Genomic DNA, 109,600 nt, shown 5'->3' on the forward strand with positions numbered 1-109,600 from the left:
CTATGCTGAAGACTAGAGCCGTTGGTGGCTCTTCAGGACTGGAGTTTGGCCATCCCAGTTTCAGAGCATGGGAAGGCACTTCCAGGCCTTGAGGGCCACTACCTGCTTGGGTTTGCAGGATATCACTAATGATTATGGAGGAGCGAGATTTGCATGCACTGACTCTTACTTACAAATGTAGATTCATGGGGGAGAGTCTGAAAACCTGACTGGTTGGGGGTCCACTGCTCTAGGTGAGGTTTCACCCCTAACCTCTGAAGTATTAGCTCCTCTTTCTACTGGTTATGCTGCAGCCTATGCACCCTCAAATTCTAATAAAGAGTTTTTATTCTCCATCTCAGATAGTAGCCACAGGTGCACTAAGCACCATCACTGGCTCCTCAGCCTTCTCTTTCTGGCAGGGGCAGGAGAGGTCACTGTAGCAGCAGTCATCTTCCCTCCCTAGAATTGAGCCCATCACCTCCAACACATGCCTGACCCCAGCCTGGAAAGGGTGCCTGCATCACCCCAACACTACAAGCCAAGCCAAAAAGGCCCTGCCCATAACTAACTTATAGAATACAAAAATACAACCAACTAGTTTGTATACAGTGGAGGCTTGTAGCTATGCTGAAGACTAGAGCCATTGGTGGCTCTTCAGGATCAGAGTTTGGCCATCCCTGTTTCAGAGCATGGGAGGGTTAGACTGTCAGCAAAGAATTGATAGAGCAGCACCTATCAGTAGCCATGGGCACTGCTGCTCCTTGTGAGCTTGGACAAGTCACTTCAACCTCCATTGCCTCAGGTGACTTGTCCAAGCTCACAAGGAGCATCAGTGCCCATGACTACTGATAGCAAAGAATTGATAGAGCAGCACCTGACAGTCCAACCAATTACAGGACTTGAATTTTTGCCTCTGCTATAGAAAAAAATAATGGACACAGTTATCTATTAAGAACGCAGCAACTCTGCTTTAAGCCCATTTTAATTTAAATTCTGCATAGCACCAAGAAAACCCATCAAAAATCAAGATGACCTCTATGTAATTAAAATTGTTTTTATTACAAAATTCTCTCTCAGCAACACATTAAGAGACAAAAACAGTTCCAAAATACTGAAAACAATCTTACAGTAATGCAGGGGTGGAAGTCTTTCTGCAACAAGTTTTGCTTACTGCACTGGTTTTTTGGCAGCTGTACAGTACAGTGCAATAAACTGCTGAAGTCTATGGCATTCAGGTACATTAATGAAGCCTTCCAGCTGCAAACTGATTTGGTAAAGCTGCCTGCAGCTTAACAACAAAAAATACTGCATAAAAAAAAAGCCCCATACCACAAGGACAGTGCTGTTTGACAGCAGGCTCTCTCTTCCTCGTCAGGAAGCTTACTGCAAGATTTTTAATGGCTTTTTGTTACATCTGGAACAGCAGCAGCTGCTCTTGTTCACCCATCAGAAGATATTCTGCCTGCTGTTTCAGAGCTGTCTTTCTCTAGGCAAGTTTAGGCTCTTGGAGGGGGGCCCTAGACAGAAATTACTGGAAAACTGAACCTCTATACAGAGCTCGAGCTGGCCATGGCCCTGTGCTCCAAGGAGACCATTCCAGAAAATGAGAGGGCAACTGGGCCTCTACCCAATGTTACCAGCTAACTCCAGGTCAGGCTGAGCCAGTCCTGCTTGTGCATCTATGGGCATGCAGTTAAGTTTATTTGAGAAAAGCAGGGGACTAGGCATCCACATAGAGGGTAATTTTCAAAAGGAACTTCTGTGAGTGAAACAGTGTTATGTACCAGAAGTGTCCTCCTGCTCTACAGGTAAACTGCCTGGCCTAGGTGATGTTCATTTAAGTTTATCTGGAGGTGGTACTGGGGATGGTGTGGGGGGGAGGGGTTTGAGATGTGCATGAAAAAGTGTCAGGAAATGTGTGTTGCAAACAGCTGTAACTTGTGCAGGATAATTTTCAAAATGAATGTATGCACGTTCACTTTGAAAATTGGTGTAACTTCTGCACATAGCTGCAATATAAGTTATGCAGGAATTATTATTTTTTTTTTAATTACTCTATGGAGGAAACCAGCAGGACTTGTTCAGCTTGTCCCCAAGATTCAAATTCATCTTATAACCATTACTCCATTCCCTTCTAGTTCTTGGTACTCAGTTGGCAGCGTTGGTCAAGTGACAGAGTGATTGTTTTGGGTAGCTTGATCACCTGTCCCACCAAACTCTGGCCCAAGATCACCAGTATATATTTCACAGGCTGCCAGCAGCAGTCAGGGCAAGAAACTAATTATCAAGAGTGGAACAAGTCCAGACAGTACTTTTCACCTATTTGGTTATGAAAAAAAAAAAAAAAAGAGGGACTAGGTCGATGAGCAATACTTAAAGCCACAAGACAAAAACAGCTTTTCCCCTCCCATGGCTATTAATATTTTTCTCTTCGTTCCTGTCCATAATCCAGGAGTTTTTCTGCACTCCTGAACGGCCCCTGGAGCCAGGTACACCTCGCTGGGTCTCCCCACCCCAAGCTACACCTGTGCAAGTTTCCATGCCTGCGTGTACATCAGTGCACGCATGCCTATGCTCCTCAGCACTGCATGCGCACCACCGGTTACCACCAGCCAGAGGGCTAAACAATCACACAGACTAGTAAAACACTGACAAAACGGCCATCGATCCATATTTGAAATAGGGGCTGGTACATACTGGCTACTGTTTAACAAATAATTTACTTTACATTTCAGAGAAAGTCTTGACAAAAAAAAAAAAGGCTGAGCTAAAATTTAGGCACCAGCCTATTTTCAGCCAAATTTAGGGGCCTAAACTTTCAGCTGAAGTATCACATTTAGGGCCCTCAAATTGTTAATTTTAGAATTGCCCTGCATTTGCCTAGATTTAGGCTCCAATGATAGGGGCCATGTGCCGAAAATCAGTGCCAAGCTCCTAACTTTATTTCCCTAATGCACCTCCGCCCATTTTTTTAGGCCCCTAAACATAGGTACTCAACCCTAGTACATCTTTAAAAAAGGGACAATGTAGGAGCCTAAGTGCTTAAAAAGTTGTTCCCACTCTTTAGTAATCTAGCAAGTATACATTTTGTTGCCACCTACAAGAGTAACTGCAGCAGAGGTTATAGAAAGCAGATGAGCACAGCACAGGATGTGTAGGAAGGGGAAAAGGATGAGTAACTCTCCAGGAATAATTTCTCTCTCTCTCAAGATTTATTCCAAGATCAGGCTACAAAAGACCTGAGGCTGTAGCTAAATTCTGCAAAAACATGGGCTGCCACGTGCATTAAAAACTAGCTTAAAGGAAAAGCCATTGGCTGATAGGATAAAAGCAGCATTTCAACGATGGCTGAACTAAGACAGTGAGCACTGGAGATGCGCAAATCAGACACCTTTCTCCCCACCAAACATGCTCTAAAACAGCATGGAGTTTGTGGGAGCTGCCAGCCCTGTGAAATTCAAGTCACCGGGTGGCTAGAAGGCAGCTGGTAAAGCAAAAAGGTGGCTCTGGTCTCCTTTAGTGGTAGTCTATCCAGGCAGAACGCTATTTGATGCACCTACCAGAGGATAAAAAGTCACTTCATTTGTAAAATGATTGGTTTTCTGAAAAAATATTCAGGTTTTCCTGGACTAAACTCTGGCACCCACAGAAATACAAGGGTTTCATCTGTGACAGCTTAATCTCCCCTAAAATTTCAACTGCAACTTTTTGCTGAGTGGTATGTTGCAGAAGCGTTTAGTGCTATAATGGGGAGATCTTTAGGCTAATAAAAAAAAACCTCCCAAATCAAAGCAGACCTCAGAAAACAGTCCTCTCTTATTAGTTAACCAATAAAGTCAGCAATCAAGTTGCTCAAATAGTTTCATTTTTGAAGAATTTTACTGTAAAACATTTTATAAAATTTGGAACTGTGGAAACCTAGACAAACAGGAGGCCAAAACTGGCCACCAAGGATCTGTCAGAACATGGGAATGGGCTGAAGAATATTGTAAGAGGCCAAGGGGTCAGTTTAAGCCTCAATTCATATTGGGGGGGGGGGGGGGGGGGGGAGAAGAGCACAACCTGTACTCCGAGATCATAAAAGCAGGAAACAGGACTCACATCTTAAAGGCTATTGGTGAATCTTGTTAATACAGGCATGCCACCAGTGCACCAAGTACTAACTAAACAACTTCTGTGTGCCTTAATCTAAGGACAAGGGGATGGAGGGACTAAAAGGAAGGGGAGGAACACAAAACTCCAAGACCTCACTACCATGACTATCCCAAAGGGTTTTGGAATGGCCAGTGACCGACATCTTTCCCATCTGCTTCATATAAAAAACAGGCTAAAGTCAAGAATGCAAGGGCATTGTTTTTTGGAAGCAGTTCTAAAATAGAATCCAATTAACTTAATTCAGTGTGTGCACATAGATTAGGGGTTGCACCCAGCTGCATGACATTATGCAAAAAAAAAAAAAAGACAGGGTGTTCTTGTGGAAACATGGGCATTTTACGCATGCCAGCAGTGAACCCTTTGTGCAACATTTCCATGGCTTTGGGAGTTTAACTTCCAGGAGAGAGAGTGAAGTGAGGAAGGTGCACCTGAATTCACATCAGCTGAAAGGTTCCTTACAGGGTCTTGTCCAGTGCACTCCAGGAACAAAGGGAAGACCGCTGATTGTATCGATGAGTCCAAGTCAGTCTTCCCGGCATGGGGGCCGCCCAAGCTGGAAAAGGTCTCAATGGGGAATCCAGTTTTTGGAAAGCATAAACTCTGCAGGAGGGGTATGCAAAAGTCCGAGCCAGGCTCCTTGAGTGTTTCTGGGTCAGACAAGCAGTGCAGCCTGCATGTTAACTATTCATTAAATGACACTGAAATCTGAACTTGTTTCCATGCAGGGATGTGGGATCAGCTCCATCAATGAGCTAACAAAAAGTTTCTGATAGCTTATATCCATTGTGAGTTACTGATGCTTTAACAAAGCACCTAGGTCGTCTGGGTCAGGCTCAGCCAGCCTGGTTTTGCCCCATTTTTAATCCATAAATGAGCAGTCTTCCCCCTTCACACCCTCTAAAGAAAGTGGAATTAGCTGCAATGGAGGTAAAAATCAGAGCTCACTCAATCTGAGCCTTTTGGTAATTACAAGCAGCCAACAACAAAAAAAAATGAATACATTGGCAAACTGTAATCTCCCTCATAACTACAAGGGTAAAGCACTTGTGGCTTCACTAGTAATGCATAAAAAGTGCATTGTAGGAAATTAGTTAAGTCCCCATAAGGCAAGAATATGTCACAGTGCTCGTGAAGATTTAAGCCATATAATAAGAGGTGGAAGGAATTATTACACCAGTGTGCACGTGCCCCCCTCCCTGCAATCAGAACATGTAATTTATAGATCTTCAGTGGACATGATTATACATAGCCCTGGACCCCCACGTTCCACTGAAGATCTATAAAATGTACAGCTACAAATGCTCCCTTGCAATGGATGGCAGGAGAGTGAGGCATTTGTTGGCACAAGCTGCTTCTGACTATTTTCATGACCAGCCTGATCTAAGGAGATGGCTTTACCTGGATTCTCTGGGGGAGAGTGTTAAACACAGACCTCGGTGGCTCCTTATTCTCCGTGGAGCCAGTTTTGTCATGGTGGCTATAAAAAACACCTGATCGAGACCTAATCTATTTTTTTTTTCTCAAGCCTTTAAAAGACCACTTAAGAGTCATTAATATGCATGCAAGTCCACCTTGAAAACAGATGGAACTTACACAGATGTCAGCTTTGAAAGTTATCCCACCAAGTCTACCTACACCAGTTCCACGAGCTGTTATGCACTAAAAAAAAATAAATTTAACACAACCACATATGTGCTTTACATCTGAAAGTATATGCACAAGTCCAAACTCTACCACCAGGATTGCCTCCGCTCAGGTCACATGACCATGATCTGCATGCAAGTTTACCCACAATTCGGGCTTAGGTGTGTAACATACTGCTTTGCACGCATAAGTTAGTTTGAAAAATTACTGTTCCCTACCAACATACAAAACACCATGTTAATTGGAAAAAGTGTGCAACAAGCTTTTCCAAAAAATAGAATAAAAATATATACACATTTTCCAAATGGAGCCAGAAAGAGCCATCCCCCAGATATTCAGAGACATTTCTATTCCAACAATGTCTTGGGTACAGAACCAAGTTTACAGTGGCCCCTGGGCTATGGAGTCCTCTTTAGATTTCAAAGTAGATCTTCAGGGTGCTCTTGAGTTTCCTACATAAAGTCCAGCCACGGGCTTAAAAAAGTTCCCCACTTTTTTTTTTGGTCTTTAGCTGAAGATTACTAACTTGCATTTCAAACAAGGGGAAAACTCTACTAAGGGATAGCTTATTTCTTCAGAAACAAGATACCCTAGGCTCAGCTTAGTACCTGCTTTTCAAATCCAGAGATTGCAGCTGTGTACAGACCAAGCCATGCTTACTGCCGCCCATTAGGGTAGTGGGTCTCAAAAATACAGACTCTTCTGACCAGCATCAATATCTGCCTTAGAGGAGTCAACGCAGGAACTTTGCAGCAGTTAACATGCCAGGGAATTTTGGTTTTGTATTGGCATGGATGAATCCGTAACGAGTTGCTACACAGAATAGTTGGACACTGTATTGCACAAGAAAGACAGAGGGGGGCCCTCTATGTGTGAGTATGCCATGCCAAACAGACAGTGGTTTCTATATTAATCCGCCTTTGGGTATTTTAAAGTGAGCAAACACCTTATCTGCAAGCAATGCCAGTAGGTGGCAGTAGTGCTCCTATCACAGATGGCAATATTTTTCTACTGCTTATGGACTTTAATAGCGCTATACACAGTGCTGTTTGGTCAAAGATATTGGCCATCACAAACTGAGGAACTGGCAAGTGTGCAGTATACATAACTTGATTCTAACAAAACACTCCTGTTAAATTTGAAACCCAACCCTGGAACGCTTGTGTCTCCTTCCACCTTTCCCCCACCCCTTGCATGGGCTGCTGGTTGAGCCTATCCCTTCTATTGGCCCCTGCTGAAGGGTCAGAAGACAGACCACTACATCAGGGGCATTTCCACTCCCCTTCTCCCCAGGAAAACTTTTTTGTTTTTGTTGAATCACAAAAAGACAGACAGTACAGCCAGCTGCAGATGCTGCTGCCCCAAAACAGGTCACAAAAGTTTGTCCTCCTACTTTTATCCTATTTCAAATTGGATAAAGAAGCTCCCATACAAATCAATCCAGAACAGCTTTGGAAAAGAAAAGCAAAACAAAATTTCAAGACCTGTCATTTGGCTGGAGCACACTATCTGAGAGCCTCGCTTGCCACACACTTGGGGGATGGGTGAAACCTGCCTAGAAGCGAGTCGGGATGCCAGTCCACACAGCTAAATAAGCACAAAGCAAAGAAAACGCAATCATCCAGTGGTAAAACAGATTATATAAAAAACGGTATTTTCTTTATATATAATTTTATGGGAATATCAATAAATTAAAGCAATATACTATATACAAAACTAAACAGTTTACTATCCATCTGTAAAAAATATAGCCTCATTCAGATCTGGTACTGAGCACTTTCAAGGCCGACACGAAGCAAATCGACTGAAGTGGGCTGCATGGCTGTCAAAGAAAGGGAGGAGGTCAACTGTACCGTGTGATGTGGCCATTACCATACAGCCTCCCCACCCATTAAAAAAAATAGAATAAGGAATTGACACGCCTGTGGGCTCCATGAGGCATGCCTTTCAAACTACTCGTCAACAGCAAGAGATTGTAGTGCATTTTCTGTCGTCACCACAAAGTGATTCTGCTATGGCAATGAAGGAATGGGGGTTGGGGAGGGAGGTAACGAGGGCAAGCTGAAGAGTTTGCACCAAGCATCCCCAACCTGCTCCGGAAGTAAATAAACAGTGCAGACTCTTTGGGAGCTGAGTGGGGCAGCAGGGATGGTTCACAGTGGTTCCCCTCACAGTAGCTCATGGGGAAAAAAAAAAAAAAAAAAAGTTAGGAATAAGGCTGTCCTGAGGCTCTGCTTTGTGGCATCCCACTCCAAAAACGCCACCATTGTTCAGTTAAAAACAGTGCCCCCACAATACAGCAGTTCATCCTTCACCAGATGTTCTTGAATGGCAAGTTCTGACATCACCTGCTGTTTCCACCACGCTAGTTATGGGGATGTCCACTGTCTTTCTGTAAACCATTCTCACAAGAGACAAGGCTTGCGGTTCAGGTGACAAATGTAATCCTAGCAAAATTTAAAAAAAAAAAAAAAAGCTACAAGTTGCACAACTGTGAAGTGAAGGACCTTCCGAGTACTGCCAGTTTCTACGGCATCTAGTGAGCCCAGGACCAGAAGTTTCTAGAAAGGCTTAGTGCATCACTGTGAGAGGCAAGAACTGCCATTGTGCCCTTAGATGCTGGCGGCTTCACATCACACCCGGTCCATTGGAGGTGGCGCATCCAGGGAAAAACAAAACAAAACAGGTAAGTGGTTTCAATATGCACCTTCAAGAGCCAGCCAAGGGGACTTTGTCCTTCATGCTTCTTGGGCTGGGAGTTCTGCTTCTGTGGGGCTCCCTGGGCTGCAGTCCCTGCCCCCTCCTTGTTGGGTTTGGCCATTGGCGATGCTGGTGAGGTAAGTATTTATCAGTTGAGTTATCTCATCCACCTAAAAGAGGCAAGCGGCAGAAAAAGGGATCAGGACACAGAGCGTGTGTAAAAGCAATGCACACCTAGACAAAAAGGTTAAGATAAGGGATTTGATAGTTGACATTAACATTTTTATTTTTATTAGTGATTAAAAAGCTACAAATTTATGAGATGCTAATTGGTCGCACACGCAGCGGAACACATTTAACAATTTCTTCTCTGAAAATTCTGCGTTTACTGATTTTTGCGACACGGACATTTTCAATGCACCCACAGCTATGCAAAATGAAAGCATTTTCATCCGGAGCAGACATAAATCAAGGACCAAATCACCACCTTTGAATATCATTTCAGGCATGGGTATCCCTCTTATATCTTCCTCAGTGACTACCGAAGCAAAGAATTCATTTACTCTCTCTGCTATTGCTTTGTCATCCCTAAGTGCCCCTTTTACCCCTTGATCATCTATTGGTCCAACTGACTCCCTTGCAGGCTTTTTACCTCAAATGTTTATAATGAGTCTTTGCTTCCACAGTAAGCTTCTTTTCAAATTCTCTTTCCATTCCTTATCAATGCTTCTGCTGTTTCCTGTTTTCTTCATTCTGATCCCTTTTCCCATTTCTTGAAAGATGTTCTTTTAGATATTATAGCCTGATTTTGCTTTGATATTATGGGGTCTCGTGTGTAGATTGAGGGGGGGGGGGGAGAATGCATATTATCCTTTTTAGAATAAGGTTGTAACAAAATATGGAAAAAGTGAAGGGGTCTGAATACTTTCTGAACGCACTCTATACCGATTCCATTTGAGAACGAGGTTACTATATTAGGTTTTCAGTTGGACTCGTCGTTAAGCTTCTCTTTGCATATCTCCAGCTTAATACAAAATAGCTTACTTCTTGTTTCATTTAGCGATTAAGACCTTTTCTTGGCATTCATGATCTCAAACTTACTTATTCATTAATTTTTAGCCGATTAGATTACTGTAATGCTTTATTTCATGGATTGTCCTTGAAACAAATTAGGTTACTTCAGTTAGTGCAGAACACAGCAGCCAAGTTGATCAGTTTTCTTTTTGTTAGTTAAAGATTATGTAACTCCATCGCTCATTGAGAGCTTCACTGGCTCCCTACAGCGCTGCGAGTTTGATTTATTTAGATTTATAGTCCGCTTTTTGCACTTTTTTCAGCGCTTCAAAGTGGATTATATTCAGGTACTGTAGGTATTTCCCTATCCCCGAGGGCTTACAATCTTAGGCCTGCATTCACCATTCTAACGCAGAATGGTGAAGCCAGCGAAAACGGGGGTGGGGGGGGGGGGGCCTGTGAAAACCGGCAGCCATCGCACCACTGCGGTGCGGCGGCTTTTGCACTGAATAGCGACACCATAAAAGGTGTAGTTATTCGGCGCGCTACTGGCGACAATAACGTGTCTTACCTTATTGCCGCCAGTGAAGACATCGCGAAGCCTGCCCAGACGCCGCTCCGACTCTGCCCCTAGCAAGCTGTCGCATGCGATAAGCAATAGAAAGTGACCCCCCCCCCCCCCCAAGTTTGTACCTGAGGCAATGGAGGGTAAAGTGACTTGCCCAGGGTCACAAGGAGACAGTGGGACTCAAACCCTGGTCTCCTGGTTCATAGCCCACTGCTCTAACCACTAGGCTACTCCTCCACAAGGGGGGGATGGTACCCCACAATCCCCCACTCAATTGAAGCAAATACTGGGTGGCACATCACATACACTTAAGCCAGCTCCTTACCTTGTCGCAAGTCACATCCTCCCTCTGTTTCCACAGACTTCTAGGCTGTTTAACATTTAAAGCCTTTCACTGGGGCATTCCTCAGTATTTATCAAATTCCCTTGTTCCTTAGAAACCTAGTCAGCCTTCGTTCTTCGCAACAAGTCATTAGGTTTGAGCACACTTGCAAAGTTTCTTATCTTGTGCCTAGTTTTTGGAATTCGCTACCAAACAATTACAGCAAGTTTCAGATGTCTTTTAAAGACTTTTTTACCCAGGCTTTTCCAATTTAGCTTTACACAAGTTTATCCTATTAGTTTTATCTACTTTTATTCTATTTCAATATTTTGTTACATTTTGTTTCTAATATTTTATATATTTGCCAATTTTGTTATGTAATTTGTTATTTAAAACTTGTTTCTGTACTTCACTTATTTTCTTTTACGTAAGAAAGGCAAAATAAGCAGCTGGTAACTTGCTTAAATACAGAAATGTGAACTGGCCTCAGGTCTTCATCTGCTTCATCTTCCCAGTGGAAAGGCTTGTGTGATTTAACACAAAATAAAAACGTGTTTCTGGCCAGTCTTAAAATGGGCAACCCTGGTACAGCTGAATGCTTGCAAGAGCCAACAATGACAGCTCAGCTAGGTCTGGGTTGTTAGACTTTAAGGGTCTTCTACCAAACTAGACTTATTAAATCCTAGTCGCCAATCCTAGGTCTTCACAATAAGTAGAAAAATTAAACTAGCATCATAAAAAAAAACCAAAAAACCCAACCCAAACCTTACTGAGCTCTCAGTGCTAGCACCATGGCAAGAACCTAAATAGCCTGGCATCCCTCCTTCCTCCAGTAAGTCACTAAGGACCCGATAGACTAAAGGGTTTTTCCCATAGACAAAACGGGAGGAAACCTTTCTAGAAAGCCTTTTAGTTGCCTTGTGCTTAAGCTTAGGCCTCAAGCTCTATTGGACAAGTGCACTGTAAGCAAATTACCCCACACAGTGTAGCTGCTAATCTGGATTGGGAAATGAAGATACCAATGTTGGACTGATTGCTTGTTGTTCCGAACATAAGAAGTGCCATGCTGGGTCAGAGCAAAGTCCACAGAGCCCAGCCTTCTGTCTCCAGCAGTGGCCAGTCCAGGTTACAAGTACCCATCAGATCCCCAATAGTTGCTCTATTTCTTGTATCTCGCTCATAGGGATATGTGCTGGCTTTCCCATGACTAAAAACAATTCTCTCCGATATTCAAATTCCAAGCAACAATTCTCTTTTATAACCATCCTGATAATCTTCCCCTACACTTTATAAACATCCAGAATCTTCATTACTTATGTTTTCTTCCTCATTGTTAAAAACTGCATTTTTGAACTGAACAATTCATTGTAAATCATTCACTTCCATCTTTGGAAACTTTACCATTCTACAGGTTAATACAACATGTTAAAGTTCCTATCTTTTCTTCTTCTTACTCCTAGTTGTACGTATCCTTGTTTATTGTAACTGTATTTATAATATGTATATTACATATTTGGTTCTATGTTCCAGTTATTACCCCATTGTTTACTGTAAACCGGCTTGATGTGATGTTATCACGAATGCCGGTATAGAAAAAATCAAAATAAATAAAATAAATAAAATGTCTACCTGGACTTTTCTTTAAGTAATTTGTCCAGTCCTCTTTTGAACCCCACTATGACCACATAGCTTGATTGTGCACAGAGTGAAAAAAAAAATACTGCCGGTTTCTAGGTTCAAGGAACGTTCCCTAGCCCTAGTGTTTGAAAGGGTAAATAACAGTTCCTCCCCAATCTATAAAATCAAGAATGGAGAGGAACTGTTATTTACCCTTTCAAACACTAGGGCACATTCCTAGAACCTAAAAAATCAGCAGATTTAAAACTAATCCAATGAAGTATCTTTAACATAAGAATTTGCCATGCTGAGTCAGACCAAGGGTCCATCAAGCCCAGCATCCTGTTTCCAGCAGAGGCCAAAACCAGGCCACAAGAACCTGGCAAGTACCCAAACACTAAGAAGATCCCATGCTACTGGATGTAATTAATAGCAGTGGCTATTAATTGCACAATTAAGTATATCCCCTCTGTCATCTTTTTTCCATCCTAAAGAACCCTAATCTGTTTAGTCTGTATCAAGAGCTCACCTTTGTCTGCATATTTATTTACACCCTTTGCAAAAACCACGTAGACTCTTCTCCATTAAACCAGGTCTACTTGGGTGTTCAGTAACTGTTTAAGAATAGCTTTGACTGTTTTGCAGGACAAAGACATCAGGTTTACCAGTCTATAGTTTCCCAGATCATCCCTGCAGTCCTTTAAGATTGGACTCACATTGGCCACCCTCCAGTCTTCTGGTACTGTAGCTGTTTTAAATGAAAGGTTGAGAGTCACCAGAAAAAGGTCTGCAATTTCATTTTCGAGTTCCCTCAGAACCCTGGGCTGAATACCATCCAGTCCCAGTGATTTGTAATTCTTTACTCTGTCAAACTGAATTACTACATCTTCCAGTTTCAAAGTGATTGTTTAGTCGCTCAGTCTCATCACCATTAAAAAAAGGTTTCCAACGTGGGTATGATCCAGACATCCTCCTTTGTAAAGGCAGAGGCAAAGAATTAATTTAGTTTTTTTGCTATTTCCTTGTCCTCCCTGACCAACCCTTTTGCCTCTGTCATCCCACAGCCCAAATGATTCCCTCACAGGCTTTTTGCTTCGAATGTACTTGAAAATGTTTACTTGTATTTACCGCTATGGCAAGCTTCTTTCAAATTCTTAGCCTATTTAAATTACTCTTAACATCTAACTTGCCAGTGCTTATGCTCTCCCATATTATCCTCATTTGGGTCTGGTTTTTTTTTTTTGGTTTTTTTTTTTTAATGACACCCTGTTGGCTTTAAATTACCTCTTTTACCTATTAAAACTACTCCAGCAGTCATTTGGTTTACGGTCAACCCTTTTTTAATGTGCAGAATACATTTTGTCTGGGCCTCAATGATGATCATTTTAAACAAACAGCGTCCATCCCCCCTGCAACATTTTAACCTTGTAGATTGCTCCTTTCAGTTTTTTTCAAACTGAATTTCCTCATTTTATCATGGTCTTCCTTTTTATGGTTATATTCTCCTGCAGTAGTTTTCCTTAGAATTCACCCTCCAGTGATTATGTCAAATTTTATTACATTATGATCACTACACCTCTCTCTTGCACCAGGTCCTGATTCCACTGAGCGTTACATATAATATAGTTCCCTCTCTCATCAGTTTCATGACCAACTGCTGCAGGAAGTAGTCATTGATGGTACCTAGGAACCTTACCTTCTTTTCATGTCCTGATGTGAAATTTCAGCATATCATCTTTATTTGTGTTTTAATTTATGTGCAATTGTATTTTATGTATATTTTATTGTATCCCACTTCAAATTTTAAATAATGCAGGGTATAAATCTTTCAAAATTAAATAAAAATGTATCTAATCAATGCTTGCATAATTGAAGTTCCCCATTATTATTGGGTTACCCAATTTACTAGCCCGTCCAATCTCTTAGCATTTTGCTATCTGTTTTCTCATTCTGGCTAAGCAGGCAGTAATATATCCCCACTACTATACTCTTCCCATTTACCCTTGATTTTCTGTTCAAAAGGACTCTAGCATGCAGTTTGATACCTGCAAAACTTTTGTCCTGCCTATGCCTCCACCCCTCCAATAATTTTGTTTGCCCTGTCTTAATATAATTTGTACCCTGGTATCAGTGTCCCTTTAGTTATCCTGGTGTCAGAGATGCCTATTATGTATATATCTTCCTTTAGCACCATACATTCTAATTCTCCTGGCATTTGCATACCGAAAAGTAGTTTTATTTGCATTTCTATTTTATATGTATCCTCTACCTGTTTATCATCAGATGATACAGGCAGTTTGGAGTTCTTTTTCTACATGATCTATATTTAGATAAATCTGGATTTTTTTCAGATTAAGTCCTTTAAGGGGGAAGGACTCCTCTACCTGCTAAAAAAAATCCATCATGAAGCCAAGTATGAAGGAATTGTGTGTCTGGGAGATTGGACTCATATTATAGAGAGGACACTGTATATTCATATAAAGACCATGAATTTAACTTATTGGTTGACACACCAGTGCATTTCATGAAGCAGAAGCAGTCTAGACTGCATTATTCATTTTCGTAATTCCCCCTTCCCCCTCTGGTTCCTCTCCAGCTGTTCAGATTGTATTCATACTTTGATTGTTATCACAAGCACGTGTAGAACATGTATGTGTATGTACAAATAAATACTTATATACTGCCTTCTGGACAATGCCAATCCAAGCGATGCTTCTTATAAGAGGCATAACATTGCATTCATTACTTGGTGCCAGGAAAGCACAGTTATTAACATTACATGGACAAGCCTTCAAACGGGGAAATACCAGAAGAAAGAAAGCAATCAGACAGGTTACAATGGATTTATATAATTGGAGTAAACACTTGCTGCTAAAGAGAAACTGAGTATACCTTTGTGGTCTCAAAGAGAAGATCTTTATCTCCAGCTGAAACTTTTAAGGTGTTACTGTCCAAGACACTGAAGGAAGAGATCTGACCATAACTGAAGCTTTCAAAGGGTTCCACCTCTCCTTGCTTATAGAGTGATAATGTCTGGGCACCGACTCCAAGCCATAGCTTCTGAGAGAAGCTGCCTGTTGAACTCTGCATGAGAGAGAGAGACAGAAAAAAAGGGGTTAAAACAACCTTATGATGAATAAGCAAAGTGGCATGAGAGAAGGAGACAACAGCCTAGCTCTGTGTCTACAGAAGGAGCTCAATTTGGTAACTAGTTTTGGCCATTTGACATAGACAGGAAACATTGCCAACTGGATTTCCTCAACAGGAATTTGGTATTCTAAGGGTTAATGTGTCAGAAAACAACCCAAGACAGTGCAATCTCGGGTATCCAGTTGTCAGTTTCCGTTTTTCTGTCAACCAAGAGAACCATCTCTAATCTTCCAAAAGAAGGAACATGTTTTAAATTTTTTCCAGCAAAGAGGGAGTTTTTGTACAGAAGATAAGACCACCTCATAACATCAGATCTCATCAGGAACACTCAATATCTATCAGTCTTGCCCCTTTGCAAGTAAGGCTTCATACAGTGGTTCTAGTTTGCCCCCAGGAAAGATAGGACACTACCAGAATTTAAAAAAAGTTAAAACCAGGATTGGCTCCAGCCAGATGCTACTGATCTGAGACAGTCTAATTTTCACAGGCAATTTCTCCTTAACCAGGGCAAAAATGTCTCACCATCAGTGCATTCCAGTGGGGGATTACGACTTCCACTGGCCACAAGTCTTCCTTTAAGAGCTTTTACATTGTCAGTTTCAAGAAAATACTATTTAAAAAATGTTTCATCCAGCATGGCTCTCTGCTTCAACAGCATGGGAGAAGACTGATACTTCACGCATATCCAGCATAGCTCCCTGCTTCAACGGCAGGGGAGAAGAAAAACAACCAATAAGGGCTGTATAACATAGTCTGGGTAAAACAAATAAGCATGGGTGTAGCTTGCTTATTGCGGCGGCTACTACCCCTAACTAATCAAGCTAGATATTTCACTTGGATGCAGCTCCATCACTGCTCTCTACATTAAAGGTGGGGGTGGAAGGGAAATAGAACCAAGAGCTAAGAGAAACAGATAAGTATGAGAGAAAAAATGTGTGAAGCTTGCTGGGCAGACTGGATGGGCCATTTGGTCGTCTTCTGCCGTCATTTCTATGTTTCTATATGTTTCTCTAAGGATCTCCTTTTCAAGGTTTCTAGGGAATTTAGTACTGATAAAACAAGACCTGTGAAACTGAAATGCTTTCTTTATCCAGAGCGCCAACAATATAAGCTTCCTTTACATGGGCCCACTGGTGACTGGAGTAAAGAATAGCCCAATTCAGCCCTTCAACTTGCTGCTGAGACTGTGTGATGTGGCCATTGAATGGAAATCACTAGTTTCACACAGATAACAAAAAAAAGGGCTTGCAGGGAATAGGGATAAACGTTTGGCTACTTTCAAAACAAGCTAGACTAACTAGTGACTGAGGAGGAATACAGGGCTCTGGCTTCCTTCTGCCACTCCCAGCTGCCCCATTTTCAATTATTTGTGTGTGTCACTGTGTGCTTAGGAGTGATTACATTTAGGCATGAGGCCTGCATGGAAACAGATTCTCTGGGAACTGGATAGAAGATGTCAACTTAATTCAGATAAGGCCATCAGAAAGGCTTTCAGAGATGGCACTGGTAGATGGATCCTGTTGTATCCTTGAACCTTCCAGAGCAGTTTACAGCATTGTTAAATATCACTTTACCATGTAGAACTCGACATCAAACAGAGTAGATCCAAAACTAGGCCATTCCTTCACAATCGACAAATAGGACGTCACAGCCTCATTTCTGTCCATCCCTTGCATTAGCTTCCATTTGTCTATGATGGCTGTCATCATGTTGGCCCCTTCTTCCTTCATGCGTCCTTTGAACTTCTGGTCCTCTACTGCTTTCTGTTTGACCAGTGAGTGATTCCAGAGGCTGTTGGGCAGGGCTCCAGAGAGCAAGCCGGCATGGAACTTCATGGGACAGCTTCTTGACGAGACTGGTGGTTTGCTGGAAGCCAGAACTCGTGCATGAAGGACGTGCAAGGGAAAGAGCTCCTCTAGTTTAGGAAAGGGAGCATGTGTGGAAAAGTCACTGTTCAAGAACTGCAGCCTTAGGGCAGCCAAGAATTGCAGAGTATCTTCAGACATCGGGAGGTAACCTCGGATTACCATTTCATGAGCCTGGAAGAAGAAGAAGAAGAAGAAAAAAAAGACAGATTAACAACCTAGAGAGGAGGCAAAACAGGTCCCAGGTGTCATACAATACAGTCAGCAGTCAAGTCTCCCATGCAACATTGCTGTTAGATGGCCCTTCCAGCCAGTTTCATTTACCAGGAGCTTTTCTAACAATGCACTGGAGATTCCTTTACAACATGCCAACAGAACGACATGCCAACAGAACGAGATCCTCAAGAGTGAAATGCTAGGGATGATTTGCAAGGTGAATGAGGAGAGATTATTGAGAACCATAAACATGAACTGTACAGCTCCTGGGAGAATCCATTTTACATACACATTCCAGGCAATATCATCCAAAACGGTCCCATCCAAATAGAAACTTGGGACTTAAAATGGCCCCAGAACTGCAAGAATTCTACCATAAATAATCCTAAACATAGAGGATGAAATCATGACAAAAATACCAAAACAAATACTATTAGCAAAGGATTTCCAGTTCTTATGGTAAGTGATCATCTGACTTTGCGTTTTGGCATCAAGGGAAGCCTGCATCTGTTCCCCAGCAAACCCATTGGGCAGACTATCAATAGCAAAGGGGCCACATTTTGTGCAGGTCTAATGCAGCTGGTAATTTCCTGTTATAAGGAGAAAATAACTCCCTGTCTGGGTCAGCCCAAGCCCAGGATCCTGGTTCCAACATGGGTCAAGCACAGGTCACAAAAACCTGATATGAACCCAAACAATAGATAGATCCCATCCTACTAATACCCAGTGATAAGCAGTGGCTTTTTCCAAGTCTACTGGTTAATAACAGTTTATGGGCTTCTCATCCAAGAACTTGCCCAACATTTTTTAAGCCCAGCTACTCTAGCTGACTTTACCACATCCTGCAGCAATGAATTCAGAGCTTAATTGTGCATTGTGTGAAAAAGAATTCTCAGATTTGTTTTAAAATGTGCTTACTAACTTCATGGAGTGTCCCTAGTCTGTATTTTTTGAAAGCATAAACAACAGATTCACATTTACCAGTTCTTTTCCACTCATGATTTTTATAATTCCCCACCTCATCTTTTCTCCACGCTGAACAGCCCTAATCACTTTAGTCTTTCTTCATAGGGGAGCAGTTTCGTCCCCTTTATCATTTTGGTCACCCATCTCTGTACTTTTGACAGATGCGGTGATCAGAATTGTACAAAGTACTCAAGGTGCAGTCTCACTAAGAAATGATACAGAGGTATTAAGACAGTCTCCGCTTTATTCTGCATTCCTAACACGGTTTGCTTTTTTGACCACCACAGCACACTGAGCTGAGGATTTCAAAGTACTGTCCTCGATGATGCCCCGAGCCTTTTCCTAATATGGAACCCAACATTGTGTAACTACAGTGTGAGTTACTTTTCCTATGTGCATCACTTTGCACTCATCCACATTAAGTTTCATCTGCCAGTTGGACGCCCAGTCTTCCAGTCTCATAAGGTCTTCCTGCAGTCTTTCCACAATCTGCTTGTGATTTCACTACTCAGAATAATTTTGTGCCATCTGCAGGTTTGATCACCTCACTCATCGCTCCCCTTTCCAGATCATTTATCAATATATTAAAGAGCACTGGTCCCAGTACAGATCCCTGAGGCACTCCACAGTTTTACATTTCTCCACTGACAAAACAGACCATTTAATCCTCCTGTTTCCTGTCTTTTAACCAGTTTGCAATCCACAATAGGACATCGGCTCCTATCCCATGACTTTATTTTTCTCAGGAATCTCTCATGAGGGACTATCAAATGTCTGCTTTAAATCCAGAATACACTATATCCACTTGGATCATATGTTCATATCAATATATACAATTTTATTAACCTCCTTCAAAAAACTGTAGCAATTCATGTTTCTTATTTTGCAACATCTGGAATTCCCACCTCAATATATTTCTTGGATTAGGGCCCTACACAAGGCACCTCAAGCCAGGGGTACTGGTGAATGGTAAGTTATCCAATTCTTTTATATTTTTCAGAGGTACTAGGCAGGGCTGTCCCCTTTCCCCCTCTCTCTTTAAATTTACCATTGGAACCTCTTGCCTAACAGATCCAGGAGACAAGTTGTTGGTTTTCATGTTGGTTCTGTGGTACATAAAATTCCCTTATACGCAGACATCTTGTTATATCTGATTCTAGAGTGGAAATCTGTTCCGGCTCTTTTATCCTTGATTAGGGAATAGAGTATTATCTCTGGCTATAAAATTAATTGTACTAAGTTGGTATATTTTCCAATTGGCCCTCAGGACCATCTTGTACAAAGGGTGGAGGATTTTACTTTAGCTAATACTAATATTTGGGGATCCTGGTTTCTCCTAATCTTTCTGATTTGGACACTTTGAATTACACCAAAGTACTTTCTCAATTATAAGAACACAAGAAATTGCCATGCTGGGTCAGACCAAGGGTCCATCAAGCCCAGCATCCTATTTCCAATAGAGGACAAACCAGGCCACAAGAACCTGGCAATTACCCAAACACCAATAATATTCCATGCTACTGATGCAATTAATAGCAGTGGCTATTCCCTAAGTAAACTTGATTAATAGCAGTTAATGGACTTCTCCTCCAAGAACTTATCCAAACCTTTTTTGAACCCAGCTACACTAACTGCACTAACCACATGCTCTGGCAACAAATTCCAGAGCTTTATTGTGCGTTGAGTGAAAGAATTTTCTCTGATTAGTCTTAAATGTGCTAGTTGCTAACTTCATGGAATGCCCCTTAGTCCTTCTATTATTCAAAAGTGTAAATAACAGATTCACATCTACTCATTCAAGACCTCTCATGATCTTAAAGACCTCTATCATATCCCCCCCTCAGCTGTCTCTTCTCCAAGCTGAACAGCCCTAACCTCTTCAGCCTTTCCTCACAAGGGAGCTGTTCCATCCCCTTTATCATTTTGGTTGCCCTTCTCTGTACCTTCTCCATCGCAACTATTGAACCATTGTACACAGAATTCAAGGTGCGGTCTCACCATGGAGCGATAGAGGCATTATGTCATTTTCCATTTTATTAACCATTCCCTTCCTAATAATTCCTAACATTGTTTGCTTTTTTGACTGCTGCAGCACACTGAGCTGACATTTTTAAAGTATCCACTATGATGCTTAGATCTTTTTCCTGGGTGGTAGCTCCTAATATGGAACCTAACATCATGTAAATACAGCAAGGGTTATTTTTCCCTATATGCACCACCTTGCAATTGTCCACCTTAAATTTCATCTGCCATTTGGATGCCCAATCTTCCAGTTTTGCAAGGTCCTCCTGTAATGTATCACAATCAGCTTGTTATTTAACTACTCTGAATAATTTTGTGTCATCCGGAAATTTGATAACCTCACTTGTATTCCTTTCCAGATCATATATATATATATATATATACATACATACACATATACATATATACATACATACATATATATTGAAAAGCACCGGTCAAGTACAGATCCCTGAGGCACTCCACTGTTTACCCTTTTCCACTGAGAAAATTGACCATTTAATCCTACTCTCTGTTTCCTGTCTTTTAACCAGTTTGTAATCCACGAAAGGACATCACCTCCTATCCCATGACTTTTTAGTTTTCTTAGAAGCCTCATGAGGGACTTTGTCAAAGGCCTTCTGAAAATCCAAATACACTATATCTACCGGTTCACCTTTATCCGCATGTTTATTAACCCCTTCAAAAAAATGAAGCAGATTTGTTAGACAAGACCTCCCCTTGGGTAAATCCATGTTGATTTGAGTTCCATTAAACCATGTCTTTCTATATGCTCTACGATTTTGATCTTGAAGCTTTGGACTGCTTTTCCCTTATCAGGCAGGTCCTTTTTGGTTAAAATGTCTGTACTCCCCCGATTACTGTATTTGTTCCAACATCTCCTTTGTCCAGTTCCTAAGGGGGTGTTTCAACACCTGAATAATGCCATCACCTCTTCTTTTGAGAGGAAAAACTCTGCATATTAAATTGTCCATCTTACAGTTGACAAAGGACTGTGGTGGATTTGATGTTCCAGATCTTTACTTGTATTATATCTCTACACAATTGCTGGGGATAAGGGGATGGTGTTGTCTTTCAGGTACACCCTCTTGGGTTTCATTAGAACGCTATATTTGGGCTCTGACTCTCGCTCCATCCTTCTGTAGATTATCTTGCAACAGCCCACTCTTGTCTCAACTCTACACACGTGGCGGACCATGAATAAACTGTTAGACTTGCCAGAGTTAGCCCTTCTCCTATCTCATCTCTGATTTATAACCCTTCTTTACTGCCTGTAACGATGTCTGTGGACATTGAAGATTGGATGACCAAAGGCTTATGTTGTATTTAGATCAAATTTGTGTGGGGCGCAATTTTAAAACATTTGAGGATTTACTCTTGAAGCATGGGATATCACCGCATATACAATATATTTATGAGCAATTGCGTAGAGCTTCTGACTTTTCTTCATTACGATCTTGAACAAACTTGGAATGATTAACAACAACTTCCCTTTATCAATCTAAATTGATTTTTTGTTCATACTTCTATTTATAGGATGGGACCAAAATGTTGGAGACCAGTTCAACTCTTATTAATAAATGAAATGTAGATTTAATCTTTGCATTTAGATAACGACTGGGGGGCAATCTGGCGTGCTACTTTTCAACTCTTTTGATATAACAAGAATTGGGAGCTTATGTTTTGCCTACTACATTGAATATATCGATATCCTTTATTTTTTGCTAAATTCAGTTCTGCTAGCCCTTTGTTTTGGAGGGGTTGTGGTTTTACTGTCTCATATTGTCATATATGGTGGGATTACCCAGTTATGGATTTTTGGTTACAGGTTCAAGGTATTATCCTGCAGATCACACATTTTGTAGTCCAATTCACGCCCCCTCCCCATGCTTGCTGGGGCAGTGGGAGGTAGCTCTCCCAACTAAATGGATACGACAACTTATGTTCATGCTGCTAGGATAAAATTTGCTTATTATTGGAAATTGAAACCTCAACTTGAACACTGGAAAAAAAACCAAAAAAGAGTGGTTGCTGAAGTGGCCATTATGGAGCACATGTCCTACACTCTTCATAACACTGCATGATGCTATGAACCCATTTGGAGATGACTTTATTGTGAGGACTGAATGTTATCCGACATGTTAAGCTACATATATATTTGCTGGATTGTAATTCTATTTTTTTTTGTTTTCTCACTACTTTTTCTGTGTCTCTAATTAAAGAGTTTAAAAAAAACAAACAAAAAATTGTAGCATATTGGTGTGGCAAGACTTCCTGTGTCTAAATCCATGTTGGCCATGTCCTATTAAACCATGCATTTATATATGTTCTGTGATTTTATTCTTTTGAATAGTTTCTACTATTTTCCAGCACTGATTTCAGGCTCAATGGTCTATAATTTCCCAGATCACCCCTGGGGCCCTTTTTAAAGATAGGCATATATTGGTCACCCTCCCTTCTTTAGGTACAACAGACTATGTTAACGATAGCTTACAAATTACTAGTAATAGATCTGCAATTTCATTTTTAGTTCTTACAGAACTCTGGGGTATACACCATTTGGTCCAGGCAATTTGCTACACTAGTTTTTATAATCTGCCCTATTACATCATCCAGCTTGTAACAATGGGCCAACTGCAGGGACGACTCACTACCGCCATCTTCATGCCGCACTGCTGCTCCTTAAGTGCATGCATGCACGCACACCTCCTCACTGTCACCACCGTGGGAACCTGGCTGCGGCACCAGAAATTGACATCTGTCAGAAGGCAGTTTATTATCAGTTTATTAGACTTGCCATACTGGGTCAGACCAAAAGGTAGATCAAACCCAATATCTCGTTTCCAACAATGATCAAGCCAGGTCACAAATACCTGGCAGGATCCCAAGAGGTAAATAGATTCCAAGCTGCTTATCCCAAAAATAAGCAGATTTCTGCAACTCTTCCTTAATAATGGTTAATGGACTTTTCCCCCAGGAGCTTGTCCAAACCTTTTTTAAAATGCAGATTACAGTAATAGCTTTCACCACATCCTCTGGCAACGAATTCCAGAACTTAATTATGCATTGAGTAAAAAAATATTTTCTCTTATTAGTTTAAATGTATTACCTAGTAACTTCATTAAATCTCCACACTCCTGCTTATCAGCATCTTTGCAACAGGTCTCCTATATCCCTGCAGTGCTAGTTGCTTCAGCATTCCTGCTTCCTTTGCAGGTTTCTGCCCACCCCTGGTCTGTTCTTATGTAGTCTTGATCTTGGTCCTTCCCCTGTTTCCCAGTTCTGCCTCTCCTCCCCTCTTCATTGTCTGTGTCCTCTGACTTGATTCTGTCTGGACCTCAGATCAGACTTGGATTTTGTCTTACCTTGTATTGGACCTAGACTTCACCTTGATTTCTGCCTGCCCTGACCTTGGTTTTGATCTAGATCAGACTCACCTCATTGCCTGCCTCCGTTAAAATTGAGTCACCAACTGAATCTCACCAACACTTTCATACCAAGCCAAGAAAAGTCCTGCCGACTACTAGAATCTGCAGGCTCATCCCACGTGAGAGGTGGATGGATAGGCAGCAGACCTAATCTGTGTGGCGTGTTAGCCACTGCCAATTAAGCCCTATCTTGTACTAGCACAAAATAGGCTGTGCCAGCTTAAGAGCGGCTCAAGTGCTCACTTTCTCCAGTTGCAACACAGGCTCACCATGATTAGTTTCAATTCTTCCAAGTCACCGCCATTAAATACTGTTGCTGGCACAAGTATCTTCCCATCATCTTCTTCAGTACACAACGAAGCAAAGAATTTAGTCTTTCCGCTAATGCTTCATCTTCCACAAGTGCCCCTTTAACCTCTATCATCTGATCAGTCCAGTCGACTACCTCACTGGCTTCCTGCTGCGGATATATTTTATATTCTGCTTTTCAGCACTTCAGAGCAGATTACATTCAGATACTGTAGTTATTTCTCTACCCCAGAGCGCTCACATTCTACGTTTGTACTTGAGGAAACAGAGGGGAAAGTGACTTGCCCTGGTCTCCCTGCTTCAAAGCCTACTGGTCTAAGCACTAGGCTACTCCTCCATTCCTAAAATATACAAAATGTACCTGTTGTATATTTACAATAGTTTTAGTATGAGGTTTTGCCTTTACAGCCAGCTTCTTTTCAAAATCTTTTTGCATATCTTATCAATGTTTTATATCCAACTTGCCAATACCTATGCTTTTTCCTATCTTCTTCCATTGGATTCTTTTCCAGTTTTGAAAAGGTATTTTTACTAAAATAGCCTCTTTCAACCTCACCCAAGCCAGCATTCATTTGGTCTTCCTTCTACCTTTTCTAGTGCTGGAATACATCTAGTCTGGACTTCCAAGATGTTTGTTTTTTTAAACCCTGTTCCTGCCTCAGTCTCAGCCACACCTTGAAACTCCAGAGCTCTGCATGCTTGGGGGGGGGGGGGTCCTGCATGTGGAACAGGGAGCATGTCAGAGAATGCTACCCTGGAGGTTCTGCATTTAAGCTTTCAACCTAAGAGCCTAAATTTGGCTTCCAGAACCTCCCTGCCACATTTTCCTATGTCATTGGTGCCCACATGTACCAAGAGAGCTGGCTCCTCCCCAGCATTGTCTAAATTCCTATTTGGGTGATGCACAAGGTCTGCCACCTTCATATCAGCCAGGCAAGTTTCCAAGCGATCCTCATGTCCATCAGCTATCTACATTCTTAATGACCGAATCATCAGCTATGAGAGTCAACCTAACCTCTTCTTCCTGGGCACAAGTCCTTGGAGACCCATCCTTGGCATGAGAGCATAATGCAGCACCTGAAGAGCAGGTCCTAGCTACTTAGGATCATTTCCTGCTACACCAAGTTGATGTCTCCATCCAGGTGACCTTGCTCCCCTAAGGCACCAAAGGAACTGCCAGACTGAAGTTGGGACCAGTGGAGGGGGGGGGGGGGGGGAGAGGGGAATCACCCATGAAAAGTGTAACACATCAAACATACGGGCCGATGCAATACAGTGCACTCAGCTAGCCTACCAGGTAACATTCTAATGGACATGCTAAATAACCCCCGATGCAAAATGGGGATTTGGAGTCCAAAATGTGTGTCCAACAGAGCACATAGCTAATAGCGCTCATCACATGCAAATTCCATGTAGATGAGGCCTATTAGCTATTACCCTACAATGCCAAAAGTTGCTGTGGGGCCAAGGTGCCCATTTTAACACGGCAAATTTAATGCCTGTCCAGGAGCTGGCATTATAGCATGCCGCATTCAAGAGCTCATGGGGAAAAAAAAATCCTGCTTTCTGCGATTCCTCCTATTAATATCGTCACAATACTGAGGAACCACAAAGAATCATGCTACTGTGGATTTAGTCTATGCCACCCCCCCCCCCCCCCCACCCCACCCCAAATTGATCCACCTTATTGCAATACGGCCAGATTTTCAGAGTCCTATGCGTGCAAATTCCAGCCTTTACGCGAATAAGTGCTGGGCCGGGACAGCGCCATTGATAAACTAATCAGTCCTGCTTTCTGTGGTTCTTCATAAGGACAACCACAGAAAGCAACAGCCCCAGGGTGGGGCCCACTTGGAACCCCTGCCTGCAGTAAGTGAGGGAGTGAATACATTAAAGTGTTGGGAACTTAAATTTATTCACTCCTCCACTCACTGCTGATTGGTCCATTCACTGTCACATGTCAGTGACAGGACCAATCCCCTTTCAGGACAGACTTCTGAAAGGAGTCTAGTCTCTTCACTGACACTTGGGAACAGCCCTGCCGGGGGTGGGGAGGGAGCTCTGGCCAGGCTGCTGCAGGCGCATAGCCACTCTACTGGGCACCCAATGCAGTGCACTAGGGATGCACAAATTACCCACTGCACATCCCTTATAGTGCGGCAGCTCATTTGTCTATTGCATTGAGCGCCCAGGAGAGGTGGATGTGCGTGCCCAGTTTGAACGCACTTTTTTTTTTTTTTTTTTTTACACACAAAGATATTGCATTGTCCTGATACTGTTCTAACAGAAAACACAACACATGGCCTTCGCAGTGACCTGCTCTCCGAGCACAGCTGGGAGAAGACGACAAAGGGATCTTTGTTTCAGCTGTCGGTGATTCACACCAGTGACTTTCATGGAAAGATAAAAAAATACTGATACAAAAAATGCACCAGACAAGAGAAACTTGAACGACCCTGCTAGAAGACTATAATCAGTTTATTATTTTACTTTGGCTCAGAAGAAGATCAGAAATGCAAGCATAGAATTGTCGTCATAAAAAGATGACTCATCTGACTTTCTAGAAATAAAATGTTGCTCTTCGCATACTCCCCTGCATGGCAGAGGAAATCAGATTTTCAACCTGAAACTCATGGTAGCCAAAGTCCAGAGGCAACAGGCCCTCTATCCCTGTGCCTGTCCCCTGAGCATTTGAGTCCTAAAGGTTAGGGCTGTTCAGCTTGAAGAAGAGACGGCTGAGTGGGGATATGATAGAGGTCTTTAAGATCATGAGAGGTCTTGAACGAGTAGATGTGAATCGGTTATTTACGCTTTCAGATAATAGAAAGACTAGGGGGCACTCCATGAAGTTAGCAAGTAGCACATTTAAAACTAAATTGGAGAAAACTCTTTCGCTCAATGCACAATTAAGCTCTGGAATTTGTTGCCAGAGGATGTGGTTAGTGCAGTTAGTGTAGCTGGGTTTAAAAAAGGTTTGGATAAGTTCTTGGCAAAGTCTATTAACTGCTATTAATCAAGCTGACTTAGGGAATAGCCACTGCTATTACTGGCATCAGTAGCATGGGATCTACTTAGTGTTTGGGTACTTGCCAGGTTCTTATGGCCTGGATTGGCTACGGTTGCAAACAGGATGCTGGGCTTGCTGGACCCTTGGTCTGACCCAGTATAGCAATTTCTTATGTTTTTATGCTCCATATCCCTATCTCATTCCACCAAATCACACAGTCCCTTCCATTGTTCATACTCTGAATACGCCACACAATATAGTAGACCAAAAATGAGATGATTCCATGCACAGAAGCATCATCCAGGGCCAGGCTCACCTGCTCATAAAGAAAGGTGAATTCTACGCTGTGCTGGGGCACCTCCTCAGTATCCAGGAAACAATATACTTTAAAGCACAGTCTCCAAGGACAGTCACAAACTCTCTCAGCACCTGAAAGGCTAGGAAAAAAAAATAAAAACAAAAAACATGATGTAAATCAAATCAAAAAAGTGTAGAAATCAGAAAGCAGGGAGGGAAAAGGCCTACACAGACCTCACCTCCAAACTAGTGAACCTTTGGCTTTTGGGACATCATGCTGATAAAGTTCCCAGATTTTCCATTTCTAAAAACAAGTTTTACTAAAAGCTCCTGGCCCTCCAGCATTTTGCTATCTTGCTCTAGTGCTTGAAAAATTGTGCATTTTGTTTTTTTCTAGGTCATGCTGCAAGGGTGACTTGATTTCTGTCAATTTCTGGTTCTGGAGCGCTGTAGACTCCCATGTAGCAGATGGAGACACATCAGCTCTGACCATGAGCTCAATTAAGCATACCCTGAACAGGTAAGTTATCCTAAACCAGTGTCTCCCAACCCAAGCACAGAACCTCCTCCACCAGCAGGGTCTGCTTCTCAGGATATCTGCTCACTGAACACACACTGCAGACCCAATATATTTATTTATTTATTTATTTAAGTTTTTTTATATACCAACATTCAAGACAGTAGTCCCATCATGCTGGTTCACAAGAAACAGGGGTGCAATTATAATAAAACTTTACAATTTGAACAATAGTGCAGAAAAGCAGTTACATATAACAAGGAAATCAATAACTTGGAGTGAGAAGGAAAATGAAGATCAGATAATTATATATATGTATAAATAACATTGTATAAATAACATTGTAAGAGGTGGCTATTAGCGCTATTACTAGCGAAGCGTGTTGCTTGATGGGAGTTAAAGAATGTTATATGCAGTTCACAAATGTGTAAATATGAAAAAAAAAAAATTAGATATATTTGGGATATTAAAAAAATACACAAGATTTAGGAATAAGATCAAGAGAGGAAACAGACTGGTTGATAATTGAAAGCATCCAGTCCCATGTTTTGAGCTAACATAAAACAGCTATTGAAAAGTGGAGACGATGAGCGGTATACGATTAGGTGTAAACCATAAAGAGTGGTATAGCGCTATGTGAGTTCATGGAACCTTGTCTTAGATTTTTCAATGATTGTGACACTTGGTAGAGCCGACATGCCTCTCCTCCCTTCCGAAAACCTTCTGGAAGGAGTTGCCAATACAATCTTTTGAATTCCAAGCTTCTGAATTGAAGTTCTCTGCAGGGCTCCATTACCTTCTTTACACACCCAGGTTACAGCATTCACAGTTACAATTTTGGGCTTTGTCCCTCCCGACGCAGCCCTTGTGGCGAAACACGGTCCATGTCAGGGGACCGAAAGATTTATCTGCAAGCAATTGTTTAATAAAGAAGGATATCTTGATCTAATTAAGCTTCAATCATTGAAAAATCTTTATGGTTTGAGCTAACATAACACAGGTGAGTCAGCACAATCTTCTCCTATAATTTACTTTTGAGACTGGTTTTCATCCTTTTATTTCTCTACCTTATTTACTTTTCCTTTTTGTGCCTCTCTCTGAATGGTTCTCGTTACAAAAAGAGGAAGTGCGAGAGCTGTGCCCCAGCTGTAACAGACGCAGCAGCTCAGCAGTTGCTCCCTGGGAGCAAGGATGCAGAGCTTGGAGAAGGCCAACAGGATCTCTTTCAGGTGGGCAGCAACTTAACAAAAAAAAAACCAAAACACACACACACACGCAGAAGACAGAGGTATTTACTTTTCAAACCTGGTGAGAATGTCTGCCACGATGGTCGTCTTGCCCACTGCCTGCTCTTGCTGGCTATTCTGCTCGTACAGAGCAAAGACATTGCGGCTGAGCCCCAAGCCGAGCTCCGCAATCATTTTCTTCACCACCTAACAAGCGAGACAGGACAGCTGGTGAGGGGGAGCGTAATGGGGCTGCACGGGACGACTTGCTCTCACACAGTCTCCCTCACGCGCGCACTCACCTCCTCTGCCGTGGTGTGCGAATTGATGGGAACTTGGCAGGAGCCGGCTCCTGGATAGTGGACCGTGCACAGCATCTCCTGGCGGTGGATCAGCACCAGGATCTCCTCCCAGGATGGCACACACTCCCGCAGAGTGGTCTTCTCCAGCGACTGGGAGATGAATGCGGAATACTTGTCTATCTCTGTGTTTGGAAAGCTAACTTGTGATCTGGAGGGATGGAGACAGGGTAGGAGAGCGCAAAGTGTTACTCACCGACACCTTAATGTGACGTCTGCCAGCTCCGCAACGTTTAAGATCGAATCTTTTCTATCATGCCAGCTGTGAGGACATTCCAGAGCCTGCTATTTTACCAACAACTAGGGATATTTCTTAGCGTTTTTTTTTGGTAAAGCTGGATTTTTATTTTTTGCAAGTTGCAGCTTCTTTTTTTCTTTACCTGAACACAGGAATTATGCAACGATGATTAGCTTTGAGCCTAGAGAGGTCCCTTCTTCAGAAAGGAATTCCTGCCTTGGATTACTGGGTTAATAAAAGGTGTCACATGACCTACAGAAAATTCTATCATCTACACCACTGCAATTCGTGAACTTTGCACTGCAGACCTGGCCACGGCTGTTGCAGCATCCTGCCCTGCCAAAACACCAGTAAGGACAGCACGGCTGAGCAAGATAGACCGACAAAGCCTGGGCTCATCCAGGATGCTAAAATTACCAGGCTGAATACTATTTTACAAGGGGGGAGGGAAGAAGAGAAATCAACTTGTATTAGGAACAGGGGATGATTGGGGCAGAAATAGAAGGAAGTTCCAGAGGGCGGGATTTTCACATTAACACCTTTCCACCCTGTCTCTACCTCATGCCCCTTGGCTCTGATTTTTTTGGGTCTATTTTTAGATCGGATCTGTTTCCCTTCAGACTAAGTGGAGCCAGTTATTTAAAAACCGCTCTGCCCAAACTACCTTTTGTGTTCTAGGTGAAGGTTTGAGCAGTTTCACGTTTAGAAATGCCTTTAAATACCCCCGCCCTCAAAAAAATAAACTTAATTTCAGATTATTCCGTTAACTCAGATTCTCCTATCGGCTGTATAGAGGCACTAAAACTACAACACAAAGATTTGAGAGTCAAGTACTGCATTTCTGCCAAGAAAAAGGTAGCCAAGAAATGCAATTTCAACTGCAGAATCACCAACTGGAAAACAGCTGCAATCAAAAGCAGCCAATTGCAAAGCTGTGGCCATGCTATATCCTAGCACGTTAGGCTTTTTATTTAATGAACTGAGGAGTATCAGAAATTAGAATGCACACTGGGTTTATTCCACACACAAAACCCCCTGGCACTCAGTTCCTATTTTTCAAAGTGTTTCATGCTATCTGGTAGCGGGCTCAGACTTCTGTAACCACTGTCGTAGAGCTCCAACATGCCCACGCAACCCTTAATATTAAAACAGGACCAGCCGGAATGCTAGGACAATGTTAAGTTCTTTAAAAAAATCCTCGCTCAGCAGATGTGTGCAGCTGTTTCTGAAGCACTACAGCTGGACAGGATACTGTTTGCATGAAAGGGGTTCTATAAAAAGCCAAACTCAGGAGGCCTTTTCCATTAGGTGGGAAAATCCCTAAAGGCCACAACACTGCAAGAAAAGAAAAAAAAAACCCCACCCTTGACCCCTACTAGCAGAGGTGGTAGCAACTAAAACAGTGACCACATCCAGGCATGCTTGGGGCAGACACAGTAAGGGCAAAGGCCAGGAATATGGTCTGTCACGGGGGCCACAGGGCAGTCTTTGCCTACAAGCACCACAATGAACAATCCTAGATTGAAATTTACAGAATATAAAAGTTTTAATTAATAAGTCTTCCTATATTCCTACTGACTCAGCTGGCATTGTGCTCTTTTCCAGGTTTTATCTGTCTCTGCTTTTGGTGTTAGCCTCACTCACCTCTTGAGGTGGAAATAGAGAAAACGGAGCACCGGGGGGCTGGGGAGAAAGGTGCAGCTCATGCAGGTGAGCAGCTGCCAGCAACGCAGACTCTCCTGCCCGTTCGGGCCAGGTGCTTCCGTGGTCTGCTTGATCAGCTGGCAGTAGATTTCATCCCGGAGCAGCCGCAGGTCCAGGCCCGTCTGCAGCACTCCCTGGATTATGGGCACGGGGTCCCGTGCCGTCTCCAGCTGCTGCAAGGAGTTGAAGATCTTCACCGCCTCATCACGCAGTGCCGTGTAACCTTTCACGCTGGGGACTGAATAGAGAGAAGACTTGCTATAGAAAGTTCATAAAAAAAATTTAAAAAATGGCAATGTCAAAAAAAAAAAAAAAAAAAGTCAGATAGCTGTGAGGGTTTTCAAAGTGGAGGACAGCAATTTCAGCCTTATCTGGTTGTAGCTGAAATGTTTTTGGGGTTTTTTTTCTCCTCTGGTGGGCTAGATTTAAGCCTACAGTGTCCACGCTCAGGGATAGCCAGCTAGCTTCTTCTCTCCACTTTATGTAGGTTTTTAAAACTAGGTGACTGTTTTAAGCCACTCAGTTTGGCTGTATTTTCAGATGTCTGGTCTAGCTGGCTCCCTTCAGGAGTTAGCCAGCTCACCCACTTTGAAAATGCGCATAGGCACCAGAGGTCTCCTTCTCCAAATAAAGATGCACCTGCAGAGGAGAGGGGGGAAGTTCTCCATGCTCCTGAACATGCAATCATAAATATATCTTTAATTCATTTGTATTTTGGTCTGATAAAGAGACATCGCAACTGGCAAAGAGTACGGTTTGGTACAGCAGCAGTATGGCTTGCTAGAACTCTGCATTACACAGAGGAGGGAAAGAAGGAGAGAGTGCAAAGTAAAAGGAGAAAGCACGACTGGATTCCAGATGGAAGGAAGAAAGCCAGACACTAAAACTGCCTCAACGGGCAGGACACACACACGTGGACACCAAAGCTCAAGATCACCCTCTAAACCAAGGCATTCCCAGCGATATGCAGGGGCGGATTCCCGATGACGACTGACCCGGGGATTCGCCGCCCGGGCCGGCCCAGGAGATACCACGTGGTCTGCCGAGCACGGCTCTTGTCACGGCCACGCTCGGCAGACCATGTGACTAGAGCGATCGGCCCACCGGGGGATGCCCGATCCCCCGATAGGCCAATCCGCCCCTGGCTATATGTACAGTACAGAAAATGTATTCTCATTTAGAAAGAGAATACATTTAGCTATTAGGAAAATATTCTTTCCTCTCCATTTCTGAAAGCAAAAAAAAAAAAAAAAAAATTTGAAAAAAAGACAAGGCCAGTGTGAGGCTGGGTGCAGCTGAATAAGCCCCTGGTGTCTTCCTCCTCCCTAGTGGGGCCATATGGAGACATTCAGATACCTCAGAATGCATAAATATACAAAAGCATTGTTCAATGAACAGAGTGTTCTAGAACAAGAGACATATCATGAGTTTCTTGAAGGGGATGGACCAACAGTAGGAAATTTTCATCATTGAGAGGGTACAAAATGACCCCCTGTGGAAGGCAGTGGAGGAAATATTAAGCTGTCAGTATTCACAAAAGGATCCAGGCAGCCAGCTAGCTCAAAGCTTTGAAAGCTGGTCTGGCACACCAGCTAAAATTTATTTTTTCTAAATTTCACAAGGGTGGCAAAATTTAGCTCATCAATTTCTTGCAGGGCCGGGAGAAAGTTAAAAACTAGGATTTTAAACACTTTCATCCGAACTGCCAGCTAAATCTGGTCACTGTATGAGTAGTCCTAAATCTGACTGGCCAACATAACCTCTGCTAAGTCATTAAAAAAAAGAGTGGGTGGGTGTAGGAATCCTCCAGTTATATTTTAGACCCTGCATTGCCCCCACCCCTCCAGGAGGCTATACTCCCAATCTCCCCGCTAGATTTCAAGTAAACTTTCAGCTGAATATCTTCCAGTTATCTAAACCCCTCAGCCAGGCTCTGAATATTGACTTATGTGAATTTCAGAAAGCCTGGAACAGAAAAGGAGAATACTTAGTAGGCCACTGTTGGAAACAGTATGCTGGGCTTGATGGACCCTTGGTCTGACCCAGTATGGCATGTTCTTATGTAACTCTTTGCTGAAACAAGAGATCGGATAATAGGAGGGTATGCCAACTAGTCGAATTGGTTGGCTGTCTTCCCACCTCCCTTGGGTACCTTATAATTTCTGAAGTGCCAACTGACTTACCGCCCTCTCTTCTCTAAGTAAAATGTCTCCTTTCTGTGACCATGCCCTCTCATACATTTCTGCCTCTATTACCCCTTTCCTCTTTTTCTCCTCTGTCTGGCTAAGATAAAAACACAGCAGAAAAAAGACCACCATGTCCAGCATATAATCAATATTTCCCACTACTGCTGGATGTCTGTGACACTTAACTGAAAATAAAGTTTGCTGGTTGAAGACCCTCCAACATTAAAAGCAGAAAGGAGTGAACATTTTGGCTTTTATTTGCAAAATCTGTATCCCACACTGTCCCCACTAGGTGGTTACAACATGGGATTTAGAAATATTGATAATCACCATAATAGAGTGCATCAGACTTACAACCTTCTCTGCTTCTTGTTGTCTAGACATGCAGTCACAGCTCTAGCAGAGGTAAGGCTCAAGATCTGCTAAGGTCACCAAGGGAACAAGAATCATCTGCTGCTATCCATGATTACTGTGCATGGGATCTGTAACCTCTTCTTAGAGAAACAGGAACTAAACTGGAGCCCGTAATGAATCCTAGCCATTAGCCAGCGAGGAGCATCTCTATGCAATGTGACAAAACCAAGGCCAACAAGGTATAGGCTATCTGGTAACCAAAGACCTAAATATTAAATTACAAAATGGGATTGTCATGTAATGCCTCAGGGCGCAGGGCACAGGGCACGCACCCCCCGCCCCCAACACAAACTCAGGGATAACCCTGTTGCCACTCAAAGAGGGTCCCTGCCCAAGTCCACCTACACTGTTAGCCTCCCACCTGCCAACAGGTTCCAGCTTGCCCCTGGGCCAAGTCCCTGCCTGCAAGCTATTCCCCCAATGGTTTCTAGGGACACTGTGACCCCACACAACCAAGAAGTCAAAAATTTCTTAGACATGCAACCACAGAAAAGATACAGAATATACTGGGATCAATCAATCAGTCCAAGGCAGGCAGCACTAAAACTAATGAGTTTATTAGCAAAAAGTAGGAATTAAAAAAAAAAGATTCAACTTAAGCAGTAGCAGGTAAAACAAGGATTAAAAAGCAAAGGTTAAACACTTTTTCACTGAACTAATCAGTGCCTGGGAAGCGTCAGGAACTGTGCTCGCTGCGGAAGTTGGAGCAAGGTCTCAGCACAGAGATCTGCTTCCTCTATGCTCCCAGCCAAGACTAGAGAAACCCAGCAACTTCAGGACTAGTCTTCTGTCTAAAGGGCCAATCTGGGAACAGGGTACCAACAATGGATATCTGACCAATGACTTTCCGGTCAGTGGCAGAAAGCCATTACTGGGATATCTATGCTGTCCCATTCTGAGTCAAGCTAGCATCCCAAGCCTCTGTTTGAACTGCAGTGTAAAGATCAAACACCACCTGCAGGCCAACTCAGAGAAAAGGCGCTCTCTGGAGTGGGGAACAAAAAAACACTACAAGAAATCACAGTACATATAAAACCCCCATTCTGCTACAGGGATATTGCTGATGCGTGAGTTTAACGCCAATGAAATCCATCAGGCTAGTAGCAGCAGGAATGAGCAAGGGAGCAAAATCTGACAGAAACAAGACCAGTCCTCATCAGGCAGGCCACAGCTATCCCCACTCTGCAGAGATTTTGGCTTAGGATTCAGGGCTGCTTAGGCTGGTTCTGCCGTTGGAACAAAAGCAGGGAGGAAGCTTCACTAAAGAAGCCCGAAGCAGCAGAGAGAGCATCCTCCCCCTCTCATGGGCCCAAGAATAGCACCTCCTCTGTGTCCCACTGCAGACTACTTCCATCCAAACCTTCGGTAGGCTCCTGTTCAGCACTTTTGCTAAGATGTGGAGGGGGTGGGGAAATCAGCTCTGAATTCTCCCAGGCTACTAGACTTGACCCGTGATGAGTAAGCCTGATGAGTAAGCCTCAAGTCAGAATCCGGTTTCCTATGATCACGGACTGCCTGGGATCTCCCCTCGGCTCGTAAGCCCAGTGCAGAGGGCTTTCATCAGAAACGTAAGGGAATGGAGAAAGGCAGCTGACAGCAGCAGAAGAGCAAAAAAGGACTTCCTCATTCCTATAAAAAAATCAGAAATCCCCCATGTTTAAGAAAATCCCTTGAGCCACAGCACAAACAGAGGTTAAAAAAAAAAAAAAAAAAAAAAAAAAAAAAAAGTCTATACATTCCAGTGCACGTCATGGGGCTGAAAAGCAATGCCTAGTTTACTCTGCTCCGTGTTTGTAACGGACACAGGCCTTCATGCACAGCTTAGGCTCTCTTAGTTTCCCAGGTGACCAGAAGACTATCATGGTCAGCCAGGCTTCCACAACGCTGCTGGAGATATCCAGAAACGGTACTGGAATGCTCCCGGTTTGCTGGAGGCTCTAATACATTAGATAAGAGGCTCATGCGTTAAGTATCTTTGAAGAAGTCTCAAAAAAAAAAAAAAATGCAGGTGACTCAGCCAGATACGGGACATACTGGTTTTCTACAACTCCCATCCAGGCTTGTCATCTTGATTTACCTGTTGGGAATCGGGACTACACATTCCAGAATGCTTTGGGTTGGGAGGTAAAGTAAACAGAATCCGTGGAAGAGGTTTAAAATGTCCATTAGATCATGCACCTGGCTGTCTAATCTACACATGAGAGGAACAAGGTCCCTATATCAGGCCAGGTACAAATCCTCTCTGAAGGGAGGTAGAGGAGAAAACGAGGGGGGGAGAAGAGAAGAGGTGACCCTGTTCAGAAGCATCATTCAAATACTATGAAGGTAGGCGCTGACCCCGAAGGTTCAGGGCTGGGACAGTACAGAGTGCTGCCATGTGGGAGCTCCAAGCTCAAATCGCCAAACCTGGCAGCACTAGGCTAGGGTGTCCTAACTGTGCGTGTGCATGCGTACCAGGGTCTGACCGTTGCTGCAATGGCTGGGCTAGAAGGGTGTGGAAGAGAAGAAGTTAACAGAAAATGGGGAAACCCTCTGGATAGCTGTGAATGGAGGTTTGTGGCATGGAAAGATCAGTAGAAGCCTATTCTGACTGAGCCAGAAGCAACTGCTGGGCCCTGGAGAAGGATCCAGTAGCATTTCCAAGTTACACTGGAATCCAGGGCCTGAATTGCTCCTACCTAACCGGATCATATCTGTTTCTCTAGAGGTGGAAACTGCTCCACAAAACATGCACTTCTGAACAGCTCTGCAGCTAACAGGGAAGAGACATTCCCTAAAAGAAGAAAAAGGTTCGTGGGTCCTCTCCTAACCCACTCCTAACAATCCTCTACCAAATGGCAATACCACTGATCCATCAGAACTGAATCCCAAAGCAACAGGACCAAAACAGAGGCACGACTGCATGAGGACTAAGCCGCAAAATCCAAAAAGAAGGGAGAATGAAAAAGACGGAGCTGATCAGTTTTAAAATCTGCAGGAACAGATCATGGACACTGGTGGCAAAATGATCCAAGATATGCAGTGCACAGGTTATAATGAACCTTTACCGCCTTTCTATGCAAAGGGATGGACAAGAGGGCAGTAAAATGAAGGACGTGTGCAGGAAAGATGGCAGGGAGAAGAAACAGGTGAGAGAAAAAGAGAAACAGAGAAAAAGAAATTAAGAAGCCATCAAAATAATGCAGGAGAAGGGAGACAACTTGAGCAGAAAAATTAAACTTGTTTTTAACTTTGGTTTTGCCTCTTGTCTTTTTTTTTTCTTCATAAAGAACATACAGTCTCACCATACATTTGTGAGGGATTTTCAGATAATTAAGCTTAAAATAAATGTGATTCATGGGTGCAGGGCATCTCCTAATTGTGCAAGCTTTCCCATTCTTCGTGAAGACCCTTCTAGAACTCGTGCGAGCTGAGCTTTGATTTGAGCAGTCTTTGCCTCTGAAAGACAACAAGGACTACTTACAGGGTTGGTCCACACCACCATAGGAGAAGGGTAACAGTGGAGCGTAGAGAGGGCTTTTTGTATGCCGCAGGATAGGATTGCGTTTATAGATTTGTTCCACCACTTCTTGGTTTGAGCAGTTTTCCTGGAGAACAGAAGAACAGATGCAGTTGCTGTACATTCAACCATTCCAGGTGCAAAACAGCTGGAATAAACAAACAATCTCAGTAGCTAATAAGCATTTAGATCATAGAAAAGACAGGTTTGGGAGGGACCTCAAGGCTACCATCCAGTTCACATCCCCCCTACAAAAACGGCCTGCTCTTAATCTCCAAACCCCACTTTCCTAAGCAGTTTAACGGTAATGAAATCCTTCTTAAGCTCCAACTTCAATATTCCCTGGTGCAAACTAAACTTGCCTACTTCTTGTCCTGTTCCCCTCCTGTGGAGGTGGAACATGGATCCTCCTCATATATATTTGAACAGTGCCAACAAGTCACCCTTGCAAGCTTCTCTTCCAAAATAAAACCAGACTCCTTCCACCGTGCCTCATGGGCCATCTTTCCATTTCAATTTGTATCCTGTTTTTGTTGAGTGTGTGTCTTACCTTTTTATAATACCCTTTCAAAAGAGACTCCAGAGTGGTGAACAAATTAAAAAAAAACACCAACCAAAAAACAGTAAATATAATGCATGAATACTAACAATATAAAACAAAGTGGCTTGCAACACAGGGGTCTTATTTTCTCTCGTGGGGTCCTCCAGTTTCTCCGCATCCTTCTTGGTAATTGGAAGCCTAAAACCGGATACAGCCTTCTTGACTATGGCCTAACCAACATTCAACAGAGCAGGGGAATTACTCGCAAGTACCTTAGTACTAACCTCAACAATTCAAAAGTCATAGGGCGAGCCCTGCCCCCCCCCCCAATCCCCAGTTAAAGTGCGTTTGTGTAAAGGAAGTGACGGTACACGCAGTTCAGTGCACTGGGAATGATGTTTGTGAGCACACAGAGGAAAGACATACAAGTGATGTAGGAGAGGATGGACTGCAAGACCACCATTACCAGCCCTGAAGGCTATCCCAACAAGAGCTTACAAGAACACAGTTCAGGGGAAGAAACGGTAGCCACATCTGTCCCTTGTCCGATTCTTTTACAGGTTCAACATCTATTTTTTGATTCAGTGTTTGGACTAATACAGAAGTTAAAAATATGTCAAAAAAATAAAGTTACCCCAATATCCCTGATGAGCAGTTGGGTTGGCGTTTCCACAGGTGCTTTGCTGTCGATGACCTTCTGGATAGCGCACACCCAGTGTACGGCTTCATTCAAGTGCTCTGTGAATAACCGGAAGCAATGCTTCCGCCCGTACACAGTGACGTTCCAGTACCCTAAGGAAAAGAGGGAATGAAAGGTTTACTTCTACCCAAAAATAAATAAGGATTCCTGCATGCCTACCAGAGTTGGGAGGTTTTGCTGCCCATGCATTTTATAAGACAACCTCTAACCTGTTTCCTTGTACGTCTGTTTGTCAGGCCATACAACCGAGCAGAGACTGGTGAGCACCAGACTGCCCAGCTGCTTGGCATTCTTCTCGTTGCTGCTGTAGTAATCCAGGGAGTCTTGGTTCAGAACAAACCAGTACTTCTTCAGTCGGATCCAAGGTGTTCTGAACCCTTTCACTTCCCGCTGGAGCCATCCTATAAAACAAAAATCACATATGACTCCTCAACGTCTCGCACTATCGACGTCAAATCCAAAATCTGCAGTACCCAGGAAACGCAAGCCTACCAGAGAGCAGCCCTCAACCAGTTAGCGAAACATCCAATGCTTCTTCCCTTCCAAACTGACTCCATAGTTTATGTACCTTTTCAAAGCAGAAAAGGGACTCAGCTGTTCCTTTAAGAATTATCCTATTCAATGTCATGGTCTATCAAATCCAACACATCTCCAAACAGTTTAGGTTTATTAATGCACAAGCTGCCTCAATCTCAGGGAACTAACGTTTTGGTGCACTTTCATGGCAGAGTTTCTTGGGTGTTCTACTGGGAGACTAGATCCACCTCTGGAAGAATTTAGGAACAGGGAGAAGCTAGGGGTGGGAAAGGGTTAATGTTAAGAGTCTGCTTGGTTCCATGTGAGCTGGGATCATGTTATCTGTTTTATGTAATTCCAGAGAAACTGCTTTCCAAGCTGAAGTTAAAGGAGGTAGGATGGCGCACTTCCAGCTTCTCTGTGGGTTCCAGTGCCTTTTACTGGACCCATCTTAGGTACAATCCAAACGTTTGATTACAAGAGCTTTCACAACCTTGGGGTCCCGCACTCTGGAGAAAGGGGAGCCAGTTTGCTCCAGAACCAAAACTAGGCAATCAGGAGAAGGCCAAGGTCTTTGGACCTCTGGGCTTCTTTCAAATTAACCCATTGTATAATTATGTAAGAACTCTGCCTTTATCTAGAGAAAGTCTAGAGTAAGAGATAAAAAGCAGAGAAACAAGGTGTGTGTGAAATCAGCAGGAACAAGCTTGCCCCAGGTCTTTGCAATAGACCCAACGCTGCTTCAACTGAGAAGGAATGAGAGAATCTCAGGTCTGGCAAAATGCATCAAATTATCCAAAAATAGCAGCAAAGTGCCTTGAACATAGCCTCTGGAGTCTTCCTCGTAAGAAATGGAAGGGGGGGGGGGGAACCAAAAAACCACACACCCTCATCCAGAGGAATATATATATATTTTTTTTATATATAAGCGTTCAGCCCTGCGCAATAGGCCCAAAAGGAAGTATGTTTACTAGATTTAATTAAACTCAACTTTAAATCAAAACAATCTTCTGCTTATCTAATATTGTCACTAAAAATGTCGAAGGTGATGTCCCAAGCATAGTTGAGAGTGTGCGTGTATCAGCATGAAAGGGAGAGCATGCGCACAGCGGGGGTCTGTGTATGACAGAGGGAGTGCACGGGTGTGACTGCAGAGCAGCATGTGAGAGTAGGCAGGCCAGTCCGTGCCGTGTGGAGAGGTAGCAGTGTGCGTGACAGAGAGCAGAGCATGTGAGCCATTCTGGGGCACGTCTAAGGAAAGAGGAGGGAGGGTCACAAAGTGTCACTGAAATGCAGCCCGAGGCCTTGCTGGGCCTGAAGCGGTGCAGACAGAGACACAGTATATAAAACGCAAGCCACACTTAACATGCGAGGTTACCAGATGGCCCTGGATTATCTCATACAGGAAGTCTGTCCAATTTCAGCATTCTGCTTCTCCCACACACTGCTGTAACGTGACATCCCAGGATATGGCGTGAGAAAGGGCACCGGGACCAGCTCTCTTAAAGCACAGATACCTGTCCTGCTGTAATGTGCTGCATACAGTCTTTTCCATATTGAATGTACATGACAATATTAATATTGGACAGTGTGGTGTAAGCGTTTTCCAGTAGAAAACTTCTAGAACAAGAGGTCATGATAGGGGGCTCAGGAGTAACATTAGAAATTGTTTCTTTAATAGTAAAAGCCCATTCAAGGACAGGTAAATACTGTGAAGTGAAGGAAGTGCATAATTGAGATGTGTGGTAGTAGAGAGAGTTCAGGCTGAGCTTGGGTGCTCTGTGTGGTAGCAGAGAGGGGATTGGACAATTCAGAAAGAGAGAGGGGCAGAGCTGGTGAGTATAGACAGAGAAGCAGAACTCCATTTCCATATGTGGCAGTAGACAGTGGACTGGACAATACAGAGAAGGGTGGCGCTGGAGAGTATAGCAAGAGAAAGATGGCACTCAATTTCCATATAGAGCGAGAAGGGTGGAGCTGGACAGTGGATGGATAACACCGGAGCTCAATTTACATATCAGCAATGCAGGTGCAAGGCAACTTTCCTCTTAAATAAATAGTTAGATTGGAAAAGAAGGGGTGCAAACATGGAACAGCTTGCCAGGGGAGGTGGTGTAGGCCAAAACAGTAATAGGATTGAAGAAAGCCTGGGATAAGTACAGAGGATCCTTACGTACAAGGACATGAGCAAAACCTGAGACAGGGTAGGCTCTGCTATATCTGTCGTCATCTCCTGGGTATCCAGGTAAGCAAAAATAGGGTGGCAATAAGCCAGGATCTCCTTATTGTACAGTGCAGATTCTCTTTTTCTTGTTTAAGAGATGTAACAAAATTGCACAACTTTACATTGAAGCAACAACAGTTAACAGTGAAATATAACCTGGTATATATATCTTTTCTTCTTTAAACTGGTTGTCAAAAAGAACAACCACACAAAACACAAGACAAGACACCCATGCATATGTACAAATCACCTAACCAACAGGGTCATTCATCAAAATGCATTATGGTGTAATCGCGGGCATTAGGGCCCTGACGCTTGCGATAACTATCACATCGCGCGGCACGAATGTAAATTTATTCAAATGGGCAGGATTGGGGAGGGATGAATGAAAATGAGGGGCATTATCACACCATGCAATAGTGTAACGCACTCTATTGCACATGTTGAATGCTGGAAATAAACTACACCTTTTTTCCTGCCATTAAGCTGTGTGATATGCCTGAAACGGTATTTGCAATAAATATCACAAATTCTGTTTCGGGCATGGGGGGGTTGGGAGTGGAGTAGAGAGCGCACCTCTGGGGTGGCACACAGACAACTATTTATACCACTATAGGAGGGGCCAGCTAGTAACTTGAGGTGAGGTTTCAGGGCCAGTTTTACAAGCAGAGTGAGACTATCAAACAGCACAGTAGATCTCTGTGAAGATTTGACGTGATTTGGAGTGAGGAAAGTCACAAAAAGATGAGATTTCTACAGCGTTCTCTTGCCCTAGCTTGATAGTACCCTGGTAGAGAGTCCATCAAGCTAGGGCAAGAGAACGCTGTAGAAATCTCATCTTTTTGTGACTTTCCTCACTCCAAATCATGTCAAATCTTCACAGAAGTCTACTGTGTTTGATCGACCCACTCTGTATGTAAAACTGGCCCCAAAACCTCACCTACAGTTACTAGCTGGCCATCCTACAGTGGTATAAATAGTTGACTACTATGAAAGCCTTATAATAAAGAGTCTCTCTCTCGCTCCCTTGTTATCCATGCGATAATTATTGCATTTTCTTGAATCTAGGCCAAGTGTGCATTAGCTCATAGAAAAAGATACTTCTTCAGCAATTAAGCACCTACATAATACTTAAGCTGTTTCCGTTTAAATTTAGCATCGAGTCCTTCTGTCATAGGTTTATACCATATCCGTAGTGGAGGCAGCATATCTTTTTACAAATCTGAAAAATATACATCTTAGCTAATAAAAAAGCAATCTGTACAAACTTCGTAAACCCTTAGACAACAATGCTCAAGTCATCAAACCCAACAACATTTCTCCTTAAAACGGTGGGGGGGGGGGGGGGGGGGGGGGTTTACGGTTAGAATTTTTTATATATTGGACAGCACTGCATCCTAAAAATCATACAACTTAAATGAACAAAGTTATAAGTAAATGTTCCTTTCAATATTTCACACTTGATACATAAATTAGAAGTAGTTATGTCCATACAAAGGCCCTTATTGGTAGCAAAGCTCCTTTGTAATATTTTATATTGCAGGTCCTGAAGTTTAGAGTCAACCTAAATTTTGCACAAGTTCCTAGTTCATCTGGCAGTATTGCAGAAACAGCAGTACCACCAGAACCCTGCTGAAGAGAAAAGCCATACGTTTGCAATAATAGGTATCTTTATATATTAAAAGTATTTATATTCCGTAAGTGCTGGAATTCCAGTACAATTTGGATAAAATATTAAAATAACCAGCAAAACATTGAGGGGGGGGGAACCACACCCCCCCAAACAAGCTCTCATGAAGTATGTTATAAAATTCAGAGCTAAAGCCATCCAAACCAGGTGCTTTAGCTAACTAACTGCTTAATAGTGAAATCCAGCTCAGACTTAGAAATAGGCACATTCAATCTTTTCTATTGGATTCCAGTAAATGAAGTAACCCCACACTGGACAGAAATTGTTCCCTACAAGCATCAGGAATGGATTGCTTTGCGTAAAGTCAACCATAGCAAGTCAGAAGACCTCTCTAATATTTTTCTATCACAGAACAGTGCCATGAGAATCCTGATTGTTGTGAAACATTTTGGTTGCAAACTTTGTGTCAATCTTACCAGGACTTCATTTGCTCTGTTAACATATCAACATTAACCCTAAAACCTTGCATAGTTCTTACAGCGCTTTGATATAATAAACATAGAAATGAAAGAAAATGGTCCATCCAGTCTGCCCAGCAAGCTTCTTATAGTAGAATCTGCTGTGCTGGTTACCACCACGTTTCTCTTAAGGGTATCAAACTGCCGTTCTGTGTAGTTATCCCCAAGCCTTATGATAAACCCATAAAAATCTGCTGCTTTCTTGAAAAAGAGAGTCAGACAATGCAGCTCGACATGCTTTGCCTATGGACTTGGCCATAACAGCAGCCCTGCGATTCAGTTGCTTTCCTAAAGAATCCATGTGCTCTTTATTAGTTGCCACCATAGCCTACAAATGCTGTCTCTTTGCGTTCTGCAACTGTTGCACAATGCCCAAAGTTTCAGCATCCCTGGTTTTGTTTCTCTGAGCCAAATACCAAATCTCCCCTCTCATCACCACCTTTCCTGCTGCCCAAATACTTGTGGGGATTTTTCAAGAGATGTATTAACATTCAAATACTGCTGCTACTTATCTTTCAAAAAGGTCTTAAATGATACATGGCGATAAAGAGGCAGCAAAATGCCATGTACATGCATGCTTGCAGTACCATTACACCAGTTTTAGCAGTTTTAACATAGGAAAAGAAAGAGGGAAAAAAAGAATAGAGATGGGAATATGAGCCACGAAGTGCAGAATAAATTGCAAAAATCAGGTGAAGCTCTTACAAAAAAATGTAAGACACATGCCCTTCTTTGGAATTTGTGTTCATCTCTGAGGCTTTGCATCAATATAAGAGTCCATAACCAAACTTAAATCTTCACCAAACACGGAGCATATGCTCTGAAAACTAGTGACCGGCGGGGAGAAGAAAGAGAATGCCTGTACACATTCCCCAGTAAAAAGGCCATTGGGAACAGTGATAGGTTTATCAATAAAAGGGTAGATTCTTATTTATTAGTATTATTGCAGAGCACGAGAATATACATTGACCCACCCACTCATTTCAATTTGTGTTCATATTTAGATAGATGGACTACTTGTTAAAAAAAAAATAAATTATATATTAGCTAATAACCTTATCTATGTGGAATTTAGATCAGATGGGCGCTATTGGCTACGCATTTGTTTGGGCATGCATATCTCATCGCATCGGGGACTAGTCTACCACCTCCAAAATGCTCATCCAACTGTGGATAAAACTGTGCATTAGGCTGGGTGCTCTTTATTGCATCGGCACCATAGTCTTTGATACAAGTAGTTAGAGCATCACTTAGGTCTTGCATGCTAAAGTAGCCATAATCCTCCGAGCAACATAATCCTAGCAGGCCTAACATTTACCACAATCTGTGCAAACCAGTTTATGAGAGACAAAAATAAAGCCATTATATTTATCCCATCTAGGATTATTCAAGCCTGTCCAATTCCAAAATGCACACTGATATCACTTAACAGAAACAAGCTCAGCTACAAAGATTCCTGATAGTGCTGTGCCTGCTCCTTAATTTTAAGAAAAAACGTTTTTTTGCCATTTGAAAAAAAAAAAATTTAGTTAAAATTTCCTTTTCGCCAGGAACTGCAGTGAAAGTTTCGCCCTGTACGGAAAAGTTGAGAACAAATAGGGGTTAGCACCTTCCAAGCCACTTTGTGAGATAAATAGCTATAAATGAGAAGCTTCTCTCTCATATTCCAAAAATGATTTTTTTTTTTCTAAGCTTGCATTAGCTTTACTTTAGTGGTAAAATGTAATAGTCTGGCTATTACTGGTCTGGGCCTGGAGGCTTCTTCTTCTGTGTGTTCAGCTACTAACAGCTCTGTCATCAAAGATCAGCCTTGGGAAGCCATACCTGAACAAGCTGCATCAAGTCCAAGTCTCCAGGTGTTCCTACTCTCCTGATCTTTGCGAGGCTCCACAAAAGCCACATTTTCTCCCTCTCTCTGCTAATTGTATTGCATGAGGCTCCACAGCAATCTCTGCGATGTAACTCCATTGCCCAAATGCTCGCCGAGTGCTTTTCTAGCCCATCCTTTATTTCAGCTAGCAGCGCTTGTAGTTTTAGAAGCCTGTTTCTGCTACTATTGAAAGCGTTTCTCAATATCTCCTCCTTTCAGCTCTAAGAGCACGCTCTCCCCTTCAGCCACAGTTTTGCAGTCAGAATGCTTAACTTTTTTTTTCTTTCGGAGTTCAATGGAGCATCAACTATCTGGTCACCATTCTTCCCAAAGGCATCCGCCATATAATTAAGAGTCCCAGTCATTTGCATTCAAAACTAATTAACAGATGATTAAAATAGGCCCCTGTGAAGCAACTCTTCCCTTTGACTTCTCAGTAGTGCTGCATCACCCGAGTCACAGCAGGTTTGTTTTAAAAATCTAAAATTGCTTAAACTGAGCCTGTTTGGTGTCCATAGCACTGATCATACAGGAGAGCTCACGGAATTATGGCTCACCTTCCTCAAAAGACTCCCAATCTAAATCTGCCATAGCAGGATTAAGCGACAGACTCAAGATCAAGTAATGAATGAGGGGGACCTGCAGGTCTACAGCATTACCCTGCTGGCATATCAATGGAAGTGCCACAGATGCTCTCATAGCCGTCTCTGGTGAGCATCCATGCATGCTATCGGGGCCTAAATGTCGGATTTATTTTCCTTACTTTTTTTTTTTTTTTTTTTAATATTCATATTTTCTGGCAAATGGCATCCAAGCTCACCCCTGGCGGTCTGCGACCATGACACTACAACGTAACTTTAGAGACTGGATTCGGTGAAGAGGATAGATCTGTAAATTACCAGGCAGGAAAGCTCCGGAAATGGATTCCACATTCTAACTCTCCCGCTCACCCTCTGTGACCCTAAGAGCAGGCCACTTTACCTTCGGTGCCTCAGTTCTAATCCCAGCTCTGCCATGGACTCTGGAACCCTGGGCAAGTGATCTTACGTTCATCAGAACTCACCAACTCAACTGTATGACTGCTGAACATTCTGGTCTAGTCTTGGGTATCAAAGGTTCCCTCCCAAAAGCTCTGACCATCTCAGAGACTAGAATATAATCAGAAGGATGCATTAGACAAAACAAAAAAAAGTGCCCAGAACTGGAGCAGTGCCTCAGGACGACACAGAAATGCTCTGCATCTACCCCCCCCCCCCCCCCCCCCCAAAGGCAGCCTCAGCAGGAGAAGGTTAGACGGCCTCGTTTCCTGCGATGATACTATGGATGGCATTTCTGCAGTGGTTCCAAGAGTTTGTCTTTATTTTTTTGAAATGTTATTTTAGAATGAATTCCAGGCAATGAGACCATAGTCAACCTCCCCCCCACCCCCCAAAAAAAACAAAAAAAACAAACAAACCCACACCCACACCCTGGGCAACCTTGTGAGATGCACAAGTGGATCAGGTTGGATGTTAAAATAAAACAAGCAAAATAACCTACCTGCAGAAACCCAAGGGGTAACAGCAGATGGCAAAAAAATGAAAAAGGTTTTTGTTTGTTAACCTGCATAAATGTGTATCCTTATACCCAAGCAGGATGAACTTTTCCTGTAGTGTGCTATTAGGTATTTCAGCACTCTGGCTGCTAATGCTTCTCTAATCTCAGCAGTGTTTGCTTTCTGCCACAGCTGTTCCAGGCAAACCAAAGCACCTCAAACACATTTCACTTCTCAAGTCAGCAGCCTAACCTTTGAAGGTGAACCCGCTCAACGCAGATACAAGACACCTGCACAAAGAAGGCATACAAGGGACCCCCTCCCACCAGTCCTACAACACGGCTTCAGGAGGCCGAATTTCTGCCCGATGCGAGATGGTGGGCAGGAAGGCATCCCATACACAAGATGCCCAGCAACTATTCTGTGGATCGTATGAAGAAAACATAGACCCTTAATACCAAGAGATGCAATCAGAGACCAAGAAAATGTGGCAGAAAGATACAGCAATAGTACTAATTATATTGGGTGCCACTGGTCTGATAAAGAAGATTTACAGCCTATAAACATCAGAAGGCGGCTCTCTTTGGCACAATGCAAGTACCAAAAAGGGCAATAGTAGTGAAGTTGGAAGATTTAGATCATGCCCAACATCCCCTGGCTTACAAATGAGCCTCATTCCTATATGCGCAGAACAAACCCATTTGGAGTCTGCCCCAAGAGAAACCAGATGGAGTCGGCATTAGAAGAGGGTCACTACATAGATGCAATGGTGGTAAACCAGCCTGTCCCTCATAACATGAGGCAATCTGGTAGCACTACCTCAAAGACCTGCTCTTCCGTTCCACTACAAGTCCCAAAATAGCTTTGGAAAGGTGGTCATCCTTGTGGCCAAATGCCTCCAGCTCATAAAGAACCAGTCAAACATGCCTGTGAAAAAGCATTCTGGAAGTGAAAAACAAAAGCCCATCCTTCCCTACCTATTTGCCCCAACATCTGTCCATGCAAGCAAGAGAAAGGTTGCTTGATGGCACTTACCTTTGACCACAATATCCAGGTCTTCATCCGCTTTGATGGTGTTCTTCTCTGTGATTAGACTTCGCATTTCCTCAGAGACCTGCAGAAACCTAAATAGAAAAACAAAAAAATGGCTAGTGTGAGGCCTACTCAGGTCCTAGAAGCAGTGGCTCATGCATGGGCAGTCCTAATAATGAATGGCAGAAGGTTCTCGGAGGCTAAGGGGGGCTGCGAAGCTTCGTAAATACATTTCAGTAGAGAGGGATGTTTTGGCGTTTAATAGAATGTATGAACTCTACCCAAACTTCTACAGCAGACATGCAGCCAGTTCAGTTCTCATCAGCCAAAAATTGTGTGGCCACTTGATCCAAGGTGCTACAGAGACTAGCTGATTCCCCTCCTTATGCCTGTATAGAAGTCCACAGATGAAATGGGGGCCCAACCTAGGACTGGATCAGCCTGTCCGTGGTGGCAACCCTAAACAGTTGACTCAGAAAAAAAGTGTGAAACCCCCAATGAATGGCAGCTAGATGAAGTTTGACTGGGTTTTACTAGAAACCACCCCAAAATGCAGCTTCTTTGCATTCTACATCATATATACTTTATTGAAAGTTACAAAAACAAGCCCTACACAGGCCTGATTTTCATTTCCTCCTCCAGTCTGCATATCTTATGGTCCCTGCTCTTCTTAGCAAAATTAAAGTTTCAGGTCCTCACAGGTCATGGGAGAAGATAAGGATAGATTCATTTTTTCTTTCCTGGTCTTAGGGGGAGTGGGGAGCATCACCTGGGAAGAACATAAATATCCTGTGGTGTCAAGTTAACTCCAAGCCACCATGGTCTAGGCTCTTGCCTGAAAAACCAAGTGTGACCCAATGAAGAGAAATGTTGACCTGAAGTAGGGTGGCAGCCCTATTCCGGGGACCTAAACAGGATGATCCAAGTGCTTTGCCCCATTACATGCATGAAGTTGTAGCTCAGATTTTCTTAGGATAATCAACGGGACAACCAGAACTACAACTCCAGGCATGCAACAGGGCAAATCCAAGGCTACATCAGCAAGTTCAGTTGAGCTAGGTAAGAGGGCAGCTACCCCAGAAGCTTTAGAGGTCAGATCATTTTATTCATACTGGAGGAACCAGATGACCATTTAAAGAGGAAATGCCTAAAATTTGAGCCTTGTGCCCAGTGGAAGAGACACTGACAAGGCCTAGACCTGTTGGTAACAAAGGCCCAGGCTATACAGAGCTGTGGTGGCTGCCAGCAGGTCTTTATTGTGGCACCATAAAGGCATGGGAGACACTGAAACCAGTTTTTCAAAATGATTTGGAGTGCTAAACTCTAAGTTACCTCTTCATGGACCCAGTGAAGGAGACTGCTGAATACTGGGGATGCTCAAGCATCCACAAAGCTGGCACCTAGAGTGGTAGAGTACATGTTAGAAGCAGAGGGCAGGAAGGAAAATTATCAGGAGGAAAACAAAAAAAAAAGGGAGGAGGAGAATGCCAAGGGAAGGAAGAGTAGAGGAAACAGAAAAAGTAAAAAAAAATAAAATAAAATAAAAACCCCCACAGTAAAATTAGCCAAAAAAAAAAGTGGAAAAAATAAAATTTTCCTGGTTCTTAAGTGTTCAGATGACATTTATGGTTTCTAAATATTCTTCCATTCCTGCATTTGTTCACACTCCACTGTTCCTCCCCTCCCAATCTCTACCTAGATTTAAAAACTTGACAAGGTGAGCAAACAAGAGCACTGTACCTGGCTATTGCATCTGGAATCAAATGATTTAGGGGTCAGAGGTAAGAAAGCTCTGAACAATGGGCCACTGTCTGGATCATTGAAAACCGTGGGGCCACTCAAATTGCTGAAGAGACCTGTTTGCCTTTTTCTTAGTTCTCTGCTCCCCCTCTTATTCCAAAGACCTCCTCTGGTTTCTTCCTTGCTATGTATTTCTTTTTTGGATTAAAAGGAGTACTTCTTTAAAAATTATAACTACCCCCTGCTTAGACTTTAAACATCTGCTCTCCCCTGCCACCTGGAGGAAAAAAAAAAAAGGTAGCGTTAAAGAGCAAGGTCCCCTGTAAAATATCTTAAATAAATCCATAATGACACTGAAAAATGAAAAAGGAAGCGGGAAAACGGATACCAGGAACAGATCAAAGGATGCTGAAAATAAGTCTTGGCTCCTTGCTATAAAGGAAGGGGGAGGAACATGCTCTGAAAAGGGCCAGATGGGAGATTTTTTATGGCAGCTGGAGCAGGGGAGAAAGGAAAAAAAAAACAAAAACCCAAAACCCAAACCAGGTGCAAAGATACATGGGGACAGCACTGCTGGCAGAGAACGGCCACAGCAGACCGGAGAGCTGGCAGTGAGGCCGGGCTCATCAGCGGGTGTTCAATTCTTTTATAAACTACTATTGTTGGGCATATTTTGCAGGCAAAAGTAACTTTGCCCCCAAAAAAAGGGTTATTAAGTCTGTGCTGTTTTGGTTAGTAGGCCAGAATGGCTTCTACCTGCTCTGATGTTTCTTCAATTCCAAACCGGGCTCTATCGGAGTGGCTGCACCTAAGAACCGCTCTCTGAAGTCCACGTCTGGAAGTGAAAGTGCCAACTTAGATGTACTAAAGGAGTTTTCTCATTTTGCGTCTATGTGAAAAATGCTTAGTTTATCTAGCCCAGGAGTTGGGGAGGGAGGAAACTAAACATCTATTTTCAGTCTACTTTTGCCTCCAAAAAAGGCTGGGGAGTAGAATGGTGCCCAGCTGCAGTCTGCATGAGCCACAAACCAGTTTGGTTTTCAGGATAACTCAAAATAGGCAAAAATAACCAGTCCATAGACCAAGATGTATGCAAATTTATCTCCAATATCCGTGGTTCTTCTGAAAACCAGGCTGTGGTGAAATAAGAACATGCCATGCTGGGTCAGACCAAGGGTCCATCAAGCCCAGCATCCTGTTTCCAACAGTGGCCAATCCAGGCCATAAGAACCTGGCAAGTACCCAAAAACTAAGTCTATTCCATGTAACCATTGCTAGTAATAGCAGTGGCTATTTTCTAAAGTCAACTTTATTAACAGCAGGTAATAGACTTCTCCTCCAAGAACTTATCCAATCCTTTTTTTAAACACAGCTACACTAACTGCACTAACCACATCCTCTGGCAACAAATTCCAGAGTTTAATTGTGCATTGAGTAAAAAATAATTTTCTCCGATTAGTTTTAAATGTGCCCCATGCTAACTTCATGGAGTGCCCCCTGGTCTATTATCCGAAAGAGTAAATAACCGATTCCCATTTACCCGTTCAAGGGATCTTTATGCCATTTGCAATTCCTTGTTTTGCTCTAGGACCTGTGTTCTTCCCCAGTGAGAACGCGTTCCCCTTGCATATCCTTAAAGTTACCGTACAACTGACCTCTGCTGTATTTTGCAAGTCCTGGCAAGCTAGGAAGGTCTTGTGTGTCAGCTAAGGTTGCAAGCTTTCAACTGTGAAAATGCTGACCACTTGGACCAGCTGAGAGAGGTTTTTGAGCGTCCTTCCACATTTACATAGGACTGTCTTGTAATTCGCCCTTAGGAAACATCATAAATACTTGTCAATTTTTAGCGACACACAAACTTTCTAATAACTCACTGTACACTAAGAAAATGAAATTATTCAGACTGGGTGGGATATATTTTTTTTTTATAACATTTGTTTTAAATTCTTAAGTTTCAAAATGTATTCAAATATGTACTTGACATCGTAAGTCATTGGTATTTTATAAAAAAACCCTCAATCTTCTATATACCGGTACATTCTAAAATCTCTGTCCAATATAAAGTACACAAGGTACAGATTTTCCATTTATAAAGTGGAAGAGGACATGTAAAATGCAACCACTAGAACCCTGGGGAACCAAAGAAGTCTCTGCGGCATCTAGAGATTTGTTACCCAGCCTGGAGTCCTGACCCTCCATGTCAGCCCCAGCCTGGAGTCCTGACCACCCCCCCCCGATCATCCATTTCAGCAGCCACAGCTGGCAAAGCAATTACCACACACTGGCCTCAGAAAAAATTTGCATCATTCGCTAGAGCTGCACAAACCTTCATTTGGGCAAAAGCACAGAAGAAAATTCCTTCAAATATCCCCACCCCCTATCCCAAAACAGCAGATCTGGAAGTATAACATTCAGGAGGCGGCAAGGACTGGAGTCGTGTGATCCGTAACATCCCCAGTGATCAGACTGCTGCCACTCCAAGCCAAGCAGAGGAAACCCGGCGATCTCATGACTCTCCCATGGCTGGTGCCCTAGGTGAACCTTATAGCCTTGCTTTCCCACCTTCCTCAGCCCTCCCCACACACAATTAAAAATTATGCAGTTATAACAGATTTTACATGGAAAAAAAAAAAAGACATTCAAAGTACAATCTTATCACAAACAAAAACATGAATGTAATTTTTACATACCTTGCTGTAGTGCCAACCAGAAAACCCTATTTAGAACCCATATGGTATTAGGCCTATTGTCAACCAAAAAAAAAAAAGTCCAAAAACTGGGTGCCAATAACCTAAACACACTCCTTGCTGCTATATCCTAATTGACAAAGCCGGTTATTAAAAAGTCCCACCAGTAAATGAAATGACAAGACAAGATGGCTGCCTTTGATTAATGTAGCAGACAATTCTTCCCCTAAAGCAGAAATTCCAAAACGTGGCCAATGTTGGTGATCTTAGTAGTGCTTGAGATAAGTGGTTTTATTTGCATAACAAAATTCTAAAAAGTTGGACTTTACTTGTAGGACTTTTTAATGACCGGACTGATAATTGAAACCTTAGGCCTGTGATTGCATACCAAATATATCCTAATTGACATAGCCAAAACAGGGTAACAGCAAGGAGTATTTTTTTAGGTTATTAAGCCTATTATAACATGCGTTTGTCGTGGCTGGGCCTCAAAAAAGCGATGAATAAATTTAGTTACAATATAGTAAATCTGGCATATCAAAACAGCACTAAATGCCAGCACTCACAGTATGAAAAAGCAACACTGTAAATATTACATCAGACCCTAAAACACCAATATACCTCCTATTAGGAAAAAGAAAATATCCAGGTTGCTATTCATCCCCACACAAAAACAATATGCAAGCAGAATATCTCACCTCAGTCACACATGCAAAAACAGACAATTTCAAGACATTTTAGCCTCCTTCCTGGCTTCTGGACAGACCCCCCCCTAATTTCTGTATAATCTGGAGAAAATCCAGACACTTGTCAACCAGGACTGAAGAGATTACAAATTTGCCCCATTAATTCAAAATGGAGGCATTTCCTGCCTTTCCCCAGGAAGTTGAAATATTACAATGTTCTATGAGTGTTTCAAGGTTAATTTTACTGGTCAGGAAGCTAGAAGTCAGGGTCCAGAGCTAGGATTGGTTCTGCGGCACTGGCTCCAGAGACACCTAGCCCAGAATAAGCAGTACAGTTGGCATGCATCAGGATTTTGTCCTAGTCCTGCAGTTTACTCTAAACTGTTGACTGTGCTTTTTGGGACCTTGGCTTGATAAACACTACTCAGTCAAGATTTACTTTATTATATAATCCCTGATTCTTTTTACCTTTTGTTGGTTATAAATGTATCTCTTTTTTTGTAATAAACTGTCTCATTTGTTAGATCTACATCTGACTTAATGATCCCAGTATTTATTTTTTTTTATACTTTGTAAGTGTTATTTGGTGGTGGGGAACCCATATTTTTAACTTTCTGAAAGACTTATTTAAAATGAAAAAATAAAGCCAGATGATACCGGACTACGTATGCATACTTCTAACACTGTTTTTGTTTCCGAGTAGGATAAAAAAGGAATTGTCATTAGTAACGCTCATGGGTTGCCTGCCAGCAAAAGTAACTAGTTATACTTGTGCGACAGGAACCAGCCTGTTCAGAGGGCAAGAACTGAATTCCAGAGCAGACGGAGACAAAAAATTCGTTTTGTTTTCTGTTGTCAATTTGCTCTGCTCCTTTGTACCTCTGGCTCTATTCTGGCACCATGAACCTTCATTCGTAACTACCTGGGGGATTTTTCCTCCATTTAGTACCCTCCACATGATCCAAAACATGCCTAGTCTGGTCATTGCAGTGAAAGTCCCAGGCCTGGCACCAGGGTATGCTCTCGCTCTAGAACCTTAAATCATAGGCTCCTCACTCTCCCCCACCCTCTTCAACATTTATCTTCTCCCACTCTGTCAACTTCTTACCAACCTCAAGCTTACCCACTTCCTATACGCGGATGATATACAAATTCTCATCCCCATAACAGACACCCTACACAAGACCATGAACTACTGGAATAAATGCCTCTCAACCATCAACGAGCTTCTAACCAGCCTCAACCTGGTCCTAAATACTAACAAAACGGAAATCCTAATAATAGCACCGGAACTATTTACACCTAGCTCCAGCAACTCTCCAGACACATCAGGATACACCACCTCACCTCAAGTCAGAGATCTGGGTGTACTCCTAGACAACAGACTCAGCCTCAGTAAATTCGTAAACAACACCACAAAAGAATGCTTCTTTAAATTACAAGTTTTAAAGAAACTAAAGCCACTTCTACGCTACAGAGATTTCCGCACAGTACTCCAAGCCATCATTCTCCCGAAGTTGGACTACTGCAATTCACTCCTGCTGGGACTTCCCGCCTGCTCCACAAAACCCCTACAGATGGTCTTAAATGCCACAGCAAGAATTCTCACCAATGCCAAAAAAAAAGACCACATCACCCCGATCCTCCAACACCTCCATTGGCTTCCCATCAAATACAGGATACAGTTTAAAACCAGCATGATGATTCATAAGGCCCTACATAACATCTCCCCACTCAACCTAACATTCCAGCTCCAACTACACACTTCTAAAAAGCCGACGAGAAGGGCATATCAAAACAGATTGATCACCCAACCCGCAAAATCCTCCCTGAGAAAACGCGCTTTATCCACAGCGGGCCCGTCACTCTGGAACTCACTACCTCCAGACCTCCGCCTCGAGCCATGCCATAACACTTTTAAGGTGAAACTCAAGACTTGGCTCTTCCTTCAAGCATTCCCAGAGAGCTAAGAACAAGATATAATCAACCTACTGTCCTATAGCATTAATGCAATGTTTATTTTACACTATTTATTATTGGCCTTATTTATATGTTTCATAGGTGAACTTAGTTTGTTTTTTCTACTTATTATATAGCAATCGTTTGAAATGTTCTATGTAAATCGTTTGATATGTTCCATGTAAACTGCCACACGGCGGTAGTTATTTCAGTTACCTGTGAACCGGAGTGATATGTATTTTATACAGGAACTTCCGGTATATAAAAACCAAAAATAAATAAATAAATAGGCCTTGGACCTCACCACTAGATGCCAACTGTTGAGCAAAGACCATGCCTTCCCCCTCCCAAGGCCTTTCACAGCCTCCCCAGCCTCAGCCGACCCATGGAGCTGAAGACCATGACCAGGAATCAAACCACAGGCCTTCCTCCTGGCACCACCCCACACTGCCCCCAAGCCCACCCTCTTTGGATTGTAATCAATGCCAGGTCTGCTTTGATTTAGAACCACTGAAAGAGGATACACATTAAAACGGGAGTTTAGAGTCAGCCGACCCAGTTGCCCCCTGCCAGTGGTAGTCTTTGGGTTTTAGGGCCTTTGGTAAGAGTCATTAGGAGCCCCCTACAGGCTTAATTCTGATGAGCTACAAGTCAACTAGTTTGTCCCAGACAGAGTCCATGCTGCTTATGCCAGGGATAAGCAGAGAGTTTCCCTAGTCCACCTTAATTGTTTATGGACCTCTCTTTCCAAAAACTTATCTAAAACCTTTTTTTTAGCTCAGCCACACTAATAGCATTCACCACATTCTCTGGCAGTGAATTCCCCGAGTTTAATTATACGTTGAGTTAAAAAATATTTTCTGTGTGTCTTAAATGTATCACCTAGTAACTTCATTGAATGTCCCATAGTCTTTGTACGTTTTGGAAAAAAAAAAAAAAAAAGAGTAAACAACTGATTAATGTTTACTCAATTTATAGACCTTCATGATATCGTCCCTCAACTGTCTCTTCTCCAAGCTGAAAAGCCCTAACCTCTTTAGCCTTTCATAAGAGAATTGTTCCATCCCTTTATCATTTTGGTCACCCTTCTCTGTACCTTTTCTAATTCTGCTATATCTTTTTTGAGATGTGGTGGCCAGAACTGCACACAATACTCAAGATGAGATCGCACCATGGAGCGATACAGAAGCATTATGGTATTCTCTGTTCCTTTCCCAATAATCCCTAGCATTCTATTTGCTTTCTTGGCCACTGCCGCGCACTGAGCTAAGGATGTCAAAGTATTATCAGCAGTGATGCCGATGCACCATTTGGTGGGCATGCCTTCAAATTAAGTACTATTGGGTGGAAAAAGTATTCTAGATAGGAGATAAAATTCAGTTACCCCACTGACCCCCAGATTGCTCCTTCCAAACCTTTTGGAGGATTGAAGCTGGACTAAACCTTACAAAAATCAATCAAGCATTCTATTGTAGCCGCTCATTGCAAAGTAGTAGCGGGCCAGAAAAAGAGAGAGAGAGTCAGTCAACATATTTGGCATGTACATTTGATGGCAAAATTGACAGGCCTGTGTAGGGGTCAAATCTAATAGTTTATGATCATTTGGGATCCTTTTGAAGAATGGGATAACATAAATCAAAGTCACACTGATAGGTTATCTAGGTTCTGATTCAAAAAAATTAAATCGAATACAAGATGGGGGTAGGAGCATGACTGGGGCGGTCACTGAAAACACCATTTTGGACTTTATGTTGATAACACATGTTTTTGTGATTTTTCTATTATGCTTGGATATTGAATTAACAAAAATACTGGGAAGTTTGACAGACTAGTGCTCTGCACTTTCTGCATCTCCCCATTAAAAAGTATTCAGATACATATTCACATGCAGAAGCTGATGCAAGGATGCAGGCACTAAATTCAGAACCATAACCCCTTCTTCTCTCCCCCTCCTCCCAACCTGGTATATGGTATATGCATGGAAAGAGGTTAAAATCAACTTAAAATTTAGATTCTGTTTCCTTTACACTACAATACAGGAACCTTCTTAGACCAGCGTTTCCTAGCCTTCCAAATCCCTCAAAAAAAAAAAAAAGTTGTCGTGCAGACTCTGTCCCATGACTTTTCTTGGGGGATGGGTGGGGTGCAGAAAGATGTGAGGATGTTCTCTTAAGCTTTTCAAGCTGATGGGAAATGGAACTGCACTGATTGTATGCAGATGACCTCTCATCTAAAAATAAATCTGCCTTGCATGCCAAAGAATTCTGAAAATGAACAAGCAAGAAAAAAAAACACAAATAAAATTCAGAATTCTTGGCAAGGTCCAACCATGCAATGGGAGAAAGCACCCAGATCTGTTGGATTCCCCCTAGACACAGAATTTTGTTGTAAGCACGGCATTCCCACAAGCTCACCCGATGGTCTCTCATTGCCCACTTAGGACAAGGCATGAACAGATGATACTGACTAGAGGGAGGGGCACTTTGGCTGGCAACAGTCACCACCAATGGAACATCAGATTTAATACAAGATGTGCACACTGGGAGAATGGAGGCAGAAAGTTACCAGTGGTGGGGATATTGCAGGGAAGAAGAGGTGGATGGAGCGGTCAACCTTCTCTCACTATGGACATGCCCCTTGCAGAGAACAATCAGACTCCCAGCTCCTTCACTTGTTCCTCTTCAGGTAATCAGTTGTCATTTATAAATTTTAGCAGTAGTGGAGTGACCACATGAGGCAACCACTCTGGGAATCCAAACGAAGGGGGAAAAAAAAAAAAAAAAGACGATTCAAAATATTTCTTTTTTTTCTTTAATTCTAAAGAGAGGAACTTTCAGACATTAAGGAGTGGAAGCATACAGTGGAACATAGTACATTTCCTTCTGAATACAGTCCTTTAAAAAGGAGCTGGCAGAGCTCACAGGTATCCTGGAGAACATTACAGAAAAACCCATTGCATTCTTTTTGATACCTAGGGCATCTGACTTTGTTGGGGGGGGGGCCTTCACAAAAAAAAAAAAAAAAAGCCACCACACCATTGAGGACAAACATATCTGCCCTTCTCTCTCCCAGTACGCTCATTCACAGCTCCAAATTGGCAATCGCACGATGGCTACACACACACCCCTGCCATGAAACCCATGTTGTGTCTCATAATTGATTCGGTAATTTTCCCAAGCAGAAGGCTCGAAAGTTGCAGATGGTGTCGAGTCATCCAGGATACAGTCATTAAGATTTTTCTAGAAAAAAAAGAAATCTTAAACCACCCTTTATAATGCAATTTCCAGTACCAGTGCCAAGGGGGAGAACTAAAGGTTCCCGATGGTCTAAAGTGCTGTCTTCGTTTAACTGCTTCTGAAACCAGCATCAAACCAGTTTTAAATATTTTCTCAGAAAGAATCACTCATTTTACAGTGCGACTGGTCAGCATGTGCAAAGGCTTTGTTACGTCAAAGAGTTGAACAAAAGTACATATAAATACACATTTGTTTTTTGGTTTCTGATTTTCCATAAGCAGTTCCTTCCCGTCTCACCGGAAGCTTCTGTGATAATGCACGTCACAAAATGACCTCCCACTCATTAAGCAGACCACTTCAAGCTCGCCCATGAGGTCATGCTGGACAGCACGCGATGACCAAAATCAGATCCTTTACTGGGCATGGCCATCTGTGATGCTGCTTGGAAGGTGGACCCTTGCCACAGGAGTTCTGGGAACATCTCAAAAAGATTTCCAGCTGCGGCTGGCCCAGGGTTCACAGGATCGGGCTTCAATCCTCAAAATCAGTTTTTCCCCCCAATGGATCCTGGCTAGCTGGGGCTAGGAATGGTGCAGAGGTACAGCCCCCAAGGGGAAGGAGTCCCACCCAGTCATCGCACGATTTGGGGCCCATGATTGCAGTAGCGTAGAGCAGCAAGTCTCAAATCGGTGTCAGGCATGCACTGGGGGGGGGGGGAGGGTCACCAAAAATTTGACATAGCAAGCTTATGCTATCTGTAACAGCCACATGTGCCTGCTGCACGAGAAGAACAAGTCCCAGAACACACTTTTTCTCAACTCATTTTTCAAACGGAAATATTTTTCCTTTGGAAAATGGGATAGAGTCTGTGGGTAAAAACTACCTGCATATTTTATACTTCTGCAGACAGTTGGAAAGTTACCCTAGAGTGTCTGGCTTCTCAGTGTTTCAATGGTCTTTTATTCTATAATAGGTAAGGGGCAGTCTGTGTTGTGTGTGTATGATACAGGTGAGGTAATCTGCTAGCTAGCATGTAGACTGTGTAGCAGCTCAGTTTATTTTGCTCCCCCCCTGCGTTGACTTAGCATAGGTAGAGTTGTTGCTATTTGAGCCATGGAGATGGTACGGTTGGTTTTCCATATAGCTTCAGAATGTCTTTTTTTTTTTTTTTGGGAGGTATTCATGTTATTTCACAAAGGGCCATATTTTAAAAGGGTTACGCGCGCCGGGCCTATTTTTAAAAGGCACGGCGATGAACGTAAAGCCCCGGGATGCGTGTAAGTCCTGGGGCTTGCAAAAAGGGGCGGGGAGGGAGCAGGCTCCCGGCACAGCGGCCATATTTGCCACTGTGCTGGAGATCGTGCGTTGGCAGTTGGCCGGCACGCACAAGTTATAAAATTGGGTGTACACGTGTGCACGCCGGGCAGTGCGTGCACATTTACGCCCGTTCGCTCCTTTTTAAAATCTGCCCCAAAGTGTTTAAGCAGGGGAGAGATTTTAAAATGCCGTTACTGAGCAGATACCCAGATATGTTCAAATGCTGGTATCTGGGTATATGGTGAGTTGAAGGGGAAATGTCCTAGCTCTCCAGAATGTCAGAACGTTTTGGGGTTGACAGCGAGATTACACAAGAGTTTGTCGGCCATTCAACCCTCCAGCAAAAAACTGTGTGCAGTACACCAGTCCCAGATGTCTTACTGATGAAGATTAAAAAGACTTTTAGAAAGAAAAAAAAAATTGTTTGTTTTTTTTTTATAAGTAGTTATTGAAATTAAGGAATATTTTCTCTGGCATCACTTTTAACAATACAATATTTAGAATTTTGTTTTAGTTCCGCCGCAGAGCATATTGTGCAATGGGTCCCGCACATACGGTAAGCATCATCTGTCAGGCATGTCTCGGTGGAAAAAGGGTCGAGAAACACTGGTGTAGAGGGAGCCCTGATGTGTGGCCCCCAGCTGAGTATGATTACTGCCATGGCTTGACTGGGTGAATTAGAAAAGATATAAAAATAGAAGGAAAAAATAGACGACTGACTGGATAGCTCTGCTTTTTAGTTTTGTACAGGGTGATTATTACACTCTATAACTTGGGTGCTAAATTGGGCCCCCACAACTTCCCTATCCTTTGCCCTCTCCCAGTCCTGACAAACTAACCAGGAAAATTGCACCTTTGAATAGCGTATTAAGCAGTGAACACAGCTTACATCTGACTCTTACTTCTGGCTAGCTGAGTTGAAGTTGGCTTGATTAAATACATATGTTTATAAACCTCTGGCTGGCCTAAACAGCTATTTCATAATCTGCCAGCATCAAGGCGGGGGACATGCGTTTGCACACCCCGAGATGGGAAGGGGGCTTCCTGCAGGGGCAGCTTCACAGGCCCTGCAGTCTAGATAAACAGTCTGAGCAGGCCTGGAATCTGGGAAAGGAGGGGCCGCCGAGATCCATTAGCTGCAACTTTCAGCACTGGGACACACTGGGTCATTTTGTTCCCAGATGGGATGGTGTGGGGAAGCTGCCCTAGACCACTTGGCTCGGGCTGCAGTGACAAAACAGATGCAGCACTGCTGTCTGGGAACAGCTGGAACCAAGAAACAAAAAAAAAAAAAAAAAAGTTAGGAATGACAGGCTCTTCTGATGAAATACATGCTGTTACCCTAGAACTTTCTCTACCCTTCTACCTGGTAGGCCTCAATATTATGTAAAATACTGAAACATCCCATTTTATATTCCCTGATCTCTTAGTACAAAAATATTACAGTGGCGTGCTCTTATAAAGAAGCCCTCTCGCTCCCAGGAAATGAATACGGTACCAGTACAGCACAGCCGATAAAGGCTGTGAGGTCTAAAGAAACAGGTGCTTCCATACCCTTGGGCTCACATTGTGAGGTACCCAGGAATAGCATCAGAGCACAAAGTTTTGGAAAATAAAGGGGCACTTACTATACGAGTCTCCTGGGAGGTACCCTCTCCCCCCCACATAGTGGATATATAGCCACAGCAGAAAGAGTAAAACTGATAGATCGCCCTGGTGCCATCTTCATTCAATGCAGGACTAGGAATGGCCAATCCTCCAGGCCCCCCAGACAGGTCTGGGTTTTAGGATATCAACAGGGTTGTCCTGTGGGGGGGGGGGGGGGGGGCAAACAAGGACAACTGCCTGGCTCCCACACTTGGGAGGCCATACACCATCATGGTAGCCCCATCCCTAATATTATAACATTTCCTGACAGTCAGCATTCCAGGGCCCTGCTGCAGCTGATCCACCTTGTGCCCCGTACCCTCTAAGTTATGAAACATTTATGTATATTCGCATGACTCTGACCCAAGAGCCAGGTTTCAAGAGTGCAGAATTGTAGGAAAAAAAAAAAAAAAATCAGATCACTTCGTTCCTGAAGGACTGGCGTTCACCATCCACTGAATCAAACCTGCTGAACAGTGGCCCATCACGCCCCAGAGCCAACCTGATAAACGGGATTCCTTTTGAGGCAGGATACAGGAATGGTAGATACACAGAACATGTTCACTGCTCAAAATACATTTTTTAAAAATAAATAACGAAAGCGCCATAGATCAGGTCCATGCAGACCACTCACACCAAATTCCATGGACCTTCTGCGGCACCTCTGCTCAGCTGCCAGGCAGTCAGCAAAGGGTTAAAACTGGTACTGCCATTAGCTATAAGCCTGCCCTATCTAGGACGGGATAATGTGTATTGCTTTTTGCACCCCTCTCCTTTTGAAAAGTTGGCTCCTATGGAAGTAGGGTATCCTGTTAGGAAGCCCCCACCCGCAACCCACGGCTAGACACAATGAATGTGGTAGGGATGGGGGCAGCTGGCAGACTGGCCTCATTCTGCGAGTGTGCCTCTGCCCACCCCATCCCCTGCCAGAGTACAAAACTCCAAGTGCTGGTCTGACCACATCAGGCTAGCGCTGCTCAGTGCATCACATCTGTAAGAAAAAGCAAGTTTTCCTTTAAAAACAGACGTACACTTCTTGGCCCAGTGAGACTTCCTGTTATGGAATATTTTTGTGGCTGTTTAGTCCCACCTAATGATATTTTGAAGGTTGTGATATCCTTTATTGAACCTGGAAGGCACTATATACCCTGCGTAAATAACCAAACTCTAAAGGTTGGTGATCTTCGAGTTTTGGGGGGGGGGGGGGGGGGGGTTGTGTACCAGTGATTAAAAATTTAAAAACAAACAAAAAAAGAAAACAAAAAAAAAAACCCCACAAACCACTGTGTGCAAAGTTAGGCATGTCTGTACAGCTGTTCTGTCACTCCTGGTTCACGCTTTCTGGCTTGGTTTCCCAGCACCTGCATATAGGAAATGGAGTCCAATGCTCAGACCTAGCTCTGCCCTGAGAGGATATAATCCATCCAGCAATCGGCAGCTGCCGTCATCCAACGGCCATTTTACACCCCCCCGACGGCAGCCGTGGAGAGAATAAAACCCCCCAGCTTGGTAACCCCTCGTGATGGTGCAGGATAAGAGTGGGCAGAGCCAGCAGTCGTGGGGAAGGAGATTTGGGGTGGTGTCAAAGTTGACTGCCAAGCACACGCTTATTAAAAAAAAAAAAAAAAAAAAAAAATCCGCCTTTATCTGCCCCGCAGAGCCACAATCTGGTGAGAGTACTAGGGCAGGTGGAGTCCGTCATGAAGTTGAGGGGGGGGGGGGGCAGAAAGAAGGATGAAAGTTAAACAGGAGCCATTCAGAATTTACTGGAAATGACCAATGGAAGATTCTCCACAGCTTCCAGAAGGCTTCAGTTTTCTGTCTTTTAATTTTTCTCTCCCTTTTAAGCATTCTATAATTACAGTGTTCCAGGCCAAGACGAGAGATTTCACAATCTCAGAAATCTGTCGCCTTTGAAACGCCTCTCGAGAAAAGGTTGCGGTTTGGCTTACCATACACCCACCCACCCACAGCCAGCCTCCCCTCCCTCCAGCCAAATAAAAAGAAATTTGAATTTAACCCTGGTGCTACCAGATCCCTCTCCCCCACAGAATGAAGCAGAAAGCTGTAATGCAACCAGAAGTCGGTGACTCCAAACTAAAAATAAATAAAGGTGATAAGTTACAGAACACTGTGACCAGCTTCATTTATCCAGCACCAATATCGTGACAGATCTATTAGGCATATGAAGCATCGTCTAGTTTTTCTGACTACTAGTCATCTTTTTAAAGCTCTACCATACATACACAGGGCTATACAAAACAAGAATGCCCTGTCATCCAGATTTTTTTTTGTTTTAAAAAAAAAAAACCAAACACAACTTTGCACACTCCTGAAGAGACTCAATTTTTTTTTAAAGTGTAAAATTTTCTTCACAATTCCAGGACCTCACTCCCAGGTGTAAAATCGGCTAATGTCCATCCTGTTACTTTTATTCTGACACAGTATGGCCCCTTTGAAAAGATCCACTGGAAATAAGGTTTACTCTGTGTGCGGCCCTTTCGATTACCCAGGGCTGGCGCAACCCACTGTGCAAGATGCTCACTTGCACAGGGCGGCAGCCTGAAGGGGGCGGCAACCTGGGGGCAATCAGCCCCAAAATGAAGACAATGCGGCTGACGCCACCACTACCGGACCCCACTAGGAGGCCAATAGGAAGAAGCTGCTGCCATGCGGTGGTTCCCAACCCTCCACGCAACCGAGAAGAAGTTGCTGTGGGCAGCGGATCACCCCGTGCTCTCAACCTGCTGCATGGCTGAGCAGAAGGCCGCTCGGTGCTCCCACCCTGCCGCGTAGCTGAGAGGAAGGAGCTGCAAGGCTACCCAGAGCTCCCAACTTGCCAAGCAGCCAGAAGAAAAAAAAAAAGGCTGGAAAGTGATTGACATCCTTCCCCATGGCAAGTGAAGGAGAGTCCTTGGTATGTGTATGAGAAAGGGAGCTGATATGCATGTATATGAGCAGAAGGAACCTGTATGTGAGTCTGGAGCATTGAGACCGGTGAAGAGACCAAGCTCTAGGACTGAAGTAGTAAGAGGTCTAAATGATTCTTTGAGCAATAAATTCTGCAGTTTATATTAGGAAAAGGTGTGGTATCCAAGATTAAGGGGGTTCTCTGAATGGGTGGGAGTCCAGGCTTGCCTCCTCTCTTCGTGTGTGTGTCTGAGCATATATGTGCGAGAGGGATCATGCGTGTGTGAGAGAGGATGATGTGTATGTGTCTGAGCATATGTATGTAAGAGGGAGCATGTGTAAGAGGATATGTATTGTCTGAGCATATAGGTGACAGATCTTGTGTGTGTGTGTGTGTGTGTGTATGTAAGAGGGAGCATGTGCATGAGAGAGATAACGTATGTTTGTATGTACAGATCTATCTCTATGAGAGGGGGCGGGGGGAAGAGAAAGCTTGTACATCCCTCTCCCGCTAATCTACGACAATCCCAGGGTGACTGGAAATAAAAAATTCCTAGGTATGGAATGCATGAATTCTTATCTTTATTAGTTACTAGTTTTAATTTTTGGATATTATTTGATGTATCTGCTCTTTTGAAATATTTTATTGGTATTTGGGCACTTTAAAACAAATTTTATATGAATTTTTAATTATTTGCTCTTCCAGTCAGCTGTTTTGAAAAAAAAAATTGTATTAGTATGTTTATACTATTATGATTTATGTATTTATTATATTTCTTGATTTTATTGTTTAATGGCTGAGGATTCGTGATGGTTCTGTTTTTCCCATTGTTGCACTGCATACAGAGTCTGACTTGTGGCTTCCAATTCAGTTTTTGCCTGCATGTTTCTATTTATATGTTATTGTTTCTTTTTTCTGTATTTGGTGAGATTCTGCATGTGTGACCAAGGAGAGGTATTCTGCTAGCATTTAGGGATCTAGAGCAGCTTGGTTTGTTCTGTTTTCCTAATAGGAGGTGTACTGGTGTTTACAGGCCTAGTGTAATATTTGCAGTGCTGCCTTCTCATTAATAGGGTTCTTACTTTTTAAATGCTGGCAGTTAGTGCTGTTTTGGTATGAGAGGCTTATTATATTTTAATTATAATTTACTCATAGCTTTCTGAGGGTCAAGCGCACACCCATCACATGTTACAGTAGTCCTAATGCCATATGGGTTCTAAGTGTCTTTTTTTGAAGGGTTTTCTGGTTGGCACCATAGCAGTGCATGTAGATATAACATACATGTTTTGTTTTTTTAATCTCTGAAGACTGTACTTTGAATATTCTCTCATGTAAAATCTGTTATGAATGCATTTTTTTTTAACTGTGTGTGTGGAGAGGGTGAGGGTGGGATGGAAGGGTATAAGGTTCTCCTAGGGCACCTAATACTCTTGCACTGGCCATGGTTTCCAAGGGAGGGAGTGAAGTCCCGGAGGTGGTGGGGGGGGGGGGGGTGACAGTTTTTAAAGTTTAGGTTGCTGGAAGGAGCTGGGCTGTTTTTGGTGGACCCAAGACAGAGACTAAATGAAAATACAGGGCAGGGGGAGGGGGCAGCATAAAGGCTAGCACCAGCCCTGGGATTACCCGTATCTACTGGCTGTCTCAGAAAAATCATCTTGGTCTACATTAAATTACTTTTTCTTCTGGCGCACACATTGTCCTCCACAATGACAACAGAAGACAAAGCTGTCTGCCCTTTTTCTGAGCTGATATAAAAACACATCCTGGCCTTTACCTTCTAATTTCACGCTGCGGTAACTGAACATATGAAAAGTTGTTTTCAGTTTTTTTTTATTATTATTATTATTATTTTAATGAGTGAATCAAAGAATCTGCATCACTGGCATCCAAAAATAAAATTTTCATTCCTCCCCACCACCATCCCCCGGTATATCACTGTATTGTGAGCCTCCTCAGAGCCATCTGCTAGGCACAAATTCCAGCAACGGAAACGAATACCATAAACCAGCATGTGCCAGCTAGCTGCTCCAGGTAAAGGTGACTAGCCCTGCTGAGTAACCCGCTCCTTACCGTTCACAGCCGTTGGTCGCACGTACAGGCTGAGTCAGGTTGACATCCAGCGTGCCCTGTCAAAAAAAAAAAAGAAGCTATAAAAAGCCAAACCATGCAAGCTCTTCCTTGATGAAATCTACTTTCAGCCTCCCCGTTTTCCCTGTAGCCTGTCATCCTTTTTAGCTTTTTTCTTCTTCCTTGAAAGCATTGCTTATGTATCGGCTTTGCCTGTGTACACATTATCTCCTAAACCATTCAGCCTACAGCAACAACATTTTGTAATAGGCTTATCTATTTAAAAGCCACAATGAAAAGTAATGTCTTCCCATAAAACTTATAGATCCAGCCCAAAATAGTTTTGAGGGGGAAAAAAAATGCATTCATATGATCTGCAGGTCTTTTCTTAGTAGTCTGAAATACTTCTAGTAAAGAAACTAAACCAAGCTTACCATATGTTGATAAGTACCAGCGGGGGCTCCTAATTTGTAGTCACGGAAGTGGTGGTGCAATACTGTAATGAACACATTTTTCTGAATGGTAAAAGATTTACTGCTATGTGCTTCTACATGATTATGTCTAGTGCGCACTGCAGGCACAAGATAGCAGATTCATTCTCTAGCACTTTGACTGTCCGATACCACTCTTAAGTGTTTCTGAAATGGCTTTGCTGAAGATTGAGCCGATCCCCTTATTGCTTGCCAGATTTTTACATGGCAAAGGCTGTACCTGGCGTTTTCCTGTTTTGTTTTTTTTTAATTTAAGAACTAAACTATGACAGCAAGATGGCCAGTGGAAGTCCATGCCTTTAGATGCCCATTAGCCTCTCTCCAGATCTTTTCCAAGTTTAATTGGAAAGAATTATATTCTGAGCAGATACCTGCCTTATACCTACAGGAATCATGAACAAGCTGTAGGCGACAGCTCAAAAATAAATAAATAAATAAAAAGCGCGTCAACCCTTCAACGGGTTGAACATAGCATGAAAGGACCCGCTAGCAATAATCAGGGAGACGGATGTCCTTTGCAAGAGAAGGGGCCAGCTGGGAGATATTTGGGTCATCCAAACAAAATCCTAAGGGGGGGGGGGCGGGAAGGGACTTGTTTTGAATTCAGTGTCCTCTAATCAAGAAGTAGACAATTGAATAAACCAGAACAAGTAATATCTTCAATGAGGAAAGACAGAGGGGACATGAGGACAGAAGGAAGCTGGGGTTCCAGGGAGGACACAAAAAACAAAAACAAAAAAAATAAAAATCTTTCCTCTGTTCTTGTTGAGCACAGAAGAAACAAGTGGACCGAAAGAGCCCCATACAAATACAACATACAAAGAAGAAAACAGGACACTGGGAGGAGAAGAGAGGCACAAAGGGAGCCAGAGGCAAGCTTCAGTGGCCCCCACAAAAGGGGCCACAGAACACTCTTGCTATATCTTACTATGTTTAGATTGTTATTGACTTTGAGCATTGTTTTGGAATTGCAGTTTTATCTTCCTTGCTGTCAAAAAGGCAACTTCAGGGTTATTAAACTTATGCAGAGAACGTGAACTCTCCTAAGGCATTTTACAACCCCCACCACGCCAGAGAACGCAGCCACCTGCGGGATACATGGCTAGGCCGCACGTATACTTGGCATGGATGTTTCCAAAGAAACACCAATATCCCCCCCGATTACCCAACTTCAGGCAGCACAAATAAAGCTGAATTTCTGATGGATTTTGTTAGTCATTCAATCACTATCAATTTAGGTATGTTATTGAAAATCTTGCACTAAAGTGTTTAAAATTATTTTTTTTTTAAGTAGTGTTTCCACTGCGGCTTCTCTGCCATCTAATCTTTCACTGGTAGAGTGCAGGACCCAACACAGAAACAGCGTTCCTGCCAACAGCAGAATAAAGTCCTGTACTGCTTTACCCCATACACCCAGTGAAGCAAAAAAAAAAAAAAAAAAATATATATCAAACAGGACATTAAAAAATAATAAATAAATGGAAGAACACAAACATGAGGGGGGGGGGGGGGGGGACGACTCTAGTTACTAGGACTGATCCCAGAGAAAACCGGATTAACCTCCTCAGATACAACTTAGGACCTGATTTTGCGAGGGCCACGCATGTAAAAACGGACGGTAATGCATGTGGCCAGGCCTTGCGCGTACCATGCACATTTTCAGAAGGGCCCCATTACATGCCGAAGTGCCAGGCTGGGACAGCACCATTAGCGCTGTCCCGGTGAAGCACGAGTGGCAGCTGGCTGGCACGCGGAGATTACTTCAACACTTCTGAGTTGAAGGAAGTAGTTAAACAAAACAAAAATAAAAAGGGGGTAGGAAGGTTAGATAGGGATATAGGTAACTGGGGAAGCACTACTCGCGTCGCTGCACGTTGCTTTGTAAAATTCCACCCCCCCTGCATGCACAAGTCACGGTCTGTCCGCACATGCGGGTTTTAAAATTTGGCGCATTTGTGCGCGCGGCCATTGGATTTTATAACACGTGACGCATGTTATATAGTCAGCGAGTCCATGTATGCGCACCAAGAACCTCTAAAGGTTTTTCCCATAGACACAAAATAGGAGAAAAGCCTTAATGAATCTGGCCCTTAGATTGTAAGCTTTCTGGGGACACAGAAATAACTACAGTACCTGAATGTAATCCACTTTGAAGTGCCTAAAAAGCAGAATACAAAATAGGATTCCATGCAGTGTTCACTCACTTATCGATATATAAAAATTAGATCCATTAATAGAGACCATTTCCTATGAGCTGGCACCTCCACAAATCTATTGTAATGACGTTGAAAGAAGGCAGGGAGTGCCCAATCTATACTTTACATTCTTGGGGGTCAGATATAATAAAGGGTTCCTCTTCCCCTCCCTTCCATTTTGTACCCCTCTGTGTTTTTCATGAGACATCTGTGGCTCTTTAAAGTGTGCAATACAAAAGTACAAGAAGGAGCTCAGCTAATCAAATCACCCGCCTGCCCTCATGGAACTCTCACCAACTGGTCAGGTGGCAGGCCTCTTATAGAGGCACCCAATACAGCCTATGTTAAAGCACAGCAGTACATCCTACAGCCAGATTACAAAATTTGTGCTGTTCCCTGTACGTACCAGGATCAGTCCAGACGGTGGGTTATGTTCCCCGTCCAGCAGATGGGGGGTTAGAAGCTGGCCTGCTATCTTCTCAGCATCTGCCCCTGTGCATTTGTATCCCCCATACTGTGATGTTAGTTTGAGAGCTGGCCTTCTACAAGGCAGTATTAGGAAGGTGGGCACTGATCAGACTATGAAAGCCTACCAGCTGCCATATTTTATTTCAACTTATTTATGAGCCACCTCCCCAAACAGCTGCCCAGAGCAGTGTACAACAACATTTTTCATATCAACATACAACAATAAAACTTAACTCACATACAAATAAGACAGTAAAAACCAGACACAAAAAACAGCAATCAACCCCCCCAAAAAAATTACCCTCTAGCCCACTGTTTCCTTATTCACCCTCATCAACCAGGGAACAAGCAAGTTTTTAATTTCTTACAATAAGTCAGAACTTGATCCCTAGTAGCTACTTATTCTATAATGGAGAGGCAACCACGGAGAAAGCTCTGGCCCTTCCTTGCTCCCTTAACAAGTACTATAAAGGATAGAATCATTAATAACTCACCCTGGCTAGAGCAAAACCTCCAGTGGTTCATACCAAGCCAATTTATCACTTAAATAGCCAGGCCCCACACCTCCCAATGCCTTAAAACCATAACTATCATTTAAACAGCAAGTGGACCATGAAAACCTACTTTTACAAATAATTCTGAGAAGGATGGAAGAGGAACACAATTACCAATTTCTTAGTAAGAGGGTTAGACATAAGTCACTGTGTGCTTCTGCTACCTTGCCTTCAAGACACAGAATGAATGAATGAATGAATGAATGAAAGAAAGAAAACCATGCAAAAAAAACAAAACAAACAAACCAGAAAACACAGGCCACCCCGACACTTTTAACAGACATAGGACTTTTTCTACAGCATAATCTAGCAGTTCTGAACCAGCTCGACAAGTTCAACAGCACCGCCAGGCTGAGAAGAGCAGAGAAAGCTTACCCGAAGAAGTTTGCACAGTCCCTAGCCACACCACCCGGGTCCTTCCCCACCTTGTGGCATACTGCACAGATGCAGGAAATACCAAGAGTCCTACAGGCGGGAGGGTGGAGAGAGAGAGAGGGCCAGGGCAGGCAGGAGGGTGGAGTCACACAGGTGCCATTTCTTCACCTCCCTTCTGTTGCTTCTCTCGTAAGGCGATCAGAGAAGCAGAAGCACATGGGATATGTACAAATTCTTCTTACACCAAAGATCCAATGCAGCGTGCCATGCATAAACTAAAGATACTTGTACTATAGGAGGGCTGGCAACAGATCTATAATTAATGAAAAAACTGAAACCTAATAGGTGCATGGAGGCATCACAAAGCGTCTCTGTTCCCAGTGAGCCCGATTAATTGGTTAGTCAAACCTATGGCTGTCAAACACCAAACCATACAGGACAGGCTGAGTTGGTCCTGCTTTTCACCATGCTCTCTCTCTTCCTGCTTTTTTTTTTTTAGAGACCCTGGCTTGGAGCAGCATGTCTGTAAAGGGCAATTAGTTAAACAGGACTGGCTCTCTCTCTCCATGGTTGGAAACCCAAGTTAACATCTGCCAATTAACTCCAATAGAAAGAGGAAGGGAAATGCACCGTCTCAAAAAATCAGGTACAGTGTGGTCTCTTTATAATCTTCACCTCAGCTGAATAAATGGCACCCCCCCCCTCCCCCACCAGACTAGAGGGCCCCACACAGAGAGACGAAATGGTCCGCGACTGTGGTCTTGGAGGCCAGGGGACAGGATGGGCAAGCAAATTACTTTTATTCACTCCATTTCAATCTTTAGTTTGAGACTTCGCTTTTCTGTCTAAGACCTGGGCTATCATTTTTCCAGTTTTCACAGCCACAAACTGTCGGGGTTTGTTTGTTGTGGGTTTTTGTTTTGGGGAGGGGGTAGCCACGGAGAAAGAAGAGGCGTTTGCAGAACTCAACATGCATTGCAGGAAAAATAATTAAAAAAAACAAACAAACCCCCAAAAACCTTCCATAAACAGTTGCAAGAGTTTCACTGAGCGCAGGTCTTGCTCCACCAGCCAGGCCCTGCTTGGCGAGGGGGAGTGGGGGAAAGATGGGCTTTGTCATTTCCATGCCAGAACAAAATTCAAACACTGCACCTTCCCAAATGCGTGTTTCCCTTCCCGAAAACTTGTCTTTCGCCATCTGCTTCACAAAACGGGAATTCCTAATCCCCCTTCCTGTTTACTTAGGCAGTGAAATAACATTCAGTTGCCAGGGGAACGGCCGGGCTGTCACCACGGCTCAGGCTTCGCGGTACGCAGGAGGCCACAAACGACTCCCCGGAGAAGCTCAAACAGCAGGAGGTGGTGCAGTACGGGGAATTTGGGGAACAAGCTTGGTGCTGCAAAGGCACAGGGCGAATATCTAAGAATTTAATCCCATTAACTGTGGTGCGATTCAGGGAAATCGAGGAATTGCATCCAATTCCTCGATTTCGGGGGGGGGACCGATTTAGTAGGAGTTGCCAGTCAACTCCTTATTTTTTTAAGACAAGCTCATTCACTCCTGGTTTTACCTCCTTATATATATATTTTTAAGGAAATCAGAATTCAAGAGTCCATGCACACACAAGCCAATGCAATACCATGCGCTCAAGCTAGCGCACAGGTTAACTTGCAGTTGGATGCGCATTTTGGACGCGTGTCCATAACGCCTTATGCAATAAGGGGATTAGCGCATCCAAACCAGTGCGTAGCTAAGAGCTCTCATCATATGTAAATGTAATATTGATGAGGTTATAGTTAGAACCCCCTTATATAAAAGATAAATGTGCACCTGACACGCACATGTTTACCCTAAAAAAATTAACGCCAGCCCCGGAGCAGGCTTTAAGTCTTGAGGAGCCTCAAAGGTTTACAGAAAAGCAGAAAATACTGCTTTTTTTGTGGTCCCTCCGACTTAATATCATGGCAAAATTAAATCGGAGGAAACACAGAAAGCAACGTGAAACAAAAAATAATAATAAAAAAAAAGTCTTGCCTGTGGTTAGGTTAAGGAAAATGGATGTTTGCAAATTGAGCGTCTGTTTTCCTAACCCACTCACAGCCACTTCTCCTGGGCGCCCGATGCCATGAACGCGCTGGTGACGCACAATTTATCCCTAATGCGCCCTTTTTTAGCACAGCAGCTCATTTGCCTATTGCATCGAGCACTCAGGAGAGGTGATTGTGCACGTTTAAAAAAAAGTGTGTTACTGTTTGAATGCACGTTTTTAGCGTGTCAGTATTACATCAGCCTGACAATGCGGTGAAAGCCAGGACTGGCTCACCCTATTGCTAGTTGGATTACCCACAGCACCCAGTGAGCTACTTAAAGCAGGATGTTACCATAGGACTTGACAAAAGGCAAGCACCAGATTGCCCTGGCAATTATGTCATGGCACCCGGCATGTTCGTGCCTTGCTGCTGCTGGACGTGCCCACTGCCGCTGGAAATGCTCCTCACTTCTTGTCTGCATTGCACAGCTCTCAGTGAGTGCAAGCTGCACAGTGCCTGAACTCCAGCACTGGTCTCACCATCTCACGAGACCAGAGACAGCAAGACTGGCACTGGAGTTCGGGCAGTGTGCAGCTCAAACTTGCTGAGAGCCCTGTGGTGCTGACAGGAAAAAGATAGTGGCTCTGATGGGAGGTAGAGGAGTAGCTGGCAGAAGTCTGGGGATGTATGAATGGCTGCACGGTGGCTGGAAATGGCTTGCTGGGGAAGGAATGTGGCTGGAACTGGCTTGATGGAGGGAGCAGATGGATGGCTGTCAGGGGGATAGTTGGTTGGGGGGGGGGGGGGGCGGTCAAGATGTGGTTGCTCCATGGTGAGACCGCATCTTGAATACTGTGTACAATTCTGGTTACCACATCTCAAAAAAGATATAGTTGCACTGGAGAAAGGGCAGAGAAGGGCGACCAAAATGACAAGAAGCATAGAATGACAATAGGCTGCCCTATGAGGAAAGGCTAAGGAAGTTAGGGCTGTTCAGTTTGGAGAAGAGACGACTGAGGGGGGATATATGATAGAGGTCTACAAAATCATGAAAGGACTTGAACAAGTTAATGTAAATCAGTTACTCTCTCAGATAATAGGAGGACTAGGGGACATTCCATGAAGTTAACACGTAGCTCATTTAAAACAAATCGAAGAAAATTCTTTTTCACAGCACATACAGGCCAATACAGTACAGTGCGCTCCAGTGGAGCACACTGTTAACCCGTGTTTGGACGCGCGATTTCAACGCGCTAGCTTTACCCCTTTACCCCCCCCCCCCCCGAAACTAATAGCGCCTGCAACATGCAAATGCATGTTGATGGCCCTATTAGTTATTCCCGCGCAATTCAGTAAGTAAAATGTGCAGCTAAGCCGCACATTTTACTTTCAGAAATTAGCGCCTACCCAAAGGTAGGCGTTAATTTCTGCCAGCACCGGGAAAGTGCACAGAAAAGCAGTAAAAACTGCTTTTCTGTACACCCTCCGACTTAATATCATAGCGATATTAAGTCGGAGGTTTCAAAAGTTAAAAATGAATTTAAAAAAAAAATGGGAGGGAGGGGGAGGGCAAAGGGAAGGGGTAAGTTCATACGTTTGTATTTCCAGTGGATTATTCTGCTATAAGTGTTACAAAACTGTTAAGTAATGTGTATCCCACTGTTGGGAAAAACTAATAAAAAACGTAAATTAAAAAAAAAAAATTTTTTTAATCGGCCCGCGGCTTGAAAACTGGATGCTCAATTTTGCCGGCGTCCGGTTTCCGAACCCGTGACTGTCAGCGGGTTTGAGAACCAATGCCGGCAAAATTGAGCATCGGCTGTCAAACTTGCTGTCAGTCGCTGCTCCTGTCAAAAAAGAGGCGCTAGGGACGCGCTAGTGTCACTAGTGCCTCTTTTTACCGTGGGCCCTAATTTGAATAACTTGTTTCAGTGAATCATGCGCACAGGAGAGTGGCCTTTGCACGCGCCAGGACAGCGGATGCTCGCCCGCTCTCCCGCAAACTACTGTATCGGCCTGCTAGTTAAGTTCTGGAATTCATTGCCAGAGGATGTGGTTACAGCAGTTAGTGTAACTGGGTTTAAAAAAGGGTTGGATAAGTTCCTAGAGGAAAAATCAATAAACTGCTATTAATTAATAAGCAATAGTAGCTTGAGATCTGCATCTAAATGGCAGATGAAATTTAATGTGGACAAGTGCAAGGTGATGCATATAGGGAAAAATAACCCATGCTATAGTTACACAATGTTAGGTTCCATATTAGGTGCTACTACCCAAGAAAGAGATCTAGGCGTCATAGTGGATAACACTTTGAAATCATCGGTTCAGTGTGCTGTAGCAGTCAAAAAAGCAAACAGAATGTTGGGAACTATTAGAAAGGGAATGGTGAATACAACGGAAAATGTCATAATGCCTCTATCGCTCCATGGTTTATTTATTTATTTATTTGTGTTTGAATATTGTGTACAATTCTGGTCGCCGCATCTCAAAAAAGATATAATTGCGATGGAGAAGGTACAGAGAAGGGCTACCAAAATGATAAAGGGAATGGAACAGCTCCCCTATGAGGAAAGACTAAAGAGGTTAGGACTTTTCAGCTTGGAGAAGAGACAGCTGAGGGAGGATATGATAGAGATCTTTAAAATCATGAGAGGTCTAGAATAGGTAAATGTGAATCGGTTATTTACTCTTTCGGATAATAGAAAGACTAGGGGGCACTCCATGAAGTTAGCATGTGGCACATTTAAAACTAATCGGAGAAAGTTCTTTTTCACTCAACGCACAATTAAACTCTGGAATTTGTTGCCAGAGCATGTGGTTAGTGCAGTTAGTATAGCTGTGTTTAAAAAAGGATTGGATAAGTTCTTGGACGAGAAGTCCATTACCTGTTATTAATTAAGTTGACTTATATAATAACCACCGCTATTACTAGCAGTGGTAACATGGAATAGACTTAGTTTTTGGGTAATTGCCAGGTTCTTATGGCCTGGATTGGCCACTGTTGGAAACAGGATGCTGGGCTTGATGGACCCTTGTTCTGACCCATTATGGCATATTCTTATGTGATTTAATGTTTGGGTATTTAATGTTTGGGTACTTGCCAGGTACTTGTGACGTGGATTGGCCACTGTAGGAAACAGGATACTGGGCTTGATGGACCCTTGGTCTGAACCAGTATGACATTTTCTTATGTTCTTATGTGTTGGGAGAGGAAGTGCTGGGGACAAGGGTTATGGGCTGAGAGAGAGAGACACAGAGAGAGACTTGGGAGCAGTGGGGGGGGGGGGGGGGGGGGGGGAGGGGGACTGAAAGACTGGTGGGGACCAGGTCATGATGACAGGTTAAGCAAAGATGCATCCCCTCATATACAGCTATGGGGGGAGTTTGCCAGTAAGCTGCTAACAGCACACTTGTGGCAAACCATGCGGGGAAGGCCTTATTTACTAAGCTTTCTCTTCCCCATAGACACACAATAAGATAATAGCATTAGTAAGTCAGGATCTAAAAGAGCTGCGGCAGACCTCAGGAGGGTAACCCAAAAATTTCGGCAGCTGAGAGCTCTCTCAACCTCTTCCCCCTCCCTCATGCTGACTCTTCAACTTCAGTAGGGACGAAGGGAAGGTGAGAGCCCTCAGCTGCTGGCTCCTAAATCTAAAGTAAAAATCATCAACACCTGGGTTACTTGATGGGTCCTAGATGATCTGGATCCACCTCATTGCATCTACAGAGGTGTAGTTCCTGATTTTCATAGAGAAACTGGAACCCCATTAGGGGAGCGAGGGGGCTGCAAAACCTGGACTGGGTCAGCCTGACCCTAATGACCTGTCACTTGGTAATTTTAGCCTCCTGTGCCAGCCAAGCATCCACGATTCTGCACTCCATGCTTAGAATCTAAAGTTACTTTTAATTTCGCAGTACGTTCAAAACTCACATGCGGGTGTTCGAGGAGCAGGATGGTCTCCGGGTATCTCTCCCCTAGCGAGCATTACAGCATTCGGGTGCTTCCATTCTTCCAAATATTGCCTTCACTCTTTCCTGGCTCCAGTGCCGCCTTTTTGCTCTTTTGTTTGTCCTAATACTGTCTCTATTTCTCATATTTTACACACTCTCTTGGAATAAAAGGGATTTTTTACAAATTTAAGTCTCCCTCCCTGATCCAAGGTTACAAATATCACTTATGAGAAGCAGCAGCACAGCAGCACCCTCTCCCTCCCTCCCCCCCCCCCCCCCCAGCTCAGCAGGGGAAAACCTTTCAAAGCACCTGAAAGTGAGACATGTAAAATGCAGGAGGAGAAAGGGGTGGGGAGGATCTTAATAACTTGACTGCTGAATGGGATACGTTGTGATTCTTCTGCTGCTTTAAGAGGATATCCCAGTGAGAAATACTTTGCCAGCTGCCATATCCAGTCTCTTAGAGTCAGGGGAATCTTAGGACGAAGGCACTGGAAATAATGTTAATAATTATTGACCCAAAAGAAACGGGGGCTTCTCTTGCTAGGCGAGAAGATTGGCAACAACTCTGTCCTGAGAAAAATTCATTTTCTGTGGCTCTGTCAGAATCTTAAACAAATCCCAGCCCTGTATTTCCAGACATTTTATTTTATGAAGATAATCCTTGTTGTTAATCATTGCTAATTAACACTTATTTATTTTACTCGGATAATCTATGATAATAATACACAAGCCGGCTGTGCTCCAAGGAAAACAGATATTATGCCAAAAACATCAAACCAACGAAGGGGAAGAGTTAATAATAATACACATCTCAACAGCGGGAAACAAATCCCCAGATTCACTCCAACAAGGAGTATAAGCTGAGCTTCAGCTACAAAATGATGAACAAAAGCACAGAAAAGCTCTAGCACAATTGAGTCGAGCACCTCAGAAACAGAACTATACTTCCCTGCATGCAATGGGGCAAACCCAGGGCTGGAGCCACCTGTTCGGCTGACCTGGGGTAAGTTAGTAGCTCTGTTTGTACGCACACCAGTCCAACTTCACATTCTATTACTTTGCCTTTATCCATACATCTTGAACACGGGCAGAACATTTCTGGCATGTTATACTGGTTGGGGGGGGGGGGGGGAGGAGGGGGAAGTACCTCTGGTTAACATCTCAGCCCCAGTCTTGCTTTTACCTCACTGTATGCATGAATTTGATGATTGTCCTCTGATTTCCCTATGAAAATCAGAACTACAAATCCATGCATGCACTGGGGGCACATTTATTTATTGGATTTAAATTCAGGATGGAATCAGCAGGTTTGGCTGATATGGCAACCCTAGATTGTTTAAATATAACAAAAAGAAGAAACAGGTTCCATAAAATCTATCCTCAAAATATATTTAATATCTAGAACGTCACTTCTTAATGAATTCGGCATCAGATACAATCCACCGTCTCTTGCCTCGCAATGGGCTGCAAACTGTGTCAAAACATATTTGTACTTTTACCCTTACCTGATGATCTGTTCATTAAAAAGTGATGTTCTAGATATTAAATATAAAATATTTTGGAGAACAGATTTTATGGAACCTGTTTCTTCTTTTTCGTTGTATAGATTTGAGGTTCCTGCTCGTTGTTTATGTTGGTTAACCCTAGATTGTTTTACACAACCAAAGTTGCAGGATTTGTTTCTGCTGGTATTTTTTTTGGGGGTGGGAAGAGGGGTTAAGTTACTTTCAGAGCTGTTCTGGACGTATTTCAGGAACTGCCATGCGGAGTCACACCAGCATCCATTCTCCGACTGTGGCAGGTCTGGATCACAAGTACCCAGCTGATCCCATAAAGTAGATCTTTCTTTTCCCTTCTACTCACTCCCAGGGATAGCAATAGCTTTCTTTACTCTACTTGGATAACCATGTTTTATGAACTTTTTCTCCAGGAACATTTCCAAACCTCTCTTAAACCCTGCTATGCTAGCTTTATCACGTCCTCTGGCAACAGATTCCACAACTTGATAGTACTTTTTCTCTCAGCACATTTTCTATGTTTTGTTTAACTCTGGTTATTAATTTCATGGAGTGTCCCCTTGTTTTAGTATTATTAGAAATAACCATGCTTTATTTACCTGTTCCAACCCACTCTGACGCATCAGATATAGGAGGAACAGATAGCGACATGTTTTACCCTATTGCATGAAGGGGAACTTGATGTCTGCTGGTGCTCAGACTGGTCCCCAGCTGGTCTGGGTTTTTTTTTTTTCCAGGATACTCCTAATGCATATTTGAGATATTTACAGGCACTGGATTTCAGCATCAGAATGATGATGCACAAATCTCCCTCATCCATTTGCTTTAGGAATAGCCTGAACATCTCAGGCAGCTGGCTTGGGTAGGGAAGAAGAGCTGCGTACTTGTATGAGCGGTAAGCACCACAGCAAGGCAGAGTCTGAGGTGCAGAGCGGGTTGGAGGCTGCCTAACAGCGCTCGCTCCCAGCCCCAAGCCTCGTGGCCTCTTCAGACACATCCGGGCATACACTTGGTCTAAGAATATCGGCCACCAGACTGGATTGGGAAGAAGGTCCTCGAAGATCAACCTTGACAACCCCAGCTCTGCCCGAAAGTGCTGGAAATCTGGAGCTATGAGTGCCGAAGCTTGCTGGGCTGATCCTAAGATCCATGTTACAAATCAGTCTTTATTGCAATTAACATCATTCTTATTTTTTAAACTCCATTTCCTCTGGCTCCTTTGCACTTCCAGCTCAGTAGGAACCAGGGCTGAGAATGGTGCCACAAGCCTTCCACAAGCCTTCATTCACAACGATCCCCTATTTTATCCCTCCCCCCCCCCCCCCAATTATGTTTAGCCCAGTCATTGCAGGGACGGCCCTTGGCGGGGGAACACTGGGCCCTAAATCCGACCACTAGATGTCACCATTGTACGATGATAAGGAATCCCTCCTCCCCACCCCCACAAGGCTGTGAATGCTGTGCCACAGCATCCCCACCTCCTGAACCCAGGGCCTTCCACATGGCACAGGCCAGCACCTGCTACTGACCCACCACGCTGGCCGCTGGCCAGGGCCACCTTTAATTCATAGATGCAAACATCAAATAAAGCCGTGGGCTTTCTGGCTTCCATTCACTTTGGTTTTCAAGTGCTTAGGGCAGAAAACAGGACTCATTACAGATTGTAAAATCTTTTCTTGGCCACCTTAAGGATTATCCAAAGATGAACAGCATCCGATACCACATCTGTTCCTCCTTCCCAGGCTTTTCATTTGAAATAAATGGATTCTAACTAAAATCATGTAGCCCTTAAGCCCCGCTGAGGTGCTGAAGAGAACAGAAATGTAGCCTTTTGATTCTACTCATGGCTGGACCATTATGATTTGACTAGCAGAAAGAGGCAGACGAGGAACTTAGTAGTAGTACTCCAATATTTGCTTGGTCTCTAATCATGCCCACCTCTTCCTCCCTGCGATGACTCCAAAATGACCAATCATCTTCTCCATGCAAGCCATAGCTTTTCCCTGTTCAGGCTGGAACACCGTCTTTGCATGGCACTGAAAACTGATGGTGGCTAAAACCAGCATTCATGGTTCAGCATAGCAGATACTGACTAGCATGAACAGACTGCCAGCAGGACTTCCCAAAGCTAATCGGGTTTTCCGGATCTCCGCCATGAATATGCATGAGATGAAAGCATTTGCATAGCTGGAGTCTCCAATGTATGCATATTCATGGCGGAGAATCTGAAAACCCAACTGGCTGTGGGGTCACCAGGCCAGGATTGGGGAAGCCTTGAAACAGGGTGATGGCAGAGCTCCATGCCAAGGGAGACGGGGCTATAGCTCTGATTTCCCTACACTTCCATAAGAAAAATCTGAACTAAATGACAGGTCCCTGGAGGCGGTAAAGTAAAATCAAGCCTGGCTCAACCTGTCCTCCCTTGATACAGAACTACAACATTACCAATGAAACCTGTCTCTGATGCAGCCATTCCCCTCAGCAACACTGCCACACACTATTCTGGGCCTGCCACAGAAATTCCACTCCCAGAGGGTGCTAAATTCTTGGCAGCGCCACAGGAAAACCGCACACACCAGTTGCCAAATTCCCAGCAACCCCACAGGAAACAACTGCTCCGCAGCGTGCAGACAATCTTATGAACCCATGCATAGGGTGGTCCTGGACAGCAGTGCCTCTGTAGCGTCTGAGCACTGTGCTAGATGAATTCCAGGGGTTCACCCTATGGCACATCAGATTTTGGCACAGAGGCTGAAAACAGCTTCCTCATCACATGTTCTGCCACAAGCTGGACTTTTCATGCCAGACACATCGATAATGTTCAAGAAAAATACCATTCATTCACACAGCCTAAAGAGAATACAGAACGAGCCCCAGCCGCCTAGTGGGGAAAGGGCTCATTAGCACTACTCACTCCTCAGTGAGGGATTTCCCTAACTCGTGGCTTCAGAGCTCCGTTATCAAAATCCCCAGCTCGCATTCAGAAGCAGGGAGAATAAGTGCTTTTATCCAAGGCTGTGTATGCACGAGGTGCCATGGGGAAAGGTAGAGCCAGTCTTCTAAGCCCAGGGCAAGCAGGGAGATGGTCTTCTGTAGGAAAATCAGATCTATATCTCCTAGGACTGGCTCAGCCTCATGTTGACCCAGCAACCCTATGATCTTTGTAGCTGGCATGTTGGCCTCTTGCCAAGTCTAACAAGACTAATGAGTATTGATAATGATTCCATGACAAAGGTCTGCAAAACACATAAGAAGTGCCATGCTGGGTCAGACCAAGGTCATCAAGCCCAGCATCCTGTCACCAACAGCAGCCAGCCAGGGTCACAACAAGTGCCTGGCAGATTCCAGCAGAACTCCTTCAACGAAAGTGCAGATTTTGCACAGGTCCGTCAGGTTCATTGGCGAAACTCTTTTCACAAAGTTTACCAAATTCTCAGATGCAGTTTCAAAGGGGGAGGGGGTACTGGCTCAGCTGAGCATTGTACCACGGACGACCTGGCGACCTGGGTTTAATATCCGATGGTGGCATAAATTCTTCCTGGAGTGGCCCCTGCAGCCCAAAGGGGCCCGGGGAAGAAGGGAGGGCCCCACTTGCAGCTCCTTCCTGATCTTCTGCAATGGACGCCCTTGCTCCGAGGTCCCTTTCCAATCAGCCAGACCTGCTGCCGTGGAGGCGGATGGGGGACAGGGGGGAGCATTCGAGTCATGGCCAAGTTTAGGGTTCCAAAAGGCAGGAGCCCTGGTGCGTGGCCCCCCCAGCTGAGGACGGTCACTGCAATGACTGGGCAAGGCGAGCTGGGCGGGGATATAGGATAGGGAGAAAAAAAAAACCCAACACACAGTTCAGGTGACTGACAGCTTAATCCTTAAAACAAGAGCTTCTGTTTAGTGGCCGCAGGGGCTACTCATACACCTCTCTTTTGGTATAGCTCCAAAGCACAGCGCAAAATCTGCATTCGGCAAGTTCTAATATGTAAAGAATTAAAAAAAAAAAATCTTTCACCCCCCTCAAATCTCTTGAATCAGCCTAATACTTTTCTGTCTGTTGAATTATTTGACGGAAGCAAGAGGCCGTCAAAGACAAATACAAGCCAAGCAGCTAAACAGTTAAGGAAATAAGATTGGGAGGAGGGAGCAGGGGAGATAAACTCTTCTCGAGCTGGGTGTAGGGCTGCAAAATGCCTCGCTCTCATTTCCAGAACACGAGTAAAGTTTAACCCGGTCCTCTATCTTGGCTGAGAAGCAGGCCAGCAGGGCTGTCTTCAGGTGTGGCTTGAAGGGCCACACGCAGACATCAAGATGACCCTGTAACATGGGCCAGGAGCCGGCTGAGTACACGGTCTCCCCTCTTCCAAAAGGGCAGGGGGAGGAGGGAAGAAGCTGCGAGGGCCTGAATCCAAGGAAGGGACCGGTGGCTGCAACTCACAGCCACACCATGCCTCACTCCTCTCAGATCTCGGGAGCTGGGCCTGCCATCCCCTCAGAACAGGGCTTCCAGGGTGATCGCCGCATATCGGGTTCCAGTACGCACAAGCTGGTCTCTTTTTAACAATGCTAAAAATTCACCCCACATCACCCGCACCGTGTACTCCCTGATCTTCTCATTTCTACTTATACGTTAATTGGTTTCCCCATGTTCTAATGTAAACCGGTACGATAAGACCTGGTCTTGAGTGTCGGTATAGAAAAAGAAGTTAAATAAATAAATAAATAAATCTGAGATCTCTGCCTCACCCCCTGCTCAGGCTACTAGCAGGGACTTCCAGCTCTGTCCTCCCCTTTCCTGCTGAGTGAAAGCAGGCTGAGAAGCTCAGGCTGTGCTTTCCTGGCTCATGCCATCCTCAATTAAAGACAGACACACAATGGCAGCTGATATTCCCAGGAACACTTTTTAAAAAAGCCAAATAAATTTATTTTATACCATTTACTGCGTCTAAGTGTTCTTGTGTGCCTGGCCCTGAGTACAGAAATTATGTACACAGCATAAGCAGGGGGAATAAACATCACGGACCTGAATCACTGGGCAGTGGCCGAGAGGGCAAAAAAAAAAAAAAAAGGAATTTTATCTATAAAAGTGACTTGATGGCTACAAAGTTACACAGAAAGGACCCCCAAATCAACTCCTGGTCACAATGTGATTGTTAGCAATGGAAAGACACTTTCAGAAGGTCTTGTCCTTGCACAAAGAGCTCGGGTTGGGCTGGGGGAGTGGAAGCTACAGGTCATGGCTAGCAGATACATGAATCTCCTCTGCCGAGTGTTATCCACACGGAGATGAGGCCTTTTTGCTTTCCAAGTCCCGAATGCCAGAAATACAACTGGGAATCCTTCCAAAAAAAAAAACACTGACAGGACATGCAAAGTTTCCTCTTTCTGTAACATGGACAGCAAACTGAATCCGGTCATGGAAGGTTGGGGGGGTGGGGAGGGAGAGGCTGTGAACAGTTTCTTGCTCGTTCTCGGGACCCAAACTCCTCGGGCTCTGCAGAACATTGACCCCTGCAATACAGAGTTTTCCCACCCTGTCGTGATGCTGTTTGGAGCTTGACTGCCAGAATCAAATGGAAGAAGCAGGGACTACAAATACCACAATGCACTGTGATGCAAGTTCCAAAACCAGGACTGGTCACATGACAACACTATGGCTTTCCACCTTAAATACTGAAGCAAAACAGGAAAAAGGGGCCAAGAGGGCGAAGGCTTCCATCCATACCTAGGGTTGCGACCTCATCCAGGTAAACCGAGAGAGGCTAATCCAGTCCTGTTTCCCCCCTCCCCCCCCATACACACCCACACACTGCATGTAGGGCGATGTGGTTCTCTTAAGGAAGTCAAAGACAATAGGGCAAAGCCAGGCCTGGATCAGCATGCTTGGATTGACCTGGGTGAGGTGGCAACCGTAGCCATACCATTGTACATAATGTAAGAGGAAAAGCCAGACATCCACAAAAGGCGATCTGAGGACTGGGGTACAGTGTTCCCAGGTGCCAGGACAGTGGGATTCAAAGCTTCCAGCTGAGAGATCCTTCACATTTAGTCCCAAAGAAACCAAAATGTCTCTTGTGCATCTTCATGAGGAATAGCCTAAAAGTAAGGCTGAGTTTAAGCATCCTGCAGCAGGGTAACTAGATGGCTGCAAGTCATCGGGGTGAGGCTGATCCACATCTGTTTTTTGGGTTTTTTTTAATAACTCTTTTTTCCAGGCATACAATAAAAGAAATACATAAGGCATCAAACAAGATAGGCAGGGAAACAGAGCCAAAATGTACAGGCAAATAAAGGTCATAGGTTCATGACTGAAACATTTTCATATAGATAGAGGTCAAGGCTAAATATAATGTTGATAATAAATGTCCCAAATCACATTATATTTAAAGGACTGATCAGTCAAGGCATAACGAAGCTTTTCGAGATTGGCCACAACCCCACCTGTGCTCTCCAATAATCTATATTTGGACTAAACTTCCAAAAGGTTGCAATCGTGAGTCTAGCAGCTAACAATAATTGTTACTAGTTCACGATATTTTAGAGGTATTAATCTCCCCAGAAGTGTCAACAAGGGTGCAATGTTCACAGGAATACCCAACATGTCCATCCACTTCTTGCGCAATCTGAAACCAGTACGTACGCACCACTGGGCAGGACCAACACACGTGCTTATAAGAGCCTCTCTCCCCACATCCTCGCCAACATAAAGGCCTAGCCCCAGGCGTAAATTTAGAGTAATAAATTGGCGCGTGGTACGTCCTATGTATCAATTTGACCATTAACTCAGTCCGCCTCGTACAAATTGATTCATGATTGCCAGATAGTCTTCCAGGCTCTAGTGTCTAAATTCACCCACAAATCTATATTCCAGGCCTCAATCAAGGAGGGTGAAGTGGTGAGACCATATTTCCCCTGCAAGAATAGCTCTGCATAGTAAGGCAACTCCTTTTCTTTTAGCTCCTGGATCACTCAGATATTTTTCCACTCTAGTTCAGCCAAATTAAAATGTTGCTCAAGAACCCTCCTCAATGGAAAAAAGGAGGCACACAAATCCAAACAAAGCTCAAATTCACTCGCAAGCTCAGAGAAATCCATAAAAATATTATCATCCCATACCTGAGAGACAAGGACCAACCCCTTATCCCGTCGTGCCTTGAAAACAGAGGAGAGAGTACAGCTGGCCAAAACAGGATTTTCATAAATTGGTGCAATATGAGACATGTTCAAAAATTTCTGGACCTGGCTCCAGACTGAGAGTGTAGGAGCAAGTATAGGGCTAGTTCTTCCTATTCCCCTCAAAAACTACTATTACCCATCTTTCTTCCATTTCTAATTCCACTATAGGGCCCCCTTCTCATTTAAATTTCAAGGGCATTCCTATCTCTATTAGTACTTCCACTATCAGCCCTAGGTATCACAATTAATTCAGACCTTTCTATGGCCGATCATATTGCAAATATCACAAAAAAATCCTTCTATAAATTACATTTATTGAAAAGAATCCGACCCTTCCTTTTTCTTAAAGATTATCGTACTGTCTTACAGTCTTTGATTTTCTCGGGTATGGACTATTGCAATGCCCTATTTTTAGGTTTATCAGACTCTGCTCTATATCCTTTGCAATTAATTCAAAATTCTGCTGCTCGGTTGCTTGTAGGTACCTCACCCCTCTCTCCATTGGTTGCCAATAAAATACCGAATTCAGTTCAAAGTGTTATCAATTATTCACTCGCTTATCTATAATATTTCATCTACCTGGCTATGCACTAATCTTCGCATATATAAACCTCCCAGACAACTCAGATCTCTCTCCAAAAATCTTTTAGATGTACCCACAATTAAACTGGCTAAACACGAATTAACTAGAAAAAGGGCTTTTTCAGTAGCCGGCCCTGTTTTATGGAATGCACTCCCAGACTCTCTTCGCCTCATTTCCTCCACACAACAGTTTAAAAAATCATTAAAAACTTATTTATTTCAGAAAGCATACAGTTTACTTTCTAACCTGCAAAATTAACATTCATTTATCTTCCATATCGACACTACTTCTTCCAAACAGTTATATCCACAAGAAATAATACTATAGACTCAACCCAATTCACTGTTTAATGATGTAGGGCACAAATGTTCATTGTATTATTATTTTTAATGTTAGTTTTTATTCTGTTCTTATTTTGTTTATTATGTATGTTCGGTTGAAAACCGTTTTTATTTTTATTTTAAAATAATTTATCCATTATGTATGTTTGGTTGTAAACCGTTTTGATTAATTCCTTTGAATTGTAAAGGCGGTATATAAACATTTTTAAATAAATAAATAAAAATATTTTACGCTATAATGGAGGTGTAGGAGCAAGAAATGGGAGAGTGGCTAGATTAACTAACTTGGCCTGCTCTCGCTCTAATCCCAACCATGAAACATACCCCCTGTTTAACCACTCATGCATCCCAACCAACTTGGCCTCCCAATAATAAAGACGTACATTTGTAATGCCATACTACCCTAAGCCTTGGGAATCCACAGTGTACTCAGTTTCAATCTCGCTTTTGCTTCCTCCAAACAAATTTGGCCATAGCTCTGTGCAGATCCACAAAGACCAGGCACATTGCATGGGAGATGTTGGAACAAATATAGTAGCTTAGGTAGTATAGTCATTGTAAGTAAATTAATCCTGCCCGCCCATGAGACCAATAAGTATTTCTAATCCACCAGGTCCTGCTTGATACGATTCAACATAGGTCCAAAGTTTTTGGAATAAAGATCCCTAAAGTTTTTAGTAATTTGAATAGCAAGATACTTAAAGCTACCATCAACCCTGCGGAAGATGGATAAATAGCAAATTTCCTTTACTGGACTATCAAAAAGGGAAAATTCTGATTTGTCAAAATTGATCTTGTACCCAGAGAGTCTTCCAAATTCTTGAAGGAGGTCTAACAACTCAGGGCCTGACACTCGAGGCACTGTTATGTATACCAGCTCATCGCTGGCGTAGAGAGATATCTTATGTACACGCCCCCCCCTCCCAAGCGAATACCCTGTATTAAAGGGTTCTGTCGAATTGCCCTAGCCAGGGGTTCAATGGCCAAGTTAAAAAATAGTGGGGATAATGGGTACCCTTGCCTAGTACCCCATCCAATCTTAAAGAAAGGAGAAAGGCATTAATCAACAACCTTGCCCTGGGTGTCCTATGCATAGATTCATTGCTTGGATTCTTGCTATCTGGAATGTCTACCTGGACCATTACCTCAAAAAGAAAAGTCGATGACAGCCTATCAAAGGCCTTTTCTGCATCCAATGATAACACAAGACCTGAGATACCTTTTTTGCTTGGCCAAATAAAGGATATTGAATAATCTCCTCATTTTAGAGGTGGACACCTGCGCAGTTTGGTCTTCATGAACTAAACTAGGTAATACTTGTTCAAGTCTCGATTGCAGAACTTTAGCCATTATTTTTAGATCAGAATTTAGTAGGGAAATAGGATGATAAGAGTTGCATTCCCTGGCATCCTTCCCAGGCTTATGTATTAAAACAACATTGGCATCTGCCATGTCTCCCAAGGAGTCCTCTGTCCCGGCAGAATTATATATTGAATGCAGAAATTGCGCGATGTCGGGAAGAAATGTTTTAAAGAATTCTATTGGATACCCATCCGGGCCCGGCCATTTCCCACTAGGTAATTCAGAAATAGCCATTTGAATTTATTGCAATGTGATGGAAGCCATCAACCCCTCATCTTTATCCGCCAGGAGCGTAGGCATGTCTAACCTTCCAAGAAAACACTGTATGTCTTCCATGGAGGCCATTGTCGAATCAGTATATAATTTTATAAACAATTTAACAAAAGCATGTTCAATTTCTTTGGGGTTTTTTGTAACAGAAATAGCAGAGTTTGTAACTTTGGAGATAAAAGACATGCTACTTTTTTCTTTATACCTCTGGCCAAAATGCCCCTGACTTATTGCTGTGCTCGTAAAACTTTATTCTCGTGTATTTCAGAGCTTTTTCTATATTACCAACTTCTAAAGCCTGGAGGTTCCTCTGAGTAGTCTCAAGCTCTTTCAATGTGTGCAGAGAACAGTTTTGTTTACGCAGAGTTTCCAACGCATGTATTTTAACCGTTAGATCATCTATTTTCTTTTTCCTCTCCCTCTGGAGGAAGCTAGCATAGCTGATTATCCTTCCTCTCAAAAAAACCTTGAAAGCCTCCCATCTTAACACAGGCTCATAATCACTTACTGGATTGTATTCATTATATTCAGCAATCACATCTTTTACCAAACTGTGAAAATGCTTGTCCCCTAATAGTGAAGTGTTGAGCCTCCAAGAAAAAGAATGAGACCTATTGTCCCTGAATAAAAACTTCACTTGAACCGGGTGGTGATCAGAGATGGTGCTAAGTAATTGTCACAGCTATGAACATGGGACATAATATTCAAAGAGCAAAGGTAATAGTCTATGCGACTATACATACCATGCCTTGGTGAGAAAAAAGTGTAATCCCTGATCCCTGCATGTTGATCTCTCCACACATCTACCAAGTGCAACGTTTCAATTAGATCCATAGTGAGAGATAGCGAAGTATTACTGGATCTGGACACAGATGTCTTGTCTAACACTGGGTCAGGACAAAGTCCAATCTCCCGCCATGCATAACAACCCGTACCCAAAAGTGACAAGGCTATCAGTGAATGCCCAAAAAAATTCTGTTTGGCTCATATACATTAACAAGAGTTAAATTAATAGAGCCCATGGTGCAGTCAAGGAAAGTGTATCTGCCATTTGGGACACTTAAAGATCTGTTAACTACTAGCGGTGGATTTTTATCAATGAGTATACAAACACCATGGCTACATGAATTGTAAGAGGAATAATAAACTGATCCCACCCACCCACATTTGAGCATTTCATGCTCAAGATTAGTGAGGTGAGTCTCTTGTAAGAGGAGAACCTGTGCCCTTTGTCTACGAGCCAGTTGCAAAATACGTTTTCTTTTAATTGGAGAAGATATTCACCTCACATTCAGAGAAAGACAATTCAGAGCTGTGGTCATTTGAACTATAAATTAACCATTAAAATGAGGATTATATTACGCGGCGATGTGTAAGAAAGACACCATCCTGCGAACAAGTGTTGTAACCAAGCCCTGCAACTTATACCCAGTACTATCAGTATGTAGGTCTGAACCTTAGGACCAATAACGTGCAACCCTGCAAACATAACACAGGTATGCCTGACCCACTCCCCACTCCCCACCCTGCAAACCCATTAACATCCTACACTCAAACGTACAAGTCTTCATCCACCCTCCCTGTGCATCCCACCCCCAACTCTCAACCCCATCAGCTACATTAAACCTCTTACCCCTCAACTACGTCCTGTCCCCACCCATTCCCTTACCTTCTCTCCAATATCTCCTTATCAGCCACCCGCCATATACATTCCGATTTTCAAGCCACCATTCCTAAAGATAACTTCCCGATTCTTGTGCACTGTTCCAAGGAACCGTAAAAAGGAAAGAAAAAACAAGAAAGAAAGGAAGGAAGGATAACTTTGACCTAATGACCAAGAAAAAAGTAACACGGTGTCTTTTATATACTAAGTTCAAAGCAGTGGTCCCAAAAGCAGCACATCTCAAAAGTCATAGGTACGACACTCCACACATAAAGACAGGAAGAAGTAACAATAGGAAGAAATCCAGAAATTAAAAGCGTTTCAGTTCACTTTCTAATCTCAGCGTAAGGGAACTCTGCCATTTTATATACAAACAAAAATGCCCAATTTGGGGATCAGAGGTGCAAAAGATAAATACATCATCAAAATAATCATAGCACCAGTTCTTCGAGAGCTTCCATAGCTGAAACCTACAGCATACTGCTATCAGGAGAACATCAAAAGCGATAAAGCAGAACAAACGGGCATCAGGCACTGCAGTTAGAGAAGCGGTCTCCTTAGGTAGGTAGTAAATCTAGTGCATAAGGATAAAGATAAGAGTCCGACAGAACAGTGTTGGTAAAGCAAGGCATCTCCCTGGGTGACTTCCAGCATCCACAGTCAATGAGATTCTCTCCAAAATATCTCCCGCCCAAAAGCAAGCCGATCCAGTATTTTACCTGTCACCCGTTTTAATTGTTTAGGCCTTCAGCAGAGGTCTCTCCCAGTACGCCTTGATCCACCGGGTGACTGCGTCACATTTTCCAAAGTTTCCGACCCTCCTTTATAGAATACACGCAGTTTGGCAGGGTACAACAACGCTTACCACACATTCAAATTTTGCAGTTCCTTCTTCACCGCTACAAACTGTTGTCGTTTACTTTGTAAATCAGGTGAGAAATCTGGGAAGATCAGGATGCGGTTCCCCTGGAATTCCAATTTTTGCAGCTCTCGGGCGGCATTTAGAACCAGGCGCTTGTCAGTGAAGTTATGTAATCGAATTACAACTGCCTGTGGTCGGCCTCCTTGCGCTGGGGCCAAGACTCGATGCGCACGGTCTAATTTCAATGTTCCGGTTCCCAACTCTAACTTAAGGAGATCGGGCAGCCGTTTAGAAAAAAAACTTCACAGCATTGTTGCCTTCGAGAAGCTCAGTATGCCCAAAACGCGAATATTACATCTCCTTGAACGATTTTCGAAGTCATCTAATTTTTCAAGCATGGCTGGGTAATTTTTATCTAACTTCTCTACTTTGGCTGTAGTAGCTGTAGCAGTCATTTCTAGCTCAGACATTCGGCCATCTTGGACTTCCTTCACACTCTGCACTAGACTAGCCACCTTTTCAACAAGGACGCACATACGAGAGTCCAGCTTATCAGACATGCGCTCCACAGAACTCTCAATTATTTCTTGAGCTGCTCCGATCCTACCTGCAGCCCAGAAGGAATAGCAGTTAGCTTCTCATCGGAGCATGTCAGCCGAGCACGCCTTGAGCGCCCGATCTTCATTTCTGCTTTCTGCCTCCTTACTTGCCCACAAAGAAGGTATGGAATGTTTTCCTTTGTCTTTCACTGGAGGCATATTTAAGCCAGGTAGCCAAATGTTCAGTATAAATAGGCAGAATATATAGATTTCAGCGGGAGCACAGCAGGCGTGCGACTGTCAGCCTCAGAGCATACCCAGAAGTTCATCCACTTCTGATTTTGATTCTCTCATGCATATTCATTGTGGATATCCTGACAACCTGAAGTGTTTGTGGCTCTCAAGGGCCGGAGTTAGCCACCCCTGCACTACTATATCTGCCTAGGAAAGGCAGGGGGCTACAAGTCCTTACCTTTCCTAGGTACTGATTGAAGCTACATACCGGTAAGTTCAGGCTGGATCAGCTTGGCAGGGTTGATCTGGATCTGGTTTGGAACCCCAAGCTGTAGTCTACCCTGGAGAGAAGGTCTACCTTTTTATTTATAAGATTTTCAAATACAAGTATCTTTTATATCATTAGGAAATATGTATAAGCCAGATATGACAATTTTTACTGAAAGCAAACTTAAAGAAACAAAGTGTATTACAGGCTTCATACTTTAAATCACATATTATAGTGAACTGGGGGCCAAAGAGAAGGAGGAGATTCAAGAAATACGTTTAAGTATAGGTATAGTCCTGATAAAGGTGCAGATTATCTATTTCATTGGAGTCTGTGAGATACAATTATTAAGAATTACAAGAATCCAGAAATGCTCAATTGCTCTCGAGCAAAGAAAATATATGAATCCCCATCTTTCTTTACTAAACACTTGCAGGGGTCTCTTAATAGAAAGGATGCCCCTGCAGAAATTGTTTCCCTTCTCAATGAAAGAAACCCTTTGCGTCCCTCTTGAGTTATTTTGGATATATCTGGGAACATTCTGTTACGAGCGCGCGTGGGCGCGGTCGTCTCGAGCTGGTGGTGAGCCCTTGGGCCACGGCGAAAGCTAGGGAGGAGCCCCAGCCATACCGTGGGAGGTGAGCTGGGCAGGCATGGTGAGCCAGGCGGGTACAGAAGCAGGCACAGAGTCCGACCCTCAGCCGGACCTGCATGCCCACGGTAGCCAACACTGGGAAGTTGACTGATGAACGGTCCTCCGACTGTTCCCTGGCCCTTTCGGACCTGCCGCTGGATACGGCAATGGGCGGCAGGCCGGACAGAGGCGAGGGCAGACAGAGTCCTTACACAGAAGACGTCGTAGACAAGGCAGGTGCAGACATCGTAGACAAGGCTAGTGCAAACATCGAAGATGAGGGCTGGAAGGAAGACATGGCACTGTCCATCAGGGCGCCCTACTCAGCCCACCCGTGGGACTGAGTCGCGGACCACCCCGTCCCAGACGCGCCCTACACAGCCCAGGAAGGCTGGTCGCGGACCACGCTGAGGAAAGGAGGATGCACCAGGAAAGGTCCAGTCAAGAAGGAACTCCGATGACGGGACCAATGACATCCGAAGCCCCGTCGGCTGGCAGGAACAGAAGCTCAAGAGCCCGGGGGACGAATCCCTCCTGTTGGCCACTCCAGGGCCCAACAGGACAGAAGGCTCAGGAACCAGACGAGGACATAGGGCAGAACAACTGGAACTGGAACAGGACATCAGGAACACATCAAGGCAGACATCAGGAACACATCAGGTAGTGGATATCCGGACCGAGACAGGACAAGGAGCCATCAATACATGGAGGACCTGGATCAGCAAGGTTACAGGCGACTGTAATGCACAATCCGAAGGCCCGTTGCAAATGACAAGGAAGTCCTTATATACTGGAGGTAGAAGGCAACTCCCTGGGAGGAGCTTGCCAGGACCGCCCACCGCTGGCCCTATAAATAAGGAGGAGAGCTGCGGGCTGGCCCCTAGGAGAAGGGCGTCGCCAAACAGGAAGTCCAAACGCTGGCATGCAAGCCACAGGCACAGCTAGGCCTCTCAGGCCCTGGAGCAAGTCCCAGGTGGTACACAGGCGAGGCCCTGGCTTCGGAGCGGCCTCCGGGAGGAAGATGAGAGACCACCTGTAGCGCAGCAACAGGAGGGATCGCAACACATTCTTACTGTTGCTCCATGAAATTGAGTATTTAGATGCTGAAAATAGTGGGACATCAGCTTGCTGATGTCTTGCTCAGCTATTAAAGAAACCAACAGAGTAGTACGGTCTATAATTTCAATCCCGGAGGATTCAAGGAATAAGGTTAGGTTTTACATAATCAGGTAAGCCTACGGGTTCCATTAGGTTACGCTTTCCTCTGAGGACCTAAAAATGAAGTAAACTTTATTTATATTAGGTAAATCAGTGTCCGGAATTTGAAGAATTTCCTTCAAATATCTTTTGAAGGTTATTTCTGGTAATTCTCCCATAATCCTTGGGAAATTGATCAGTCTGAGGTTTAAGCATCTGTTCCAATTTTCTAGTAATTCTAGTCGACATGATAATGCCGTTCTATCTTTAACCGTGGCAATATTGACGTTTTTGATTTGCTGTATGTCCGACTCAGCCTTAGTTACAGACGCCTTCACCAACTCAAGAGCTTTTTCTTGGTCTTGAAATGTATTATTTACCGAGACAGTTAAATTGTCAATTTTGGTGTTATGAGCTTTCACAGCTATTGAGAGACCAGCCGTTAACTCCCACAAACTCTCCAGTGTTACCACTGCTGGCTTATTTGGAGTTAAGAGCTGCTCACCTTGCATCGCGGTTTCTGCTTCCAGCGAACTTGTAGCTGGTTGTATTCTTTGGGGTTCAGTGTTCTCCCCTGTTGATCCTGACCGCGTTCCTCACCGCTCCAACTCCGATGACTCACCCTCCTGCAGCGTCTGCCCAGTGACCTCATCGGTCCGCAACCGCTGCAGTGTACTCGTGAGCAGCTCAACTCTCTCCGCCGGCGGTCTCGTATCGGGAGGGCTGAGTGCAACCTCTGCCCCAAACATTGAAGTCTCTCCTCCCGACTGCAGCAGCGGGGGACTTCCTCCCGAGTTCTGCACCTCCAGCCGACATGAAGCTGGTAATCAAGGCTTGCTCTGTAAGTTGGGTCGAGATTGAGGGAAAGACCCTCACTTTTCCCTTGTGTTTCGGTGGCATAGTGGGGACATTCTTGATGATGGTCAGCACAGCTCCTTACAGCTCCTTACATCCTATATTTCCTGTTTTATATTCCCAAATTGTAAATATTTGTATTGTTATTTTTATCCTCCGGCTAAATGCGCCTCCTATGGATTATTTGATGTTAATTATTTTATAGTTTTAATTTTATCTGTTATGTACCATTCTATAGTTGTTGGATTGTAAAGCTTGTTGCTAATTTAATGTTCATTGTAAACCGAGGTGATGTTTTCTAACGTGCTGCAGTATATAAAAAACCCATAAACAAAATAAATAATGCCTCTGCTCAGGATGCCATCTTGCCCCCCCCCCTGTTCCCGTAACCGAGAAGGTCTACCTTGACGGCTGGTCTTGAGCTTTCTTTCCAGCCCAGCTGACCCTCCTGGCTAGCATGTGGCCTGTCAGTGCAATATCTACAACTAGCTTTGCATTTCAGCAGGCCTGGCAGCGGCTTGCTCATTTGACAGTCCAGGCATGTGCACATAATGCCGAACCCTAAAAGCAGCTACTGCAAATCCTGCCCTGGCCACTGGCTTCTGAAAAATACCAGTCCAGGATCAGTTCTGATTTCTACTATAAAGATTAGCCACATCTGGGTGTTCAGGGCTGCCAACAGTTGCACATCATAGGGAACAGGCCAATCCAGCTCTGGCATGGCCTCACTGTATGTCCAGACTTCTAGATTTGATTTTCCTAAGAAAAGCAAGGACTACATCTTCCTGCATGCATTGGGGTAACACAAGGACTAGCTCAGTCTGCCCTGTGTAACATGGAACTCCGGGTAGCACCAGATGGAATTGTAACTAGGGCTTCCACCTTACTCTGGTGAGCTAGTTCTGGGTTTTGCCCCACTGCATGCAGGGAGATGTATCTCCTGCTTTTCTTAAGGAAATCAGAATTATACTTCCCTGCATGCAAAGAGGCAAAACCAGGACTGGATCTGCCTGGCTTTTTATAACGGAATATATTAATAAACTCCTTGGTGTTTACCGATCTCCTTCTTCGTTTGGTCGCTACTTGCAATATTGGATCGGTTTCCGGTTTGTTTCTGTGAATCTGCGTGATACAGGGACTAGTGCAGGGCTTCTCGAAGCTGTGACGGGGACCCCTCAGCCAGTAGGGATTTTCAAGACATCCACGGTGAAAATGAAGGCGATACATTTACACAGTCAGGGTCTGCAGGGTTTACAAAATTTGATCTCATGCATAGCCATTGCAGATCTCCTGAAATCCCACCTGACTGAGTGCACCAGGACAGGTTTGGGGAAACCCTAAAACAGGAGCGCTCTTTCCATTTCTTCTTTACAGATTTGTGCTTTATGAATATAAGTGCGATGCCCACCTGAGGTTATCTGCTCTTCAGCTCTCCGTGCTGTGTTCATGTTTCACTCTTCATCTGTCCGTGCTGTACTCATGCTTCACATGTCTTGGTGTGACTCCTGCACAGGGCTCTGATGCAGTATACCACCCCCATGCTACTTTTTAGGGTCATTACAGGGTGAGCACTGAAGTACTTTAAGCACTAATATCTTCTCAGGAATTAAATATACATTTGGAAAGAAAATGTGGGAGCCCAGTGACTGTGCAGGACAAATGAATTCTCAAAAGCAAAGAAAATGTTGGTACAGCAACTTTAAAGGTCCTGCGATATTTTTGCTGGAGTAGGGAATCTGTGCTCCTTGTCCTGGTTAAAATTTAAGCACAGGCTATACAAATCTAAGAAGCAGAGATTCTCTGCCCTTAAGTGGTGAATGCAGCAGCCCTTGCGCTGGACAATCCATTGCATAAAATACAAGTGCACGGTGAGATATTAGAGGTGGTCAGTGCCAGTAGCTAAAGTTACCTTTTCCAAGGCCAGTCTCTTTTTAATCCTTGCCTCTCGGTGGACTGGGGGAGAGGTGCGAAGGAGGAAGCAGACCCCGAGGTAGGGACGATCCTGTAGCATGTGCTGATAAGGGTCCACTCCTGTTACCATCCTCGTTTCGCAGACCCTGGAGTGATATGTACACCAGATGTTATTTTTAGCCTCCTCTGCTCCTCTTCCATCTGCCCCTGCCAGGTGCTGGCACCTCACTCGCACGGCAGGCAGGGCAGCCGGCCAATAGGATTGCAGGATTCTAAATTTAAATGGCCACCCATCAGGGAAGCTTCAAAGACCACTCCCCTCCCTTTGCTGGGATGTTCCTGGGACAGGCCCACTCTACCAGAGTTTTATAAAAGCAGTTTGGATTTGTATTGCATGCTCCATGGTAATGGGTCCCCAGCATGCTTTCTAATTCAATGTTCTAAAAAGCGACATGTGGCAATCTCGGAGACAGACAGTTTGGAAGCATAATTTCTGGATTGAATACACTCTCTTCCCAAAGGGCAGAGAAAGAAGAAGAATGCTACCCAGTTCCATCTGGAAAGTTGACATGACTTGCTCAAGCTCAACGACACAAACCAGTTGAACATGAATCCCAAGAGAACTTGCTCAGTAATCTGACCTGCTCATGATGTACTAGCCGAGGTCAGGTGCCAAAACTTACCGAGCACCTGGAGCTACCAGGTTGGAGGATGGCAGTCAATGGAACCGCATCCATTTTCAGCTGGAGTTTTGCCTCTTGAGGGACAGCAGATGTGTCTTGGGTTCACCATAACTCCGTAAGCACTATGCCCCACCTCATCCTTCTTTTGTAGGATGAGGAGAAGATGGATGGTCAAGTGGCTTGAGCCAGGCTTTTAAAAAACATTAATCTATCTCCTCTATAAAAATTAAATAAAAAGTTTGGTTTTTGTAATAATTTTTTTAAAAGACCATGTCATAGGAAATGTAGAGCCCTGACAAGACAGTAACCAAAACTAAATAATAATATTCCTGGGCAACAACAATTAGTTATATCTTTAATGGTCCCTAATGGAAAAGAAATCAGTCATAAAGTTTTCAACTTATCTTGCTGCCTGACAGCTCCTATAATGCTGTATACATTTATCAATTGATTATGATGTAGATATGGCTGGGCAATCTGAAGCACAAGGACACAATGCGACTGAACCAAGGTTAGCCAGAATTTCACTTGAAATTTTATTAGCTGCATTAACTTAAAAAAAAAAAAAATTGATTTCAGGAGTTTTCTGGTCTCCGCAGATGGTGCGGCTTAAGCAGCTCCAACTCGGAAATGGAACAGGTTGGGCCTATTCTAGGATGCTGCGTTCAGGCTGATTCTAAAACTGTATCTTTTAAGTGACAGGAGCATGGCGCCCGGTCGATGGTAATTCATTATTCATTAAGGTAAAAAAAAAAAAAAGAGAGACAGGCTCTTTGAAATCCTACAAGCAGGGTCACCAATTTCACCTCCCTCTCTCCCCTCCTGTTTGCTTGTCTTCTAAGATTCTTGCAAGTGGGCTGCAATGAGAGATTCCTCCATGTTTCAGAACCACAACCGTCAGGGAGTCGGGTGAAGGAGGGATGGAGTTAAAGGCAGGGGAGGCAACACACAATTGGTAAGATTTTGTCAGGAGGCCACAGCCTAGGACAGGGCTTCCCAAACCTGGCCTGGGGACCTCACAGCTAGCCAGCATGTCAGGATATCCACAAGGAATTTAGTTTCTTCTCATTTCTATAGTCCACTTTTGGGCACTTCAAAGCAGATTACAGTCAGGTGTTGTCCCCAGAGGGCTCAGACTCTAAGTTTGTACCTGAGGCAATGGAGGGTGAAGTGACTTGCCCAAGGTCACAAGGAGCCTGGTCTCCCTGGTTCAAAGGCCACTGCTCTAACCGCTAGGCTACTCCTCCACTCCATGAGATAGGTTTACCTAGCATATGCAAATTTATCTCCTGCATATTCATTGCGGATATCCTGAAAACCCAACTGGCTGGGAGATCCCCAGGACAGGTTTGGGAAGCCCTGATCTAGAACCTACAGAGCAAGGTTTGGTTTTTTTTGGGGGGGGGGGGAGGGGTTGGTTTTTTTTAAGTGTTGAGCATTTGATCCTTTTTTTTTTATTTAGGTTCTGAAAGCATATGATTAAAGTATTTAGTCAGGAAAGGGGCTTTCTACACCTCAAAAATAAGGGGGATCATATAGCACAGCTTTTGCCCCACAGCTATTCTGAGAAATTTGAACTAGAAGTCCATAAATGGGGTACCTGCATGGAGTGGCAGTTACAACCCTGAACAACTTTCTGGGCAGCCTGGATGGACCAACTATCTGCCATCATTCACTACTTTACTATGTACAGATACAGTAGAGGCTGTTCCAGCCTGCCCCTTATACGTAGTAACATAGGAGACGAAGGCAGGTGAAGATCCATTGGCCCATCCAGTCTGCCCAGTTCAAATTCTTCCTCTTTGGTTCTCTATCGCTTTGGGCAGGTGAGCATATGAATCCCCCTACTCCACACCCACCCCACCTCTCAATCTTGCTCCTAGCACTGCCCTCTGCATCTGTTCCAAGATGCTTAAACCCCATTCCGGTGCTGACCTCCACTGGTAGCCTATTCCAGGCCTCATCCTCCTCCTCTCTGGTTCCCACAAGTCCCCCTCCCATGTCTTACCATCAAAATATATAATTATCCAAACAGCCACCAAAACCAGGGAGGTTTTGTCTGCAGTAGCTGGCTGAGCTCCTTGATATTAGGGTTATTTATAACAATGTATTCCACACATTAAGAAAGGTGGAAAGAAGGCAAAACAATTACCGGCATGGTTAAAAGGGGAGGTGAAAGAAGCTATTTTAGCCAAAAGATCTTCATTCAAAAATTGGAAGAAGGATCCAACAGAAGAAAATAGGATAAAGCATAAACATTGGCAAGTTAAATGTAAGACATTGATAAGACCAGCTAAGAGAGAATTTGAAAAGAAGTTGGCTGTAGAGGCAAAAATTCACAGTAAAAACTTTTTAAAACATATCTGAAGCAGAAAGCCTGTGAGGGAGTCAGTTGGACCGTTAGATGATCGAGGGGTTAAAGGGGCACTTAGAGAAGATAAGGCCATCGCGGAAAGATTAAATGATTTCTTTGCTTCGGTGTTTACTGAAGAGGATGTTGGGGAGGTACCCGTAATGGAGAAGGTTTTCATGGGTAATGATTCAGATGGACTGAATCAAATCACGGTGAACCTAGAAGATGTGGTAGGCCTGATTGACAAACTGAAGAGTAGTAAATCACCTGGACCGGATGGTATACACCCCAGAGTTCTGAAGGAACTAAAAAATGAAATTTCAGACCTATTAGTAAAAATTTGTAACTTATCATTAAAATCATCCATTGTACCTGAAGACTGGAGGATAGCAAATGTAACCCCAATATTTAAAAAGGGCTCCAGGGGCGATCCGGGAAACTACAGACCGGTTAGCCTGACTTCAGTGCCAGGAAAAATAGTGGAAAGTGTTCTAAACATCAAAATCACAGAACATATAGAAAGACATGGTTTAATGGAACAAAGTCAGCATGGCTTTACACAGGGCAAGTCTTGCCTCACAAATCTGCTTCACTTTTTTGAAGGAGTTAATAAACATGTGGATAAAGGTGAACCGGTAGATATAGTATACTTGGATTTTCAGAAGGCGTTTGACAAAGTTCCTCATGAGAGGCTTCTAGGAAAAGTAAAAAGTCATGGGATAGGTGGCGATGTCCTTTCATGGATTGCAAACTGGCTAAAAGACAGGAAACAGAGAGTAGGATTAAATGGGCAATTTTCTCAGTGGAAGGGAGTGGACAGTGGAGTGCCTCAGGGATCTGTATTGGGACCCTTACTGTTCAATATATTTATAAATGATCTGGAAAGAAATATGACGAGTGAGATAATCAAATTTGCAGATGACACAAAATTGTTCAGAGTAGTTAAATCACAAGCAGATTGTGATAAATTGCAGGAAGACCTTGTGAGACTGGAAAATTGGGCATCCAAATGGCAGATGAAATTTAATGTGGATAAGTGCAAGGTGATGCATATAGGGAAAAATAACCCATGCTATAATTACACGATGTTGGGTTCCATATTAGGTGCTACAACCCAAGAAAGAGATCTAGGTGTCATAGTGGATAACACATTGAAATCGTCGGTTCAGTCTGCTGCGGCAGTCAAAAAAGCAAACAGAATGTTGGGAATTATTAGAAAAGGAATGATGAATAAAACGGAAAATGTCATAATGCCTCTGTATCGCTCCATGGTGAGACCGCACCTTGAATACTGTGTACAATTCTGGTCGCCGCATCTCAAAAAAGATATAATTGCGATGGAGAAGGTACAGAGAAGGGCGACCAAAATGATAAGGGGAATGGAACAACTCCCCTATGAGGAAAGACTAAAGAGGTTAGGACTTTTCAGCTTGGAGAAGAGACGACTGAGGGGGGATATGATAGAGGTGTTTAAAATCATGAGAGGTCTAGAACGGGTAGATGTGAATCGGTTATTTACTCTTTCGGATAGTAGAAAGACTAGGGGACACTCCATGAAGTTAGCATGGGGCACATTTAAAACTAATCGGAGAAAGTTCTTTTTTACTCAACGCACAATTAAACTCTGGAATTTGTTGCCAGAGAATGTGGTTCGTGCAGTTAGTATAGCTGTGTTTAAAAAAGGATTGGATAAGTTCTTGGAGGAAAAGTCCATTACCTGCTATTAAGTTCACTTAGAGAATAGCCACTGCCATTAGCAATGGTTACATGGAATAGACTTAGTTTTTGGGTACTTGCCAGGTTCTTATGGCCTGGATTGGCCACTGTTGGAAACAGGATGCTGGGCTTGATGGACTCTTGGTCTGACCCAGTATGGCATTTTCTTATGTTCTTATGTTCTCCAGCCTTCTTAGAAGCCTGGTGCAGCTTTGTGACACGTTTACCTGTTCACCCCTACCCAAAAAAAAAAACCAACCTCTCTTCTCCCCTTATCTCACTGTAAATGCTGTAGGACAAAGCAGAGTGACATGTAAATTGGTGGGGGAGGAATAAATAATATAGCTACATACAGCCCTTCAAGGTGCCATGCAAGGTAGTATTAGATCTCTCTGCCGCCTTGGATACCATGGATCACCAAACAGCTCCTGATATACAATTAAGGGACATTGGTATTGAAGGCACAGCCTGCAAATGGTTTGACTTCTTCCCAGATAACAGGACACAGTCCATCTCATGGGACAACATTTCTTCCTCACCAAAAGACTTCACCTGTGGAACACCTCAGGATTCGGTGCTTTCACTGATCCTCTTCAACGTGTACTTTCGTCCAATCTGTGACCTCATCCATTCGTTCAACACCTTTTATGCTGTCATCCAAAATAGGATCAGACCAAACCTCATCCATTACTATTTTGAATGTCCTACAGCAGTAACTCAAGAACCACTAACTTAAACCAAATTCCTCTAAATCTGAACTCTTTTGGCTACACCAATAAGGCCACCCCAACATAAAAACTCAGTACTGAGTGTAGGGGCTCAACTCGACCATAGCCTTGTAATGGAAGCCCACCTCAAAGATGATAGGGACCTCTGTGACACCATGAATGGTCTTAGGATAGCCAGATTAAGGCTGGACACCAGCAGAAATCTTGCATAAACGTCCTTATTAGTGAAAAGAAAGCAAACAAAAGCAGCTCTGCTATTCTTCTCATTTCAACAACACAAAGGTAGTATCACAACGTACAGTTCAGTAGCATTTCCTTTCTCTAACCTAAGCCTCCTGTTCCCTCCTGAACCTGGCTGGTTATACCCTTCCCAGGGCCCTCTGCCCGGACCAGAATTCCCTGCTGTTTTAGGCTTAAGGTAGACTGGGCCAGATTTTTTGGATCCAGTCCTTTAAGGTGTTCTGGGTTTTCTCCTGTATACTCCTTCACAACCTCCTTCTGGCCCCAGCCAACTGCGTAATTACTATGAGAAGCACACCTCGATATGTGCTGTACTCAGCGGGCGCGTCGGCAACTGCGGGTCTCCATTTATCAGCATCTCACAATGTGATCTCAAACGCCTCCGACTCTTTAAGGCTGCCAGAATTTTGGTTGGGGGCCACAGCAACAGACCACATAAGGTAGCTGCGCTGATCCCCGGTCGAACACAGGATGCAATTCCGAACTCTATGCCTACTTCTTCAAATTGTGTGAACAAACTGTCCCCTGAGCATCTCCCCCAACTTCTACACTCCCACAAACAAGCCAACTCTGATGCTCCCAAAACCCTCCTACCCTCCCCCCCCCCTCCTTTGACATTTACCAGATTAACCTGCACAAGACTTTTGAGCACCCTGCCTGCTATGCCCCAAAACTACGGAACAAATTACTGCTACCCCTTTGCCTCAAATCAAGCTACCTTACTTCAGGTGGCAAGTCGAGGCTTAGGCTATTCACCCAGACTCGTCGGAGGCTTCCCTCTTTACAATGGAGTTCCAGAATTCTTGACCATGAGAGCTTCTACCAACCTTCTCCCTCTGCGCTTGGTGCCTGCCTTATGCATCTGTACCCATACCTATCTCTATCGTTGCCCTCTAATATATCAGGCAGACCAGCCACTTAACACATGCTCTTCTTCATTTCAGGCAACCATGATCATCTGCCTCCTTTCTTTACTGTTAACCGGTTATGTGAGGATTATAAATTGTGATGCAACTGTCATTAATTTAAGAAGGCAGAATATCAAACATTCAACAATAAGTAAATGATGCCATCATGAGCTGGCATATTTTGCCAAGAGCAGGGACCTAGAGACCAGCGGCTGCATGAAGAAATAAATGTCCAGAGCATCCGCAGCAGAGGTTGGACCCCTGACATCTGGAAAAAGATGTCAGCTTGTCTCCTTAACATCTGCACAGTCCGATAATACCTCCCTACGTTCCTCTGTGATACATCTGCTCCTTACAGTAATTACAGACTGACAAACACTAGGTCTTCAGTGATCAACTGTTAATCATAATTAAAAAAAAAAAGTCATTTGCTGCGCAGCTCACATAAGAGCTCGGCGAAGATGACTAGAAAGCACTAAAGGGCATTCAGCCAGTCAGAACAGAGATTACTGAGCCGGGGGGCTGACAATTCCAAGCTGTCATACTCTGCACTAGATACTTACATGGGCAGACGTGGTAAGGAGACACCAGCTAGCTACAGACAAATCAGACTATAACGCTGTGAAATCCACTTCTACTTTACATTTCATAAACCAAGCACTTTAAATTGTACCCTCCCCCGCCACACACACAGACTGGTATGCAGTTTAATTCTTGACCGATAAATGCTTTATAATTCATCTCACTCTATAGTCTTACATTTTTCTATTGCATTGCTTATAAATTATTATAGGTTCTGTTACTCTTATACGAGCGAGTTAAGGCATTTTATGAGGGAGGTGATGTGATAATCATTAGAGGAAGGGTGGGGAGGACAATACGAGCTTTGTACTTTTCAGTATGAGAAAGCTAAAGACTTGGGAAGTGCTCCTAGCTCTTTGCTTTATCGATGGATGCACCTGGGTGATCCCTCCTCGGGGTTCTTATTTGGTGAGGAGGGATGGGATAGCGTGGTAGTGCAAGAGGAGTCAGGAGAATGTCTGGGATATGAGGCGTGACTGTAACAAGCTACCTTCTCTTTCTTTGCCTCAGTTTACCCAGCTGAATTCCTTCTCCTGTATTCAACTGAAAGCTTTCTTACACAGAAACATATAGAAATGATGGCAGAAAAGGACCAAATGGGCCATCCAGTCTGCCCAGCAAGCTTACAGTTGTACTACTGGCCATACAAGCCACCTTTTATCAGTTTCCCAGACTGTCAAAGACAGGGCCCTTGGAGGATAATAACGCAAGAGGTCCCTTCTATTTGATGGTATAGTGTAGGGGCCAATAACCCCAAATTGCCAAATACTAAATGTTCTTGCTACCTTGTAGAAATGTATATAGTTGTGTGGCCTGAGACTACTAACCTCAAGTAGATAATGTGCTGTCTGACATCCTATTAGCCATGTACATAGTCATGCAAATGATCATATAGTCTAATAAACCTGGATATATTTATACATACTGCCAGCCTTCTTCACAGTCCCACTTGTTTTCCTGGGGTAAAGGAAGGGGAAATCCCACTCACTAATACCTTCTTCTTCAGGTGGAGGCGCCAAGAACGTGAGGACCGACAGTCTGCCCTAGGGGAGGCTCCTGCCAAAGGTCAGTGCCGGACCAGGGAACACCCCGCAAGGTAAATGGTCAAGGGGGCGTTCCATAAAATTCTGGGAGGCAGAAACGTTCCAGGCAGGCAGGCAGGCAGGCCTGCCTGCCTGCCTGGAATGACAGTCAGTGAGCGTTCCCTTTTACCTGTAATTTACAAATTAAGAACAGACTGACACCAAATGAATGCTTATGAATCCACACCTGCGTTTACACTGCAAAAAAAAGGATCTTGCGAGTGAAGGGTTAAGAGCATACAGGGCACTGCTGATAATAACGGAGGCAATTCAGTTTGTTTCTATCCATCATTGATTATGCCTATAGACATAATCGTGATGTCACAGATGCAGCATTATGACATCGGCAGGGGATCAGGAAGTGAGGCCAGCAAGACTGAGGCGGAGAAGTAGCCTGGTGGTTAAGAGGAGCAGGTTGAGAAGCACGGAAGCTTGGGCTTAAATCTCACTGATGCTCCTTGTGACCTTGGCTAAGTCATTTTAATTGCCTCAGGCACAAATTTAGAGCCTGCTTTACTAAGGCTTTTCTCTCATTCTGTGCCTATGGGAAAAATGCTTCCTAAATCCACCCCATCAATTGTGAGCCTCTGGGGACAGGGAAGGGTGAGTTGCAACTCACCCTTCACTAACAGTGAAAAAGGCTGAGATAAAAATAATAATAGTCTTGCTTAAACAGAAATCTCTATGGAAATGAAAGAGGATGGAAAGGGTTTATTACAAAGGGTTAAAGATGTCTTGGCTGAAGAGCTGATACACTTCTCATGTATGGTCGTTTTACATTGGATTTTGCACATTTCTGTTCAGGGTTTTGCAAAATAACCAAATAAAACTGACCTTAAAATAGGAAATTACAAAACATGTATTTTCAGACTAGAATTAATATATCTTTGGCTGCGCCGATGCAGGTTCATATTAAATAACTTTTTTTTTTCTGTCGGGTATCCTAGAATATCAAACTGCCAGGGAAGGGGCTGGCAGCGCAGACCAGGACAGTAGGGATATAAATGCATGTTCTCTGGGCCACAGAATGGTTTCTCTCTCAGCAGGATATGGTGGCAGGGCTCCAGCAGACCAGAGCCGAACTCCAAGCCATAAATGATTAAAAAAAAAAAAAAATCAGAATATAATGCAAACTTCAGAGAGACACTTTTTAAAAAATTGCACTTCATGAAAGCAACGTTTCCTCAAATGGGCAGGCTCCCCCTTAACCAAGAGGCGTTATTAAAGTTAAAATCTTTGAGAGAGAGAAAGACTCCGAAACGTGAACGATGATCGTAGTCGGGGGGAATGCTTGGGAGAGGACTGATCGGAGCCCGCCGTGGTTTGACAATGGAGAATGCGGCGATTGTGCCCGATTATGTAAGAGCCTAAACGTCGGGCACAGAGCCAGCCCCGGGCGATCCGGCACCCAGAGCCTGTGCACTCGCCACTCTCCTTTCGGGTGGGACCAGCGTGATCACCCCCCCCCTCCCCCGTCACTGGAACCCCGACCCCACAAACTCATCGCCCGGAGGGAAGATAATCACCTGCAGATCTTAAATCCCAATCCTTTCCCCTTGACAGAAATCCTGCCAGATATTAACTGCAGAGCCGAACGTGGTTTTGTTTCGTTTCCTTCCCCGAGCACTCCGTGTCCATCGTTCGGTGGCACAAGTTACAGGCAATCTCTTCTAGCCAAGAGGAGTAGGGACCTTTTTCCCTTCGGTGGGTTATAAATCCGTCGGGAAGTGTTTTAACACAATCCGCATCTAGTTTTATCTTTTGCCAGAGAGTTTTAGTAGCAATCCGGCCCTTCCCTGCTCACTTCTGGAATCCAGTTTTCAGTATCGATTTGATTTAAAGTCTGCACTGTGGACCCCACCAGCTCTTGTTTTATTTTCCGCTTCTCCTCTCCCCACCCTCCCAGAGCTGCCTCTGGTAAATCGGTCGACACTTACCCGCATACTGCACATCTGGTCCTCTTTATTTCGCAGCTCAAAGGACTCGTCTTCCTCCTTCTCGCCCTCCCCATAGTCCCGTCTCAGCAAGGTGAAGCCCTGCCTGCAGCACAGCAGCCACCATAACCCTTGAAAAGGCATTCAAAGCCGATGGGGGAGCGCAGCCTCCCAGCCCCCCGGGGATCGCTGCCTTCTCCTTTGCGCCCTCACATCCGCCAGTCTCAGATCTCTGCCCCAGGGGATCCAGTTCCCACCTCAGAAAGGGGGATTCCCCCCCCAAAAAAAAAACAAATAGCACCTTCCTGAAAAGAAAACAGCTGGAAGGGCTGGAAACTACTCCGATCTCTTTGTCTGCAAAAGGAAGGGAACCGGGGGAAGAAGCCCCGATCGGGGACGATGGTTCCCGATTTCCGAACCGGACCGCGAAAAGTAGGTACGGGAACGGGCACCAGCTCCAATGGAAGTCCCCGGGAAGGCGGGGAGAAGCAAGAGCCGAGCCCGGGTCGGAAGCAAACTTCACCGCCAGCTGCAGTCCAAAGCCGATCCTGCTGCTCGCTACTTCCTGATGCCAGAAGCAGGGGAGAGGCGACAGACGCGGGAGAGCTGCCGGGGGCCGATCCTGCCACTGCCGCTCCCGCCCCGGCCCCTTCTGGCGGAGCTTCAACAATGTGCGAAGGATGGGCTCCGAGTCGACCAATAGAGCGCCGGGTGCCCGGGCGCGGCGGCCAATCAGCGAGCGGGAGGCCGGTGATTTATGCGAAGGCCGGCAGCGGGTTGCATCATCGTGCGCCTCTCCCTCCTCTCTCTCTCTCCCCCCCCCCCCCCCCCGCAGTCCCCAATCCCAACCCCCAACCCCACCTCCGGGCAGCGTGTCAGCTGGAGGGAGGAGGGGAGCTAGGCAGGGACTCCTCACCTTTAACCCCATCAGAGCGGCGAGAGGCGACTTCTCTGGCACAAAGTCATTAACTTTCTCTTTAAAACCAAATTCTGCGAACTCTTGGAAGGGGTGAAAGGATGAAAGATGCTTCTCTTTTATTTTGGCCTTTAGTTCTGCAAAGTTTACAAAAAAAAGATATTTCAGCTTGGCCAGCTCCATGTGTCGACAAAGCTAACGTGCCCCCCCCCCCCCCTTCAGACTGTGCATATAGAGCTATTTGCTCCCGAGATTTTTTTTGGGGGGGAGGGGGGAGGAAGGCCTGGTTTTCAGGAGCTGCGTTCACCTGCCCTCCAACCCCTCCTTACAGAACCCACGAGGGAGTTGTGGGAGCTAGCGATTTCCGGATGTGACTTCCAGAGACTTGGAGAACACGTCCCCCTCCCCAGGAAAGAACAGAGACATCCCCTGCGGTCTATATATTATATCAACGCCTTTCCACAGGTAGCCAAGGCCACTTACGAAAAAAAGGCAGCTACATATTGCATTCAAACTGAAATACGTCTTTCGCTACTCAGACCCAGTCTCAGACACACATCCTGACTCTAGTGGCTGGTTGTTGATCATGACCCGTGAGAGCATGTCACGCATGTCCCTAAGAGAGGGGACACAACAGAGGCTGGACCGAAAGATGAATAATGAATAAGACCCCTAAGATTCTCGTAAAGGCGCCTATGCGAGGCTTTTCCCAACAGCACAAAACGGGCTATCCAGTCTATATTGCAGAAATCCCTTTTCCTTGTTTTCTAAAATTAATTCCGTCCATCATTTCATTGCCATATCCTTATTTGTTTGTTTGTTTTCTCTTAAGTGAAATGTTTATTTTTGTAACAGTTAAGTGCAGGGGATGAGCTTTGGCGTTATAAGTGCAGCGTTTCCCTCCTGCCTGTAAACTCCTGCTTTGATTATTGACATAAAGCAGCAGCGTTTGGGAAACCAGTTTTATTTATTTATTTAAAACTTTATTACGCAGCCTCTCAAAAAAAAAAAAGGAAATCATTAAGATTATTCCTCTTTATATTCTGATTTAGTGGATTTGCTTTCACGTTCCCGTCATTCTAGATCCAGAGGGGTTGGGTAGGGTAGGAATAGCAGAGCATTTCACTGTAAGATCAAGTGGTCCCTGGTTCAAATCTGGTGCCCCTTGACAGGTCAAAGAGCCCAGTCCTTTTCAACCCCCCATGCTAGAAAGTCCAAAATGAAATCCCCAGGTGCTGTCCACTGACCCCCCCCCCCCCTTTGCAGAGCAGTTACTTGCACCTGCAGAGGGAGGACAGAGTGCAGCCCCCCCCCCCCCCATTTTACCTGAGTTAGTTTCACCTAACCCAGATAAAAATATTTCCAAAATTGCCCCCCCCCCCCCCCATTTCCCATCCGCACCAAATGATATTCAGGAGCACCAAGAGGATCCTGTCAGGGTTATTCTTCTGTTGTAGGCAAAGTAAACTCCATTTAAATTAAGGGCCCACAAGCGACAATTTCTGACAAATTAATCCCCTTTCTGATTTTCTCTCTCCCTCTGGTCCATGGTAGTCCACTCTCCCTCCCTCCCTCCCTCCCTTTTTCCTTTCTTGATCTCTAGTGGTTGTCCCTCTCTCCCTCCTATACCACCATCCTCTCTCCTTCATGCACGGTGGCCCTTATTCCCTCCCCTCGCACCAGCATGATTCTCGGGGGGGGGGGGGGAGAGAGGGCTCCTTCCTTTTTCTTCCCCAGTAATCCAGGGGTCCCCTGATACTCTGCCATCCGTTCTCATCTGCCTCACCGGGTCAGTCACGGTTTCCCATCCCTACCCCTCCTTCATGGAATGATAGAAACATGATGGTAGTAAAAGACTGTACGTCCTGTCCAGTCTGCCCATCCACCCAACAAAGCATTCCCATTCCTTCTGCCCCCCATACTATCAACCCCAGTCCCTCCTCCTTCCTTTCTTCCTCTCAGCCGTGATGTAAGCCAGAAAACAAGATATATTTTGTACGTATGTTTTTAATAGCGGTCTGCTCCTGTAATGCTGAGTAGCTGGTTCAGGGGAAGGGAAAGACAAGGACTGGCAATACGTGCCAGCAGCAGGAAACTTTGGGGTTGTTATCACTCTGCTTTCCTCTTCCCGCCCCCCCCCCCCCCAGTCAGGGCCGATGCAAGAGTATTTAGTGCCCTAGAAGAACCATCTGTCATGCACCCCCCCCCCCCAACTTATTGGCGGCAGCTCCAGCACAGCGCTCCCACTACTGGTGGCATAGAGCACAGCGCTCCCGCTACTGGTGGCATGGAGCACAGCGCTCCCGCTACTGGTGGCATGGAGCACAGCGCTCCATGCTACTGGTGGCATAGAGCACAGCACTCCCACTACTGGTGGCATGGAGCACAGCGCTCCATGCTGCTGGTGGCATGGAGCACAGCGCTCCATGCTGCTGGTGGCATGGAGCACAGCGCTCCTGCTGCTGGTGGCATGGAGCACAGCGCTCCCGCTGCTGGTGGCATGGAGCACAGCGCTCCATGCTACTGGTGGCATAGAGCACAGCACTCCCACTACTGGTGGCATGGAGCACAGCGCTCCATGCTGCTGGTGGCATGGAGCACAGCGCTCCAACTACTGGTGGCATGGAGCACAGCGCTCCCGCTGCTGGTGGCATGGAGCACAGCGCTCCATGCTACTGGTGGCATGGAGCACAGCGCTCCTGCTGCTGGTGGCATGGAGCACAGCGCTCCCGCTACTGGTGACATGGAGCACAGCGCTCCCGCTACTGGT

General features: G+C 44.0%; 1 protein-coding gene across 4 annotated transcripts; it reads right to left on the bottom strand.

Annotated features, from left to right (window-relative positions):
- Nucleotides 1-931: 931 nt before the first annotated feature.
- Nucleotides 932-106,552, bottom strand: PLEKHH3 (pleckstrin homology, MyTH4 and FERM domain containing H3). 4 transcript variants are annotated; one of them, XM_029572722.1, is made up of 14 exons: nucleotides 70,304-70,427; nucleotides 66,224-66,279; nucleotides 49,303-49,370; nucleotides 47,974-48,062; nucleotides 38,856-39,047; nucleotides 38,581-38,738; nucleotides 37,370-37,493; nucleotides 31,247-31,544; nucleotides 29,308-29,515; nucleotides 29,076-29,212; nucleotides 27,282-27,402; nucleotides 16,727-17,191; nucleotides 14,895-15,086; nucleotides 932-8,651 (listed from the first exon to the last, which is right to left on the bottom strand). In XM_029572722.1, exons 3-14 carry the CDS (start codon nucleotides 49,353-49,355, stop codon nucleotides 8,520-8,522), a joined length of 2,169 nt encoding a protein of 722 aa, XP_029428582.1. In that variant the 5' UTR covers nucleotides 49,356-49,370; nucleotides 66,224-66,279; nucleotides 70,304-70,427; the 3' UTR covers nucleotides 932-8,519. The 4 variants fall into 4 exon arrangements, with proteins under 4 accessions (XP_029428582.1, XP_029428580.1, XP_029428579.1 ...); XM_029572720.1 differs by lacking the exons at nucleotides 49,303-49,370; nucleotides 70,304-70,427 and adding an exon at nucleotides 105,918-106,552 and having other exon boundaries at nucleotides 29,085-29,212; XM_029572719.1 differs by lacking the exons at nucleotides 49,303-49,370; nucleotides 70,304-70,427 and adding an exon at nucleotides 105,918-106,552.
- Nucleotides 106,553-109,600: the final 3,048 nt, after the last annotated feature.

This window comes from Rhinatrema bivittatum, chromosome 12 (assembly GCF_901001135.1).
Source record: "Rhinatrema bivittatum chromosome 12, aRhiBiv1.1, whole genome shotgun sequence".
Lineage (NCBI taxonomy): Eukaryota > Metazoa > Chordata > Amphibia > Gymnophiona > Rhinatrematidae > Rhinatrema > Rhinatrema bivittatum.

Bases quoted from the DNA above. Each gene is read 5' to 3' on its own strand.
- PLEKHH3 (XM_029572719.1), bottom strand. From the start codon at position 106,058: ATGCCTTTTCAAGGGTTATGGTGGCTGCTGTGCTGCAGGCAGGGCTTC. The intron at 39,048-47,973 runs GTAAGTGCCATC...TTTGTTTTATAG, and splicing joins CCTGGATATTGTGGTCAAAG to GATGGCTCCAGCGGGAAGTG. The intron at 29,516-31,246 runs GTGAGTGAGGCT...CCATCCCTCCAG, and splicing joins CTCTATTTCCACCTCAAGAG to ATCACAAGTTAGCTTTCCAA.